The sequence below is a fragment of the Saccopteryx leptura genome, chromosome 8 (assembly GCF_036850995.1).
Source record: "Saccopteryx leptura isolate mSacLep1 chromosome 8, mSacLep1_pri_phased_curated, whole genome shotgun sequence".
NCBI lineage: Eukaryota > Metazoa > Chordata > Mammalia > Chiroptera > Emballonuridae > Saccopteryx > Saccopteryx leptura.
The window spans coordinates 3,379,631-3,523,809 of NC_089510.1; the positions used below are offsets into that span (position 1 = coordinate 3,379,631).

General features: G+C 43.7%; 1 pseudogene; it reads right to left on the reverse strand.

Moving 5' to 3' along the window:
* Positions 1–20,093: 20,093 nt before the first annotated feature.
* Positions 20,094–109,563, reverse strand: LOC136380067 (protein FAM114A2-like; annotated as a pseudogene).
* Between the last annotated feature and the right edge of the window lie 34,616 nt (positions 109,564–144,179).

Below are 144,179 nucleotides of genomic sequence, written 5' to 3' on the forward strand. Positions count from 1 at the left end.
AGGTGCTAAAAATAGCTGTAAATTAAAACATTGGCCCCAGATGGGGTTACTGGGTGGATTCTAGTTGGGGCATATGAGGGAGTCTGTCTATCTCCCCTCCTCTTACCTAAAGAAGTAAAACAAAGCAAAACCAAACAAATCAAAACAAAACAAAAACAAAGACTGAGTCAGACAGCCCTACTACTGGGCAATGTTGAGATGAGGAGCAATGCTTGAGCCCTTGAGAAAGGTGGGAGTGTGGGTGTCAGGGTGTGGAGACTGCAGATCCAAGGGACAGTGACTCAGGAAGTGAGAGCCAGGGACTGAATCACAGGCTCAGACAGGTATGCACGCAGGACCAGCCGCAGAGAAGAATACTTTTGCAATCCTACTCTCCAAAACAACAATACAAAAGTTAAAATGCCCACATCTTAAGTTTTCAGAATGCAAGGAAATAATTAAATCAAGTATTTTTTAAAATGTTTATTTCAAAGAGCAAACCAAGGAACTGTTACAATACCCAATGATACATTGTTTTGTTGAATAAATTATGGCACAGTCAAACATGGGAATAGCTTGTAACAATTAAAATAATGACCTAGACTCTATCTTCATCACCATAGAAATATGTTCATAACATTTATATGTGATAAAGGTGGACCACAAACAGCTTTGAACACACAATTACTCTATATTGCAAAATTGTATTGTGCGCATGCACACACACCTGGACACACACACACACACACACACACACACACACACAGGAGCCCAGAGGAATAATGGGTTTTGGGGATAGTAAAATTAAAGGTAATTACCGTCATTACCTTTTTTCTCTCTTATGCTTTTCCATTTGTGTTTTGTAAGCTATTACTTACAATGACAATATATTGATTTTATCATCAGAGAATAATTGAACTAAAAGATAAAAAAAAAAAAAACCAGGAAGGATGAGTCAGGGTAAAAGCCATTAGTTAAAATGGAAGCTGAGTATCTAAGCATATTATCAGAGCATTTGATGTTTTCAAAAGATACTGTATTCGGGGGAATTAACGACCTGTTCATTTGTTACTGTCTCCCCTCCCTTGGGGTCTCCATGGCCTGACTTATTCACTAAACAAGGGCACTTTGCGCCCTGGCCGGTTGGCTCAGTGGTAGAGCATTGGCCTGGCGTGCAGAAGTCCCGGGTTCGATTCCCGGCCAGGGCACACAGGAGAAGCGCCCATCTGCTTCTCCACCCCTCCCCCTCTCCTTCCTCTCTGCCTCTCTCTTCCCCTCCCGCAGCCAAGGCTCCATTGGAGCAAAGATGGCCCGGGCGCTGGGGGTGGCTCCTTGGCCTCTGCCCCAGGCGCTAGAGTGGCTCTGGTCGCGAAAGAGCGACCCCCCGGAGGGGCAGAGCATCGCCCCCTGGTGGGCAAAGCGCCGCCCCCTGGTGGGCGTGCCGGGTGGATCCCGGTCCGGCGCATGCGGGAGTCTGTCTGACTGCCTCTCCCGGTTTCCAGCTTCAGAAAAATACAAACAAAGGCACTTCGCAAACCGCCATCAAGTGGGCATAATTTACAAGATTCACGGAATTTGTGATGAAAAGGACCTTGGAGGGTGTGTCCAGCTCCGCATTTCTCACACGAGGAAGTCCGAAGCGTCTTGATCCACTACAACTAGTGCCAGCGACAGAAGCAGACACAAGACAGAGTTACTTTTTCTTTTTGTCATTTCGAATTTATCACGGAGTCACCATTATTCAAGGCGGCACGATGCCCAAATGAAAGAGAAGAACCAGACTCATTTCCGGTTTTCTCATTTCTGTTTCAAGATGGTGAGGGAGGTGGGGGGTGGGTGGTGACGTGACTTACCAAGAGATGGTGACATTATGTAAATTTTGTGATTTCAGAAGAATCTGGCCCATGATTCCAGCTAATCAAAGTGTAAGGGGAAAATCATGACTACATTCATGGTTCGTTTCGAAAGTAAGGACGTCAAGAGATGTGTGTAGATTTACGTTCTCTCTCTCTCTCTCTCTCTCTCTCTCTCTCACACACACATACACACACAAGATTAGGAGAGAATGGATCAACGGGATCTGCATGCCCACACGACCCACTGTCCCTGCTTCGTAGTATGGTTGTAAAGAAGAGGACCCAGGCCCTGTCTTCTGGGAAGGCGATGGCCTATCTATCCTGGGCTCTGAAGGACCTTGGTTCCTTTAAAGTCACCCCAGAACCGCAGACTTTGGAGCAGACATGGCTGAACCAATGCTCTTCCCTTCACCCTCCGCGGGTCTCCAATGACAGACCTCCCTACTTCACGCCCAGAGACCGTGTTACTGTTGAAAGCAGTGTAAGAACACGAGGCCAGTGTTCAATAACTCGTTCTTGGGAGACACAGCACAGCGTCTAGCTTAGTTCTCGCCTAGCAGGTGGAGTCTTGAGGTTCCCACAGCCCTCACCCCTCAATTTCCTCCCACCCGGGGCCCCACCCCCACCCCCGCACCCACGCACACGCGCCTTTCCGTGAGTAGTGTTTCACAGACCCGTTTCCTAAATCCCCCCCGAAAGGTCGTGGCATTTTACACGCAATTTTATTTTTTATCAGCTCTGAAAAGGACGTTTCCGGAATCATGGCCTGAGGGCAGCAGTCTCAGCTTCTGTAAAATAAGGTGGTTTCCCCCCATCGTCCTGAAGAAGTATCCAAAGAAGCAGTGACTCAGAATAAGAGGAGGGGGAAATACCGCCTGAGGTCTGTCTGCCCCGGCCTGTCTGGCTTTTCACTGCCTTCACGTCGGTCGAACAAAACATGCGTGGTTTTCTGAAATGACTCCCAGGAATTCCGGTGTGATTTCGCACGGATGAGAAGCCAGGTTGGACGAGGAGTCGTGCAGACAGCTGCTGTGTGACCTCTCCTCCCTCCCCCCCACACACAGTGCCTGTTACTGACATCCTGAGTCCTCAGCAGATGCTGCCGGGGAGAAGGACAGCTTTCTCTGGCCCAAGCGTCCACGCAGAATCCGGACATCCTCCTGGTCCCTGTGCCAACTGCTCCGGACCTTTCTGGGCTCACTTTCATCCAAGAAACCCCCGCATCTGCTGCCGAAACTATCCATGAACAACACGGAGAAGCTCTCCTGTCTAAGGTCCTGTGACGTTGATAGATGACGCAAGCTTTGTTTTTACCCCAAATAAATTTGGAGGGGACAGTTGAAGTAGATCTAATACAAATCTACCTTTTCTGCCAAGGATGAGTTTTGGGATCTCCGATGGTACCTGACCGTTAGATTTGTTTAACAAACCATCCATTCACCTTCTGTTTCTTTCTTCAGTTGATTTAGGATTTAAATTAGAATCCCACATGGGTTTTTATCGCGGATAGTATTCTTTTTAAGTGAAATACACGATAATGACGGGCTTTTATCTGTGAAGAAAGTCAAAATGCACTAAAAGCCCTTTGATTGTGATGTTCCTGTTGTCACTTTATTTCAGGTAATCTCTGAAAACGGGTTCAATCAGGACTTCGTTTTACAGGTTATTTTTAGGGTATAGTTAGATTATTTTTTTTAAGCCTGTGGTTTGAGATATGGTATGAGTTTATTAAAATGTATTTTTTCTTATATTGTTTTAAACATTTTATTTATTTATTTATTTTTATACGGACAGAGAGAGAGTCAGAGAGAGGGATAGATAGGAACAGACAGACAGGAACGGTGAGAGATGAGAAGCATCAATCATCAGTTTTTTGTTGCAACACCTTAGTTGTTTATTGATTGCTTTCTCATATGTGCCTTGACCGTGGGCCTTCAGTAGACTGAGTAACCCCCTGCTGGAACCAGCGACCTTGGGTCCAAGCTGGCAAGCTTTTTTGCTCAAGCCAGATGAGCCCGCGTTCAAGCTGGTGACATCTGGGTCTCGAACCTGGGTCCTCCGCATTCCAGTTCAATGCTCTATCCACTGCACCACTGCCTGGTCAGGCTATTTTCTCTTATATTAAAGTCTAAGTATGCAAATGTATGCCCACGTTCTCAACGGTTGTGTCATGCTGTATAAGACGCTTAAGTTGCATATAGTCTCAAACTCTTTCCTGTTAAAAAAAATGGGTGATATCTACCTTACCTCAAAGTGGTTGATCTAATTAAATGAGAATAGTGTCTGTACTGTAAGGACTCAACGTTAGTGACTATTACTGTGATATTTCTACATATAGGCAGCTTAGTTTTAATCTTTTGGGAAATTAATATTTTTTAAAAGCAAATATGTGTGTATTAAAACTGCAGTTAAAGAAAAACAGTGTGTCATTTTTAAGATCTGAAGAAAAAGTGTGCTTAGAAATTCATTGGTTTAGAAAGCCCTTTCAGTGGAAAAGTCAACACAGGGGGACCGTTATCACTGAATAATAAATTATATAACTGTGGGGGCAAAAATGCCCATCGATGCGATTGTAGTGCATTCTTAGAGTCTTGAGAGATCAGCAAGATCATGAACGTGACCAGGAAGATGAACTTCGTGTGAACTCTGTTCACTGGTCTTTCTCTTGGAGAAGATAACGACACCGGAGAGTCTCTCCTTCCACATCAATTATAATGAATTTACAGGAAAGGGAGACACTTTGGAACGAGTGTGCTTCTCCAATGAGTCTTAGACGATAAGAGAAAAGCATTTACCATCCGTAAAAGAGAGAAAAAAATGTTTCTCGATTAAGTGTTACTTGACCTATATAATGAAATCCATTTTGAAATCCCTTTCCTGAAATTCTAGCCTGAGCTTACGTGGCAAAAAATGTGTGTGTGTGTGTGTGTGTTTGTGTGTGTGTGTGTGTGCGCGTGTGTTTGTGTGCGTGTGTGTGTGCGTGTGTTTGTGTGTGTGTGCGTATGTGTGCGCGTGTGTGTTTGTGTGTGTGTGCGTGTGTGTTTGTGTGTGTGTGTGCGTGTGTGTGTGCGTGTGTGTGTGCGTGCGTGTGTGCGTGCGTGCGTGTGTGCGTGCGTGTGTGTGTGCGTGTGTGCGTGCGTGAGTTTGTGTGTTTGTGTGTGTTTGTGTGTCCGTGTGTGTTTGTGTGTGTGTGTGCGTGTGTGTGTGCGTGTGTGTTTGTGTGTGTGTGCGTGTGTTTGTGTGTGTGTGCGTGTGTTTGTGTGTGTGTGTGTTTGTGTGTGTGTGTAAAAGAAGAAAAGGATAGTTTTATAGTAAACTTCACTTTGCAATGTTGTCTACAGATACTTCTGAAAATTGGGCTGAGGAAGACTTGACTTAAGGACTCTGGTTTTATGGATTGGAGCTAGAGAAAGTTTTTTTTCGTCTCTCATAGGTGTCAGCCTTTCTTCACAGAGAAGAGAAACACACAGGTAAAAGTGAAGTATCAACACATGTTACTGCTGCCTCCTGTCTTCCACAGACCACATGGGTTTGGAAGACATGGATGTGTTCTGAGCCAGGGCAGGGAGTAATTGGTTCCCCGCCGGTTAGAGCAGGATCCCACCCACCGCCATGGCAGATAGGGCGGTGGGGAGGTTGACCCCGGCGTGAACTGTGTTCCTCCTTGGGCGGGCCAAGGGAGAAACTTGGAGGGAAGATTCTCAAACCGAGAGGGTTACATCCGGAGCCACCAGACTGGACCCAAGAGTTGAACACAAGGCCTTTGTGTTTGGGATGTCAGTTGGATTTAGTCCTCACTTCCATGGAGGCTAGCCAGGAGTCACGAGGCTAGACTTTACAAACAAAACAACTAATCGTATCTCCTAAGATATAGTGCTAGAAGCCAAGCACACCCTTGCATTTCAGCCAGAACATTGGCTCCTAACTGAATCCATTTCGCTGTGATCAAGTCACCACCATTGCTTTTGTATTTTTTGTTGTTGTTGGATTTTTTGTTTTTTTGATGTGAACAAGCTTCGATTAATTTCAAGAACAGCTGGAAACCCAAGAGAAAAATTTTTATTAGAACATGGCTTTTGCTTTAGCAATCAGAGGTGACTCTGTCCAAGCCTTTGTGCAAATTGAATTAGATAAATAAATAAATAAATAAGAATTTGCTAAATCACACAACGATATGAAGTATAGAGTTAATCTTGTTACTTACAAAGCTAAGACCATTTTCTTGCCTGTTGAGGGTTTTAGGTGTTCGTGCATTCTTGTTTGTGCTGTCACGGGCGTTTCTCAAGGTCCAGCTGTTGAGCAACATTTTCTGTAGTTCAGATTTTATGTGACTGTATAAGCTGTGGACGTCTAGCCAATTAAAGCCATTTCTACGCTGCTGCCTTATTGAAGTGGTTTTTCTTTTTTTAAAAAAAGAAAAATGTGCCTTACTGTGTGGACCTCGTTAAATCCTCAGTATGCTTCTCTTTCTTGGTGGGTGCTCTGGTTGTATAAATGAGGATGATCGGATCCCACCCTTACAGAAAAGGAAGGGAAAACTTTCATTTCCTATTCAACGCACATCATCCTAAGTACCACCAACGTATGACGTCACAGAAGCTGGTGGGGGTAACGGTGGTAAAGGACCCATGGTTCTTCTCTCCAGGAAGAGAATGTGTGTGATCACGTGACCATGCTGGTGGAAGGAGAGACTAATTCTCACAGAAGAAAGCCCGAGAGCTTCCATCAAAGTGGGAGATGAAGAACACGGTAGAGTCAAAATTGAGTCCTGGCTGGACAGCTCAGCTGGTTGGAGCATTGCCCTGAGGCACAGAGGTTGCCGGTTTGAGTCGCAGTCAGGTCACACACAGGAGCAGCCCAATGTTCCTGTCTCTGTGAGTGTCTCTCTCTGCTCTCTCTCAAAGAAAATAAAAGAAGTCAAAATCAGAACTGGGATTTTGAAGCATGACAATACCTCTTTTAAAGAGGAATGTGGTAACATAATGAAACCGGAAAAATGACCCACAAGTCCAGCTGGCTGTCGCCATGAAAACCAGTTACATAACACAGGTGCCAATGAGAAAGGAAAAGGTTTGTTCAATTATCGGCCACCTGAAAAGGTGGGGGGAACTCTTGTCCTCAATAGCCCATCCCCATAGCTCGGACACCTTGGTCAGAGTCTGTAGAGGGTTGGGGGAATTCAGGAAGGGGAGAGATCTTAGAGCGAAGATGGACGTGCAGTTTCTCTTGAGGAAGGGGAGCTCTTATCATCACGGCTGGCTGGACTTTCTCAGTCCTCTTGGTCTTATCAGCGGCATGGCGGGAGAAGGAGCGGAGGGGGCCTGAGGATCCACCCTTCTCATTCTGGTGTTAACTCTTGATAGGTGCATCCGCCAGGGGTCTGTGACCCAACACCAGTGTTTTCATTCCTTACTCTGGGAGGGGAACGGGCTGTCCTCTCGGCCTTGGGCGAGAATCAGAAATGCAAGCCTCAGAGCGATGGGAGTTGTAGAAGGAAGGGAGACTGAGAGGCATGTATTTCCCACCTATGCTCATTCTTCTTGCTTGGGTGTTATCTCTTGATGCCCATTAGCAGGAGGGGAACAGGGACTTGAACTGTAACAAGAACTTGGCCGGAGGTGAAAACAGAGTATTACTTACATACTTTTGCTTTGCTACAGAATACCTAACTGTGATTACCAAACTAGCAATAGTGTATCATGGTGATAATAGTAACAAAGTAGATTTGATATTTTACAGAAATTCCCTTATAAGCTTACTTTGTTAGCACATTCTTATTTAGCTCTATTTTATGGCCAGCCAGACTAATATGAATAAATCAATAATGTAACATATTTATTTCTGGTTATCACAAGTCTAGAGATGTAGGTAAGACTCCAACTGTAGAAACATTATAAGTAGGAATTATAATCTTTACTTTTGGTTTTTAACTAGGAAAGGGGAATGTAGAGTGGGAATTAACAATTTTAAAATAGTGATATAGCACATTTCTAATTTTAGAAGAGATATTGTTTGGAGGACAGATTGAAGGGTGATACACAGTCTAGAATATGAGAAATAAGCCACACGGTATAACCAGGAAAAAAGCTAAGTGCTTCACTGGGAAAACATGACAAGGAAAATTTTCAGGAAAGATTTATACGGATTGAAGTCATAGTGGAAGTCTCCATGCAGGAGGCAGGCTGTACAATAATTATAGAAGCACTCATTTACTCATTCAAGATACATTTATTGAGCAGAAAATGCAATAGTGACACCTTAGAACCCCTCAAGGACATTACATTCTGGTAGCTGGAGACAGACAACTAAACAAAAATTAAAATTGAGTGTGATAAGGACTAAACTACAGTGTATTGGTGGAAAGGGGCCATTTATGTGGTGCACATAATCTATTTTTACAAGGAAAGAGCATCTTCTCGGAAGAAAAATTAATCTGAATGGTGGATATGAGTTATCCACAGTGAAAGATGGCAGAAAGAACACTTGCAAGGAGAAAAGTTTAACAAAGAATCCTGAAATGAAGATGCTCACGCCTCCTACAAATGGAATTCAGAGCCAGCCTAGGACGGGGAGTACCGCGGTTAGGAGATCAGGATGGTTTAATAATTAGGTTCTCTTTAAAAATCTCTTTTAATGAGACGTAAGGGAATTGCATTGAAGAGTTGTAAGCAGGACCATAGGTGCGTTTTTTGAAAGTTTACTTGGGCAGCGCTGTGAAAATCGGTGAGAATAAAGCTAGAATCACGAAAACCTAGTCGCAAAGCGGTTTGGTTATCTCAGAAGAGAGACTACCGTCCATTCCAAAGGATGTCTGTACACAGCACGAAGGAAAGGGAATGTCCACTCTTGAGGATGTAGCCTCAGGAATAGTCAGCCCTTGACTGGCTAGAGGGACTGTAGCAGAGGAGGATCGAGGACTCAAGGATGACCACCGGGTTTCCCGCTGAGCAAATAAATGGGTGAAAAGACTGCGTAGTGACATACAATAACTGTAGGGAACACATCCAGTGCAGAGATGTCTTGCAGACTCGGGCACCTGAAACCATAATTCGTGTCACCCCAATAAGACTCGATTTAAAAAATAACCGTAGTCAAGGAAACATGGTTGAAGGAATAACCCAAGGTTAATTCGGGGCATGTCGAATGAATGTAACGTGTGTGAGAGCCGTCTAAACGGACCGTGAGCTGTGGAAAAAAGAAATGAAACACACAAGTGTAAAATTCTGAAAAGAAGCCGGGGTTGGAGCGACAAGTCTGTGGCTCATCAGTGAACCCGTGGAGATAAGTTTAACCGGCGAGCGTTCAAAACCCTCTGACATGGTAAGCAAAGTGGACGCCCCTGGCCTCGTGCATTGATGCCTAAGGGAGAAAAGACACAGCTTCCTCCGCTGTGAGTAAGAAAGAGTTGAAAGAAGAGAAAACCAAGAAAGAGAGACAAATACTGTTTAAAAAGAAAAGAAAGAGGAAGGGACTGAGTTTAATTATAGTCCTGGCACAAGGATACTAAGAGGCTACAGAGTCCTGTGTAAGGATGCAGACTGAAGACTCTTTGATGGAGCCGTGCAAATGAAAACGACCCGAAGACCTTGGCTGTTGAACAGCACGCACGCACGCAGACCCCCAAGATGGATCCTGAACGTTGCTGCGGACATGGGTCTTCTCACGCACCGGGCGGGACTCATCCTTTAGGAGAATGGTTGGCAGGACACATCAGAATGAGACTGGCGTGAAGTGTGTCAGCACTTCTGTTAATGAGTCTTCGCTACAAGCAGGCAGACACATGGATATAAGATTTATCTGCAGGAATATTGGTTGCATGGAATTTTATTACCGTAGTCGTAAGTATGAAATTATAAGTCAAAAAGACATAGGGAAACTCGTAATATATATATATATATATATATGTACTCTGCAATTTATTCATCCATTATAATAAAGGAAGAAATGTAAACAAGCATAGAGAGTCACAGATAAACACACAAGGTCTGATGTTATTTATGTAAACAAACGTGTGTACACACACACACACACACACACACACACACACACACTCGCGCTCGCGGAAGAGACAGCAGGACAAGCACGGAACTATTTAGCGGCATCTTCCTTACAGAGGGTGTTGGAAGGTTTGAAACATAAACAGATTTTCATATTTTGCTCTGTAGGTAGCTAGATTGTTTTCATTCAGGTGAGAATATAGTTACATTCTTTACATTTTTGTATTGTTTAAAAGAGAAGAAAAAACAGATCGAGCTGTGGGTGGGTGCCAAGGGAGTAGCTGACCTCTCAGGACCTCTCCGTGGAATGTCACTTTGAAACTATGAGATGAGTGCACCCATCTCTGTGTCTCATGAATATAATACTAGGGAGTCCGCTCGCATTCTGTGAAATCTGAAAGGAAAAAAAAAAGACAGGTTAGCACAGGGGTTGAGAACCTATGGCTCGCGAGGCCAATGTGGCTCTTTTGATGACTGCATCTGGCTCGCAGACAAATCTTTAATAAAAAAAATAATAGTGTTAAAAATATAAAACATTCTCATGTATTACAATCCATTCATTTCCTACCGCTCACATTCATGGTTGCGGGTGGCTGGAGCCAATCACAGCTGTCCTCCGGGACAACACCAAATTTTTATTGGATAATGCGTGAGGTACCTGGGTCGTGGTACGGCTCTCACGGAATTACATTTTAAAATTTGTGGTGTTCATGGCTCTCTCAGCCAAAAAGGTTCCCGACCCCTGGGTTAGTAGTTAAAAAAACAAACACAGCATCTCGAGCAGAAGAAAGTTGTTTGGTTTTTTTTTTTAAATATGTTGACGTCATCTCCAAATGCGTCCAGCTTTCAGGGCAACAGGGTTCCCAGCTGTGGCAGGAAGGTCTCCACGGGCTCAGAAGAGCTGAGCAAACGGAGGAGGGGATGCGTGGGAGCTGCTCTCTATTTCCCGTGAAGTCTTGGCATTTGGGTAGGAGTGTGTTAGGCTACATTTCCAGAACTCTTTCCTGGACGACGCACTGCCCAAACGACTCTCCAGAACCAGGTATTTAAAAGAGATTAGCCTTCCTCAGCATGCTATGACCAACAGAAGAACCACACATTCAGACTGAGACACAAGAGGTGCTAAATGGTAGACATTTTCAAAGGGAGAGGGCGTGTTTCTATTTTGTTTGGGAGAAATGATAAATAATGCATTGTCATGACACAGCATCTCTATCTAAACCCTCATTTTCGGATATGTGTTCTCATTAACCTAAGTGTGAATAATTCATTTTGTTTCTAAAATTAACCATCAAGTCCATAATAAATTAAATTCATTAAAGTCTAAAATAAGAAGGGATGAGAGGGTGAAGTACCTCTTAGACTCTATGTATGTTTTAGCAAAATAAAAGGAGACTTAGCTCAAGCAAAAACCCCGCAAGTCATTAAAGGGAAACAATAAAGAACTCAATGGGGACTTATCAGAACTCAACAAATCATTCTGAATGCCGGTTCTGGGGCAGCCTCGTAGGACCAGGGGCAGGCTGGGAACAGGACGCATGCTAGTGACCACAAGACACTGATACCAACATAAAAGAAGAAGAGGAATACGTTGTGTCCTGATCATCGCTACACACAAGAACACCGAGGCTCAGAGTGTGGAGGGCCGGGGAGGGTGGGCGTGTCTTCCTTGCACGGAGAGGAGGGAGCGAGGGAAACATGGGAGCCTCAGGCAGAACACTTCAGGCAGCAGGAAACATCAGGTGGGGAGAGAAGGCCTGAGTTGAAATGTACCTGTCGTATTAAAAAAAAATCAAAGAGTTCCGTGTGTTCTGAGCTCAGTCAAGTAGTCAGATGTCAAAGCAAATAGGACATTTGGACATCGGGAAAGAGGATTTTGTCTAGTGTGACGGGAACACGTCGGAGGTTTTCAGAGCAGGGCAGTAGAAGACTCAGTTTGCATTTTTTTTGAAGTATCACTCCGGCTTTCTGTGGAGAACAGATGTAGGTCAAGACGGAAGCGAGGGCTTCTTGTGGTTTTGCAAAGGGAAGAGATGGAGAATGGGACTAGGAGTAGAAAAAGCACCCCCCCCCCCAGTCTTCTGAGGAGAACCCCGGCAGTGCCTGTCGTCCCGACATTAGTAGCAGTCCCTTCTCACTCTCAGAGGCGGTCCATGATGTGGTCACCCGACCACGAAGGTACCAGGGAAGAAAGGTCCTGTGAAGTGGCCGGCGTTTGGGTCTATATATTTTTTTAGGTCAAACCAGCACGACTTTCTGCTGAGCCATCTGTCAGGTGGAGAGAAAAAGGAATCAAGTGAGCTAAGACGGTTTGGAGGCGGGCACACAGGATTTCCAGGGGTAGGGGGCACGGTGGGGGGAGATGTGCGAGCCCTGGGGTGGGGGGAGGGAGAAGACATTCTGGTGGGGGGAGGGCGTCCTAGTTTAGCAATAGCTGCTGAGACTAAAGTTGGTGCGAAGGTCATGGACTAAGGAAACACTTCCAAGGGAGACGGTAAAGGCAGGGAGGGAACCGGGAAGGGGGAGGGGAGAGAGCCCAGCCAGGGTGTCACCGTCACGGGGACGGGAGAGAGCCCAGCCAGGGTGTCATCGTCACGCTGTGTGGAGTCCCAGGTGCGCCCAATGCAGAGGAAGGACTAGAGGGTGAATGACATCGCAGACACATCCGCCTCAAAGCCCTCTGGGTGCGGGCTGCGGGCGGGGTCCAGGAGGAGGAACGGGACTCAGGCCCTCCGGGCTCCCCGTGGCTTCTGACCAAGGGCCCCCTTGTAAGCAGGTGCTGTGGATTGCAGTGTTCCTCCCGAAGCCACGTGTGGAAGCTCTACTCCCTAAAGTAGGGTGGTGTGTGGAGAGGGGGCTTGTGGAAGAGGACGCACGGGAAATGGGGGCCTCAGAGTAGGGCTTCCGTGGTGAGATTAGTGGTTCTATAAGGGAAAGAAGAGGGGAAGGAGGTGATCTCTCTCTCTTCTATGTAAGGACACAGCAAAAAAATAAATAAATAAAAAGGTGTCCCCTGCGAGCCAGGAAGAGGGCATTCCGCGGGGGTCAGGGCCGCTGCCACCTTGCTCTGGGACTTACCAGCCTCCAGGAGGGTGGGGAAAAGCCACTGAAGTGTTTTACGATGCTTCCCAGTGTACGGCCCTGATAGACTAAGACAGAGGCTGCTGGTATATATTGTACATTCAGAGTCAACGCACGCTGGAGCTGGGGGCGGGCACAACGCACGCTGGAGCTGGGGGGCGGGCACACGCACGCTGGAGCTGGGGGGCGGACACAACGCACGCTGGAGCTGGGGGGCGGACACAACGCACGCTGGAGCTGGGGGCGGGCACACGCACGCTGGAGCTGGGGGGCGGGCACAACGCGCGCCGGAGCTGGGGGGCGGGCACAACGCGTGCTGGAGCTGGGGGCGGGCACAACGCACGCTGGAGCTGGGGGCGGGCACACGCACGCTGGAGCTGGGGGGCGGGCACAACGCGCGCCGGAGCTGGGGGGCGGGCACAACGCACGCCGGAGCTGGGGGCGGACACAACGCACGCTGGAGCTGGGGGCGGGCACACGCACGCTGGAGCTGGGGGGCGGACACAACGCGCGCCGGAGCTGGGGGCGGGCACAACGCACGCCGGAGCTGGGGGGCGGGCACAACACGCGCCGGAGCTGGGGGGCGGACACAACGCACGCTGGAGCTGGGGGGCGGGCACAACGCACGCTGGAGCTGGGGGGCGGACACAACGCACGCTGGAGCTGGGGGCGGGCACACGCACGCTGGAGCTGGGGGGCGGACACAACGCGCGCCGGAGCTGGGGGCGGGCACACGCACGCTGGAGCTGGGGGGCGGGCACAACGCGCGCCGGAGGGGGGGCACAACGCACGCTGGAGCTGGGGGTGGGCACACACACACACACACACACACACACAAAAGGAATCTCAGGGGTGTTGGGTGGGGCACCAACCGTGGGAGACTGTAGCATCCCCGCAGGGCTGAATGTCACGTGCGCGCGCGCGGTCACCTGAGCAGGCACTGAGGCAGATTTGATCATCAGGTCACAGGAGTAGGCGGCTGGGAAAATGGCTCCAGTTAGCCCTGGCTTGTTGACTCAATGGACAGAATGCAGGAGCCCCTTCCCCCATGTGGACATCCTGGGTTTGATTCCCAGTCAGGGCACACAGGAGAAGTGACCATCTGCATCTCCTCCCCTCCCCCTCCCCCTTCTCTCCCTCTTCCCCTCCCACAGCCAGTGGTTTGATTGGTTTGAGTGTTGCCCCCCCCCCCCCCCCCCCCCCCCCCCCCCCGCACCCACCCCCCCTGCAGGGAGGATAGTTCAGTTGGTCTGAGCATCAACCTCAGCTTGGTTAATTGTAGCACTTTTGTATCTCTGTTAGTAGTAAAATCTTCTAACCGCCCACGGGTTTCACAGTAATGGTAATTTATAAAGTAGGGAAGTCACTTTACTTTATAAAATTTATAAAGCAGAGTTACAGCAAGTTAAAGCATATAATAATAATTATTCACCAAGTACTTTATGTCGGATTTTCGCTAAGTTTGGCAGAATAAATCTTTATAAAACAACTTACTATACTTACATCTATCTTTTTATTTATACTTTGGTTGCTCTGCTACTGCCCACCATGGGAACTGGAGCGCCCCCTAGTGGGCGGTAGGGACCAGGTTGACCACCACTAGGGGGCGGGAGGGACCACGTTGACCACCACTAGGGGGCGGCAGGGACCAGGTTGACCACCACTAGGGGGCGGCAGGGACCAGGTTGACCACCACTAGGGGGCGGCAGGGACCAGGTTGACCACCACTGGATTGGAGCATCAGCCCCAGATGGGACTGCCAGCTGGATCCCGGTCCCCGGGCATGTGGGAGTCTTTCTCACTATCTCTCCTCCTCCCACCTAAATAGAAAAAAAAGAAAAAAGACTCCAGTTAGCAGAGAGGTTAGGAATGAAGATAGAAGTGTTTGAGCCAAAGGGATGGAATCCTAAAGACTGGGCTGTCTGTGGCCGCGTCGGAAGTGGACGCAGCAGAGGAGGCGGCGCTGTGTCAGGCAGCTCCATGAGGCGGGAAGGCTGAGTAACACGCAAGCCACACCCTCGACAAATCCGTCTTGAAAAATAAGAGTAGGCCCAGACCGAGTGGCTCCCCAAGGCCGACATCTGCAGTAGCTTTTCATAGGGCTATTAATTGGTTGTTGGCTACCTCATCTTGATCTTCGTGCATTTCTATATCTCTGCCCCCGGCTTCTTCATGCTGGAAGTCACCTATCTTCAAAGCAGAAACATCATAAAAACCACCGCAGTTCTGACTGCAGATAGTTTTAGACCAAAGCTATGTAAACACATTATGCCACGATAGTTTCCTCCAGTGGCCTCCCAGCTAGTTATACAATTCTCCCAGAAAGGGAATTTGAACCATTCTAAATAAAACAAAACCCAACAAGCAGACCCCCCCCCCCTTCCCGGATGCAATAACCAAGGTGGGGAGAAGCCCCGAAGACGTGGGAATTTCTGTTTGGAGGGATGAACTCTTACAGGGTACGTGTTCCCTCTTTTTTTTTTGTACATTAGTCTATTTTATTAGAACTCTGGGCATGGAAGGAAAAGAAATAGGTTCATTAGGTCGGCCTCTAATAATGCTCATTCTGTCCAGAGGAAGAGTCAACTACCCTGGTCCAAGGCCGTTGAGTTCATAGGTGGTGGAGCCGGACATCAAAGCCCAGTGACCCGGCCGGCCCTGGTGTCCAAGTCTCTGACCAGCATGACCTGCTGTCCCCCCCCCAACCCGGGCCAGCAGGCGAGCCAGGGAGGGTGGGTATCCGTGCTCTGTTCCCCTCGCTTGCTCCGCCGAAGCCCAGGGAAGAACTCCACCCTCCGGGGGAAGGCCGCTCGCGATGCTCATTTTGTGCACTTAGCTTCAAGAACGCCCCTGCCCTCCCTACTCGGGGCACAGGGAATTGACCGGGCCCTTGCCGTCCCCACGCTGGGAGCTGATGAAATTCTATTCGTCCCCCTCCTCTAATTTGATTTGGTGTGTCCTGTTCACGGAGACACCGGCTCGGCATAAATCCTGGCGGGCCCCGTGCTCACACGGCCTGGCTTTTTATTAGTATTGGGTGACAGGATTTCGGTAACTTAGATTTAGGATTACAGACATCACCGCCAGAAAAGAATATATATATATATATATATATTGATAGTGGGCTGCCGTCCCCCACATCGTTATGCTTGGCTGGTGGCACTGCCTCTATGAAAACTCATAACACTCATCCCTGACTTCAGTTCAGAAGTACAGTGTGTTCTCTGCCTCTCTGTAAGAACGGCCTGTGTGCGGAGATAAAACTCAGGAAGCTTTTTGGTTGTGTGTTATTTATTTTTTTTGTCTTGCAGCGAGGAATTTGGAGAGACTCTTTATAGGGACACGTCCCTAGGTCAGTCAGCAGCCGTCAAGCGTTCCTCTTGATTTGCTGGCATTTCAATATTGCGTCTTTAAAAATGCGCTTGGAGGTCATGCAGGGTCGCCTCAAATACAACTCCAGTGTCATCTGAATCCTTGTAACGTAACTCTTAATTAGCTCTGAGAAAGGGCAAAGCTTAGTCATTATTATGCTGAAGAGGACATCTAATTTTTTATAAGGACAAGGATAATTATTAATTGTATGCTCAGAATTTTTGTTTTTAGGCAAAAAGTACACGTATGGTACTCATCCGAATTACTTCATTTCCAAGTTCTGAATGAGGGCAACAACTTGGTTCTGTTTATGTGCCACTCAGGATAATAAGTAGTGTATTTGTATTTTCTCATTAAGACGTGTCAGCAATCTTATGAGATGGTTAATGACATGTTTTAAAGTTGGACAAAGTACCTCGTGTGGTCTTCGGTTCCCCAGAACGCAGACAGTGGGCACACGGACAGGGTTTGCTTTGAGTCTGTTTTGTTCCTGGATCCATCTCTTCCGATCTAACGGTCTTGTGCCGTGGACCTTCAGACAGACTGGTGGGGGTCGGAAGAGAGCTTCTCTGTGCCTGTTCGCGGGACAATCCTTTTCTTATATCCGTGACTATCTGGCCACGTCCTCTGCGTGCACCTTAGACATTCTTGCACAGATGGGCACGGCTGTGCCTGCAGGTCTCTTTCTGCATCCTGTGAACTACATCATCCACGCAGGGTCATTTGTTCGAGTTTTGATGAGGAACTAGAATAGGAGTGTAGAAAGAAGAGGGGGGAATGTTTTTCCTTTGTTTGTGTCATAACATTCACTTCTTCATGCTAACTAGTGTTCGAGCCCTCTGCGGACAGGCCTCTTTGTGCCCCCATGGATGGTGGAAGGTGATGGAAGAAGACCTCAAGTCACCGCTCGGACCTCTGCTCGGACAGATGCCAGGACCACCCTGGCCGGAACCTATAAAAGAAAATTAAATAAACCCAATAACTATGTCACCTCGGGATTTATGGGGTGTTTCGTTGCATTGATTTGCTCATTACAATTTGTTGAGTTGATCAAATCAACATCACTGCTTTCAAATGTGCTGAATACCAGCATAGTTATAGAAACAATAGTTTTAAGATTTAAATATAGAAAGCAGTTTTACGAGGTAATTTAGCAAAGGAAACACACAGCAGCAGGAGCCCACAGCACATGGTAACCATGGAAAGTCAGCCCTTGGGTGCTGGGACTTGGGAGTTGAATTGAAAGCTGGCTCTCGGAAGTCTCCAGAACTTGAAAGAAGGAATGGTGAACTACTGGGCATTTCTGTGTACAGCCAATCATCAGCGATGATGTTTGCAAGTCATGTTAAAAATAATACCATACACAGACTCTCCGGACAGTAGGGAGAGTTCACAGGACAAGAAACTTGTGAGTTTTGTTTATGTTGCCTTAATGATGTAGCTTTTATTTTATTTTATTTCTTTTCTTGCATCTGAATTTGCACATATACAAATGGCATGGCTCAACAAGTGCAGAAGATGGACATCTGAGAATAGCATGAATGTAGATAACAGAATTGGGTCCCAAAAGGAGACTGTAGAGTCTCTACCTTCCTGTTATGAGTTCCAGGAAGGAGCTGCCATTGATGTAGAATAGGACTTCTCTGATCTTGTTTGCTCCGGGCTGAATGGACTCTATTCACTCCAGCACGGGTGTTTCCGGAAGGGCACAGGACTTCACTCTTTCTGGTGGAGAAAAGATAGCAACATGGGCTTCAACGACACCGATTCTGGTATAGAACCATATGTTTGATAGAATCATTGTATTTCCAAAAACCTCTTTTCTATCTTTTAATTTTCTTTTTATTGAAATAAATCTATTTGCCAGTCGTCTTAATACACCTTTATTTTTTCCTAATTGCACGGCACCAGTGTTTACATGAGTCTATTGCTCACTCTCCGTAGCGAGTAACTGTCTTCATTATTTGTTACATAACAAGAACAAGAATGACGAAGTGAGAATGACACGCAGGAGTCTAGGCTCAGATAAAGGGAAACAGGTTTTGTGAAGTCATTCTATGTTTCAGTTCACACCACCAAATATGTAGATATAGTTTGTTTTTAAGGAAGAAATGAATATTTATTGCTACTTTATCAAAACTGCTTTCACATTCCCGCGGTCCCTTCTAATACGTTCTGCTTGAATGTGTCTAGTGGCCCGGATTGCTATTTTAATATCAGCCTATCCCACGCCATTAGGGAAACAGGATTCTCAGAATTACTCAGCTGTTGTCTGCCCATGGGTCCTCGTTCTGACCTCTGGACAAACAGACCAAATTTAATCTTTAACTACAACATGGACAAGCTCTCGAATACAGTGGGTGAATTCCCGCCTCCTTTGAATATCAATCATCATTACAATCTCCTTCAGACGGTGTGGTTTCTACACACCTGACGGTCATAGCCCTTATCCCGTGGTTATACTTGTGTCTGATGAGTCCCTCTTGTTTGTTAGATCACCATCCATTCATCCACTAGCTACTGTGTGTCAGATATTGAGTTAGATGATGCAAAAAAAACCTCTTCTTTTTATTTAGCAAGCATTTGCATGTTCTTTTCTGTGTTCTCAGGTGTGTTCTATGTGCCTGGCACATGTTGACATGGTTAGCCCTCTTACCCAACCTGTTGACGTGCATCATCCCCGTTCATGCATCAGAACATCAAGGCACAAGGAGGCGAAGCCACTAGCCTGTGGTCACCCGGGTAAGAAGTGGTCGAGCCAGGTTCTGAATGCAGGAGCTCTATCTCGAGAATCCACTGGGGTGTGCTTTCTCTCCTACGCTGTGCTTCATCTCACACAAAGTTCGTTTGTTTTGTTCTTGTTGTGGTTTTGAACATGGAAGTATAGAAACCTGGGAGCCTGGGACCCCCTGTGGGGAACTCGCCCAGAGGAAGATAGAATGGGAGAAGGGGGGGAGGGGCTTGGGAGTCTTGAACGTTCTCCTAAATTAAGCTTCCTCTTAGGCAACTGCTCTAAACAAGCCGTTTTTTCTGTTATTGGCCACCCTAGATATATTATTCTATTTAAGGAAGGAATGTATTTTTACTGTTACTTTTTTCACAACTGTTTTCCCATTCCAGTGATCGGTTCTTGCCGCCGTAATAAAACTTCAGGAGTGAAGAAGATTGTCCGCACGGCTCCGTCTAGAAACGGCGTTAAGAGAACTGTGGTCACTTCCTTGGATGAGACCCCAGGCTGCACCTGCTGCTTGGTCATAGGCAATCATGTTCATTTCAGGAGTGATTAAAGCACTCAGTCTATTTTTTCCTGCTTGTTGCCAAATAAGATAGCTCTAATTCTGTTCCCACGCAATCGGTCTTTTAAATTGTAGGTGTAAGAGTATCCCTGTTAAATTGCGTATTGGTCTGGGCAGTCTGGGGTCAGGAGTTTATGATATGAGCTGTATTGTGGAACTGTAGAGCATAAGGTTTTCTCTAGCAAAGGTTACGCTGACGAAATGCCATTAACGTCAATGGAGTGCATCATGAATATGGATAGAATTTCCTTCTACATAAACACATATACATCGTTTTAAAAAAAATCAAGGGAAAACAATCTTGGAGAAGTACATGCTGGTTTATTTGATCCACTTGATGAAAGTACCCTGAATGGGGAGTCATTGCCAGCAGGGACCGTTGCCGTGCCCAGGTAGAGGTATAGCTTTCTCAGGTTTGAGGAAGTCAGCGTAGTTCCTGGAGATGGATGTAAAGTTTTTCCTGTAATGATGTACGGATCAATTTAATATGTACAATACAGATACCACTAGCTCTACAGAACTGGCGTATAAGGGAAATCGCAGAACGGGGAAGTGTTACGGGATTGTACTTTACAACTATAAAGTACTCAAGAGGGAGAGACAGCCTTCTCAAGTTAGAAGTTTCTGATTTCAAAACGAAGGGCAGTGTATAGAAAGTGGATTAGGGTGAAAGGTATACCACCAATAAACGCTCAACCTATACAATTTGATTGCTCTCAGATACATCTGTGTGTGTTTGGAGCACGATGATAAAATATTTAGCTAGTTATCATATGTTTACCTAAACTTGACATGTTAATAACGGGGACGTTTGTCAGATGTTTTGCACGTGGCAGACTCTTTCTGGGATGACCTGATTGATGACTCCTCCGGTGAACTCCGAAGGTGAATGTTCTCATCATCTCTATGTGACAGGTGAGGAAACCAGAGCCTCGGGGAAATCGGTCACTCTCCCAGTTTCAGTTCGTTGACACACTGAAATGGAACTCAGCCATCTGACCTCAAAGCTCAAGTCCCCAACCACTTTTTACCTCCTTCCTAGCAAATGTCATTCGCTGCTGTTCCTGCTCAGACATTGCTGTTAGTTCACTGTAGGGAGGGTCCGGTGTACAATCTATAGATTGAGGTTGGTCTTTTTAAAAATGCAACCTGTATAACTGACTGTCCCGGGCTAGATTTCCCTGAAGCACATCCAGAGAGCAGGGCGCTGTTAAGGATGCCTCGCTGGGAAGGGTGTTAGGAAGTGGGAACAGAGTAGAGGGCGGACATACTGGCTCCTCAGCATGGGGGCGAATTCAGTCCCAGCCGCCGCTTAATCTTGCAGGTTAGCCCTCAACTATGAAACCCACATTCAAGAGGATCCTGTTGTGAGGCAGAGAAGCAGGATTGTGGTACTTCTTCACGAGCCATTTACAAGCAAAGGGCTGCCAGAGTCACAGACAGGTGCCAAACCCAGAGACCAGGGACACAGGATGGGAGGGCATGAGCTGAAAGGAACACTGAAAAGAATTCAAGGAGCGGCTCCTAGTTCATTGGTTCAGGATTCAGCTCTGAAAATAATTTTTTCTGTTAAAAAAAAAAAAGAGAAAACCTTTAATATTTAAAATAGTGGAAACAAATCATCATCAGTGATGACCTGAAATAAAATATCTGTTTAGATGCAGATATCAAAATAATGTCAAATTTTACCTGATGATTTTTTTTTTTTTTGTTAATGCGCCCACCTGTTGGTGCATTATAACATGTCACATTGAAAGCTCCACACCAGACTCTTTCTTAGATATTGAGATGGTGGCTGGGCATTCCATTTCACAGATATTCCCCAACATCACCAGCGGTGTTCACATAAAGCCATCTGATCTCAACGGAATCCCAACCAAGGGCTGGTTTGAGGTAAGGTTCTTGGCTTGTCAACAGTGTCAAGGAAGTGCAAGGTGGTTGTTCCACATCATTAAAGCGCTGATTTCTGTTTTTATCTTCGCTGTTGGTTTTTACCGGCCACAGCCCATTATCTACTCACGGCCATTGACGACTAAAACTGCTCACCGACTCTGTGCTGCCAATAATAAATGATCCCCAGTTCTACAAATGGGCTTATTAGGATGGAATTCTTGTGAGATATTTTCCCCAGGTCTGTTCTTTGTTCATAATTTTCTCCTATTTTTTTTAGGAGACGCATGTTCTGATAGGGTGGACAGTGTGATGGATTCGTTCCCCTCAGAACTCCTCAGGGGATGCATATCATAGCGTATCCCTGGTCACTATTTCTTTGCCTTTGAACTTTGAATGGTAGTTAAAAAGAGCTCTTATTGTATCATAAGTTTACAAATTCTGAGCATCTATATATTACTTACAATCACATATTTGGCAACTTTTTAGATTATTATTAATAATAAACGTGTAGACAAAGTATACACGGAGCACGCATTGAGTATTGTTAATAATGTCAGTGTTCCAATACAAGAAGGTAGGTTTTCTTACCTTGACTCTGTAGACCCGGGAATGTTGTAACAAATAAAATCAGTAACTTTCCAGGGGACTAGTTCCCTAAAGTTGTTACAACAAAGGACCTCAAACGAGGTAGCTGAAAGAGCAGAACTATATTTTCTCATCGTCTGGAAGCTAGAAATACAAAACCAAGGTGTTGATACAGTTGGCGTCTTCTGAGGGTTCTGAGGGAGATTCTATTCCAGACTCTCTCTCTCTCTCTAAGCTTCTGGGGATGCTTAGTGACCCTGGATCCTTGTTGGGTCACTTGGTGCATCATGTCATTGTCTGTCTCCATCTTCATATGGTCATCCTCGCCGCGTCCCTGAGTCTCCAATATGACCATCTGCTTCTGAGGACATCAGTCATACCGGATTAAGAGACCACCTTACTTAACTCACACCCCATGTTAACTAATGATTCCTACAACCGCTCTGCTTCCAAACGGGATCCCACTCTGAGGCACCGGGGGATGAGATTTCCAATGCAATCTTGTAGGGAACACCATTTAACACCTGCGTGTATTGACTGGGAGAGAAGAGATTCCAAGTCAGTGCAGGGAACCCCCCCCCCCCCCCGCCCGAGTCCATGCTTTTTCTACTCTTGAGAGCATAAGAATGAGAACCCGGACAGATCAGTGAAAACCACAACGCGCGAAGGAGACAGTAGCATCTCCATGAACCTTTTGTTCCAGAAGAAAGGAACCAAGAACGCTGTCAGATGTTGGTCACTCTCAGAGCCACAGAGCGCTTTGTTGAGCGAAATTAGGGGATGCATGACCAGGTTTCCGATGAATGGCATGAAGTGTATTTGTGAATTTGAGGACAAAGCGGATGAGACTGGTAGAAACGGGCGGCGTATAATTTGAGCAGACAGCCGATTAACAGGCAGCAGCACCCCATGAAGGCTCGCTTCGCCGCCTGGGTTCGCCCGAGGCCTGGGTGCTAACGAAGGGGAGAGTAAATCGAAGGGAAATCGCTGGAAGGGAAGAAGTGTGGGAGTAGATATATAATTTGAAAATAACAACAAGGTAGCAACTGGGGAAAAAAAGAATGATTGTTTCTTAAAAGAAAGATAACCCTCATAATCCCAGACTCATTTGTTTCTCAAAAAGAAAAGGGGGAAAAGAACAGAAGGAAAAGATTCGTGCGTGTGTGAAGAAACATGCAGTATTGAAAGTGAAACAATATAACTTAGGGGTGGAGTCCCTACCGTGGGAGGCACTGGATTGACCATTAAGCTGCCAGACAGAGTGTTAGAATAATGGTCTCAGTAAAGGTGTGTCCACCACTGAGGAGGACGCTGTTGGATAAATCAGCGAAGGCATCCCTCTATGAGGACGCATTTTCCTTTCATGTTTCCAGACCCACATAATGTTTTTACTGGTAAGGACTAAATGAAAGTAACACTGATTTTCTCGGCAAATCCTTCGCATATCTTTAAGAGAATTATCCATCCAAATGCTTCTGTGAAACCTTGGGGCAGAAGCAGGCTGGTAATGTAATGAGACTGATTTCCAAACCTAAAGTGTTTATAATCACAGGCGCTAAGTGCTCATTTTAGTTATTATGAACAGATCATTTAAGATATCTTTATAATTTAAGATACGTATCCTTATAATTTAAGATATATATTTGGCTTTAAAATTTAAGATAGATATCTTTATAATTTTAAGACATCTATATATATATACCTACATATCTATCTATCTATCTATCTATCTATCTATTTTTTTGAGAGAGAGAGAGAGCAGGGAGAGAGACAGACAGGAACATCGAGTTGCTTTTGTATGTGCTTGATTGGGTACATTTATTTTAACACGTAGTGATGAAAATGGAACAACATGTCAAGAATGTGTCAGTCTGCAAGATTTCATTTTTGTTTCCTTACTTGAGATATTTTTTTGAAAGCAATAGAACACATATTGAGGAATGTGGAGTCTGATGCTAACCAGGTGTTAATGCTAACTGTGGGATGTTCAAACTGGACAGATTTTTTAAAGCAATTTTGTTTCAATTTCCTTATTTGCAGAATGGAATAGTGATGCCTCTTCCTCTAGCCTTTGCATACTGAATGAGACCATTTAGAGCACAAAGCACACACTAACTGGCTTCAATGAGTATATTATTTTTTATTTAAAAAAAATTTGAAACCCCTTATATTTTATTTAGAGGTTTTACAAGATGAGTGACAAAACTCACAAAAGTTATCTGAATCATTAAAAAACACAAAGTCACAAGGTTGCTTGGTAAGTGGTGGCAGTGGCTACAGCACCGACCTGGAACGCTGACGTCACCGGTTCCAAGCCCTGGGCTTCCCGGGTCGAGGCACATACAACAAGCAGCCAATGAGGAGCTAGACTGAAGTAACTACTTCTCATCCCCCCCCTCTTCTCCCCCCCCCAGCCTCGGGTGCCTCTGAAAAATCAATAAAAAAAAGAAAGAGAGAAGGAAAGAAGGAAAGAAAGAAGAAAGACAGAAAGAAAAGAAAGAGAGAGAGAAAGAGAAAAAGAAAGAAAGAAGAAAGAAAGAAAAAAAGAAAGAGAGAGAGAGAGAAAGAGAAGGAAAGAAGGATAGAAAAAGAAAGAAAGAGAGGGAGGGAGGGGGAAGAAGGGGGGGAGGGAGGAAGGGAGGGAGGGGAAGGAAGGAAGGAAGGAAGGAAGGAAGGAAGGAAGGAAGGAAGGAAGGAAGGAAGGAAGGAAGGAAGGAAGGAAGGAAGGAAGGAAGGAAGGAAGGAAGGAAGGAAGGAAGGAAGGAAGGAAGGAAGGAAGGAAGGAAGGAAGGAAGGAAGGACCTGCTTCTTTCCACGCTGTGGCTTCCTGCCCCAGCCACGCGGACCCAGAGCTGCGTGTGCGTGGGACAGTTCACCCGGGCAGGCCCGCCCCTCTCCTCCGCTCAGGAGTGCAAGCGCATGGACATCTTCTATTGCGTTTGCTTTGATTTGCTCAGTTTTGTTGTTTTTCTCCTTCTTCCTTCTCTTCTGACGGCTTCTCCAGAGGCTCTGGATCCGCTCACAGGCTCTACTGCTCTCCCTGCGAGCGTCCTGCGTGGAGGAGACACGCAGCTGGGAAGGTGGCTCTGCTCTCTCTTTGGTGAAGTCTTCGTCCCTTTTCCTCTTTTCTTCCTCAGAGAACTCCACTGGGGAACGCGTGTCTTTCAACTGCCCCGAGTCCGGGGCTAGAGTCTCTTAACTCTTCAGCGCGTCCAGAATTAAAGGTGGGTTTCGCCGTGACGTCACCTTCCGGCGAAAGCATCTGCAGAGCGTCCGGATGCGCAAGGCCTTGACAGTCCTCAAAGGGCAGGCCCCTAATGTGTTCCCTTCTTCGTCTCCATGGTGACCTCCTTGCCTTTCTTCCTCCTGGGCCTCTCGTAAAACCTGAGCACGTGTAGAATTCCGGTTCATCAGACCCTCGGTTCTTTTAAACCCAGGCTCCTGTTCTGATGTTGTTCTCCACTGATGAATTCTAAGACATCCGGACTCCCACTAATAACGGTGTTTCCTGGGCTCTGAACGGCATGCAGACGGTGGAGAACACACACCACACGGTTCAGTCAATGGGGAGAAGTGTTCATGCCTTTTGGCTTTTGTCTCTCCTGCTGTGTGCTGGACCTCAGCTGAAAAACCTCTGGGGGCCCTGGCTGGTTGGCTCAGCGGTAGAGCGTTGGTCCTGGCATGTGAATGTCCCCGGTTCGATTCCCGGCCAGGGCACACAGGAGAAGAGCCCATCTACTTCTCCACCCTTCCCCCTCTCCTTTCTCTCTGTCTCTCTCTCTTCCTCTCCCTCAGCCAAGGCTCCATTGGAGCAACGCTGGTCCCAGACACTGAGATGGATCCATGGCCTCCACCTCAGGCACTAGGAAGAGCTCTGTTGCTGAGCAATGGAAAAACATTCCAGATGGGCAAAGCATGCCCCCTAGGGGGCTTGCTGGGTAGATCCCCATAGAGCGCAGGTGGGAGTCTGTTTCTCTGTCTCACCTCCTCACACTGAATTAAAAAAAAAATCCTCTGGGATTAGAGATTCCAAGGGAGGTCTCTGCTTTCACGATGACGGTTAAAACACTTGGCCCCACTGTGGCTGCTGTAGGTAAGAATGAGGGGAGTAAGGACTCACTCAACTCAGCCACCCCAGAATCCCCATCCGGTCTGGGGAACATCCATGGGACAGCCTCTGCTTGCAGCCTGTGGTGTCTGGACAGGGAGAACTTCGGAGGGTGCCCTGTCACTGGGAGGTCTGGACGGGGGTCTCTTCCGAGTCCAGCCTGCAGGCTCCGGTCTGCACTCTGGCTCTGGTGAACAGACGCAGCATCTTGGCTGGCTCAGAGTCCCCTCCTCCGAGGACGGGGGTTGCTTCAGCGAATGCCGGAGTTTCAGTATCATCTTCATCCGATGATTCGCTCGTCGCTGCCCGGGAGCAGCACGGAGAGTCCCTGGTAATTTTCTGCAGAACAGCACCCCTGTTCTCCACAGGGTGCAGAAGCAGTCAGAGTAATGCGTATAACTTGCGATGAGGATGCCACAGACGGCTGTGGGGAGTGTGGGCCATGTGGGGGGAGCTGCACGCAGGTGGCAGGCGGCGGTGCCCTGTGGACGGCAAGCAGGCTCCCCTGGGTATGTGGGGGCCACGTGGTGGGTCAGGAGGTGGGCTGAGGGTGGCACGTCTCTAGGCTTTGTGAGGGGGTGTCTGCAGCCCCAATGTCATGCCACTGACTCGAATACTATAGACAGCCAGAGAGCAGGGCGGGGGCATCTTCTCCAGTGACCAAGATGGCCCAGGGGAAGGTTCTTACACTGAGAGAGAGGAAAAGACAGGGTCTGCACAGGCCAACAGCTGGCAAGGTAATTGGATAAGAAAAGAGAGCCCTCCCCTCCCCTCCCCTCCCCATCCCTGTAAGAATCTCCGCTCCGAGCAGGAGGAGGAGAGGGTTTGGGAGGTGGGAGCCCACCGTTCTCCCAGGTCGGGCACCGGAATACGGAATACGGAATCAACCTCTTTCCTTCTGCACCTGCGGGCGCTGGGCTCTCCAGTTTGGCTTTGTTGTGTCAGGCAGCTGGACCCGCTTGTCTGGTTACAGTGATTCATCGACCCTGTTCAACCTCGAGAACAATCCAGGACCATTTCTAATTACCTCATTGACAGGAGTTTCACAGAAATAACCACAAAGATACAAGTTTTCATATAGGAGTGTAAGCATAAAAGCAGAGAAGAAAATCCCTTTTAATGCTAACTTTTAGGAAAAGTTATGCCAACATTGCCTCCAGGAGAATAAAAAAAAGTTGCCTCTTTGATAAGTTGAAGGAAAATAAACATTGTGCCATTAGTCTTTGGACCTGAGTTAACATCCTGGGCTTAATATCTATACTTTCTATTAATATTCATGTTTGGCCATGGCTGGTGCTTCAGTGGATAAAGCATCGCCCTGCGCATGGATGTCCTGGGTTCGAGCCACAGTCAGGGCACATAGGAGAAGTGACTATCTGGTTCTAGCCCTCCCCTCTTTTTCTTCTCTCCCTCTTCCCCTCCCAGAGTCAGTGGCTAAATTGGTTCCAGTAAGGCCCAGGGTACTGAGGATGGCTTTGTTGGAGCACATCCACCTCAGGCACTAAAAATAGCTCTATATTTGAGCATGGGCCCCAAACAGGGTTGCCAGGTGGATCCCAATCAGGGTGCATCTGGAAGTCTGTCTCTGTATCTCCCCTCTCCACACACACACACACACACACACACACACACACACACACAAATCACGTTCATAAAAATAAGAATAATACTGTTTTTCACTGCTCCATTATTAACTCGCTTAAATGTTTCCCTTATTTCTTGTATAGAATTTATTTCTTCTGATTTCTTCGGGCCTGACTGATAATCAGTAACATAAAATGGATTCACAAGAGAGAATGACCAAATTTATTATGTTAGGGGCCAATGGGGCTTCCGTAAGATTCTGAGACCCCAGGATACGTCAGACAGTTGAGGCTTATGAATGCCGGTGCGGACAGAGCGGGAGGCACGGGTCTGGGGTGGCCGAGGGGGAGTGGGCAGCTCACAGGTGAAGGAGAAAGAGCAAAGGTGGCCAACAAACTCCTGCTGGCCCCCCAGGAACAGCAGGACCCAGAGGGGAGTCGCCCAAGCCCCCCGGCTTGGGTCTTTCCTGCGGCACTTAGCTCATCCATGCTGATGTGCACACGGTTTCCTCCGGGCCAGGGCTTCTACCCGAATGCCTTTCAGCAGGGAAAGGGCAAGATAAAACGTTTTGGGGTTTTTTTCTGAATTTTTTGTTTCATAACATTAACCAGCTTAATATAATCAATATTCCAAAAGTATATTTTGGGCTGGCAAACTCTGGTCTTCCTCTCTCCTTCCCTCCCTTCCTCCCTCCCTCTCTCTCTCTCTCTCTCTCTCCTCTGTGCCCCTCCCTTTCCTACCTGTCTTCTCTCTCTTTTTTCTTTTTTTTTATTTTTCTAAACACCCCCACTAATTTCCAGGAACTCTTAATAGTCCTTGAAGTAAGCACAACAAAATGCAGATACGCTCTCTTCAGTCTTGGAGCTAACAGTCCAGTGTGTGTGTGTGTGTGTGTGTGTGTGTGTGTGTGTGTGTGTGTGTGTGTGTGTGTTCGGTGGGCAGAAGAAATCTAAACAAAAATTCTCAGTAAAGCAAGATAGGTTATACCTATTATACCTACCAGGGAGAGTTCAGGTGCTAAGAGAAATTTAAACACGGAGCAACTCCTAAAGCTTTGGAAAAAACATACACGACTCGGAAATCAGTACCGTGTGCATCCTGAAAATAGCCCCTCTTAGCTGGCTGTAATTTCACCAGGGCACCGGGCAGGCTGGATAGAAACGATGCCTCTGATGGACGAGAAGTGCCTTTGTCTGCGGTGGCTGGCCCCGCGCCAGCTGTCTCATCCCATTAGACATCTAATCACGGTACGCTATGGTTTCCACGGTGTCCAAGCGACTGAGCTTCCAGACACTGCTGGGCAAGTGCTTTTTCCTGGTGAGACTTTAAAAATAACAAAATAGCATATGGAGAAAGATAGAACAGAATTCACAGAGCCGTGGTCCAGTCTTCCCAAATCTTATGTCTGGCATATTCTTTTCAGATTTTTAAAATAAATTCTACACTACAGATACGGAATTGAAGCTTCTTTTGCACTGCATTTCAATGCTGTTTTCCATTGTCCTTTCTTGGTGAAACCTATTAAGTGAGTGGTTTTTAAATTAAATATTGCAATAAATATGACCACTATGTCTGTAAACAATAAGTGACCTTGTTTTACATATTTTAAACTGCATTAGTAATGTGGTATTGTATGCATTTTGCTATTTTCTTATTTTGCAAATTCATATGTGACCTATACAGTACTACATAAGTGTGCATGTATATATATGCACATATATGGGTGTATGTGTGTGTGTGTGTGTACATGCATACTTCACTTAGATGGCTGTACTGCATTCCATTGTTTTATATCAGAAATTGTTTATTGCCTCTGGTGGGTGGCTCAGTTGATTAGAGCATCATTCCCATATGCCAAGGTCATAGGTTCAATCCCTGGTCAGGGCACCTACAAAAATCTACCACTGAATGCATAAATAAGTGAAAAAACAAATTTACATTTCTCTTTCTCTCTTCCTGACTCTCTCTCTCTCTCTCTCTCTCTCTCTCTCAAAAATCAATCAATCAGTGATAGCCATTCAAACTGCTGTGAGGTGATATCTCATTGTAGTTTTAATTCTTATTTCTCTGATGATTAGTGACATTGAGCATCTTACCATATGTCTATTGGACATCTGTATGTCCTCACTGGAAAAGCGTCTAGGTCATCTGCCCATTTTTTAATTGTATTATTTTTTGTGTGTTTGTGTGTGTTGAGTTTTATAAGTTCTTTATAAATTTTAGATGGTTATCTCTTATCAACCCTGGCGGGATGGCTGAGTTGGTTAGAGTACCATCACAAAGTACAGAGACTGCTGGTTCAATCCCTGGTCAGGGCAGATACAGGAACAGGTGTATCTCTCTTTCTATTCCTTCCTCTCTCATTAAATCAGTCAATGAAAAATATTTTAAGTCCCTTATCAGATGTATCAGCGAAGATGTTCTCCCGTTCAGTGAGTGGTCACTTCATTTTGTTGATGGTTTCCTTTGCTGTATAAAAACTTTTCAGCTTGATGTCGTCCCCTTTGTTTATCTTTTCTCTCATCATCAATGGATCTGTTGTAGATCAGCAGTAAGAGTTGGCAAGGGCGTCGGGAAAAGGGAACCTCGTGCATTGTTGGTGGAATGGAGGTCGGTCTAGCCACTGAAGAAAGAAAGTGTACAGAATTATTTCCCAAAATTAAAGAATGGAACTGCCTTTTGACCCAGGGATCTTACTTCTGGGAATATATGCTAGGAAGCCTAAAACACTGTTTTAAAAGAATCTATGCACCCCTATGTTTATTGCAGTGTTATTTACAAAGACCAGGATTTGGAAGCAGCCCAAGTGCCTATCAGCGATGACTGGATAAAAATGCTGTGGCCAATTTACATGATGGAATATTACTCAGCCATGAAAAAGAAAGAAATCTTACCCTTTGCAACAGCATGGGTGGACCTGGAGAGCCTTATGCTAAGTGAAGTCAGTCAGTCAGAGAAAGACAAGGACCCTATGATTTCACTCATTTGTGGAATCTAATTAAAAAAAAAGAGAAAACTAACAAGCAAAATTGAAACAGACTCATACAAAGAGAATTGACTGACAGCTTTCAAGGGGAGCATTGGATGGGGGGTATGGAGAGATAAAGCAAAACATGGCACAAAAGAAAAAAGACTCATGGACATGGACAGCAGTGTGCTGATTGCCGGGGTGGGGTGGGGGGTGGGGAAGGGTAAAGGTGAATAAATGGTGAGGGACAAAATAAACTTTATTTAAAAAAAATAAAGTCATCCAATAAAATTATTGTTTTAAATAAATTATTTTTATTGAAAAATTTTTGTTTTTGTTTTCACTATTGCAAATCATATTCATGATTACTATTGCAAGAGCTTTTAACAGTAAATGGAGAGAAGTGTTGAGATTGCTGGATCAGAAAGAATTCAGATCATTAACTTGACCTGATACTTCAGATTGTTCCCCAAAAGGCTATACGGACTGATGACTTTCACTGTCCATGCTTGTGATTTCCCATTTCTTCTCTTCCTAAAATACTTGAGACTGCTGAACTTTTAATTATTTTCAAAGTGATGAACATAAAAATGTATCCCATTGATAACTGTATTTACCTTGTACTGATTGTATGGTTTATCTATTCATGTGTCTTGTTCACGTGGATTTCAATTCTGTATTAGTTGCCAATTTATAAACATTTCTCATTTTCTAAAGAGTTAGTTTGTATTTTTCTGTTTAATATGTGGAAGATCTCAAAAATTATGCATACTAATCCTTTATCAGTTATACGATTAAAAAAATTTTTTTCTTGCCCTGGCCAGGTAGCTCAGTTGGTTGCAGTGTCTCTAAAATGAACAGATTTTAAAAAGTCATTATGTATGTATCTATTTACCAAACACCTTTCCATTGCTAAACAAGTTTACCTGTCAATGATGTTTATTTATTTTTATTTATTCACTTAACCATCTACTTAACAAATGTCTCTTTTTCTCCCTCTCGAAAGACTCTTTCTCTTTTTAAATTTGTTCTCATGTGAATTCAAACGTGGGCAACACGACAGCCCCAACTCCCCAGAGTACTTCTCACACTTTAATGGGGGCTCATCAATGTTTCAACTCTTTTATAATTACCTCTTTATTTTTCTTATTTCTTTTGATTCTATTGCTAAGTGTCTGTCTGTTGAAATCAAGGCTCTCGATCTATTTCCTCATAGTTTGTTAACCTCACATACAAGGCACAATCTACTTTCTGAGACACACTGTCCACCAAGGTCCATTACAGTTTCACTGTATCTCAAAAAGGCATGGAAAGTGTATGACAATATCCGCTGAGTGCTGCCGCCTCCTCAGAGGCTGTTGAGTCACAGTATATTTCTGCGCAACGCAAACAGATGATCAAATGGACTCTGTGTTCCGCTCTCATCTCTCCAGGTCCTTGTAGGTACAACCCCCCTTTATTTGCAATTCCAAAATGCAAAAACTCTGGAAAAAAATTTTGTTTGTGTTAGGTATGCCGGAAACTTCCTTACCAGCAAAACCAGCTTTGATGTGAAGCTATTTATCTCACCAATATGAACATTTTTTTTTTTTTTTTTGCGACAGGGATTATTTTATTTCATGATAAGGTTCAATGCCGGGCACTTCTGTGAGTGATGCATAATATACAGTTTACACAAAAGTGATCGTTAAAATACAAAATCGTTTGAATTCTCAAATCCAGGAGCTTACATAAGGAACCCTAGACCCTGTAGAAAATCTTTAAGGAGTCTAGGAACATCCTGCTATGTAAAAGCGTGTTTTGTTAAGAGTGATGAACATTCAAAATCTCTACCCACCTTGACTTCTTAAGAGTTTAAGTAACCTCTTTAATATCAATTCAGCAAACAACACACAACCCCAAATATTATGATATTGACTGAAGATACTATAATCTTCATTTCCACTTGATTCTTGCCCTCAGTTAAACTCATGCTTATATTTGTAGGCAGCTTGATCTTTTGAGAGTACAATATCCATAAATTAGGAGATTCTATTTCAACGCTTCATTTATTAAAAAAAATAAAAGTACTTTTTTTTTTTTTTGTACATGCTTGGGAAACCAAGTCAATTACCAAAGAAAAGTATCGTGGTATAATTTCCTACATATCTAAAATGTTTTTGTTAGTGTAGTAAAAAGTGTCAACTGATGGTTGTTGGCAACAATTAAGCTCTAACAAGAACCCTCCATCTGTCTTGGCCAGATAGCTCGACTGGTTAGAGCATTGTCTCAAAACACAGAGGTTACTGGTTCAATTCCCAATTGGGGCACCTACAGGAACAGATCTGTCTGTCTCTCTTGTTCTCTTTCTTTCTCTAAAATCAATAAAATAAACATTAAAAAAAAAAAAGAGTTCTCAATCTGGGGTGTGGTGGAGTAGGAAACGTTATTCCATCCGAACAGCTCGATGGTCAGTAGCGTCACAGCTTGATTACCAGACAGGACGACCTGGGGACCAGCCCCATGGCTGGGAGGCAGCCCCTGTCCAGCTAGACAGCTCTGCCCTGCCCGCTCTTCTCGCCTCCAGTCTGATGCGCCAGCTTCAACGATCCAGCTCAGTGTTTCCTCTGCAAAGTTTCAGCTCTTCCAACAGAGGCAGGAAAAAAAAAGTGCAATCGACACCTCAGAGAGGTTCTGGGAAGCTGACTTATATAACAAGCAGTCCCCGCCCCCTAGTCCCTGATGGGTGTGTTCTCATGCAAATGAGGGCTCCAAATATTTGCAGTTTAATTGACCCAAAAGACATCATCTCGATTGGTCCGAGTGGAGCCTCTCTGACTGGCCAGTGAAGATGCTGATAGGGAGATAGATGGCTGTGCAGATCCAATCAGACCAGGAAAGCTTTCATCCCATTGGTGGAAATACAAGTCCAGGGATTCCTTTATAAGGGCTGGCTCAGCGGCAGGAACAGAACGCGGGAAGGCGTCCAGTACGGAGGCAGGGAGTTTAGGGCAAGCTTCTCCTTATGGGAGAGCTCCGTGTAGAAACAGTTGGTAAGCTCTGGTTTTCCATGAGCCCGGTTAGTTACTGGGAACCCTTCTCGGTAGGCATCTTTGACCTCAGGAGTCCACATAAGAAAAGTAGATTCTTACAACGGATTCCCTTTACCTTTGCAGCAAGCGAGTATATAATTTGCCCACTTCTCTCCGTGCGCTGAGTGGAAGACTCCATACAATATGCTGTATGTCACTGTGCTGATTTGAAGTCTAGGCATTCTTTATGTTCAAGGCCAACACAGACACTAAGCAGTAGATTAAAGTAATTTTCAAACTTGAAAATTGAAAACATAATCTTGTACTTTTGCAATTGCCCAGATGAAATATTCTTCCCCACCCCCAGCCAACAAGAAAAGAAAAATAATCGAACTCTTCAGAAATTGCACTACGGTGTGACTACAGCTATGTTCATTTTTTTTTAAGGGTTTGTATTTCTACCTGTGCATGATTTCCAGTTATTTTTCTGTGCAAATCCAAATCCCTCATTTGGAATCTATTTCCTTTATCGTTCCAGCCTCTATAAAATTTTCTTCTATTCTGATTAAAGTGACTTGCATACTTTGTACATCATGTCAGAAGCATACCAGCAATTTAAATATTGGTATCACGTATTAGAGCTGAGAAAAAAAATCTTAGAAATTCAGCATTCCAACGTCTTAGTTTTACAAATGAGGAAATAAAAGAAGAGAGAAGGTTCTGATCCTTGTAGCCTCTTTTACCTTGTTTTATAAAACAAACAGACTAGATTCCTCTCTCCTAAGCCGGAGCCGAGTGTCCTCCTCAGTTTCTACAACGTCACCCCATTACTCGGTCCCCTGTGTAAAATACTCACATTTTTTTAATATAATATTCACCTGTAGTATATATGTATATATATATATTGATATATATATATGTATATACTGTGTGTAAATATATATATATATATATATATATTGTGTGTGTGTGTGTGTGTGACAGAGACAGAGAGAATCAGAAAGAAGGACAGACAGACAGGAAAGGAGAGAGATGAGAAGAATGAATTCTTCCTTGCGGCATCTTAGTTGTTCATTGATTGTTTTCTTATATGTGCCTTGACCAGCAGACTGAGTGATCCCTTGCTTGAGCCAGCAACCTTGGGTTCAAGCTGGTGAGCCTTGCTCAAGTGGTACCCTAAATCATATTTCAAGTCAAATGTCTTCACTTTATTCTCTCCATAAAGAATTTGATCAATGATAATTCCATACCTGCTGGAAACTAATTTTCTATATTGGAAATCTAACTTATTGACCATGATAACAGCTGAGGCTTTCCCAAAGTGAGGCTAAATATTGTAACAATGAGCACATGGACAAGAATCCATCACATCAGGAACAAAGAGACAGGGAAGGTCCTATGGTGACATCAAAGTCCATCTGAAGAGTCACAAAGACGTCCACTTAAAGCGCAAAGTAGGCTGTGCTTTGATTCACCACCTGGGCCGCAAATACACACTGAAAGATAAGACTGAAAAATAGAAATCCCAACTCACTGACCATGCATAAGAATAAAACAAACCTCTCCAATAAGTCAGAAATGGGAGATGAATCCTGAGCAGCGGTCAAGGTTGTGACTTTGGAGAAAACAGAACCAGAGGTCATGATAAAATGTGATGTTGGACAAAGGCTCTGAGTGAGGAAACATGGAGGCGGCTCATAGGGATGGTAAGTGAAGCCGTGAGTCAGAGGAAACAAGTGATTGAATAGACAAACTAATCGCGATGACTTAGCCAACACAAAGTATAAATCATATGAAGCAAAGTAGGCTAAGAAAGATATCCAATCTACACGTAATATGTTTATTTCATATGCAATTCATTTATGGAGGAAGTAGCAAAGCATTTTATATAAATACTTGTAAAATGAATGAAAAGTAGTGAAAAACTAAAACATACATTTTAGTAGCAAAGTTAGAAGAAATAGAAGAACAGTTCATATAGGAAAAAAACTAAAAATCTTGAAAATAAAAAATGTTCTTATTTAGTGAAATGTCACCAGTGTAGTCCCAGCCTTTTGGAAAATTGCTCAAGTGGAAGACCATGGTGACTGAAGAGTCATCCTAGAGTAATGGTTTAGTGTCCCTATCACGTATCTTCAAATAGCTGTTACAGAAAAGGTCAATTAAGCAAATGGTTGAGGTTTTAATTTGAGATTTCTAACACAGCACAGGACAAAGGTAAATTTACATCCAGACACTGCACAGTAAATTGAAATCATACAGAATAAAAAAATTATTTTTTAAATCAACAAAACTAAAAACACTCTACCATAAAAATAATGATGAGGCATGCAATTAGTTTTTCAGCAGAAGTGCTAAATTATTCTAAAAGATAACAAAGTCATATTATCCCAATGCCTGGGAAAAGTAACTGTCAACCGAAAATGTTATAACCTGCCAAACTATCGTTCAAGTATGAGACAAAGTAGAGGTACTTTTTAATATCTCAAAAGCCAGTGTTCTTGTCACATAAGTATTCACATTTAAAAACTTCTTAGTGGGCATATTGCATCCCAGGGAAATAAGAAACCAGAAAGAATGTGTAGGATAAAGATGATATAAAATAATAAATGGGTCTGATAAAAAACATTGACTGCAGGACAACTCTTTGTTAGGTTTGAAAACACTTTAAATTTCAGAACCTGCCTGACCTGTGGTGGCGCAGTGGATAAAGCGTCGACCTGGAACACTGATGTCGCCGGTTTGAAACCATGGGCTTGCCTGGTCAAGGCACATATGGGAGTTGATGCTTCCTACTCCTCCCCCTTCTCTCTCTCGCTCTCTATTCCTCTTTCCATCTCTCTCTCTCTCCTCTCTGAAAAATTAATAAAGTCCTTAAAAAAATTGAGTTTCTTATGTTTAAAAAAAAAAAAAAAGTAAATTTCAGAACCATGTGCCATGATGTGAAGATGTACTATAGGGTACGCAGCAACGGGTACAGTGCAGTGAGAGAGCTGTTGAGCTCAGGTTAGGATAGCTGCACCACAGCAATTCAGATTCATTCGAAAAGCACCATTACTTACATGGGGTAAGGTTAAAGAATTATGAAACCATATACACATAATCTGTAGCCTCTAAATCAATGGAACAAAACAGATAGAAGGCAAGGGAGAAGAAAAGAAGAAGGAAAAAGAGAAAAGATGAAAGAAGCAACAGAAAACTTGATAACTCTCTCATCAAGGTTGGAAAACAAGGTTAAGGGAGAAAAGAAAAATAAGGATATTCATTCAACAATGGAAACATGATTTAAAAGATAAATCTACGTAGTTCAGCCATCTAGACGAGCATCCCTAAAAAGAACACAGGAACTGAGGTTGATAGTATTTCTTTTTAAATCAAGCTATATGCTGTTTTATAACAAGACACATCTAAAATACTATATTTTAAGATTCACAATAATAAAGGTACAAGCAGGTATGGCACAAACACGTGACAATATAATGGACAGTGTATAATTGAAGGAAAGAGGAATAAAATAAAGGTGACATGTTCTTATGCAATCAAATAATACACACCACGCAGAACTGAAGGACTTCTTTTCATGAAAGGTCCTGTTCCTTCTTTTACCTCTCTCTTACTGACTGTATTGGACTGTCTCTTCTTGTAGAGACTGATTTTGGCCAACACGTGGCAGTTAATATGTATTCTACACACACACACACACACACACACACACACACACACACGAAAGACTATATTAGTTGCTCTTAAAGCATTGCACGCCCACGTCTTGTGACTTGTTACTGGACTTATAATTGTATGCTACACTCCAATCAGGTTTCTGTAAAATTAAATAAAACCCATCCAAAAATAAATGAGCCATGGTAGGTATCTTCTCTTCGCCAACAGGGAAACAAGGCACGTGCTATTCTGACGGACACCTGTGGCCGGCGTAGACTAGGCTTGCTACAACCTGACCTTGAATCAGGACAGTGGGAGGTGGTAGAAGGCACCATCCACGTAGTGAGACCAGGTTAGGCTCAGCGCCTTGGGAGCAGATCCCAAGAGAGCCATTCGGAGGAGAAGGAGGCTATGGACAGAGAGGATCACCACATCGGAAGTCACTTTGAGTATTTTTTTCTTATCTACTGTTCCTTTGAATGAGTTTTCATATACTCCATCTCTTCCCGTTTCAGCTAGCTGTGTTGTGTGTTGGTCCCTCATTCCTTATGTGACTGTAGATGGCTGTGCTGCAATCTTCTGCATAGATGATCAGCGCTTGGTCAAAAGAGAAAATTCTCTTTTTATATCTAATATCATTTAGTGACTTAAGACTGATCTTTAGTTCTTTTTTGTTTGTGTGTGACAGAGACAGAGAGAAGGACAGATAGGGACAGACAGACAAGAAGGGAGAGAGATGAGAAGCATCAATTCTTCGTGGCGACACCTTAGTTGCTCATCGATTGTTTTCTCATATGTGCCTTGACTGGAGGGCTACAGCAGACCGAGTGACCCCTTGCTCAAGCCAGCAACCTAGGACTCAAACTGATGAGGCTTGCTCAAACCAGATGAGCCCGCACTCAAGCCGGCGACCTTGGGGTTTCGAACCTGGGTCCTCTGCATCCCAGTCTGACGCTCTATCCACTGTGCCACTGCCTGGTCAAGCTGATCTTTAGTTCTTAAACACTGCAAGACTGAGCCAGTCAGGGCAGTAATATCATATTTTAAAACAAATTTTGAATCAGATTTTCAAGATTTATAAAAAGGTGGTTAAAAAATCAGCATGTACACACCATCATTTTTGCAATGGGAGTCAAGGATGTGGAGTCGTTCGGCTAGATTCAGGACATATTTTTATGCTTCTCAGAACTTTTTTTGTATATGATTGGAAGCGTCCTTAACACTCCTCTCATTCGCTGACAGCAGATGCTCCAATAGGTATTTCTGATTTTACCACTTTGCTTGTTAAAGGGGAGGTTTCCAAAGCTGTAACTCTCTTTTTCTTTCTTATAAGATAGTATATTATATCGCAGGAGTGTTTCACTATCCTAATTGTCTTCCAATTGTATTTCTAGTCTGGTTACTTATTACATCGTTCCCTACATTATCAGTTCTTATCTATTTCTTGCCTTTTCCATACATGGACACGTCGCACAGTGTTAACGTGGAGTAGGTGATAAAGGGCCTCACATATGTTAGAGACAGCCTCTCACAAATAATGTGTTATGGAGAGTCACAATGTTGGTTAGCCTATATTTCAGAACATCCATCCAAGCCATAAGGTAGAAGAGTTTTAAACAAAAAGAGGAGGAGAGCTGATATAATCTAGACTAGTAATAGATAATCTGCCCATCCAGTCAGGCTTAATATTCTTGAAAAACAACAACAACAACAAAAAAACAACACCTTATATTTCATGCAAAAAAAAATCAAACTGTAGTTGAAATTATCAGCCTCTTTTCCCATGTGAAGACAAAGGCAAATTGTGACCTCGTTTTCACAGTTGAACTGGGTCATTAATTATGCCAAGTGCGGTCAATTTCTCTTATTATAAAACAAGTTGTTCTTTTTATTCATATATCCAGCACTGGGGCCATATTGTGTAGAGGAGTATTTCACCTTCAAAGTTCTTACTAACAGAGTTCTCTACCATGCTTAAGGCTATTAAATCATCACAGATAAGTAGAAACCAGAGTTTCATAGAAAGTATTATGTTCAGCAATAATCTAACATTATGTTCAGCAGTAACTTAACATGATGTTCAGAAATAATCTCATTTTTTATAAATACAAATCCTAAAGATGTGTAAATGGAGAATTTATAAAACGTGTGGGTTGGGTAAGTTTCACTGCATTATTACTTTAATTTCTTATTTCCTTTTAGAAAAACAAATCTATGGTGCGGCTATGCATTTTGGGACACATTTCACTCCCGTGTGATCAGATTGGGTATGCACAGCCCTTCACCCGGGGAAACAGCATCAGAGTGGTGAAGGTGTTACAGAATGACCAGGTGGCTGTTCAGTGGCTAGCTGCCCTTCTGGAGAAAGAAGTGACCATCTTCTTCAAGTTTTGAGACGATCAAGGGAGCTCTGCTAACCACAGGGCTGAGCACAGCTGAGCGAGGCCAACCACACCATAGAGGAATCGGCTGGTTTTGAGAATCCCGACCTGCTGACGGCGTGCCGACGCTCGATTTGCTTCTCCTGGAAGGAAATACCTAAAAGAATTATTCCAAAAGTGGGTAATAAGGAAATCACAAGACAGACTCCTTGGTCTGAATAAATAAATGAAAGTGACAGTTTTGGGAAGTGTCAGAGGTTTGATCAGTCTATTTGATGTCTCAGAGTTATGGGTTCCTCTAAGGAAGGGTCGTCAATAGAGAAACATTTGAAATAAAACTAGGAGAGAGATCAAGGTCAGCTTAACGTATAAATCCATGATTAATGGAATGATTGAAGGACTGACCACTATTAAAAGTTAGTGACAAATAGCGTGCGGAGGACCCGGGTTCGATTCCCGGCCAGGGCACATAGGAGAAGCGCCCATTTGCTTCTCCACCCCTCCGCCGCGCTTTCCTCTCTGTCTCTCTCTTCCCCTCCCGCAGCCAAGGCTCCATTGGAGCAAAGATGGCCCGGGCGCTGGGCATGGCTCTGTGGCCTCTGCCTCAGGCGCTAGAGTGGCTCTGGTTGCAATATGGCGACGCCCAGGATGGGCAGAGCATCGACCCCTGGTGGGCAGAGCACCGCCCCTGGTGGGCGTGCCGGGTGGATCCCGGTCGGGCGCATGCGGGAGTCTGTCTGACTGTCTCTCCCTGTTTCCAGCTTCAGAAAAATGGAAAAAAAAAAAAAAAAAAAAAAAAAAAAAAAAAAAAAAAAAAAAAAGTTAGTGACAAAAAGTACTTAATTTCACACTATGGTAAAACAAAAAAAACAACAAAAAACAACACCTCTTATTTCATGCAAAAAAAAAAAAAGCAAACTGTAGTTGAAATTATCAGCCTCTTTTCCCATGTGAAGACAAAGGCAAATTGTGACCTCATTTTCACAGTTGAACTGGATTTTAATTATGCCAAGTGCAGTCAATTTCTCTTATTATAAAACAAGTTGTTCTTTTTATTCGTATTTCCAGTACTGGGGCCATATTGTGTAGAGGAGTATTTCACCTTCAAAGTTCTTACTAACAGATTAAGGCTATTAAATCATCATAAATATCTAGAAACCAGTGTTTCATAAAAAGTATTATGTACAGAAATAATACATTTACTCACTGATTTTTTTGTCATTTGTTTTTGTTTGTTTGTTTTGTCATTTTTTTGTGACACAGACAAAGAGAGACAGAGAGAGGGACAGATAGGGACAGACCGATAGGAAGGGAGAGAGATATGAAGTATCAGTTCTTCGTTATGGTTCCTTAGTTGCTCATTGATTGCTTTCTCATATGTGCCTCGATGGGGTGGGGTGGGGGCTACAGCAGAACAAGTGACCCCTTGCTCAAGCCAGAGACCTTGGGCTCAAGCTGGTGAGCTTTGCTCAAACCAGATGAGCCTGCGCTCAAGCCAGCAATCTTGGGGTCTCAAACCCGGATCCTCCGCGTCCCAGTCCAATGCTCTATGCACTGCGCCACCGCCTGGTCAGGCTTGTCATTTGTTTTCATAGCCATATTCTGCTTGTGCCAATAATTTTGTATGAATATAGAAGAACCACGGTCCAACCATAATACAACCATGTATAATGGAGAAAATCAGGAATCGTCTACTGCATAGTAGCTTTCAATACTTTCCGTGGGTGATAACCTTGTAAATTTAATCTATACATCTAAACTTGGGAGACCACAGGAAGCACCACCTCATGATTACTGTAATCATTCGTGTTTGTTCCTGTCTGTTTCACAAGAAATTTTGAAATCTGGCACACAACAGGAGGGAAAAGTTGCCGTCCTCTGTGTTTGCCCGATGGTCCCTCCAGTTTGGGGAGCAGCCGCTGTCTAGTGACCTCACGTCTCTTGCAGAGCTAAGAAGAGTTCTTGATATTTTCCCATTGTTGTTGTTGTTTCCAGTTTTTTTTTTTTACTTGTTATTAGGATAAAGTGATGACTTCCAAACTTCTTCTATTCCAGACCGGAAGGTGGAAGTCCTCTAAGGACATCTTATTCCTCAGAGTTATTTTAAGCTTTTAAGCCAGCCTCTGGTTTGCCCCAAATGATATTTTTATCTTAAGCCTGTGTGATGGCACACAATTGCTACTGCTGTTTTGGGCACATGTGGGAGGTAGGGATGGTATTATATTTTCATTGAATGTGTTTCAAATCAAAACAAGTAAAGACCTGTTTTGTGAATGAGCAGCCAGACAGGTAGAAGGTCAGTTCTTTCCGTGTTAGGTTTGTGGGAAGCTCCAAACCCGATTTCTCCCCTCGGGTCTTGGTGAAGCTGCTTTTCTCTCAGCCTCCACGGCTGTAAAGCTGCGAACGGACCGGGGATGGAAACGGGGCAGGTAAACGTGCCGTGGGGCTCACAGCTTCTTAACCAGACTTAACCTGTCTCCTTGAATAAACACGTTGTGAATTGTTGTAAACCTTTCTGGTGAACTTGCAGAAATTTGAAAATATGGATTTTGAAAAAATAAAACAACAACAAAACTTCAGTGGCTTCTCCTCGTTTTTACGAAGGAGTCGATGTTCAAGGGTTCTTTGTTTTCTTATTTGTGCAATTACCAGGTGCTTCTTTGCAGCCACATGCGTTTAAGTGACCAAACTTAAGTTCTACAGGACAACAGAGAGCATGTTGCCCCCTTTTTTTTCTAGAATCAGAAACAACTAATATTACAAAAAAAAAAAAAAGAAGAAGAAGAAGAAAAAGAAGACCTAAAACAATAAAAGTGGGACTTGGGATAAGGATTACCTTGGGCAGGGAATGTTGGAAGATGGGATGGTGGTCAAGCCTGAATAAGAGTGTATCATGAAAAAAGAATATACTCAGTTTCCCGAGTTCAAAGGGAAGAATAAAGGAAGAAATAAATGCCTTATGGGTTTATGGTAATTTTGAAATGATCAAATAAAACAGAAAAACAATGGATAACCTTAGTTCTCAGACTTACAACTCATATATATATATGTATATATATATATTCCATAAAATCACATATTATCCATGCACTTACAACGTTTTCATACACTTAGACGTTATGCATGCCCTCACATGCAGGGCGCTGTGTGCACACTCCTCATAAATAGCATTGAGCGTCCCTCATAATAAATTGTCAGCTTTTCTTTGGCATGTGTAGGATCTGAGGTCCTAAATTACATTTAACATAGGTGTTTCCCATGTTCTGATTTAGCTCTGCGATGGAAATTAAACTATCTGGTAAGATTTTAAAGAATATATATTTAATAAAACTTCATCCTTTGAATATTGCTACTCTATTTGACCTAGATTTTTATAATTGCCTCTTTTAGGTAACATGAACCACTTAGGCTTATGCGATGTTGGAAAGGTGGCCAACTAAGCAATAAAAATGTAGCCGTTGCTTTAATAAATCTAAAATCTGATTCTCCGTGGCGCTGATCTGCATGCATCAGCACCCTCTGTTCCAAACGCCCTGGCCACAGTGGAGCTTTGCACCAGACATTTCTGTTTAGCTTTGTTAAATCTAATGGCTTCTGGTACTTCACTTATGAGCTTGTTCTGCTAACTTACTGCAACAGACTAATCTGAGAGAGACTAAATTCAGTAGAAAACACCTAAGTCCCTCAACTCCATTTACCAAAATTGGCTCTCCGCTTGGCATCGTTTCTGACCCCATTTTCCTATGTCTAGTGGACATTGCAGTAAAAGCTTAGAAAGCACTCACTAGAGGCAAACAAACGAGCGTATTAATTAATTAACTTAAAAACTTAATAAGGTCGTTAGAGAATTTTCAAGTAAGATTTGAAGACTTCAGTGAAAGACATTTAGGAAAGAAAATAATAATAATTAGCAGTCTGCAAATACCTTCCCCAGTTGGTGTCAGTTGACCCCGTGGAATCAGTGGGAATTGATACTTTTCCACGTGCAGATGATAAATGTTCGCAGTAGCCGTGGAACAGACACTGTTCGACCGGAGCACAGGGTGAGAATGTACTCAGGGGCTAAAGGGGTGGAAACAGCGCAGGACCCGCCTGCCGGTATTGCTTTTAGTTTTCTGCCTCGTTAAGATCGCACATGACGATATGCTGAGCGTGTGGAAGTTGTACTTGATTATTAAATGCTTCGCGGCAAACTAGCGCTTAGTCATGCCGTGTGTATGTGTGTGTGTGTGAGTGTGTGTGTGTGTATCTGTAGCGTTATATACGCGTAGAGAGAGAGATAAATATTTGAATATTTTGTTTGCAGTGTGTTTTATTTGGTATATGAAGAGCAGTATCTCGAGACACTCCACACCTGAGAAATCCCTGCGCTTCCACTTCTGCGCCGTATTGCAAAGTGCTGTTAAAGAACCCAGCGTATGCGAGGGAAGAATGTATCCCAGCGTATTGGAGGGAAGAATGTATCCCAGCACGAGCTCTAGCGCTCCGTATCTGGCGGGACAGAGATGCTGTGTAGATAGTCTCAGCCTTAGGCTCACTGGAAAGTAAGTATTAGAAAAAATCGTTTCTGAGTTCATAATTATTCCTTCTTTGCTTTCTTATCAACGCCTCATTTTGTCGCAAGTTTTCTGTTGTATTGTAATGATCCGCCTCACTGACCAGAATGTGAATTCCTGGAGAGCACACTCTTTAACATCTTCATCTGACTGTCAAACGTATCAGTGAATTCTAGGTCTTTTGAAGCTTTAAAATGACATGAAAATGTATTTATGTATTTTGACATTTTTACATGATTAAATACTTAATTTACACTTCATAAGTATTTAGGAAATTTGTATCTATCTGTCTGCCATCTATCTTTCTATCTATCTATCTATCTATCTATCTATCTATCTATCTATCTATCTATCTATCTATCTATCATCTCTCTCAGGGGTCCCCAAACTACGGCCCGCGGGCCGCATGCGGCCCCCTGAGGCCATTTATCCGCCCCCGCAGCACTTCTGGAAGGGGCACCTCTTTCATTGGTGGTCAGTGAGAGGAGCATAGTTCCCATTGAAATACTGGTCAGTTTGTTGATTTAAATTTACTTGTTCTTTATTTTAAATGTTGTATTTATTTCAGTTTTGTCTTTTTACTTTAAAATAAGATATGTGCAGTGTGCATAGGGATTTGTTCATAGTTTTTTTTTATAGTCCGGCCCTCCAACGGTCTGAGGGACAGTGAACTGGCCCCCTGTGAAAAAAGTTTGGGGACCCCTGATCTATCTATATTAACATTACAGAGTAAGACCACCTACCCTATGAAATTATAATATACGATCTATAAAGCCTTTGTTCATATTTGTAGACTTAAGCAAAAGATACATATTTTTGCATAAAATCATTGTTGTGCACATGTCTTTTTTGGTTGGCTTTTCTCTTTAGAATGTCAGTCAACTTTACATACTAAAACCTCAGTCAGCAAAGAATAAATCACTTATGATGTTAAGAGAACTGAGTGTATATATCTACATATATAACTATAATTACATATAGAATAATGATGGCAACTGAAAATTTAAAATATGCTGCATTACATATCAGTACTTTGTTAAAGCGAGCTACATGAACTTACATTTGGATGGTGTGGCTGTTCTTGCCTCCTATAAACGGTGATGGACTCCATCAGCACATGAAGAAAATCAGTGTATTTTTTTTCATCTCTCTGACTCAGTCTCTCTGTGTCTTGACTTCCTTGACTATATTTTTTTCTAGAATGATGGAGCTCGCATAATGCAGTTGGCAGAGTGGGCTGTATCGGTTTGAGACTCTGTGCAACTCAGCCTGGGGTGTCAGAGTCTGAGTGCACCGCTGGAGGCAGCAGACCCGGGGCAGGAGAGCCCGCGCCGAGTAAGGAGGACGTCCCCTCGGAAGTACAGCCCCACTCGGATGTCAGCTCAGCCTGGGGTGTCGGAGCCTGAGTGCGCCGCTGGAGGCAGCAGACCCGGGGCAGGAGAGCCCGCGCTGAGCAAGGAGGACGTCCCCTCGTCCCCTCGGAAGTACAGCCCTACGCGGGATGTCAGGGCTCAAGCAGGTTGGTGAGAAACATCCCGCATGTGGCGTCGAAGTCTGAGAGGATGCACATGTCTGCAGCAGAGCACAGCCGTGTGTACTGTAAACACACACACACACACACACACACACACACACCGGGGAGAGGAAGGTGTCTGCATGGCAGGGCTGCCTCTCTCGGGGCATTGAATGCCAAGCAAGATTGTTCTCTTCTAGGCAAATTGAACAAACAATCAATGCATGAAAAAGAATCGGTGCCAATTTTCTTATTGTCGGAGGAAGGAGTTGTAAATGTGGGACACAAAAACTGGCATGAACTCTGTGGCGCTGGACTGAACTGGAAACGTGAGTGAGCCAACTCATGGCTTTCAGGAGGGATAGAATAAAATATAGGGGTACACATAATTGTTTATATTTGTCAGTATTTATATTCATACAGTGCCTAAATAATATGTGTGTGTATTTACCTGGCAATAGGGACACCCCATAACAATAACCACATCTAGTGGAGTCGTAGCTGATTCCAAGGGCTGGGGCCGGATAATACAAGAGAGCCTAGAATCTCATGCTGAGACAGAAAATAAGGAAGATCTTTAAAGATTGAAGGGGACATGTCAATATCACAGTAAATATTGATGGCCTAATCTCTAAACACTTGAGCATCAAAGTAAACATTGATAGGGTTAGATTATAATGGAATAAATTGGGAATAAATAATATCTATGAGCCTATACTGCAATTAATCAATTACTTAATTAATAGGAAGTATTGCATAGTCCATGCTAGTAATAAATTACCACAGATGTAGTGGCATTTAGATATCATGAGTTTCTTATCTCACCGTGTCAGGAGTTGGGCTCTGGGGCTGGGTTCTTTGTGATTCAAGACTTCATGCAGGATTCTCCATGAGTCTGTGGTCGAAGACTTGTCCAGGGCTGGGTTTTCCTCTGAGTCTTGACTGGGAAGATCCTGCTTCCAGATTCACTCAGATCGTTGGAAGAATTCATGTGCTTGCCGATGGCTGTAGAACTTGTATTGGCTTAGTGTTCCTTCACACCGGCCATGCAGACCATGAGTCTAGAATGAGTCAGCTAGCAGGATGAAGTCTTCCATCTAACAAGACGTGCTCATGGGAATAACACCCCATCACCTCTCCCGTATTCTACCGGTCAGAAGCAGTCACCATTCCAGCCAACAGAGGAGTTTGTGCAGGGGCAAGACCACCAGAAGTGGTGATCATTAGAGACCACCATAGCGAGGAACAGAATAGACACAGAGGTCAAAGTGGCCTCCACCAACTGAATTCTTCATGAGAAAGGGAAAAGAGAGTAAGGTTGCCGTGGGAGACGCCGGTCACCTGCTCCTTTGCTCAAGCGATCAAAGGGAACCTAACCTGGGATGCAGCCAACTGAAATGTGTCACATCCTATAACATACTGTAAACACATACACACACACACACAAACAAACACACACAGCATCATATTTATGATATTTTCTGCCAAATATGTATACTCTGAATTTAATCAAGAAGAAACAGCAGACAAGCCCAAACTGAATGGTATTCTACAAAATAGCTAGCCTGCAATCCTCAAAAGAGTTAAGGACAGAAGTTAAGGTCATTTTTTTAGACTGAAGGGGACGAAAGACAACTGAATAGGACACCTAATTCTGAGCTGAAAGTCACAGCTGCAGAGGATGTGTCTGGGCTCACTGGCAAAACGTGAAACGGGTCTTAAAACGGCGTTGAAGTGTTGTATTCACATTCACTTTCTGCTTTTGATGGTGCACCACGGTTAGTTAGAGAATCTCCCTAGCACAGTAATGTTTTCAGGAGTTACCGGGAATCATGGGGCAGGAAGTCGGTGACGTAACTCTTAAATTGTTCAAAAAATAACTATTTTTGTTTGTTTTTTCTTTGCCTCTTTCCTTCTGGAACTTTAACTTGGGGGTATTTCTAAGTAATAAAGAAATAAATAGATGAATAAAGCACAGCTTGCTCTGAGGGCGTAGAGCAGCGTTTTCTAAACTATGTCCCTCAGGATGTTCTTTCCTAGAGGACTGAAAATGCTTGAAACCAAGTGCATGTAGGAATGTGGGTGAAAGGAAGCCAATCAAGTTACACAGAACTCCTTAGACCAGGGGTCCCCAAACTATGGCCCACGGGCCGCATGCGGCCCCCAGAGGCCATTTATCCGGCCCCCGTCACACTTCCGGAAGGGGCACCTCTTTCATTGGTGGTCAGTGAGAGGAGCACATTGACCATCTCATTAGCCAAAAGCAGGCCCATAGTTCCCATTGAAATACTGGTCAGTTTGTTGATTTAAATTTACTTGTTCTTTATTTTAAATATTGTATTTGTTCCCGTTTGTTTTTTTACTTTAAAATAAGATACGTGTAGTGTGCACAGGGATTTGTTCATAGTTTTTTTTATAGTCCGGCCCTCCAACGATCTGAGGAACAGTGAACTGGCCCCCTGTGTAAAAAGTTTGGGGATCCCTGCCTTAGACCCTTCCATTTCACCTTCTTTGAGACGAACCACGTTATTTTGTAATGTTCTTTTTTTTTTTTTTTTTGTATTTTTCTGAAGCTGGAAACGGGGAGGCAGTCAGACAGACTCCCGCATGCGCCCACCAGGGGGCAATGCTCTGCCCATCTGGGACATTGCTCTGCTGCAACCAGAGCCATTCTAGCGCCTGAGAAAGAGGCCACAGAGCCATCCCCAGCGCCCGGGCCATCTTTTGCTCTAATGGAGCCTCGGCTGCAGGACGGGAAGAGAGAGACAGAGAAGAAGGAGAGGCCGAGGGGTGGAGAAGCAGATGGGCACTTCTTCTGTGTGCCCTAGCCAGGAATCGAACCCGGGACTTCCGCACGCCAGGCCGACGCTCTACCACTGAGCCAACCGGCCAGGGCCATTTTGTAATGTTCTTACTGTCAAAGGATTTTGTAAGCATGTTGTGAGTCTCACAGAAGGTAAAATATTATCTGAAGACACCTAACATCAGAATTGAAATCCATTAAGTATAATGTGTACATGACACGTATCCATCATAATACGACCAAACCGAAGTTCCACTGCCCTGAAAATCTTTCTTTGCTGTTTCAACTGTTTCTCTCTCCCTCTCCCGAAGCCTCTCTCAACCACTGATGTTTTTTTTCCCTGCCTCTATAAATCTGACTTTTCCTGAAAAGTCATAGAGCTGAAAGAACATTTTTAAGTGCATCTGAACCTTACAAGCAACTGTGTACCCCTGCATATTTGCCAATTCTATATTAGTGTTAAAATATGGCCCAATTTTGTCAGCATTTGATTTTATTTTCTTGTTCAATTCCAGCCTCACTCTCTATCTTTGGCTAGTCTGCCAGACACTGGTTTTCCATTCATCTACTCGTGAATTTGCAATAAAGTTCTATTTTTAAAAAATATCATGATCTCTATAGCTTCCCAAGACTATACTTCACCTTATTTTTCATTCCATATCCCTCTCTTCTATTCCCCTAAGAGCCAGCAGATTTCCCTCCTCTCTCAGCATTTACCTAACCACAAATATTCACTGAACACCTACTATGTGTCAGGCATTTTCATTGACAGGGAGGATAACGCAGTCAATGGATCACCAGCATCCTGGTCTCTATCCTAGTTCTTCAGCTAGCTGAGAGCGTCGCGACCCCAGAGTACTGATCGTTGTTACATCCGTTTACTTGTATATCCCCAGAAAGATCAGAGAATTAAAATTCACTCTCGGCTGTCGAAGTCCTCGGTTCTGTCTCTAATATCAAAACGACTCTCTTGTTCCCTTTAATTTTTATCTCCAGGGCTTAGCACTGTGACCGGCACATGATAAAGGGGTGATGAACCCATCCGGGGCAGTGAGTGAGCGCCCAACGATCTGATTGATCGGAGGAATGACTGAATGAGTCCATTATCGAGGGAACGACGATATCCAGAGAGAATGAATCACAACGAATCATGTTTCACCCTCAGTTGGAGGGACCAGGGATAGAAGAAGCGTCACAGCATTGCTTGGCGTTAGACTGGATCTTGGTAGAGCTTGCGTCCGTCCAGAGCCTTGTAGTCAGAGACAGAGGGTGCACAGAGGTGGAGAGGGAGGGGAGGGCATGGTGGGAAGGGGTCGGGCCGAGAGGGGACAGGGAAGGGACTACGCTCTAGGAAAGCAGGTGGCCGCAGAGGAACGCAGCTGCTCAGAGCAGCCCCATTGGTGTCGTACTCCCCCAGCCTGCGGTTCAGCCATCACAACTTCGTCATCACAACTTCGTCATCACAACCACCACGCTCTGTCTCTCCACACGTTGTCACTGTGGAAAACCCCAATTCACGCTCAAGACAAAGTTGGTTTTTTTTTGTTTTTTTTTGTTTTTTTTTGTTTTTTTTATCACCACCTTACATGTGAAATTTTTTTGACTCCATCAGATGACACTGATCCCAACCCCCTCTGAGCCACTGGATTCGGGCACTTCCCTGACCAGCAGGACGGAAGTTCTCCCTGACCATCCAGGGGAACCGAGCAGCTGAAGTAGTGTCCTCCGTATCGGTGCTTCTCTGGCACTTGCTGCGGGTCTGAGGAAATGTTAAGGGGCAGTCCCCCCCAGCGTCCCCAATGCCGCTTTCCAACTTTGCAACAGCTCGCCCAGGGCTGCCTAATCAATAAGTGGTCCATCAAAAGCAACCTTAGGTCCTGTCAACGGACGGTGGGAGGGTGAGCTGCCGTCAACGTGCGTGCCGAAGGAGGGAGCAATAGCGGGCATATCGAAGAAGAAGGATGACTCCCAATAATCGCTGCTAAGTCATCATTTTTTACAAGTTATTGGCGGAGCACAGAGAAAGGAGGGAGAAGTGGCGATCAATAGAATGGAAAGGTTCCTTTATTTTGCTGTTGAGTTTTATAGCAATGCTTTAATTCTTGCTTATTTCCTCCTTATATGGGAACCTCACACAATGAACGTGCTCTGCCTGAGGGAGAGATTTTCACAAACCAGAGGATCATGCTAAGTGGTTACACATGGTTGCATGTTTGTGGCTGTTTAATATGACATCTTTTATTTCAATTTTTTTTTTTGTATTTTTCTGCAGTGAGAAGCAGGGAGGCAGAGACACTCCAGAAAGCACTTCATCTCAGAGAGACTCCTGTATGCACCTGACTGGGATCCACCTGGCATGCCCACCAGGGGGCAATGCTCTGCCCCTCTGGGACGTTGCTCCATTGCAACTGGAGCCATTCTAGCACCTGAGACGGAGACCATGGAGCCGTCCTCAGCGCCTGGGCCAACTTTGCTCCAATGGAGCCTTGGCTGCAAGAGGAGAAGAGAGAGACAGAGAGGAAGGAGAGGGGGAGGGGTGGAGAAGCAGATGGGCATTTCTCCTGTGTGCCCTGGATGGGAATTGAACCCGGGACTTCCACATGCCGGGCCAACACTCTACCACTGAGCCAACCGTCCAGGGCTATAATATGACATCTTTCAACATGGGTTGAAGCTTTAGATGATATTCAGTACTTTTTTTTATTTGCTTCTAAGAATGCAGATTAATCCAGTACCATCCAAACTGATTAGAAGTATTAAACAACTTACCCATAGCAGATTTTGTGAAATAAATCTAGCAAGCCAGATTTGTTAATTATTTGTTAATTATCAAGACATTTCTGCGTGATATTAAATTATCCCATATGTCTTCAGATGATTAGTCTGGTGTCATGTGAAATGAGAAGATGTGGGGACAATGTCCTGTGAAGTACTAAATCTGCAACATGAATGATGATGATAACCACAAATTCGAGTGTTTGCTGCCCCATTTTAAGAAGTTCATCCTTGACGTTCTTTTTTTTTTGTTCCTTTTAATCTTTACTTCATGGACAACGGTCTCATTTGATATGAAAGTGGGACATTTTTTGAGTCACCGGATATGTTACCATTTGGTTCACCCGACGGAGGCGCCGTTTGTGAAGCCGCACCTGCAGGTGGGACAGCGGTTTGCTCTGCACTCAGGGGCCGAGATGGGTGGCTCCGCCCACTGCGTCGGCCGCTCCAGCTGTGCCCGCCTTCCCAAAGCTCAGGGACCGCTAGCTCATCGAGAACCAGGGCCTGGTGACTTGAATCCACATCACCTATCCACTCTGGGCTGCGGCCTTGTCATCTGTCACGGAGGCCCCGTATCTCTCTCAGGAATTTCCCCCAGATACAGCCGCCTCCTTGACATTTAATTATCCCATGTTTAACACAGATGAGCTGAGTATTCCAAGGTTTCTTACACGTGAGCGCCCGGTAGGCTCTGTCAGATGTGTCGAAGATAGCGTGACGTTGGAATCGAGTCAAGACAAAACGCTGCTATTGGATTTCCCCTGATGAAAGCACTTCGTCTCAGGCTTGTTTTTTTTTACCCTTGGGATCACACCTTGAGGGAGCATGGCATCCTTGCAAAGCTTCTAGGCACCTTGTACATCGAGGAAGATGATAATTATTATCCCCGTGCCTGGTGCCCGGTGGGAAGTGAATCTTCTTGGTACCAACCATGGGAAAAGGTAGTGCCTCCAGGATTTGCTACTGTTTAAGTTACTCCATGAGGAATACATCCACCGAAAGGCATTTTCCTCTAGTGAGTCGTTAACAAGTTGCTTCTAGAGAGGGGCCTCTGCCCTCCGCACCCCTGCAGGCTGGTGACCTGATTTCCTCGCTCAGTCCACCAGCCACTCTTCGTGCCTCCACTTCTCTTTCCTCAGCTTGGACACTCTGTGCTCTCTCTCTCGGGCAGGTCATTCGAGAAAGATGACACATTACGAAAGGAGACATCAAGTAACAGTGGCATAATTATCTCTGCTGTCCAGGGAAGTCCAGTGCACAATTAAAGGACACGTTAAAATAGGTTTTTATCAGACATTATGGAATCCGTCTCTTTTCTTTCTACAGCAGTTTTTTTTTCACAGTTTATGGTTCCAATTTAGCAGATGGTAAAATGATCACTCAAATATCAATAGTTGTTTCAAGCAGGGTCAACATTTTTCTGAATAACAAACAAGAGACAAAATGACTTAGTAATAATGGTTTAATGCTTCTTGGATGAAGAGATTGTTTTGAACCTGGCCGGTTGGCTCAGCGGTAGAGCATTGGCCCGGCGTGTGGAAGTCCTGGGTTCGATTCCTGTCCGGGGCACACAGGAGAAGTGCCCATCTGCTTCTCCACACTTGCCCCTCTCTTTTCCTCTCTCTATCTGTCACTTCCCCTTCTGCAGCCATGGCTCAGTTGGAGCAAGTTGGCTCTGGGTACTGAGGACAGCTTCAAGACCTCTGCCTCAGGCACTAAAAGAGCTCAGTTGCTGAGCAATAGAGCAATGGACCCAGATGGGCAAAGCATCGCCCCCTAATGGGCATGCCGGCTGGATCCTGGTCGAGTGCATGCTGGAGTCTGTGTCTCTGCCTCCCCGCTTCTCACTTCAGAAAAATAAATAAAAAAAAAGAGGTGTTTTAATCGTTTTTAAAAAAGAACAGTCTAGAATGGTTTGAGAAGGTGTTTAATCTTTAGAACTAGAATATGTTAATGGACAAAGAGGAAAAACCTTTAAGAAATAAGCACATATTCAAGTTAGGAGTTTACAATAAAAGTCTTTTTTTAAAGGATTAACACATCTAAGCTATATTTTGTTCTCACTCTCACACAGGTATTTAAACGTTAATGGACTTTACATCAGTTTAGAGTCTGAGTTATGAGAAGAGAAAACTTCAAATGGAATTTAATCAGACGGCAGAGTCTAGAAAGCTTGTTTCAGCCAATCTCATCTGTTAGGAGAATGTAGTGTCTTTTCAAAACGAGAAGACCATGATGGTGAAATTGAATTAAAACCCCCGACTAACGGGATTTTGTGTCGGTACAATTCACTGACGGGAACAATTTGTCAGGACTTTAATCCAGTAAAGTAGTAATTATATATTATGAAAAAAACATTCTTTCATCCCAATCTTGGAACAGTGACTTGCCCATGATCATTTTATGGAAATTAGGGATGTGTAAGCCTAAATTATTTTTCAAGTAATAAATATTTCAACAAATAAAAAAAAAACCTGGAGGAAGTAATAAAAATGTAGCGTTGTAGAAAACCACAAATATTTTCTCCGTGGAAAGAATAGATTGTGCTTACGTGACAGTAAATGCAGGAATGCCTGGAGAGGTTGCTGTGTGCACTTAGCAAATTGTCAGTAAATTTTGCCCCTAATGTATTCTTTAAAAAATATATAGATACATAGCTGTAGATTAATCTATTTACCTGGATACAGAGATAGATAAATATAGATAGATATCTATATCTATATCTCCAAGGTTATGTCTTGAGTTAAAAATATCATTTGGGATTTATAATTAACACACAAAAAAAATGTGGAGCAAAAGATAACATGTATGACAATGTTACGCAAGTAGGTGGCTAAAGCTCTCGTGGTCACAGGCTTTGACTGAGAACCTTTTTAATAAATGAGGTCATTTTATTACAGGAAACAAAAAGTTCTGAAACTTTTTGTGACAGAGACAGAGAGAGAGATAGATAGGGACAGACAGACAAGAAGGGAGAGAGATGAGAAGCATCAATTCTTCGTTGTGACACCTTAGTTGTTCATTGAAACTTGAAGATAGTGTAAGAAACTCCTCAACACCTGGGAATTGACGATAATGGTGATGATTGTTTAGCTTTCTGCTGGCATTACGGAAGAATGCTGTATGAAAATTCTAAGTGAAATATATATATATTTATATCTTTATTATATGTGGCTTAAGTGTCTGTTTGTCGCTGATAGTTTATTGGTTGCTTGCGTAACTGTACTAGCCAATGGGGTGAAGTTGCCACGGCATTCAAATAGTCCCGCCTTCTGGCATGCCACCTCACAAATTGAGGTTAAAGATTGGAGCAATTATTATGCTGTTAAGAAATCTTAACACCAGAAGGGGTCTTTGCAATGGTACAAGACTAGAGGTTCTCCAACTGAAAAATAATGTCATAGTAGCTAAGTCTTTGACTGGCTCCTCTAAAGGTGAAATACATGTCATTCCAAGAATTGATTTGGCTCCATCTCAAACAGGGTTGCCATTTCAATTGAGATGTAGACAATTTCCTGTAAAACTTGCCTTTGCTATGACCATCAATAAGTCTCAGGGCCAAACGCTTAAGGGTGTTGGCATTTTTTTACCTGAGCCTGCATTTGCACACAGTCAACTTTATGTTGCCTGTTCAAGAATTCGTGAAAGAACAGACGTAAAATTAAAAATAATTGATGGTCCTCTGCAAGGCGAGCTTAAAAATGATGGAAAGATCTACACAAGAAATGTTGTGTACAAAGAGATCTTTGATATGTGAATTAACATTTTATTATTTAAATCACCTTTATTTATTGAGCTAGCGGTGGCTCTTAAGAAATGTACCGCCAGTGGTTTCCTTCATTGCACTCTACTTTAAGCAATTAAGCAAGTAGAAGGGGGAAACCCCATGGGGCAGTAAGCAAAGGGGCGTCCTCACCGCCTGCCCTGGGTAATTCAGTTTGAATTAGCAGACACCTTTGCACAAATCGTTTTAATTACAATTTATAATATCTAGAACAGCAGTCATTTCGTATGACCGCTGGGTTTTCTAGTATATATATATATCTACCTATAAGCTGTAGATAAAATAAAGAGATTATTTTGTGCTACAAGGAATTTGAATACAAGATTAAAATTGGCCTGTTTCCTTTACTGTGGTACCCAAGTACATCTCTCCATGTGCTGTTATCCTCGCATGAGAAAACTATTTGATATGATTACAGTCTGGAAGCATCCTTCCAGCATCTTCCCATCATATCCTTGCTCAACAGGCTCTTAATAAATATCTCTGGAAGCAAATTAAGTATAGGTCGGTTAACATGAACCACAGCAGAAAAACTTGGGGACATCTCATCCAATAAACAGTCATTATGCAGTTTGTGAGAAGGGAGCGTCAAGGTCAAATTCAAATGTAGCAGCATCTATCTATTGGTCATACAGATACGGTTTCCCCGGAAACGTTTAAACACACATTCTCACTCCTAATGGAAGAGGACTGAATTTTCAAGGCTAACGTGAGATTGCAAATATACATGGAAAGAAATGTCAACCGGGGGTTACAAACCTTACATGGTGACCCCGGGGAGTTTACACTGGTAAGCAGACTGGTCAGTGTGGGGACGGAGCTTGGACCACATTCTCCCAGCAATCCAGAGGTTAGCCATACTGGGGTCCACTCAGACCTTCCAGTTTTTCAGAGAAGTTGCAAGAATAGCGTGTTGGTAGGTAAGATACTCATTTTAAAGTCTTGCCAATTAATTAAAACATTCTGTGGACAGTGTAGGTTTTCTTTAAAAAAAAAAAAAAAGTCCATCAGTCAAATTGTACCTCTTACTTGATACACCATGGAGAATCAAGATCTACACCCCCTTCTGAGTCCATTAGTTAATATTTGAAATGCGCTGCTTTGTGGCCCTTCTCATTGGTGTGAATTTCCATGATTGTTTTATCCTGATTATGGAATAAGGAATTATAGTTTGCTTCTTTTAATATTAATTTCCCATCAACTTTTTTGGTAAAGCCTGACATGAAATACATATTCTATGAAACTGTCAATAATTAAATGCAATTCTTTCTTTCAAATGTGTCTTTGTATGTTTTGAGTCTAAATTCTGAATAGATTACTGTTAACTCACTAATTTATAGCTATGTCTTCCCAGCAATACCAAATTATCAGAAACATTTATTGAATTGAAAAGACCAATTGCTGGATTTGGACAAAAAAAAAAAAAAAAAAGAAAGAAAAAGAAAAAAGAGGCTGGGATAATAAAAACTATTTGTATTTAAACGAGACTTTGTACTTTGCAAAGCGTGTTGAAATATTATCTCATTTTGGTACCGAACACGGAACTATCTGACTTAGCAGACAAGTGCTGTGAGCTGCACCTCTCTGAATAACACAGGAATGCTCAGCACATGTGGACGGCTGCACACAGGTCACACCACCAGCTGCAGGGATGGCAGCTCTTCAGACAACCCTGACGTTCTTGCTAGCATAAAACATTGCCCGTAATGTGTTGAAAAATCTCCGATGTTTGTTCTATGGATGGACACATCAAAATATACAAAATAATTCCATCTTCAGATGTATAACCCAATGCATTTTAAATTTAAACTAAAGAAAAAAATAGCACTAAAACATGAACATATTAAAATAGCAAACTTTTACCCTTGTGGCTTATTTGTATAGATTTTTGTAGATGAAAACCATAATACTAAAAAGAAATATATCAAGTCACTTCTAAGAATATATTACTTCTTGAACATCAGAAACATCAAGTGATGCTCTGGGTTTAGATGAAGTTACAAAACTATTTTAAAGCTTTGTCCTTTCTATACTAGTATTTGTAACAATATTACATATTTACTTTTGTAACTTAATTTACATTTTAATGTTTTTCTCTAAGTTGAAGTGTTCATAACCATTTTAGCTAAAATGTTGCAATGTTGCAGGGAACCTTTCATATACTAAGACTTTGAAAAGCACTATACTTATTAGAAATACAATTATAAAAACCCATCACACTTTCAGGAAGAAAAAAATGGAGTTTAAAATTTTCAATTGTGATGACAGCAGGAGATAATAACAGCTCTTATGAATCCATTGCATTTTATAATTTCAAACATTTATTTATTTATAGTAGAATAACCTACTGACATCCTACATATAAAGATGAAAACTATATTAGAAAGTATCAAAAACAATTTTAGGAGAGTAAACTATACACACCATTCCAAGAGTAAAAAAAAACCCTCCTAATTCCCATATTCTTCTGTGTGGAATATTAAAATTTCATGTTAACACTTAATATGCTAACTATCCCACGTATTACATTATGCTTACAAGATAATAAAAGGAACTAATAAGCAATTATAGTTAACTGTCCATAATAGAAAATGATCATTGTTGAAATGAACTGAGTAAGAAACAGGCTATTAACACAGGCAGAGTGACATGATCTATTCCTGACTGAATTATAATAGAGTGAATTATTTCTTAATTACTATATTGAGCCAGTGCCATCGTCGAACATGATAACCACATTGATATAATTGGGGAAATTAAGTACATTTTTTTTTCTCTCTTGGCCGAAAACTGTTTCTCAAAATCAGGTACTATTGGGAAGAAATGGAAAATTATTCAAGATTTTCTTAGCTATATTTCTTACCAATCTATATATATATATATATATATATAGATATAGATATATATATAGTGTACTGGAAAGTTCTGTCCGTTTTCGGAATAAAACAAAATACAAATTTTTCTTACCGTCAATAAACTTTATTAAATAATATAATTGCCATTATTATTAATGATTTCTTGCCAGCATGAGGGCAATTTGTATATACCATTTTTGAAAAATGTTTTATCTTTTGATGCGAAAAATTGAACCAGTGCTTGTTTGATATCTTTTTCATTTTTGAATTTTTTGCCCTTCAAAAAATTTTGTAAGGACAAAAATAAATGATAGTTGGAGGGTGCTAAATCCGGGGAATATGGTGGATATGACAGATATGCTTCTGTAGCATTTGTTCTTTGTTGAAATTCGTAAAAATTACAGTGGCGTAAATGAACTTTATCAGTAGCCATGGGTACACTATGGCTTCACACATAAGACTAACGTGAATCAACTTTGCTTTAGTTAATTTGCTATGTCAGTATGTATACATTAAGTGATAAAAATAGAGAGGCACACATGCGCCAAATAAACATGTGCTTACGTGTCAAAACTTGTTGTAATAGAAATGGACAGAACTTTCCGGTGGACTATATATATATTATATATATATATATTAAATACCTCTTGCCTTGGACTGCTATTCTCTCCTCTCCTTTCTCTACCGGATACAATCCCCTTCCCGTAATATACACAGTGGCACAAAGGAAGAAGCCAAAGTCATCTTTCCTATAGAGAGATGCTGGTTACCTCCCCAAGGAATTCCCTGATTCTTTCCCAGGATTTCCCAAGGAATGTGATGACCGGTAATCATTTGATGAGTATTGTCTTAATCAACTTCTACTACGTATCCAACCAATGTTAAAGTCTTTTATATTAATCATTCTTCATTGGTATAGTGTTGCGATCTAACTTATATTTCTAAATCCTTCTGTTGCCTATAAAAGTTGTTTCTTTTTTATTCTCTTTGATAAGCAATGCCTATTATTTATCTTTCTACTTACATTCTATAAATAATATTTGTATCAATAGACACACAAAGTGACTAAATAACTGATTATTTAAACAAGCACACCTCACAGCTTAAATACTAAAATATATTTTTTTACGTCTACTCAACTTCTTTTTTCTTTCTTTTTTTTAATTTTTGTTTTCCACTCAATTTTTAAACTTCTTCAGCAAAGGGATTTTTGATCTTCTCTGCCTCTCCATTCAAAATTGGGGCAACTCCTTTGTATAGGTTCTTCAGTCAGTCAGGAAAAATTCCAGTCCCCAAAGCGGGAAGAATGCTTGGTTTAATACTGTCTAAATCCTCTCACAGCCTGACCAGGTGGTGGCGCAGTGGATAGAGCATTGGACTGGGATGCGGAGGACCCAGGTTCGAGACCCCGAGGTTGCCAGCTTGAGCGCGGGCTCATCTGGTTTGAGCAAAAGCTCACCAGCTTGGACCCAAGGTCGCTGGCTCGAGCAAGGGGTTACTCGGTCTGCTGAAGGCCCACAGTCAAGGCACATATGGGAGAGCAATCAATGAACAACTAAAGCGTCACAACGAAAAACTAATGATTGATGTTTCTCATCTCTCCGTTCCTGTCTGTCTGTCCCTACTATCCCTCTCTCTGACTCTCTCTCTGTCTCTGTAAAATAAATAAATAAATAAATAAATAAATAAATAAATAAATAAATAAATAAATAAATAAATCCTCTCACACACAGGGCTCTCCTTATCTAGAACATATTAACTTGTTTCTTTAAACTTAATCTGCAGCTATAATAGACTTCCTAACCTATTGTCTTGCAAGAACAGATTTTGTAACTGCTACGTATTTAAAAGGGGTTCTTCTGTCTTTGCCTTGACCCTGCCAGGATATGGTTTCTCCACAGTTAGACCAGCCCTTTTCTTCCTGGTAATTTTCAGTGTGATTGTTATTAAAATCTTTCTCACTTCGATTCGTTTATAAAGGTCTGCATTCCAGCTGTTTCATACATATCCTATTTCTTTAAATTAGTATACAGCAGAATTCTTTTTTTTTTTCCTGGCCTATTGCTCTATGGATTTTGACAGATGCGTATGGCCAAACGCACTCACTGCTACAGCTCCACGCAGAACAAACGCACCTTTACTCAGCAAATCCCGGCGTGCGTTACCCTTTGTATCCAGAGCTCATCCCACCCAGCCCCGGCAGACGGACATCTGTAGTTCTGTCTCATCCAGAATAACATATCAGTCAAATCATGTTCTATGTAGTCTTTTGAATTTGCTTTGTTTTTTGTTTTTTCTGCCTTAGCAAAATCCCTATGTGTCATGTGATGTTGTTGGGTAAATGACTCGAACGTTCTTGACTACGGACTAGAATCCATTTTACGGACGCCTCGCTCTTTGTTTATGCACTTAGCAAATACAAGTCTTCGGTTGTTGGCAATTATGAATAACGCTACAGTAACCATTGGCAGGCAGGTTTTTGTGTGGACCTACATTTTCGTTTCTTTTGAGTGAACACGCCGGATGGTGAGGCTGGGTCCTACCAGAAGCATATGTAAAGCTCTTTAAAAAACACTATCTTTTTTTGCATCTCCCGTCTCGGTTTTCTCCCAGCTGTTCTGCATCCTCAGCCACTCTGGTTTTTGGCAGCTCGAAAAGTATCCCAGTCCAATGTTCCAGTTTTTTTTTTTTGTTTGTTTGTTTTACAGATTATGCTTATAGCACTGAATTAAAAAACTCTTTACCTAAGACAGAGTCACGCCAGTTTTCTCTTATGCTTTCCTCTGTAACTTGTATAGTTTTATGTTTTACGTGTCGGTTGATGATCTATTTTGAAGGTTTATTTATTTATTTATATATTTTGTATGATGTGCAACGGGTCCGCCTTAATTTTTCTTGGCATACAGATGTCCAGTTATTCCAGCACCATTTGTTGGAAAAGCTATACTTTGTTTCCATTGTCTGTGCACGTGTGTTAAAAATCAATTGGCTCTGTGTACATGACTGCGTGTGCGTGTATCTGTGTGTAATCTGCGAGTATACAAACATATATATATATATATATATCATTAGTTTCCATGGTGCTTTGCCTATCAAATGATGTGGCCTATTGATTAGCTTTTCCCTTAGTGCCTTAAACTTAAGAATCATAGTAATTTGAAATTTCCTGTCAGAGTCTTTGACATTTCTGTCCCAGTTGAGTTTCATCCCATGGTCATTTTCTCTCTCCAGACTTGATATTTTTTTCTTGAGGTTTTTTGTGGGGGTTTTTTTTTGCCTCGTCATTTTTGGATGAAAGACATACATTTTATTGGGGCAGCTGGGATGAGGTAGTTTTCATGTCTGGACATGTGTACACTTTTCCTCCTGCTAGTTAAAGTGGAGTTGCATTGAATATATTTAGCATTTGGAGTAGGTCTGTAGCTCCTGTTGCCATGGCTACGCTCATGCCTGTAAGTCAGATTTCAGTTTTGTGGCGATAACTGTGCTGAGGGCAGAGGGCGATTCACCAGAGAAATGTGTTTGGTTCTGGGGTTGAGGGCTCCTCACCCACTGGCCCTCTCCTGCCCCTCTCAGAAGTATTATTCTGCTGTTCCTTTGCGTCTGTAGCTTTTGCTAGAACGAGGGGGGGAGAGAGGCGTTTGTGGCTTTTCTGATGAAGCCTCAGTCTTGGTCACGCACGGTGTCCCTGGGTCTCTCTGTGGGCTCCTCAGTCCCCTTCTCCCCCTGTCAACAGTACTTGTGGGCTCGGCCCAGAATACCACCTCTCAACCAGAAGTCGAAGTCGAGTGATTTTTCATTGTCCCCTTTCCCAGCTGTCACAGATGTCACCTGTGCCCTGAGGGAGACAATTCTTCTTGCCCTTTCATGACAGGAAAGGCTTAGAGAGACAGGCAGTGTGAGGAGTGGATACTTGTTCCTCCCCAAACATCTGTCGGACTCCTAACTCCTAGGGTCTCAGAATGTGACAGTGAAGGTGGAATCCTGACACGGGTCAACAAGTCAAAATGAGGCCATTAGAGGGACCCTTAAATAATATGACCCATATTCTTTTAATGGACCTTGATAACATTATACGGAGTGAAATAAGTAAATCAGAAAAAAACCTAAGAACTATATGAATCCATACGTAGAAGGGACATAAAAATGAGACTCAGAGACATGAACAAGAATGTGATGGCAACAGGAGTGGGAGGTGGGGGCAGGGGGGATGGGGTAAGAAGAAGAAGAAGAAAAAAAGAGATACTTAGACACCGATACAAAGAGGCACAAAGGTAGCATCCCTTGCAGCCTCGAAGGCAGAGATGGGAGTGATCTGTCTCCGGGCTAATGAACGCCAAGGTTGTCCCCAGCGGGTGAAGTGGAGAGAGCAGCTGAAAAGGTGTTCTCCCTCGTGGGCGACAGAAGGAACCAACTTGCTGATATTTCCATCTCATGCTTCCAGTTCCAGAACTCTGAGGAAAATAAAACCTTCTGTAAGCTTCCCCTTCCTTCCCCATTTGCAAGCGCGTTAGCAAGCGGACGCGGAGGAAGACTAGCTCTATGGACTTCTCGCCTCCTCACATCGCTGTTCTCTTCCCTTCAGCACCCTGACTCGTTGGGGTCTGTTTCCAGTCTTCTCTGTGAGCGCCTTGGGCCCTTGCATGGCGTAGGACGTTGTAAGAAGGTATGGACCCCCCCCCCACCCCAATTCCTTGTTCCACCCAGAGGTTTCACCCTGTTCCCCTCATCCGCCCTCAGTCTTCACGAATCTGTCCCCTGTTCCAGGGGACCTCTTCTCGCCCACGTCCAGTTCCGTCAGCCCCGGCGTGCTCCCTCTGTCCCTTGTGGGTCCCCCTTCCCTGCCCGCATTCGTTCCAGGTGGCTTGACCCCTGCAGTGGAGAGGCTTCCAAACAAGTCCCGAGTCTGAAACCGATTCAGCAGCTTTTCCTTGTACCGCGGGAGCAGGGCTGCTTCTGGCTGTCCTCCGTCTGGTAGGCGGGCGCGGAAGTCACCGTCACTTTGGTGGCGGTGGATAAATCCTGCGTGGCATGGACTGTGGAGGGCTGTGTTCTGGTTTCCTATTTTTAGTGGTTGGTTTCATTTTGTGTCAGCTTGCCTAAGGCTATGTTGTAACACCTATTGTACTTTACGCAAAGTCATTCGTCATTTTCAATTCGAAGTTTGCCAAATTCAAATCACCAGTTTTTTCATTTATATTTCTTTTATCTTACACCTTCTTTATCGGATTCAGTTGCTTTTTTTTTTGTTTTGTTTTGTTTCGCTTTGTTGTGCTAAAGTGTATACCCCCTAATACTTTTGTATTCCCTAATAGACTGCCTGGAAGTTGAATTTTTAGAAATCTTGAACTTTTTTTTTTTTTTGTATTTCTCTGAAGCTGGAAACGGGGAGAGACAGTCAGACAGACTCCCGCATGCGCCCGACCGGGATCCACCCGGCACGCCCACCAGGGGGCAATGCTCTGTCCCTCTGGGGCGTCGCTCTGCCGCGACCAGAGCCACTCTAGTGCCTGGGGCAGAGGCCAAGGAGCCATCCCCAGCGCCCGGGCCATCTTTGCTCCAATGGAGCCTTGGCTGCGGGAGGGGAAGAGAGAGACAGAGAGGAAGGAGGGGGGGGGGGTGGAGAAGCAAATGGGCGCTTCTCCTGTGTGCCCTGGCCGGGAATCGAACCTGGGACTTCTGCACGCCAGGCCCACGCTCTACCACTGAGCCAACCAGCCAGGGCTGAGATCTTGAACTTTTAATCCAGTATTTATTTTGCTGTTAAATTTACTTGATTCTCTGCCAGAGTAAATAATTTTATATGCAGGACAATCTCTCAGAGTGATATGTTTACTTGAAGGTAACATGTTTGATATTATTCTCACTCTCTTTTCTTTTTAAAAGCCTCAGGACTGCCCTTTTCAATCTACGGAGTTTTTAATTTGCATTTTTAAACTCTGAAAAAATTTGAACAAATCTTTACAGAATTATCTGTGAGTCTTCCTGTCAGACAGAAGAGTACATCTTTGTCCACCTGGGGTCTCCTTCGAAAGAGACCAAAAGTTAAAGAATACTTTCAACTTCTTTTATCTAATAGAGAATTTTTGTCAGCTTTTCCCAAACTTCTATAACATTTAGCATTTATCGAAGTGATGTTTATTAAAGCCATGTGACCTGTTGCCATGGGCCATGTTTTCTTTTCCATGTTAGTTTATAGCTATTTTCAAGGTAGACTTAAGTTTTATTTTTACTGTATAACAAATTTTATAAGAGTTTCATGCTATTTATACTTCACAATGTTACTGAAGTTTTATGTAAAGACCTATTTTAACCCACTTTTAAACAGAGTATTCCACTCTCTACCCATTCATGCGCGTGATGAGTAAGCTTCCAGTAAACAAACATGTTTGTCTGGTCATGTCTAACTTAATTTCTAAAGGTCCAACCACATCACGGGGCAAAAAAAAAAAAAAATCATCGTAGCTTCACCTCACTCAGATACATTTTAAATATCTTAAAATGGGTCTGTTTTTAGGCATTCATACAATATTAATGTCAGGAAACGTAATAATAGTCTGGGGTCTGGACTAGGATTCGGATTCTCAAGTAGCAATTGTCCGTAGTTTCTATCTGTGACTCGAGTTCATTGAAATGTCCCGGTAATAACATCAGATCTGCCAACACCACTGTGCCCCTGAGGATTGAACACATAATTATGACTCATATTCCCTGAGAACAAATCAAAGCTGTTAAGTAGCTGAAATACTTAATGGATTTCAATTTTGACATTAGGTTTCTTCAGCAAAATAAATGGCCTGACCTTCTTGTAATCAGCTCTTGTTTACTGGGATTGAGTTTTTAGCCATTTTCTTTATAATACACTGGTACGCCTCAGTGAATTTTCCTTATTTCCCTTGTTGGCTCTTTTAAAGCCATTATAGGAACAGAAACGGGCAAAGAGTTTATTTTAGATGAATACAGTAATTGAAAATCAGAATGAAGAAAGCTATTCATGCCAAAGTTTTTCCATAGCATTAATCTTGAAGATTTGCAGTGCTGACAGGTACTAAAATTGGCTATAGAAAAATGTAGGGAAAAAATAAACATTGGAAGGTTGGCAAGACATTCAGAGTGATTATCAATATGCTTCCATTGCCCTTTGATCTGACATAAACACGTGCAAACATTTGGTTTTTGAGGTCAGAATGCAAACCTCCACACTGAGTTTAAAATCAAATTATTTTGGTTGAGAGAATAGATTTATTCTAAGTGGGGTTTATTCTTGGCCTTATCCCTATATGTTCAAAGTTTTCATTTTTTGAGAATCAAAGAGGAAGGCACCACTTTTATTTTGTAGTGAGGAAATCGATGGTAAGAGACATTGAGGCTCTTTGTACATTTTCCTCATAGACTGGACATGTTGGAATCAGTTGTGCCAAAGCCTACTACTATGTATGTCCTTAGGTAAAGAAAAACATGAGCTCGTATTACTGCTTCATACTGTATTCCCACCATTCTGACCTTCGTCTGTTCTAAAATTTATAAGGCAACTCTTATTCTGAAATAAAAATGGATTATTTCTATACTCGTCCAAACAGTCGTGTCACACCTGAGGGATCTGACCCGACTTCCTCAGACTCAACGCTGTTGGCTTTCTGAGCTGGCTAATTCTTGGAGGGGAGAGAGCTCTCCTTTGTATTTTGTGCATCTTCAGATGCTTCATAGAATTGCTGTCCTCTGCTCACCATATGCTAATAGCATCTGCATAGTTATGATGACCCAAAATGCCTCCAATGCTTTCCAAATCCCTTCGGGGGTAAACCACCCTGGGTTGAAACCATTCATGGACATAGGTGGGAGGTCCACATGGTACACATCTGTTTGTGAAGGTAGGGTTTCTTTCCTCCTATCTAGAGTATTTTAGAACATTTTTAAATGTTTTACATCTAAAGTCAGAAGATGCTACTGTTTTCAAGACAATTTGAGGAGGTGATAAAAGTGGGAAAAGTAAGGGAGATGAGATTGATGGGCACTTACTTTATTGCAAGATATTGTGCGATTTTAGTCATATAAATTGTTTTTTTATAACCAAACAGCCTATGATATATGAGTTAAATTATTAACATTTTACCAAATAATATGTTAAATACACGACCCAACCAGATCATCAGTGCCGCAATGGGATAGATACTATGCAACCATTGAATGAAGAAAATCTAACCTTATGTAACAGCGTGGATGGACCCGGAGAGTATCCTAAAGTTGCTTGTTTGTTTTTTGCACTAATAGTGCCACATTCTTAGTACTTTTTAACCTCTTTTTAAACAAATACATTAAAATGTGTTTGAATGTACCCATAATACTGTGGAACTACATCCGTTCAAGAACTAATTCTATCCTACAGTTGTTATCTTCTGGCTTGGATATTTTTAACATTTATTTATGTTGATTTCATCACCATTTAAAATCTTCCTTCTCACTGGCTCACCGTGATTCCTTTTAGTTGACAATGCAATTCTTAAAATTGTAGTCTCTTAGCCAAAAACCATTGCTTTTAGCACACTTTTTACTCCTGTAATTTCTCTTAAGATGATATCCAAAATGTTGGAACATTATTTAGATGATATGTAACAATAATTTAGATGATACATAGCCCAGTGTTTTGAGAAATAGTTTTTTTTCCCCTCAAAACATCATGTATTCCTGTAAACAGCTATTAATAAAACCTACCTTATTAAAACCTAACCGAATGCTTATAAAAGTGGCATGTTTAATAGATGTCAAATACAAAGGACCAGCTATTAACTTTAGGTAGCTAAGATCCATTGGTCTTTTTGAATTGAGTATGACAGAAAACACTGGAAGAAATCATGCAACTTGGTTCCTCGAATAATCACATTTAAAATAGCTTCACTCTGATGTCACCGGAGAGGAAAATGCATGCTTGTTGGAGTGTCCTCACTGAGAGATAGAGAGGCTCTACTTCCTTACATTTAAAATAGTGGCAGGTTTTGGAAGGCAGCTATGCTCACCACTAAAGCACCAACGCTCTGCTGGTTGCAGGTTTTGATTGACTACGATTCACCATCTGCTCAGTGGAGGGCGATAGTGCCCCCTCCAGCCACGGATATAAGCTCTTTATGATACAGACAGATGAACAAAGGGGGGCCATGAACGGAGGGGGGCCATCATGTTCTGTCAGAAAGGAGGGTCAGGCAAACCCGTTTTTATACGTTGTGTTTCCTACTAGCGTTTTTTATGTTTCTAGCCACTAACTTAGACTGGAGCCTTGACATGGAACACATCGTTCCTGTTTCTCTCTCCCTCGCATTGAGAAGTCCAAAGCCCACAACTGTATTTCTACTTGTCGTTGCTGAACACTGACACATGATAGCCGTATCAGGTAATGACAAAGCACAGAAGAACATCAATTTGTTGAGGAAAAAAAACACAACTTTCGGCCCTGGCCGGTTGGCTCAGTGGTAGAGTGTCGGCCTGGCATGCAGAAGTCCCGGGTTCGATTCCCGGCCAGGGCACACAGGAGAGGCGCCTATCTGCTTCTCCACCCCTCCCCCTCTCCTTCCTCTCTGTCTCTCTCTTCCCTTCCCGAAGCGAGGCTCCATTGGAGCAAAGATGGCCCGGGCGCTGGGGATGGCTCCTTGGCCTTTGCCCCAGGCACTAGAGTGGCTCTGGTCACAGCAGAGCGACGCCCAGGAAGGGCAGAGCATCGCCCCCTGGTGGGTGTGCCGGGTGGATCCCGGTCGGGCACATGCGGGAGTCTGTCTGACTGTCTCTCCCTGTTTCCAGCTTCAGAAAAATACAAAAACAAACAAACAAACAAAACTTTCAATAGCCTGTCTCTTCTAAGAATTGAAGGAATTTACTGAACTATTCATTATTTTCAGATGAGTGACCTAAAATAATTGTATTTCTTACTGTTATTCTCATGCACAGGCCAATGTCTTACTTAGTTGACAACTCAAAATGACTCATACAGCGCTTGATGTCAATCTGGGGGATCATGAGCATAGACAATTTCAATGTAGGTATTTGTCTTTGTGGTTTTTTAAATCTGCTATAGTTCAGTGAAGGCAATGAGTCTAGTAACGTCACTGATAGATGATATTATTTTGACAATTGAAAAAGAAAACACACTTGGCTGGGCAGTGACACAGTGGATAGAGCATCGGACTGGGATGCGGAAGGACCCAGGTTCGAGACCCCGAGGTCGCCAGCTTGAGCACGGGCTCATCTGGTTTGAGCTAAGCTCAGCAGCTTGAACCCAAGGTTGCTGGCTTGAGCAAGGGGTCACTCGGTCTGCTGGAGGCCCACAGTCGGGGCACATAAGAGAAAACAGTCAATGAACAGCTGGGGTGTCGCAACGAAAGACTGATGATTGATGCTTCTTGTCTCTCTTCGTTCCTGTCTGTCTGTCCCTGTCTGTCCCTCTCTCTGGCTCTCTCTCTCTGTCTCTGTGGGAAAAAAAAGAAGAAGAAGAAGAAAAATGAAAACCCAATAAGTATCTATATTTCACCATGAGCTATGAAGTGTCAGGAAGAACGGTGGATGCTGGAAATAGCTTATTTTATTAACCGCTCACACCCGTTCTAACCTTTCTATACACACGAGGAAAGTGAGGTTGGAGAGATGGAGAAATTTATTCGAGGCTGCACAGTAATCGAGTGTCATAGTTGAGACTACAACACATCTGTTGTAGACATAAGCTTCTGCAACACGGCCATCTGTCATTTGTGTCATCTGATTAATTCTAGCACAGATGATCTGAGGAGCTCGAGCAATGTGGTGTTAGTTACGGGAGCGAAGATGGGTGTGTTCCTTCCTTACCTCTCCCTTTTGTTAGTTCCTTTTCGATTTTGCAATCTGAATTTATCACAATAACAATATGGAGAACTTCACAGTATGTCTCTAAGTCTTACAATAAACAGTCCGTCATCGCAACTCTCCCCATCAGATGCCTGCTTTGCTGAGATAAATCTGGTTTACATGGTTAGCTGGTTCTTCTGGGATTTAGGCTCATATGTTTAAGTAACAGGACTATTTTGACGCTTACTTTTTATTTTCAATTTTAAATATTGCTTATTGATTTTCTATGGAAAAAATACAAGGATTTGACTCTTCTCACGGCTCCCCTAAAACACACACACTTTTCCTCTCCTTTTTCTAATGTACATAAGCCAGAATTTCTGACTTTATAAATATTGTGTTCTTGTTATTATAACCGTGGGAGTATCGTTTACAATTCAGTCGCCTGTATACAATCATTGTTTGAATTTCTTGTAGCAACTTTTTGTCTTGGAGTCAATAGTTGATATTTTGTTTGAATAATTTTATGAGTTATTTATTATATATAGCCACTGCCCCCCCAACCCAAGTATTATTTCTTTAAAACATACATAACTTGCCAAATGGTTACATGGATTTTATATTCTTTGTTTGCAAGTGGTGCAATCCCTTCTCCCAGTCCTGGAGCCTGGGCGAGGCTTCTGACTGGTTTTGACTAATGGGACTTAGCAGAAGACCCATGGTGCCCGTTCCAAGCTCAGACCCAAGGAGATCTGGGTCGTAGCTTCCACTCTGGCTGGCCTCGGTGCTTCTGGGTTCCTACCATAGGGGCCAGTCTGGAGCAAAGCTGCGAGTCCCCTTAGAACTACTCTCATAAATCATCTGGTACCGCCCCTTGGTGGGCTGACGCGGAGGTGAACCCAGCTGAGCCGCCTCTGCCCCAGGCCAGAGCAATCGTCCAGTGCCTGGCAGGTGGCCATCTGTCCCTCCACAGCAGAGCCTCTTGGGTGACTGACAGCTGACTTCAAACCTGCGATTGACCCTAGCAGAAGAGCTGCCGGCCCCACTAAGTTCAGATCCAACTGCAAATCCACAAAACCGGGAGTCAGAGAAAGGGCGGTGGTCATGAGTCACCAGATTTCGGAGTGGACGGTGTTGCAGAAAAAGCTGAAACCGAAACTGGTCCGCGGAGGGGAGTGCGGTCGTAACCCAAGCTCTGAGCACCAAGCATTGCCTTCCGGAGGCCAGAGGAGCGGTGAGGAAATCCTAACAAAGGGGTCCCCAAACTACGGCCCGCGGGCCGCATGCGGCCCCTGAGGCCATTTATCCGGCCCCCCGCCACACTTCCGGAAGGGGCACCTCTTTCATTGGTGGTCAGTGAGAGGAGCACATTGACCATCTCATTAGACAAAAGCAGGCCCATAGTTCCCATTGAAATACTGGTCAGTTTGTTGATTTAAATTTACTTGTTCTTTATTTTAAATATTGTATTTGCTCCCATTTTGTTTTTTTACTTTAAAATAAGATATGTGCAGTGTGCATAGGGATTTGTTCATAGTTTTTTTTTTATAGTCCGGCCCTCCAGTGGTCTGAGGGACAGTGAACTGGCCCCCCTGTGTAAAAAGTTTGGGGACCCCTGTCCTAACACATTCTGAGAAAATAGCACCCGCACTATAAATAGCCTCCTTACACCTGTGAAAATGGCTGTGGTATTTTGGTTATAGTGTCTGATCTTTCACTTTTCATTCTATTTATTTGAATTTTTTCTATTTTTTAATTAGTCTAATGAAAGGTGTGTGTGTGTGTGTGTGTGTGTGTGTGTGTGTGTGTTTTATTTTCTCAAAAACTAACTTGGCATTATTGACTTTTTTGGCTGTTTTTCTATTTTAAGTATTTCTACTCTAGTCTTAATTATTTCCTTCGTTCTTTTGAACTTGGGTTTAATTTGCTTTTCTTTTTCTAGTTCCTTAGGGTGTCAGGTTAGGTCTTTGTCCTCTGCTCTCCCCTCCTTCCTCCACCTAGGGAATTTTTTATGATATTTGAAACAGAATCAGCCATGAGGCCACTACTTGAAGGAGTCTAAGGAATCACACTGAACCAATAATCAGTATGAGCTAGTCACTACATGAAAGAGATAAAACTTTATTAAGCTAACAGTACTAATATAAATTTTTTTTTGTTATAACACAGTCTTTACTATTAGGGAGGATAATATATTATAATATAGATTTAGTTCTTAAAATAGGCAGAAATCAATTACTTTCTTCTAGAGACTGATTAACATAACTGTTTTTCTCTGAGTATTAATGTTAATATAATAAAAAACAAGTAAAAATGCAATATTTTTGTGACTTCAAGATATTTTGAGTTTTAGTATGTAAGACTCTCAGAAAATCTGAAATTCATTACTAAAGTTTGTTCCACTTTTCTAAATACTTAAATATATCATTGTGACATTGGAATAAAGTGACTCTTAGTGAACAATTTAAATTATACCTTCTGCTGACACAGAGAGAAGGGAATAGATAGCTTGCTTCATTTAAAGTTTTGTAACTGATCTCTGTAAAACTAGACAGTTAATATTGTTTCTAGATGCCCCTCCGAGAGCTGATTATGTTAAACATTAGTCTGACTTTTGAAAAATGTATGTATACAAATAGCATAAGATAAATATAAAAACTGGCATTATCTTTCCAAAAAGTCTGTGTGTGTGTAATAGATAGATATATTATCTAACTATCTCTATACTTATTCATATATTATCTATCAGTTTGCTTGTTTATTTTAAATGGAAAACACTTGTGACTTTTTGTGACTTTACCACAAATGCACAGTGCAAGATAACAATGGAAAAATACAATAAATAGAACGCAATTGAATTAGTAAATGAAATGAGAAGACACGCAGCAGAATCCCTTAGTTTTTTAAAGTATTGTAATTTATGCAACACCATAATAAAAATATTGAATTTGGAGTTATTAAAGAGGCAAGAGAAAGAAGTTGTAAAAGTTGCAACTGAGAATGTAAATGTATAATTAATCAAAACATTCAAAAGAAACACATTAGTACAATTAAAACCACAAGTCTTTTTGTTGCTGTTGTTGTAAAATTTTTGTTTTTAATTTTTTTTCTGTTTTCTGAAAGCAAACCAAGAATAGTCATAACTTTTAGGTCTCAAATTTTCTTGTCAATTGATGATATGATCTGTGTTAGTGAGCTCAGGCTGTCCTATCAAAACAGTGTACCATAGATGGGGTGGTTTAAGCAACAGAAAATTCTTTCTCATTGTGCTTGAGGCTGGGATGTCCCGAATCACAGAGCCTGTAAGGTGGGTTCATCAGAGAACGCTCCCCTGGGCTTGTAGGTGGTTCCCAGCCCCTTGTGTGCACCTGCCTTCTTCATTAAATTGGGCACAGAGACAATGGGGGCTTTCCGGTGTCTCTTCTCATAGGGTCCCGCCTTTCTCCTTCTGATAGATCCACCCTTATGACCGTCTCTAACCCTAATTACCTCTTGATAATCTCTTCTCCAAATACCATCACACTGGGGTGTAGGGCTTCAACATAGGCATGCTGGTAGGATAAAAACATGAAGTTTATAATATGCTAAAAGCTTTTTATTGCAATCACCACATTCATTACAGTAGAAAACTCACAGCTTTACCGATTCAACAGGATAGAAGCAGACGAATGAACATTCCTGTCAGTCTGAATGCGATTACATTTTAATCCGTTTAAACAGGACTGAGTTATAGTCTTTCATCCTAGAGCAGGGGTCCCCAAACTTTTTACACAGGGGGCCAGTTCACTGTCCCTCAGACCATTGGAGGGCTGGACTATAAAAAAAACTATGAACAAATCCCTATGCACACTGCACATATCTTAAAGTAAAAAAAAAAGGGGGGGGGGAACAAATATAACATTTAAAATAAAGAACAAGGCCTGACCAGGCGGTGGCGCAGTGGATAGAGCATTGGACTGGGATGCAGAGGACCCAGGTTCGAGACCCCGAGGTCGCCAGCTTGAGCGCGGGCTCATCTGGTTTGAACAAAAAGCCCACCAGCTTGAACCCAAGGTCACTGGCTCCAGCAAGAGGTTACTCGGTCTGCTGAAGGCCCGCGGTCAAGGCACATATGAGAAAGCAATCAATGAACAACTAAGATGTTACAACACCCAACAAAAAAAAACAAAACGAATGATTGATGCTTCTCATCTCTCTCCGTTCCTGTCTGTTTGTCCCTGTCTATCCCTCTCTCTGACTCACCGTCTCTGTAAAATATAAATAAATAAATAAATAAATAAATAAATAAAGTTTAAAATAAAGAACAAGTAAATTTAAATCAACAAACTGACCAGTATTTCAATGGGAACTATGCTCCTCTCACTGACCACCAATGAAAGAGGTGTCCTTTCCGGAAGTGCAGTGGGGGCAGGATAAATGGCCTCAGGGGGCCGCATGTGGCCCGCGGTCCGTAGTTTGGCGACCCCTGTCCTAGAGCCTTTAAAACTTATTGGAGGCTGCAGGTGTGGCAATGCTTGTTTTCCGAGCAGCCAGAGGCGTTGCCTTCTTCTGACCTCGTCCCTGGCTGACTGTGAGCCCCCGGGGAGGGCAGGAAGTTGGTGCTTCCACACATGTGATCTTTTTACACGGTGACAAAAGTTCACCAACAGCCTAATCTTTTGGCATCACTGACTTTGTTTTTAACCATCACCCAGCCAAGTCTCTCTTTTCTACACCATAAAACTGAAATAAAATACGTTCCAGTGTTTTTGGTGGGAGGCAAGGGGAATTCCAAAATGGTGTCAAGAAGAGTAGGTGAGCTTGCCAAGAAGTCATTCAATTCTCTGTGGAAGGGTTTTATATACTGACAAAGGGTTTAACAATACACACGTACACACGTACACGCATACATACATACCGTGGGCCCCCGTCGTGCAGATGGGAAAAGGTTCTACAAATACACGGTTCCACTGATTTCTGTTTTATACAATCACACGGCGTAAAAGTTCTGAGTTTGAAATCACACCTAGACCCGGAGTGCTTTCTGCCCCAAGGAGTTGTGAAAACTTCTAGTCAGCTTGAACTGTGGATGGCCCCACAGGCAAATGCAGGAGTGAGGATTGAAGGTGTCTAATGTTTCTTCCAGCAATGAACGGCCCATGGCTTTCCAACCCACGTACCAGAGCGTTAAACCTTAGCACTGTTCTGCTCAGGAATGGACATCAAACAAGAAATCCATCTTAATTTTTAAAACTGATTTCTTTACTTAAAAAAGTTTGAAGACTGTTTTTAATGTGTTTAATTACCAACGACACTACTCTGCACTAGATTCAGATGTACAGCCCAGCGGTTAGACAGTCGTATACTTTCCAGAGTATCCCTCCCTGATATTTCCAGTGTCCACCTGGCACCGTGCACAGTTAGGAAAATACCGTTAACTCTATTCCCTATGCCGTATCATCCACTTCATTTTTTTTTAAAGGAAGAAAAGATAATAGGACTAGAACTTTGTCATCAAAAAGTTCTACACCAAGTTGAAATGAAAGCAATTCCAGGAGGAGGCCTTTGTTGTACGGATGAGTAAAGAAAACACGGTCTATTTTTGTCTTTTTTTGTTGTTGTTCTTTGCCTACAATGACAGTCAACACGAGGACAAGAACGACAAAGGCTGGAAGAGCTTCAGGCATGGGAAGTGCTGGGCCGTGTGCAGTGACCTTGTCTTGGAGTCATAGGTTCTTGTGCCAAAATAGCGCACTGCTGCGCCAGAGGGAGAGTGACGGTTTCTCGCTGTGTGCTCTTGTGACAGGGAGACACACCTGGTGTTGTCATCATCTGTACGGACCTTCCCTCAGTTTTGAGAGAAGTTATTACAAGCGGACGTGTTAAAAAGGAAACATTTAATCAGCTCCAGGTATGATCAATATACCCACTCATGTTCATGTCAGAACATGTTGCTAAACAATTAAGGAATAGGGAAGTGGGAGACATGATCCCATTGGAGACGTATGAGAAAGACATTTCACTGATGGTAAATGACTGTTAAAAAAGAATAAATTATACAGGGTGTGGCAGAAGTAAGTTTGCCAGTGTTCATATGGAAAATAATACAGTGGTTAATGAATGATAATACAAGAATAAACTATATTTTGAGTACTCACAATGTAAACTTACTTTTTCTCTACCCTGTACGTCATAAATAAAGATTGTTTATTTGCTATAAGAACATTCTTATTCTTCCCCCATAATTCATATAAATTGCTTATATATTTTAAAAAATCATATCTTAAACACCAATTAACTGAAGGATTCTATTTATACCAAAAAAAATCCTCATTAACAAAAGAAATAAGTAAAGTTGGCATGTTTATCTAACTTACTTTCTTACTGCACATTTTTTATTTTTTAGGTAAAACATTAATCGTAGCTTATAAATTCGTGTAAGGCTATCAATTATAAAGTTTGTCTGTTTTTCTCAAAAGTGTATGTGAAGGTCGTCTCCAAATTCTTACCTCTATCCCTGGCTGGAGAGCTTGGTGGGTTAGAGCATCATCTCGAAGCACAGGGGTTGCTGGTTCAATCCCTGGTCAGGGCACATACGGGAGCTGATTGATGTTCCTCTCTTTCCCTCTCGCCCTTCCCCTCTCTTTCTCTCTAACAATACAATAAACATTTTTTAAAAAAAAGCATTGATGAAGCGAACATCACCAAAAATAAAAATTCTTTCTTCTAGGATAACGTGCAGTGAACTCTGAGTTCTTTGCAATGGTCGAAGAAATGATTCATGTGTTTTAATGCTAATAATGTTTGCTGTATTCAGAGTCAAGGCTGGCTCTTACTAACGTTTGTCATCGCAGAACAACGAGTCTTCACAGCTTCGTGAATAAGATAGTTTCCTGCTAAAGCGCACTGGCCCCAGGTCAGGTTCCCTGAGTCCCTCGTACACAGCTGCTTGATAATTTTAGGGTCCCGTACATTTAGCTCAGAGTCTTATATGCTTTATATCTATAATAAAACCATTATTCACTTTAACATCATTCTCAACTGGCATCTATTTTCATTTGGCTTTTACATTAATGCTTCCTTCTAGCCATAGAGTAGTTTTCGAAGCCTAATGAATAGTTGCTGCACTAAAACTGTATTTCTGTCTTATTGATCTTTTTTTTTATTGATCTTTTTAATGAAGGGCTTTAGTGCTGTTTATGAGGAAAGATCTTATGAAAACGCACAAATAATTTACTTCAAACTTTCCTTTTCTGTGACTGTTCATTTTAATAAAACCTTCATTGGATTTTCTGATTAGAAACTCAGAAGGAGACATTTCCTTCATTAGGAAATTTAAAGAGCCGAGAAGGGATTTCGATATATTAGATTCTTGTTTTCATAGTTATTATAGTTTGTGTTTTAATATTTGGTACTGAGACATCAGGCAGGTGAAAAATCATCTTGAATTTTCTTATTCTTGATAATCCATATTTTCGGGGTTTTATTTTATTTTTAATGTTTTATTAAATTTATTGGGGGTGACATTGGCTAATAAAATTATACAGGTTTCAGGTGCGTAATCCTACGATACATCATCTGTATGTTGCTTTGTGTGTTCCCCACCCCAAGTCAAGTCTCCTTCCATCACCATCCATCCCTCCCCCTCAGAGAATGGATAAGAAAGCAAGACACATTTATATGCTGTCTATGAGACACTCACTGCAGAAAAAAAGATACACACACTGAAAGTAAAGGGATGGGAAACATTAGTTCATACAAATGGAAATGAAAACAAAAAGCTGGGGTAGCAACACTTATACCTGACAAAACAGACTTTACAATAAAGGCTATAGAGCGAGAGACCAAGAAGGACACTACTTAATGCTAAAAGGAGCAATCCAACAAAAAGATATAAGCCTTCTAAACACTTATGCACCCAGCACAGGAGCCCTTGAATATGTAAAGAAAATTAGAGTGGCTATAAAAGGAAAGATGGACAGCAACACAGTCATAGTAGGGGACTTGAACACCCCGATTGACACTAGTGGACAGATCTCCCAGACAGAACATCAACACGGAAACAGTGGCCTTACATGACACTCAATCAGTTGGATTTAATTGATATCTTCAGAGGATTTCACCCCCAGAGCATAATCCATACTTTTATACAATGATCTTGGAACAGTTTAATCTTTGATGTTTTACACAATGCATAATGATTTTGGAATACATGTAAAATATTAAATTCTTATCCTCAAGGAGAAATGATAAAGTACGCCTAAGACATTTTATCTGAATTGCATTATACACGATGACATTCTCCTATTTCTGCAGCAGCTGAAACACACATGGATTTACTGCAGCTTATCAGATTTATAATCTGATTCTGACTTTTGGGAATTTTAATTTTATTATTATTCTCCTTCCCCTAAAGTTTTTACATGAGTCTACTTTAATCTGCATACAAATATTCCCACTGTCTGGAGCTAAGAAAAGAATCTTTTATGTAAATGAATTATTTCACATTCTGCATAGCGGGATCTTAATCATAGCCGACAAACTGAGGAAAATGACAAGGGTTTAAAAACATTTGTAATACCGTAATAGGATTGGAATCGTTTACTTTTCCGAACAACATCAAAGACCCGCTCTCAAACCTGTGACCAGATTAAGTGCAAGTTACATTTGAATACATTTAAACAGTAACATTTTTCGAACGATTTTAAAATATAATTCTTACATTCATTACACTGCCTTCCTAAACCCTGGTCTTCACCATGTCGGTTTTGTGAATGGGGGGTGGTAATAAAATATTGATCAACCCCAACCAGACAGGACGGACAGTGGACACACACCATTGGTCCAGACCCCACCCTGTGCACTGGAGGAAACCCCGATCCTGGCTCTCACTGAGGACCGCCGTAAGGAACCTGTGGCTTCCGGGACTCCTTTTGCGATGTAGGAATTTAGATTTTGTTCTAAGGACCACCTGGATCCTGGCACTCTTGTCAGAACTTTTTTCCCCATATCTTTGAATTTCCCTAAATGATAAAGTAGGTATCATTTTTAAAAACTAACGCTATAATACAGTTGACAACACACTTCAAACTTGGTTTTTCAAAAAGATCCTAAAGGTTATTAAAGTAGATAACATCCTTGTAATTATGGACCAAAAAAAAAAAAAAAGTAAGGAAGCTTAAATAAGTTGTACACAAACTAAGAGTTTAGTTTTGTTAAAGATAAAGATGAAATTAAAACTTAAAGAGACACATTTAAAACAATACCTTTGAGAAACAGATAAAATGAACCGATTTATAGAAAAATATGACTCAAAACCACATCTCAGGAACTAGAAAATCTGTAGTCACCAATAATCATACATCTTTAAGTCGGTATTTAATTTCACAATTAGACACCAACCTCATATAATTTTGCTGACTTTCAAGGCAGAGATATTTCTCATATTAAAAAGTTATAACAGCCCAACCAGGCAGTGACACAGTGGATAGAGCATCAGTGTGGGATGCAGAGGACCCGGGTTCGAAACCCTGGGGTTGCTGGCTTGAGCACGGGATTATCCACTTGAGCGCTGGCTCACCAGTGTGAATGTGGGGTTGCAGCTTGAGTGTGGAATTATAAACATGACCCCAAAGTCATTGGCTTGAGCCCCAGGTCACTGCTTGAGCAAGGGGTCACTGGTTCGGCTGGAGCTCCCCCCCACCCCCAAAGTCAAGGCAGCTATGAGAATGCAATCAATGAATAACTAAAGTGCCAAAATGAAAAATTGATGCTTCTTATCTCTCTCTCTTCCTTTCTCTCATTCTCTCTCACTAAACAAATATATAAATAAATAATAAATAAAGTTATTACAGATTATAGAGAAGCTGGAAAATAAATGAATTCATTTTAACAAACTAATGATACTCTAATAGTAAGACAAAACAAGGGAGACATTTTGTGGTTGTGGAAACAAAACTGTTTTGTATAAATATTATTAAGTTTATCCAGCGTTGGATAAAAAAAAAAAATCAGGACTAACTAGGAGTTGAAAGATGTGTAACATTTGAAAAATATCTACTAACATCCTTTACACTAACAGATCAAAATGATAAAAACACCCTAACAATCGCAGAAAATAACAACATTTGATAGAACTCGGCACACATTTTGGTAAATTATCTTAATGAATGTGAATAAATGGGAGCTTTCTTTATATGATAAAAACTTTCAGTTATAAAATTATAGCAATTATCATATTAAAGTTAAAACACAATAAACAATCCTATGAAAATCAAGACATAAAAAATGTCATCATTGCTGTCGAGTTTCTTGTCGATCCAACTATATTTTATGAAAAGAAAAAGAATGAGAAAATTGTCATCATTTATTGGCCGTAAAAATGTGTCTCTAGAGAATTAAAAATAAATTAATTCAGAAAGTATTATAACTCAAGAAGAGCTTTTAACAACATGGCTGGACATGCATCTATATACATAAGTAATAAACCTTTGATAACTAATGAAGAAATAATAAAATTATATTGCATTTATAATGGCAACAAAATTTTAAAAAGCAAAAATGGGGCCACAATATTAAATCTGATAAGCTCAGGAGGAGTCCCGCATGGCGAGCCTTATAGACTCAGAGACCGAAAGTAACCATATAGAATGGTCTAAAACAACATGTTTAAAAGTGTATTCCTGTCCTACCATCCAACTCCCCAGAGAATGTACATATGTACAGTTGTTTTTCCTCCACAGTGTTGGTTTCATACGTCAAACTCACTAGCTCCACTTTGAACCTCCTACTACTTAAAACTGCAGAATGGATGACTGGATCAGATCATTTGCAGTCTCCTCCGGCTCTAATGTCTGTGGTTTGGGAGTTCCTGAGAAATAGGAACAAGGGCGCACAGGCAAAGCTGCCTCACCCTCCAACTACACTAGAACAACAACAACAACAACCAAGGAAGTCTAAGGAATCAACCCTCTCTTTTTTTCCAGCCTTATTGTTTGAATTGGGGCGTCTCATTTCATCTCTTGCCCTAGTGCTCCCTGAGGTCTTAAGACTTTTCAGCCTTGTGGACTCAATGACATCATTGGCTCTCCTAGGCTTCCAATTTGCAGGTGGGAGATTATGGGACTCTTGAGCCTCCATAATCATGTAAGCCAATTCTTCATAATAAAAATTTTTTTATAGATTAAAAAAAAATTTTTAAAAGTAGCAAATAATAAATCTAAAAAGATGAAAAATAAACTTTGATAAAGTAAGTTGTAAATACTAAAGCAAATCTGATAAAATAAAAAGATATATCATATATCATATATATAGTTCATATATCAAATACAGAACTTTAGTTTTTCCAAAAGCCATTGATAAATTAAATAGAATAAAAATCCTCATTCCTACAGATTGTTCTGAGCACAGATGTTTCTATGTACAGGAAAGTATAACCCTAAACCAGCCATATTAAAAATGACAGCCCATAATGAAGAGGATATCTTATCAATACCTCAAAATATAATTTTAGTATACATTGTACAACCTGTAAGTTGATACAAACCTGTAAGTTGTAGACCATATTCATATATATATATATATATATATATATATATATATATATATACATTATACACTAAAGCCATGTATTATAAAGGCAGCAACAGAAAAAAATACATAAATTCCATTGAAAAAGAAGTCCATGAACAGATGAGTATTTGGCACATAAAAATGTGAGCATTAGCAATACAACAGATGAAAGTTAGGTTTCACTGGGCCATCTATCTTTTTGGGGAGTTGAGATAAAGAATGCTACTTCCCATATTTCTCTAACTTCAAATGGATTAAAAGTCTAAGAGTTAAAAAAGAAAACCTAAAAATATTTGTTACCTCAGCAAGTTTTTGCTGGAATGTTATCTTTCCAGTGAGACTGAACAATGGCCACCCTACTTTAAATGACAAACATCTTTTCCTTCAGTTCCACTGTGACTCCAACACTTACATTAAAACGTACACTTGTCCACATCTCTGATTACTTCAGTAACTTACACTTACAAAATAAAGTACATTTTTTCTGTCATTATATTTATCTTTTGATACATAATATGTTAACATACCTTGCTTTTTCTTCACTATCTTCATAGAGACATAAAATGCTATCTTTTTTTTTTTTTTCCTGAAGTTGGAAACGGGGAGGCAGTCAGATAGACTTCCGCATACGCCTGACCGGGATCCACCCGGCATGCCCACCAGGGGGCGATGCTCTGCCCATTTGTGGCTTCGCTCTGCCGCAATCAGAGCCATTATAGCGCCTGAGGCAGAGGCCACGGAGCCATCCTCAGTGCCCGGGCCAACTTTGCTCCAATGGAGCCTTGGCTGCGGGAGGGGAAGAAAGAGAAAGAAAGGAAGGAGAGGGGGAGGGGTGGAGAAGCAGATGGTGCTTCTCCTGTGTGCCCTGGCCGGGAATCGATCTTGGGACTCCTGCATGCCAGGTCGACGCTCTACCACTAAGCCACCCAGCCAGCTCATAAAATTCTATCTTATTACATCCTTATTGAATCAAGTGTTCTGTCTGTTGTATCAAAATTCTTCATTGTGATGGGTTTCAGGGAAGTATTCCATCTACTTGCTGTAAACATCATGGTGAAAACATTGCCTAACAATTTAACTTCAAAACAGATCATTATCTTTGAATAGGTCAAAGGAAATTCCAATACAATTCCTTTACCACATCTTGAATATTATGTGAACTTGGCTTCGTGAACGCAGACAGCACAGGATTGAACAAACATGTTTAGCCTGTAAGAAAATTGTTCATTATGAAACAAAAATATTATGTGTTTCTCCAGCCTCCACTGATTATCCCATTGATACTCGAACTTTTGCATTCTAAAGTATGTTATTTAGCCGAGAGTAGTCAGAGTATTTATTTTGATATAAAGTCAACGATCAAGGTAATATTTACATAAATCATCAAGTCTTGTTATCATAAACTTACATGAAAATCAAAGAATGAATAGAAGTTCTTAAAATTGGGCACAACATGGGAAGTGATTTTCAGAGAAAATATATGTCTCCCTCGATAGAACCAGCTAATTCACAGTCCTATTTCAGATACACAGTAATTTTTCCCGTGCCTTATTAAACTAGCTTCCTTTTCTTTCTTTTTTCATTAACACCTCTTTGGAGCCAAATCCTCTGTTGGGAAACACTTGTCTACAGTTAACAAGGTGCTAATTGTAAAAACAATAAAAAGTGGAGTTGGGCAATTAGTTCACAGATTCCTAAAACAAATTATTAAAAAATCAAGATATTAGACAATAAGAATTATAAAAGTATGTTCTTTTTAAACAGGCATATAGATCAATGGAACAGAACAGAGAACCCAGAAATAAACCCACAGTTCTATGGACAACTGATATTTGACAAAGGAGGCAAGGAAATACAATGGAGTAAAGACAGCCTCTTTAACAAATGGTGTTGGGAAAATTGGACAGCTACCTGCAAAAAAATGAAACTAGATCACCAGCTTACACCACTCACAAAAATAAACTCAAAATGGATAAAAGACTTAAATGTAGGCCGTGAAACCATAAGCATCTTAGAAGAAAACATAGGCAGTAAGCTCTCCGACATCTCTCAGAGCAATATATTTGATGATTTATCTCCATGGGGAAGTGAAATAAAAGACAGGATAAACAAATGGGACTATATCAAACTAAAAAGCTTTTGTACAGCTAAAGACAATAAGAACAGAATAAAAAGACAAACTATACAATGTGAGAACATATTTGACAATATGTCTGATAAGGTGTTAATAACCAATATTTATAAAGAACTTGTAAAACTTAACATCAGGAAGACAAACAATCCAATCCAAAAATGGGCAAAAGAGATGAATAGACACTTCTCCAAAGAGGACATACAGATGGCCAACAGGCACATGAAAAAATGTTCAACATCACTACATCACTAATCATTAGAGAAATGCAAATTAAAACCACAATGAGATATCACCTCACACCAGTCAGAATGGCGCTCATCAACAAAACAACACAGAATAAGTGCTGGCGAGGATGTGGAGAAAAGGGAACCCTCCTGCACTGCTGGTGGGAATGCAGACTGGTGCAGCCACTGTGGAAAACAGTATGGAAATTCCTCAAGAAATTAAAAATCAAACTGCCTTTTGACCCAGCTATACCACTGTTAGGAATATACCCCAAGGACACCATAGAACTGCTCGAAAAGGAGAAATGCACCCCCATGTTTGTGGCAGCATTTTTCACAATAGTGAAGATCTGGAAACAACCCAAGTGTCCGTCAGAGGACGAGTGGATTAAAAAGCTTTGGTACATATGTACTATGGAATACTACTCAGCCATAAGAAATGATGACATCGGATCATTTACAATAACATGGATGGACCTTGATAACATTATACGGAGTGAAATAAGTAAATCAGAAAAAAAACTAAGAACTATATGAATCCATACATAGAAGGGGCATAAAAATGAGACTCAGAGACATGAACAAGAATGTGATGGCAACAGGGATGGGGGGTGGGGGGAGGGGGGATGGGGTGAAGAAGGAGAGAGGGGTTGGGGGAGGGGAGGGGCACAAAGAAAACCAGATAGAAGGTGACAGAAGACAATTTAACTTTGGGGGAGGGGTGTACAGCACAATCAAATGTCAAAATAATCTAGAGATGTTTTCTCTCAACATATGTACCCTGATCTATCAATGTCACTGCATTAAATTTAATAAATAATAAAAAAAAGTATGTTCTTTTTATAAAAAAAATTAACACTTCCTGGTGATTCTACATTGGTAACTTTGGGCAAGTTGTTACACCTCTCAGTGCCCGAGTATTTATTCTTCTTGTGAATGGGGATCATGGTCATATTTATTTCATAGAATTGTTGTAAAGGTCAGTGGAGTCAATACAGGTAAATGTCTGCCACGCGGTAAACACTGGAAAAGCATCTGTCATCATCAGTAATATCGTCATGATTGTAATTATTTTCAATATTTTGGTTGGATTTTTCACAGGTGTACTGTTTTAGACGCCTGTGCGTAAAGCACGTGCTACGTGCTAGCGTGGTTTGCCGGCATTGCGACTTGAACTTGTTCTACAATTTGCATCTTTTGCTTCATGTACCTTAATTGTCTACCATTTATGTTGAATTCTGGCGAATGACCTGACCTTATGGTCTTTTAAAGGAAGATTTGACAAGCATTGAAAAAAAAAAAAAAAACAGTGAAAGAGAATCATGCCAAATCTTTTTTTTTTTTTAAGTGAGAGAAGGAGAGAGATAGTGAGACAGACTCTTGCATGGGCCCCAACTGGGATCCACCCGGCAAAGCCCATCTGAGGCCCATGTTCGAATCAACTGAGCTGTCCTCAGCCTCCGGGGCCAAGGCTCAAAAACAGTCAAGCCACTGACTCCAGGAGGAGAAGAGAGAGAGAAGGGGGAGAGAGAGGGGAAGATGGGTTCTTCTCCTGTGTGCCCTGACCCAGATCGAACTTAGGATGTCCACACCCGGGTCGATGCTCTATCCACTGAGCCAACTGGCCAGGGCTGCTAAATCTAGATAGAGACATTTTGATTTCTCTGGTACTGTATATGCTGACCTGCTGAAAACCACTTTCAGACTGATTAAAATAGCTGAGAGAAGTCTTTTTAGCCATTGGAAAACAGGGAGCACAGCCCAGTGGCCCCCGAGAGAAGAGACTGCAATGGGGGAATGGTGTCTCAGCTCTTTCCATGGTGGTGTGTACGGCTGTGGCTCAGACAGGTGGAGGCGACAGAAATTTTGGTAATCCTGTTGATCTGAGGGAAAGGGATTCGGTCATCAACAAATCAGGCAGCTGAGCTTTGTAAAGCTTAATCCTAAAGAAAAGGGAGCCCCTCAGAAGGGGTCTCCAAAATTCTCTGAGTACTCACCATAAGTTTTGGGGTGAAGGCTAGGCCGTACAGGTTCCGGAAAGGACTAAGATGCCCAGCAAAGATCACCTGTCACGGAGTTAAGAGAGAAAACGTGATACCGGAGTCACGCAATGGCAGAGTGAAGAGACAGACATTGATTAACATGTCAGCATTGAGTCAAGTTCCCAATAGGTTACCTTTAAAGATAACGACCGTGCTTAAAAATAAATGCCACTTTCTAGGACTCACTTCCCTACGAGGCTGAACTTGTTCTAAACAAGAAAAGAAAAATACTAAGACCAACATTTTCAGTCAGTAATTTAACCTGAAGGGGAAAAAAGTTATTCGTCTTTACCAGAAAATATCATAATCTAACTGTGGCATGTAATTAGAATTTCTAGAACACACAATACAGGGCACGAAGATGTGTGGCAGAATTGGGCATCTGAAGCCTACGCAGTTATGTTAACCAGTGTCACCCTGATTAACATCTAGTTTAAGAAAGAAATTTCTAGACATGCCAAGAAAATAGCGAAATATCTATACCTAGAAAACAGGCACTCAACTCATTGAGACAATAAAGGTGTTAGAGTCTCAGACGAGGGCTCTGAAACACTTTTAAAAACACCTGTTCAAATTCTTGAGGAGAACATAATTTTGAAAAGTGGCTAGATGGGAAATCTTAGCGGAGAGATTGAGACTATTGAAAAAGTAAATATTGATACATAAAAAAGGGATAGAATTGTTTGACCCAAGTGAAAAAATTCACAAACTAGACATATCAGCACTGATAGGACTAACCAGTATTGAAGGTGAAACAACAGCATTTCCTTAACCTGAAGAACAGTGAGAAAAATGGTGGAAAAGAACAGAAGTCAGTGACATGTTAGACAATGTCAAGCAGGTTAATATAATGCAATTAGAGTCCTAGAGGGAGAGGTTAGAGAGAAGGAAGGAAAAAAAAGAGTCGAAAAGACAATGTGTGAATGTTTCAAAATATTGGTGGAAAATAGAAGAATTTCAGCAAATTCTTCAACAGGGTATATGCCAAGATAGACCGAGCCATGCTACTCTCAAATGGCAAGCTATAAACATTAAGAGAAACATTGAAAACAGGCTGACAAACTAGACACTGTAAGTGCTTGGGGCCGAGTGTACACATGATAACTGATTTTCCACCAATGCCCATGAAAAGGGGAGACACAGCGGAACATCATGAAAGTGCAAAAAGGCAAAATTATCCTTAGAAAATGAAGGTGCAGCTGAGATATTTCCTGATTAATAAAAAATGGAGAGAAATTACTGCTAGCATATCTGCTGCATAAGAAATTTAATCGAAGTTCTCCAGGGAACAATGACACCAGATGGAAGCTTCTATTTTCAAGAAGAAATGCAGAGCCAGAGAGAGGCTAACTGTGTGGGTAAATAGAAAAGATCACCTTTCATACATATTAATTCGTTCAAGAGAAGTGAATATGGAACGTATAAATAGTTCCATTTCTCTGTGAGACTTAACACTTGAATGTATACATGTTATGAAGTAAATGCAACGGTCGTACCAAATGCAGAGGATGTAAAACAATGTTACAGCTGTAAGGTTCTTACATGGAACAGTCTAATGTTACCTTTAAGTTGATCATGGTGACCTTGTGATTGTGTCTTGAAACACTGAAGCCTTAACTGTAAGTTATGGTTTTCTTCCCCTCAGAAAACACTTAGTATACCTGGGAATACTATTGACTTTCTGAAAGAGCAGAGCTCCTAACACCTAGGGCGTAGAGGATAAGATGATGCTAACTACAATACAATACTCAGGATAGGCCCCTCACAACAAAGAATTACCCAGTCTTACATGTTCATAGCGGTGACATTGAGAAAGTCTACTCCGTAGCAATTATTTAAACAGGTCTGGTCATGTCAACAGAGGAATTAAATTTGCACATAAAAATATTAACTATCCCATGAGAAGGCATACAATGGAATTTCGAGGGGAAAAATATGTGGTGACTAAAAGAATTATATTAAATGTAAATAAATAAAAAACTCCAGTTAACGGGAAGAGATTGTCAGTTGGGATTTAAACAAACAAACAAAAACTTTATGCTGTTTATAAGAAACATAGTTTAAATACAAAGACACAGAACAATTAAATAATAAATGAATGTAAAATGATGAAGAAATGCAAATATTAAACACAAGACAGAGCATCTCCCCAGATATTAGACAAATAGGCTTTCAACAGAGTATTAACAGAGCTAAATGGATTTATATTGTTAGCATGAAGGGTCACTTTAACAGGAAGATATAAATTATGTGTTTAACTAATAGAGCTTCAGAATTTAGGAAGCAAACACTGGGATTACAGGGAGATATCAGTAGATAATCATGTAGGGAGTTTTAAAAAATACTTCTTTAAATAGTAATTAAATGAGATATAAATATCACAAAATCCATGAAATATCTGAACACTATCAAACTTCTTGACTTAACTGACACTATAAAAATACTGCGTTCTACATAAGTGCCCAATTTTGAAGGCTACTGCTGTATAAAGTAATGGTTCAAAAATGTCTTAGTGCCATGTTTCTTACGTGCTTCTACTTATACGGTCTTCTGTGTTGTCCTGAAGAAATGTATATAAAAGAATGAGTTAAAATAAGAACAACAAGGTTAAAATTGTGGGTTTCCTCTTTTCTATCATGTCAGTCCGTCCTTCTGTCTGTCTTATGTTTGAGCTTAGGCACATACATGCACACAACACACACCACACACAAGCACGCAAGAATGCCCAATTCTGCCTGCAACAGAAATCCTTATTCGTGTTTTTCTTTTTAATTTTTATTTATTCATTTTAGAGAGGTTGTGGGAGAGAGAGAGAGAGAGAGAGAGAGAGAGAGAGAGAGAGAGAGAGAGAGATATGGGGGGGGGGAGGAGCAGGAAGCATCAACTCCCATATGTGCCTTGAACAGGCAAACCCAGGGTTTGAACCGGCAACCTCAGCGTTCCAGATCGATGCTTTATCCATCCACTGCGCCACCATGGATCAGACCTTATTCGTGTTTTATTTTATACTCAGTTATTCAATAGATCAATCATGGTCTTTATCTACTAGACACGTTGCTAAGCCCTGTGGATTTAAATATGTAGTTAAGTATAATTTTTAAATAATATGCCATCCCTAATCCAGATAGCATACATCCCAGAGAGAAACAAGCACTGAGGGTCATTACCTTGCCAATCCTTCAGCGTCCCATCACATGACAGGGATTGGTACAAGTGCCCCCACGGATCACCAACACAGATGGGAGCTGCCCGTCCGCAGAATGCCCGCCCACCCCCTGGTTAACATTTCAAACGGTGCACTGGTTGATGCCTACCGGTGCTGGGTGTTCGCAGGTGCCTCTGGGAGACCCCAGGGATGCCTTCTGGTCCTATCGCAGTGTGGATGAGCTCTGCTGTGCTTGGAAAATGTAGTTACAATGTCTTTACGTTGTTAACAGTAGCCCCTAATTAAAAGAAAGTGTCAACACCTCCCCTTAGCCGAACGCCATATGAGAAGCTGTTCTGCAGGTCTGCTGTGTAGGGACTCCCCTCAAACGAGTTATTCCTGAGGGCTGCCTTCCATGGTAAAAAAAAAAAAAAAAATTAAGCTAAATTGTTTTAATTATGGAAAATTGTTTTAACGATGGAACTTTTTGAATGCATAGAGGACTATAATTCTAGTTCTGTCCAAGAGAAAAGAAAAGAACAAAGGAAACTTCTGTAGCTTCTTTCAACTTTGGCCATTTTTAAAAATAATAGATTTTTTAAAAGCGTATTTGGCATAAAAAGCTAGGCCTGTTCAGTTTCTTAAAATAAGTTCCTATCGGCAGAATTTATTGTCTTTAACTTTATTTTGAATATGCTCCATGGCCATTAAGCAGAGCTATATTGAGCAGAAAAAAACATATATCCAACTAGAACATAAAACTGCCACTTAGGAATAAAAAAGAGCCCAAGTAGAGTTTGTGTTTTATAGATTTTTTCCGATGCTTTTGTACAAATTAAAGATGCCTTCCTGCCACTCACTGAAAGTACGGCCACGCGGTTCATTTTGTGGCCGCCCAATGATTTTTATTTACCAAAAGTAGGTCTCGGAGAGCTGCATTGATTCCTCCACACCTGAGGGCGTTTAATTAGAAAGAAACGTATCGCACAAAAGACATTTTAAGAAACAACATCAGCAGAGGGCTCCTGCTCGAGCTTTAGTGAGCGTTTCTGTTCAGATAAAGTTTAGCATTCCTGCAGAACGGAGATCGATACTGGCTTAGGCCACTCCCACTCCGATATTCTGGGAGAGTTCATAATGGAGATGTTTCTCTGATCATGGAGTCTTCTGAGGGACTCTCGCACAGCTGGGTCAAGGATCCGTATAGGTTGCTCAGTCTACGCTGAAGTGGATCACATTCTGAATACTGGTCTATTTGCTCCTTAAACTTTACCTAGAAATGTAAGAATTGTCTAGGTCGACCAGTTGGAATACTGGACATGGTGAGAACCAAAAAGAAAGCTACAAAAGACACCAACAAGAAGTACAACTGGCCCTGGCCGGTTGGCTCAGCGGTAGAGTGTCGGCCTAGCGTGCGGAGGACCCGGGTTCGATTCCCGGCCAGGGCACACAGGAGAAGTGCCCATTTGCTTCTCCACCCCTCCGCCGTGCTTTCCTCTCTGTCTCTCTCTTCCCCTCCCGCAGCCAAGGCTCCATTGGAGCAAAGATGGCCCAGGCGCTGGGGATGGCTCCTTGGCCTCTGCCTCAGGCGCTAGAGTGGCTCTGGTCGCAACATTGCGACGCCCAGGATGGGCAGAGCATCGCCCCCTGGTGGGCAGAGCGTCGCCCCTGATGGGCGTGCCGGGTGGATCCCGGTCGGGCGCATGCGGGAGTCTGTCTGACTGTCTCTCCCTGTTTCCAGCTTCAGAAAAATGAAAGAAAAAAAAAAAAAAAAAAAAAAAAAAGAAGTACAACTGGTTAACGTTTCAAATGATGCACGGGTTGATGCAGATTTTACAAAGCAATACCTCTTTCTTTCTTTCTTTCTTTCTTCTTTTTGTTTATCTTGCTTTTTCTTTTTTTCTTTTAAGTGCGAGGAGGAGAAATAATGTGACAGACTCCCACAAGAGTCCGGACTGAGATCCATCCAGCAAACTCCACCTGCGGCTAATGTTTGAATCAACTGAGCTATTTTTAGTGCCTGAGGTTGGCGCGTTCGGGCCAACTGAGCTATCCTCAGCACCTGGGGCCATGCTTAAACCAATGGAGCCACTGGCTGCAGGAGGGGAAGAGGGAGAGAAGGGGAAGAGTGAAAAGAATAGAAGCAGATGGCCGCTTCTTATGTGCCCAGCCGACATTCTATCCACTGAGCCAATCCACCAGTGACCAAATTGTTAAAATGAGTAACTGCCCACGCCAGCTAAAATGTTCTCTTCCTATCAGACCAATCCGTGACGTGACTAGAATGGGCTGAAACTGTCAAGTAGGGGGCTGTTGACTTCTGAATTCTATCTATCATTATATTTATACTTATTTTAAAACTTATTAATGTGCTTTGAAACTACTGTGTTTCAAATCTCTTCCATGCGTATCCACATTGCCTCTAACACAGGTATCTAAAACATACCTGGGGAAGGTATTTCTACCTTCATGATTTTATAGACAGGGTCCCCTGAGGTTCAGAAGAAGAGCTTGTCCAATGTTGAGCGATGAACATCTGTCTCATCCAGGGTCTCATTCTGGTACCAAGTCCTATGTTCTTACTGGTGATCAGAGTCTACAGAATCGAGGCAAGGTGTGCTAGGATTGGAACGGCTGTTAGGAACTCATTCCAACGGAAAGTCTCAAAGCAATGTTTTGACTCGTCATTTCAGAAATGGTTAGCCGACTTGCAGGCGTCACAAAATAGAATTGTCAGAATCCTTTCATAAATTTGAAAAATGATTGTGAGAGATCTCAGGGAACTAAGGGATGATATTTCATTGGTTCGCTCCCAACTGTGTGTTTAGTAGGAATTACCTGGTTTAATATTCAAAGCCCATAAACTCCGCTATTTGGAAGGGAAAAGTTTGGGAGCCTCTCTCAGAAGATGAGATGGACCACCCATTGAGTTTGAACCATGATGTTTAGTTTGTTTTATTACGAAGCCTACATCCTTGTTCATCAGTAAGTCCCTGGGGTTTGAGCCTATATTAGGTCATTTTCTTACACAGTTGGAGGCTTCAAGTGATACAGCAAAAGCTACTAAGAGAGCATGTTCCCGGCATGTCTCCTGAAATTCAGCTGCTTCGGTGCACAATATTCAGATTAATAAAACTGTACAGTAAAATATTGCATTGGTAGATACTCTCGGAAGCACATCGTAGATTTCTCTTTTTTTTCTTTTCATTTTTAACTAAAAAATATCTAACGGGGGGAAAAATAACGTTGCTAGTGGAATCTGTCACACACAGAGCGAGCGGTTGATGAGATTCGTTTAAAGCATCAGAGGGGGTCAAAACCTGACATCCGGCCTCGGGACGTATTTGCTTCGAGGACAGGTGGCTCGGTGTCCTCACATGACACCGTCGGTCTGATCCTGGGGAGATGGGCGGTAGGTGCCGGAAGATGTCCCCCGTCACATCATGGATAGAACACGGCGTTAGGTAACTAACTGCACCGCTCACCGGGAAGAGTCCAATACTGCATGTCCAGTCCATGAAGGCACTGCGAGCGCTGCCACCTACTGTGAGCTTTCCTCAGAAACCCTGCTAACCGCAACTAACACGGTTCGTCCCGTGCCAAACGGACAGAGCAAAACCGATTTCTAAAAAGTTTGTATTCTAGCCCTGGCCGGTTGGCTCAGCGGTAGAGCGTCGGCCTGGCGTGCAGAAGTCCCGGGTTCGATTCCCGGCCAGGGCACACAGGAGAAGCGCCCATTTGCTTCTCCACCCCCCCCTCCTTCCTCTCTGTCTCTCTCTTCCCCTCCCGCAGCCAAGGCTCCATTGGAGCAAAGATGGCCCGGGCGCTGGGGATGGCTCCTTGGCCTCTGCCCCAGGCGCTAGAGTGGCTCTGGTCGCAACAGAGCGACGCCCCAGAGGGGCAGAGCATCGCCCCCTGGTGGGCGTGCCGGGTGGATCCCGGTCCGGCGCATGCGGGAGTTTGTCTGACTGTCTCTCTCCATTTCCAGCTTCAGAAAAATCCAAAAAAAAAAAAAAAAAAGTCTGTATTCTTCCTTGTAAACCATACTGGTCGTAATGGAAGGTTGTCAGTGTTTAACGCAAACAGTCGCTTTGGTAGACCGAAGACACATTCAAAGGTATATGTGAGAAATCGACCTGGTGCTCCTGCCGCTGGTGGACACCGTGGTCCCCAGGACGCCCCGTCCATCAGAATCCCATGTGAGCGCCTGGGTCTCACCACAGAAACTCGAAGTTTCCTTTCATTGTCCTCAGACTTTTCCCACTTTCCACGGCGGATCGCGGAGAGCACGAGCTTTGGATCGTCAGGTTTCCGGAACTTAGACAGTGTCAATCAACATTTGTTGCATGATCGAAGGGAATGAACTTTCAACTCTGTAACACAAGTCCTCTCTTCAGGACCCCTCAGAAGAAGAATGTACCGACTTGTTACATAAAGTCCTAGGTGTGAGCCAGGTAACTACTGAAAGACATTTGCTTCAAGTACAAGTACCTGGAGTTTAGACTAGTTGATGTGTGGACTTTCTTCTGTGTAGTATTTAAGGGACTGCTTCTATTTTGCATAAAGGCCACCTAGCTCTATTTTTTTTTTTTTTTTTTGTATTTTCCTGAAGTGAGAAGCAGGGCAGCAGAGAGACAAGACTCTCACATGCACCGAACTGGGTGGGATCCACCCAGCATGCCCACCGGGGGCGATGATCTTCCCATCTGGGCCAATGCTCCGTTGTAACAGGAGCCGTTCTAGTGCCTGAGGGGAGGCCATGGGGATGTCCTCAGGGCCTGGGCCAACTTTGCTCCAATGGAGCCTTGGCTGCGGGAAGGGAAGAGAGAAACAGAGAGAAAGGAGAGGGGGAGGGGTGGAGAAGCAGATGGACACTTCTCCTGTGTGTCCTGAATGGGAATCAAACCCGGGACTTACACATGCTAGGACAATGCTCTACCACTGAGCCAACCGGCTAGGGCCTAGCCCTAAATTTTTAATAATAAAAACTTAACCATCTCTAAAGGGAGAGCCATTGATTAGCTCCATCGTTCCTGCTGAGGGACAAGGGAGAGTCAAGAACACCGAGTATTCACTGTTTCCTATCAGACACCAGTTACACAGGATGGGTTTCGTGAAACACAGCTGGGGGTAGCGTCCACTGCCTGGAACAACAGTGAGTTTATTCAACGTGGCACAGGGGGAATTCTTGGCCATAGCCGTCCGATCTGAGGAAAAGCTGAGCCAAGCCTCGAGTCTTCCCCGCACTTTCAGAATGATCGAACCCTTAGATTCTAAGGGTTGCTGATGAGCAGAAGCATCTCAGGGATGGAACGCCATGTCTACGGCCACCTGCTTCTCCTGCAGAAGAGCGGCCTGACAAGCCCGGAACTAACATGCTTCCGGTGGACAACCTGCTTAGTGAGCTAGCTGGTTATAATGAGGAAGCAAAGTTTTTTGTTGGTGGTGTGGTTTTTGCTTGTTTGTTTTTCATTATGACGGACAACTGTTTTGGATGAAATAGATACATATGAAACTGATTTTTTTTTTTAAATGATAAAGAGAAACCACTACTTAATGCTGTCCATGAATACTTCTAGAGGCAAGAAATATTTCTTAAGCGGTATATTTAGTGGGAAATTTTAGAATACATTATACACGATGATAGGGGAAAACAGCTTTTATGTACACATATTTTAAACTGTGTAATTATATGGTACATAAACTTAGTGGAAAGGACAGTGCATAATAAAATACTGATGTAGGTTTCCCAGGTAAGGAATATTTATCCAGAAGTTGGAAATAAAGTCAAAAGGTATGCCATATGTTCTTTCTTTCTTTTTTTTTTTTTTTTTGTATTTTTCTGAAGCTGGAAATGGGGAGAGATAGTCAGACAGACTCCCGCATGCGCCCGACCGGAATCCACCCGGCACGCCCACCAGGGGGTGATGCTCTGCCCCTCTGGGGCATCGCTCTGTTGAGACCAGAGCCACTCTAGCGCCTGGGGCAGAGGCCAAGGAGCCATCCCCAGCGCCCGGGCCATCTTTGCTCCAATGGAGCCTTGGCTGTGGGAGGGGAAGAGAGAGACAGAGAGGAAGGAGAGGGGAGGGGTGGAGAAGCAGGTGGGCGCTTCTCCTGTGTGCCCTGGCCGGGAATCGAACCCAGGACTTCTACACACCAGGCCAATGCTCTACCACTGAGCCAACAGGCCAGGGCCTCTTTCTTTTCTTTCTTTCTTTCTTTCTTTCTTTCTTTCTTTCTTTCTTTCTTTCTTTCTTTCTTTCCTTCTTTCTTTCTTTCTTTCTTTCTTTCTTGACAGAGACAGAGAGAGTCAGAGAGAGAGGCAGATAAGGACAGACAGACAGGAAGGGAGAGAGATGAGAAGCATCAATTCTTCTTGTGGCACATTAGTTGTTCAGTGATTACTTTCTCATATGTGCCCTGACCGGGGGCTCCAGCAGAGCGAGTGACCCCTTGCTCAAGCCAGTGACCTTGGGCTTCAAGCCAGAAACCTTTCCGCTCAAATCAGTGACCATGAGGTCATCTATGAGCTCACACTTAAGCTGGTGAGCCTGCGATCAAGCCGGCGACCTTAGGGTTCTGAACCTGGGTCCTCAGTGTTCCAGTCCGACACTCTATCCAATGCACTACCATCTGGTCAGACAGAATATGTATTTTCATTTTCTACAGGAACATGGAGCCACACAGTTTTGAAAGTACACTTCTCAATTCCCTGCATGCTGTTGATCGAAGGTCTCAGATTAAGGAAAGGTAAATGTTAGCGCATTGATTTTTGTCCAGGAGAAACCCACATTATTTCCATAGGATGGAAAAAAATGACTCAAAGGTTATAGTTTTTTGCCCTTTTGGACATTAAGCAAATATAAGATTAAGCCAAGAATCTCAACCTAATATTCATTTCTACCTTGCCTATGGCCTGTAAATAACTAGTTTCTCATGTGTTCATGTTTTCCTCATTAATTAGTTGAACAATTAGTTACAGTATTCTTTTCTTTTCTTTTTTTTATTTTTCTGGCCTAAATTTCATCCTTTTGCCTTTGGAAAATTAGACTTTGACAGCCCTAAATTCATTCGTCCTAGCCGTGTGGCTCCTGAAAGTTCTATCTCCTTCCAGAGCTTTCTCTCAGCCACCTCCGGGACTTTATCCACGTTGCCTGCACCTCGAGACCTCTCTGTGTACAGGACAGAACCCACACAGTTCATGAAAACTCCAGCCCCCAAGCTTGAGGGCTGCCGACCTGGGAGGCCCAGGGCCCTGCTGCCCCCACCCTCCCGTCCTGTCCCCCACCCTCCCGTCCTGTCCCCGACCCTCCCGTCCTGTCCCCGACCCTCCCGTCCTGTCCCCCACCCTCCCGTCCTGTCCCCGACCCTCCCGTCCTGTCCCCCACCCTCCCGTCCTGTCCCCGACCCTCCCGTCCTGTCCACCACCCTCCCGTCCTGTCCCCCACCCTCCCGTCCTGTCCCCCACCCTCCCGTCCTGTCCCCGACCCTCCCGTCCTGTCCCCGACCCTCCCGTCCTGTCCCCCACCCTCCCGTCCTGTCCCCGACCCTCCCGTCCTGTCCACCACCCTCCCGTCCTGTCCCCCACCCTCCCGTCCTGTCCCCCACCCTCCCGTCCTGTCCCCCACCCTCCCGTCCTGTCCCCGACCCTCCCGTCCTGTCCCCGACCCTCCCGTCCTGTCCCCCACCCTCCCGTCCTGTCCCCACCCTCCCGTCCTGTCCCCGACCCTCCCGTCCTGTCCCCGACCCTCCCGTCCTGTCCCCCACCCTCCCGTCCTGTCCCCCACCCTCCCGTTCTGTCCCCGACCCTCCCGTTCTGTCCCCGACCCTCTTCAGCAGTGCTCGCTGTGAACACGCCCACTGTGTCACGGACACTTCCTTCTGCTCTTGGCTATTTATTAGTTTTTGTCCGCCCGTGCCTTTTTTTTGCAAACTCTTAACCCACCCTTCGCCATCTTTCAAGAAATGTCAAGTATCGTTTTTGTTGTTTGTTTGTTTATTTTTATATTTTTTATTTATTTTTATTTTTTTTGTATTTTTCTGAAGTTGGAAACGGGGAGGCAAACAGACTCCCGCATGCGCCCGACCGGGATCCACCTGGCACGCCCACCAGGGGGCGATGCTCTGCCCATCTGGGGCATCGCTCTGTTGCGACCAGAGCCACTCTAGCACCTGAGGCAGAGGCCATGGAGCCATCCCCAGCGCCCGGGCCATCTTTGCTCCAATGGAGTCTCGGCTGAGGAGGGGAAGAGAGAGACAGAGAGGAAGGAGAGGGGGAGGGGTGGAGAAGCAGATGGGCGCTTCTTCTGTGTTCCCCAGCCGGGAATCGAACCCGGGACTTCCGCACTCCAGGCCGATGCTCTACCACTGAGCCAACCGGCCAGGGCCTGTTTGTTTATTTTTAATGAGAGAGAGAGACAGACAGAAAGGGAGAGAGATGAGAAGCATCAATTCTTCCTTGTGGCTCCTTAGTTGTTCATTGATTGCTTCCTCATATGTGCCTTGACCGGGCGGGGGGCTAAAGCAGAGCAAGAACGAGTAACCCCTCGCTCAAGCCAGTGACCTTGGGGTGATGTCTATGATCCCATGCTCAAGCCGGTGATCCTGTGCTTTTTCCTTGAATTCCAAATAAGTGTCTGTATTATTAGTATCCAGGACAGAAAGTATTTTCCAAAGGTCCTTTTTCCTTCTGACGCTGCCTCAGCCCTCCTTCCCTGTAGAGAACTGCATCACACCCACCCTGAGCCTGAGTAGACATGACCCCTTGTACCACGTGGGGGCTTCTCCGCTGTCCCCAAGGTCGTTATGATCTTTCAGTTCCAGTCTAACTCCCCGGGGTGACCATCTTCCCCTCAGAGTATCAGCAGGAGGCTTCTTCGTGTTCTTCCGAGACAAAGTCACTAAGACGTTGACCTTCCAATTCAGGGATGCTTATACAGATATCATATGAGATTTCTTTAAGAAAGAAAAAAAAAAGGGAAAAAATATCAAAGGGTTTTACTATGTTGTTTTTGTTCCTTAGTAATTGTGGCCAATTTTTCCTCCCATGGTTTACAGTCCAAAAGACCAATAAAGTCCATATTCTTTTTTGGGGGGTGTGTGTACACAATTACAAGGTACTTTATTTATTATAAAGAGAAATAATGATCAAACTAGAAAAAAAAACTTTAAAAAACACTTGCTAGAAGTGAACAGACATTTCAAATAATGTTATGAAGGAGAAATGGTTGAAATAGTAATAGAAGAAGATGCATTGTGCAGAGTATACACAAATGTAATTCTGACGTTTATGGGTTTATATATAAAGCACATTGTGATGAAATCCCTTTCAGATGATGACATATTCCTTGAGGATGACATAGCATCCTAACACGTATATCATGTGTCTAGGCTAGGAGAGAGAGTTCCTTCGGAATACAACATTGGTTGACGACATATGGTTCTGTTTTCTTTGGAGACACAGAAGGGAAGGTATTCTTTCAAACAAATTGAGACTTCACGTTTGCTAACGTTTTGCCTTCCTTCAATCAGAGCCCAGAGTTTTTGTGTCTCACATTTTTTCCTTCCTTTCCTCCTCCCTTTTAACTCAATTTTTTTGCTACTACACTCCTTCTTTATTTACCCAGTGATGGTGTTTCTTGCTGCTGATGCATTTCCAGAATAAATAAAAGGAGAAATGGTTCAAAAACAGTCATTATCATAGCAAAAAAAAAAAAAAAATCATGGAATATTTTCTGGTTGCAAATGTATTCATCTGTAAACTACTTGTTATTCTGTTGGTAACATAATAACTAAAATCAAGTTACATACCACTGAGACTATAGAATTCAAATACTGTGATGTAAGTAGATTTTCGAACACGGTTACTTTTAAAGTTGCATCGACTTCATTGATTTTCATAAGGGTATATGTATTCTATTCTACATAATGGAGTTTTTATTGCAGTTTACAGGTAAACATTGAAATACCGAAGGGCAGTGTTTTTCTTCCCGTAGTGACAGGAATTAAAGGTGGAATGTGTCACTGTTAACCTTGAAACTATTGTGTTTTATTGGTTTGTGTCTCAACCATCTATTATTTAAATATGTCAGCAAAGTTATCATTTTGACTAACACATAGAGGATGATCTCTATATTTTGAGGTTAATTGTGACAATCCTATCCTTCAAGATTTATTTAAAGAGACTTTCCCCTCATGATATAGAAGAAAATCCTTCTTATGTGGTTTTAATAATAAATATATGACTTCCCCCCCCCATGAAATACGGCCAATTTATAATTCTCTATTGGATTAACACACACAGGCACACACACCACAAATGCCCATGCGTGCACTCTGAATGCAAAGTCCCAGCCAAGGTTGAGCTGTCCCACGTTCTTGCCCTCTGTGTTCACAGCTCCTGGTAAAGGAATCACCCCCCCAGGATGCTTCTACAGCTCCCAGAGACACCTGGTTGTTAACCTTATATCTGTGTCTCCCTACTCGCCCAGCCTCCCACGTGGTTAAAATTCTCAGTGTGGAAAGAGCTTCAAAAGAGACAGCACCAAAGGTTTTAGGACATAATAGAGATGGTAAATGCTTCTGAAAACCTGATGTGGAAAAAAAAAAAAAAAAAACACCACCTCCCATCTTTTGTATTTTTAGTGGAGACAGAATATATTTACAAATTCTGAGCTGGTAAGTCCCCCAGTGATTTTAGGCAAGATCCTAAGATGAATTATTATAGGACCTACTTTAAATGTTAATTGTTCCTGTTCAAAGCTAGGACTTGGCTCTGTCAGAGGCAGGGCAGGACCAAACAGACTGGCCTGACCATCCCTGTGGACTCGGACAGACCTTCAGGGGCCCCGCACTATGGCCATACAACTGTGTGTGTGGGGGAGTTATTCACCTTTCTGGCGGCTTGACTCTTGGCCAGTTTTATCACCTCTCCGCCTCGTTCTCCTCATTCGTACAATGGAAAGAAGGCTATGTTTCTCATAGTTTCATCAGGTGTAAATCAGTTCATGTAGGTAAAATGCTTCAAAAAGTGTATAGCTGTAGTGTTTACCATTACTGTCACTGTCTCTGTGGTAAGCAGAACAACGGTCCCTCAGGGACATTCATATTCTAATCCCTGGCACCTGGGATGATGTTACCAAGTAGGACTTGGCAGGTGTGATTAAGGTTGCAAACCTTGAAATGGGGTGACTCTCCTGGAATCCTCCGGTGTGCTCAATCAAATTCCGGGAGCTCTAAAAAGCAACAGAGAGATGAAACAGGAGAGATCTGAAGCACAAGAGCTTGCCGCACGGTTGCTGGCTTAGAGGATGAGAGAAAGGAGACCCAGGCTCTGGAATGCAGGTGACCGCTCCAGATCTGGGATTGGACCTGAGCGGACCGCTGGCTAGGGAACAGGGATCTTTCTGGACGATACAACCATAAGGAACTGAACTGGCCAACCATCGGCATGAATAAGGCCCCAGCCCCTCCCTTAAAGCCTCCGGGAAGGAACACAGCCCCGACACACCTTCTGTTGAGCCTGGTGAGACCTGTCAGATGGACACACCTTCTGTTGAGCCTGGTGAGACCTGTCAGATGTCTCCATATTGCGTGGTCACTGAGATGTGCCTGATCTCAGGAGGGGATGAACTACAATGCTAGGTATCTATTCATCGTAGATATCCATTCCCAGGTTGAGAAAACTCCCTCCCGTTCCTCATTGGCTGAGAATTTTTGTCAGTAAGAAGGAGATGTTGAGTTGTGCCAATGGCTTGTCTGTGTCTTCTGACCTCAGTGGTGGGAAACTCAGGCTTCAGCTCTTCATGCCCAGAGGGTTCGGGGATGGTCTTTCTTCTCGGGGGCTTTGAGGACAGAGTCTTTGACTCTTGAAAGAGCAATATCAGGAGGAGTGACACCAGTGGCTGCTGGTGGACAGAGGCTCTTTATAAATCTTCCGCTTGGAGACTGTCTGCCCACCGTATCGTCAGTCTCTCCACTCTGACTTGATGAGTTGATCACATCTTTCTCGCCCCTTGTTTCGGATACACCAGAGAAAGCCCTGTCTCCCTGGTGCTAACTTAGAATCCTCCTGTTTGGTAAAGATAGCTGCTCTTCTTTCCGTCTGAAAACATTAGGAAGGAGATAGCCAATTTCCCTACTCACAACATCTGAGCAAGCAATTTAGTTCCCGTATGCAGACTGAGTCAGCATATTGGACTATTTTTCTGTAAAATTATTAAATAACTGAAAACTCAAAACTCTGAATTTAAAGTGAGGAGACTAGCTGTCTTCATTATCACTAATTTTCTCTGTAATCTTAGAAAATTCATGTAAGCTCTTTGGAACTCTCAATATTTGCATTTGTAAGATGGGTTTACAGTGAGTGGTTTTTGAAGTCATTTCCAGTTCTTAAACAGTGGACTCTCTCCTTTTCATCCATTCGGAGGGTATCTCTGTGCACTACCCTTTGTCGTAGAAAGTCAGCAAAGCCTTAAAACCGTTCCTTAAATAAAGATAATGAAGCAATTTCTTTGCCTGAGGGATTTTAAAGCTTGGAGTCTGAGGCCAGCCCTAAGAATCTGGTCTGATTTTTGTTATCTGTTAGCATCAACAGATCATTGTATCAGAGGGGTTCTGGATGGTCTGTAATTGCATCTTTGACCATGTGACACCTTGTCCAGTGCAATTTTGTTTTGCATGTGAATGTTTTATATGATGCTTTGCATTCTTGCAATGGATTAAGAGTGGAGTGAAAAAAACTTTGTTTGAAAAAGAGAAGCTGCATGCTAATTACAGATATCAAGAATTTTGGTGGTAGCATCGGCCCGGCGTGTGGAAGTCCCAGGTTTGATTCCAGGCCAGGGCACACAGGAGAAGCACCCATCTGCTTTTCCGCTCTTCCCCCTCTCCTTTCTTTTTGTCTCTCTCTTCCCCTCCTGCAGCCAAGTTTGGCTCCATTGGAGCAAAGTTGGTCCGGGTGCTGAGGATGGCTCCATGGCCTCTGCCTCAGGTGCTAGAATGTCTCTGGTTGCAACAGAGCGACGCCCCAAGATGGGCAGAGCATCGCCCCCTGGTGGGCATGATGGATGGGTCCCGGTCGGGTGCATGCGGGAGTCTGTCCCTCTGCCTCCCTGCTTCTCACTTCGGAAAAATACAAAAAAAAAAAAAAAAAGAAAAGAATTTTGGTGGTCACTTTAACATACCACAGACAAGGGTAGACCAGGACTGAATTTTGGAACTTGAGAAAAGTAGTGATCTAAGGGAACGAACAAGGGAAAATGACACTGTTACGGGAAAGAGTTCGGTATTATTCTGCAAGTCATGGAGTTTAGTGAACGGTTTCAAAAAGGAAAGTCCTTTGTGATTGGACTTTGTAAGTATCTCTTCTATCCCTGGCTGGAGAGCTCAATTGGAGGGAATGTGGTCCTTGCACAGAGGTTCCTAGTTTGATCCCCAGGTCTGGACACACACATGGGAAACAACCAGTGAACGCATGATTGACTGAAACAACACATGAATTCTTCCCTTTCCCTACCCCTCTCTCTCCCTTCTTCTCACTGTTCTATTTATTTACTTTTTAAATTAAGACCTGGCTCGATTGGCTGAATAGTCGTCCTGAGCCGAGGTAGCCAGTCAGGGCTCAAACAGGAGCAGCTTGATGTTCCTGTCTCTCTCTCTCTCTCTCTCTCTCTCTGACTCTCTCAAAAAAAATTTTTTTAATTAAAAATTAAATAAAAAATTAAAAAGAGCTTTTCACATCCTGGAGAAGAATCAGTCAGTCAGAAAGGACTATGGATGAAATGAGGGAAAGAAGTCAGGAGGCTGTGACGGAAATGTAGAGAGAAGCGGCGAGGAAAGGAGTCTGGGGGTTGTCTGAGCACCGAAGAGGAGGGGGCGTTAGAGAGGAGGGGGCGTTAGAGAGGCAGGCGGCGGGGGGGGGGGGGGGGGGGGGGGGGCGGGCGGGGCAATGAACCGATCTCTCTGAGTGCTGGAGCACGCCCCTGGAGGGAGCGAATGACAAAGAGTCCTTCTGGCATTCCTGACCTAACAGATCGAGGAACTGACGTTGACACCCCCCGTGCTGTGGATGATGTAAACAGGAGTCGAGTCATTGTGGAGAGAGGCGAAATGAAAACTAACCTGAGCTCTGGAGAGGCTGAATGTGAAGTGTCTGGGCAACCTGGGAGGGCGGAGGTCAATTATTCTACAGTGATCCATGAACTCCCCGACCAGAAAATGGGAATTTATCCCTCGGAAGCCTCTATCCCTCTCATTGAATCTCATCATAAACGTACTCTTCCTCACGTCCTTTATTATGAAGAATTCCACAGTAAACAGCTCTGGCTTCCTCTGTTTCAATGGCTGACTGTATCGACAGATACGTGCAAGAAGAGAAAAATATACTTTATCCTGAGCTTAGACTCACTCATTGAAGAAGTTGTGTGTTGCATAATTTCCAAAAATTAAAAGAAGAAATCAAGTTAATTTCTGATTATTTTTTTGAATGGCGTGGAAATCTGGGAGAGAGGATTTGTTTTCATACACAATTTCTCTTCCTGGTTATCTGGTTTGGATGAATTTTAAAGCGAACTGAAACAATTCACTTTCCCTCCATTTCTCTGTTGGGCTAAGACAAACCTAGTCAACTCAAGGTAACATTTTAAGTGTTGAAAAGTGTGTCTCTTTTCCTAACGATGCAGTTTTCCCCACGTGGAACACGGTGACTGATAGAAATACCTTACGCTCGAGGCGAATGAAATCTTCAAAGGATTTCGATGGCGGGCATCTTCTTTTGGGCTGCAACTCCACAAGCAATAGAATTAGCTACAGAACGTGTTCGTTCACACACTTGTCTCTGTCGCATAAGGCTTGAAAAGACAAGGGGGCACCTTTAGAAAATATAGCGTAGCGCTCCTTTAAACCTTACTGAAGTTTTTCATAAGCAGGAGAGAAACGCACTGAGTTTCAATTAACCATCTCTTTCTGTCTCTCTTCTCTCACGCATGAAAGCAGCAGAATTCTGCAGAAAGTGGATGTGAACTGAGTGGTCCACTCTGTGCTCACCCGTACATAGGAGGGAAGCTGTCAGCAACGTGGAATATGCCCTTTGTTTGAAAATGTATGTTTAGCCTCTACGGTGCCTTAACCACACTCTCCAACGTTTACAACAGTGGAGAAAGAACACAGGTTCTTCTCTTCTAGCAGCTGAGAGCTATAGCGGAAACACGAGCATTAATTAAATCAGAAGATATCCTGGCCAGGTAGCTCAGTAGGTTAGAGCATTGTCCTGATCGGCCACGGTTGTAGGTTCGATCCCCAGTCAGGACACGTATAAGAATCGACCAATGAGTGCATAAATACGTGGAACAACAAACTGATGTTTCTCTCTCTCTCTCTCTCTCTCTCTCTAGTCTACCTCTCAAATCAATAAAAAATTAGAACAGCTGGTCATCAATACCTAAACGATCGAATCTTAAGTTTCCCTGGGTTGCTGCCTACCTGAGACTCGTCAGAGCTAACGTCTGATGCCCAGCAAGCGGCCTTTTGTTTTAGGAGAGTGCTGGGCGCGCGGGGACAACCGCCGTCCCACGGACCTCTTGTTGCTGTAGCTGACTTGATAATGCATCGTTCCTTTTAAAACAGTTTGTTTGAATCATCGTGGTTCAAAGAGAATATTAACCAAGAGAATCCATGTATGGGAAGATAACATTTGCAATTACTTCGTGCCATGAGTGTTTAATTTTCACTACCTGAGGGGATTGTGTCAACGTTGTGCACAGAGATGACACCTGTTTTCTGTGCTTTCACAGCCTCGCCCTCTCCGTGGCTGCTGGTGACCGGGGAAGGGTGACCGGGGTGGGGGTAAGGGTCACGCCTCTGCCCACCGTCCTCCCCTGCCCTGACGACGTGTGTTGGCATCAGCACCAGAGAGAACCGCAGCAAACTGAAGGGCCAGCACAGTCCGAAGGCAAATCAGTGAGAGGTCCGTCAGGCTAACGATGCCTTAAGTATCATCTCCTAGAGGAAGACTTCCCGAAAATTTGTAGCTGGGTATGTATCTTTTATCTGTGTGTGTGTGTGTGTGTGTGTGTGTTACATTTACTACGTTGCATTACTATTGTCTATCCTTAAACCATGAATACTCTAGAGACAGGGGCTACTTATCAGTAATATTAAAATCCTCAAGGACAGATTTAATCCCTGGACATAAAATGATTTCAATTGATATGCATTGAATTAAGTAAAGTGGATTTTATACCTATGAGTACAGACGCCTTACTAGGGTGAAGTATGATCACATATTCCTAAAGCATCTTGAACGGTTTCCTGGTTTCATCACCATCCGTGTGCTTCTGCCTAATTGTTTAACGTGAACGCAGGCAGCGAGAGGACACGTTTAACGTGAGGGGTAACACGTGTTTGCCTCTTGACCCGTGTTGTTCGGAATTAAATGTTAACAAGGAGCATCAGCATGTGACTATTTAGCATTACTCTTCAGTTTTGCCATGGCCTGATTGTGTGTGTCTACCATTGTCTACATATCATGACTTTCTATTTAAGACATTTCTCTAATCATCAGAATTGAATGATAGCAACCCTCATTAGGTCCTTTCCAGAATCATCTCCGACTTCAAAGACAGATGGATTTAAATATTCCTTTTAAAACGCCCCATTCGGATGATGAATGGATACTAATGGCTCTATAAAATTAATTACATAGTCACGTTCCCCAAAGCGTGAAGCCATCCTAAAATAATAATGACACGGAACAGAGCTGGCTGACTGGCCTCTTTCACATATTACTGAGTGAGAAGGTCAGGGAACGTTTTGGATTGCTTTGTTAGCTAACCGTTCATCTTTAATTTAATCTGACATCAACAACCATTATAAAATTGGATTTCTTTGTTTTCTAATATCCCAAAAGCTACCTTCAAATATCCATTACTCTGGCCATAAAACAAACAAACAAACAAACAAACAAAAAACCAGCGTCTATCGGAGCTTGCATAGAGGCAGCCTCTGTCCATCAGCTACGTTGTCCTAAAGATTAAAGCAGAAGGTGGAGCTAAGTTGGGTGGAATGGGAATCAGGTACACTGTACAACTGTAATAATGAAGACCTGTTCCATCATTCAGGCCTGTCTTCCTGCTTTGTGCTGTGAGTTTCGGGGCTTAGAACACGCAGAGCTTTGGTGGCGAAGAAATAACTGAATTCTGGTTAATACACTTACACACCCTCCCGCTATGTTTTCTGCTACTTATGAGGACATAGTTACACTAGCGCCCTCAAATACTTCCTGACTAATGACCCTCTAGAAGGCCCTCCGGTAGTGAGTAGGACTTAGCATCTGTAGGGAAAAAAAAGAGAGTACACGGAAAATATAAACAGCAATAACTTCTCGGGACTAGTAGAAATCACGGCTCCATGAGATGACTAATAAGGTTAGAGAACGTTATTGAGGCCATAACGATCTCTTCTCACACTTTGGATAAGATTTGGCTAGAATGGAAATAGTAAAGAATACATGACATTATTGCTAGCATGATACTTCATAGTATTAGGTGAAGAAAAAAAAAAAAGAGCGACCCAACGAGGTGGCCCTTATTGTTCCATTTGACCCCTAAGAAAACCAAGGAACTCGAGAGCTGAAAAGCATTAAGAGTTGGGATCTGAACTCGGGACTCCTGGAGTCTCAATCCCAAGCCTTTCCCGTTACACCATACTGATGGCTCAGAGCACTTCAAACTCCGTTTCCCTGCGCAGAGCAGTCTACTTTCACTCGAGAAATAATGACACGGCCCTCAGGCAACAAGGGATTGTGACAGGAGACAGAAGACGAAAGCAAAGTTCAAGGACAAGGAAGGCAATTTTCCAGATGTGATTACGGCTGGTGCTCGATGACCTTCCTTTCCTGTGGACACCAGCTGGCCTTGCACAGAAGGGACAATACATCAGCTTAGCACCGCGTTTGACCTCCAGGAAGAGAGATTGGAATGAATACTGGCTTGAGCATGATAGAAGTTTATTTCTCTCTCCCTCCCTCTCTCTCTCTCTCTCTCTCCCTCTCCCATTCTCTCTCTCTCTCTCCCTCTCTCTCTCTCCCTCTCTCTCCCCCCCCCCCCAAAGGAAGACCAGATACAAGTCCTGGGTTGATTTGACTGCTATGTGGTGACTCAGACAAGAACTGACTTTTTTTCTCTTTTTCCATTTTACTGTTTGTTTTTGTTTTTTTTTTGGCACGGGTCCCCCATCTTAGTCCCTGCTCCATATCATCCACATATCTACCTTTCAGAGAGACAGCTGGAATGAAGGAGAGGGTGTATGCGGCTCTGTCTGTTTCTACAGGTGCTTCTCCAAATCCTACCTGCCCACTTCCACTTCCTTCTCCCGAGTCACCCCCACCTGCCTGGGAGACCAGGGAATGTCATTCTGTCACTAGGGAAACTGTCGCCTGGTCCAGGAGGCTGCCTGGGCTTTGCTCCTGAGGCAGAGGGGACAACAGAGATCCAGGAGCAGTTCGGGCCGGAAGCACAAAAGAAAGAAACCAGTGAACCTGCCGCAGACACGCGCTCCGCCGGCCCTTGGAGCAGCGCGGCTCACGTGGTAGCGTTAACGGGGTTAGCGGCCTCCCCGTCGGGAGGGTTTCCAAAGGGAAACGGAGTGACCCCGTCATGCACGCCGCTCCGAGCAGGTGCAGAATCCCGGTGAACTCTCCTGACCTGCCCGGGTCACGTGTGCTTCCGTTCTGTCCCCGCCCTTCGGGAGGAAGTCACTCCATCCGCAGCGCAAGATCAAACCGAGTCACGGGTGCAACTGTATCTTCTAAGCATCCAGGTGTTCACCTAACAGCCATTTGTGTCATAAATCAGCGAAATCATGCCTACGCTTCACGGTCAACGTTTCTGTGTTTATCAGTTATAGGCGTCAATATATAGTATCTGTCAGTCACGCGCCCTGATGATATTTGGATATTTTGTGTCTCGGCAAACATTCCAAAAGAGGCAATTCAATGCAGCGTGGACAGAAATTCCTTCCGACAAGTCAAATTTAAGATTACACCTATATTTTTCTTCAATCTAAAGTAAATTAACTACATAGTAGGAAAAAAAATTTCTGTTATGAGGAAGCTGCGTAACCCTGTAGGAAAAAGCATAGACATGAATTTGAATAAATGCATCTCAGTTTCAGTCCCACTCAATTAAAAAACAAAACAAAACAATAAAACATTATGGCTGTGTGTATGTGTGTGTGTGTGTGTGTGTGTGTGTTTCTTAAGTGAGAAGCAGGGAGGTAGAGAGAAAGACTTCTGCATTCACCCTGACTGGGATCCACTGGCAAGCTCACAAAGGGGCTGAGGATGCTCTGCCCATTTGAGGCTGTTGCTGGGCAACTGAACTATTTTTAGCACCTGGGGTAGAGCATCCTTAGCCCTGGGATCAACTCCCTAGAACCACGGCTGTGGGAAGGGAGGAGAGAGAGAGAGAGAGAGAAAGAGAGATGGGGGAGAGGGAGGAGGTGAAAAGCAGATGGTCACTTCTTCTGCATGCCCTGACCAGGCCTCCAACCCAGGACATGCACACTCTGGCTGACCCTCTACCACTGAGTGAACCTGCCAGGGCCCTGAATTAAAATTCAGGGGGCAAAAGAAATCTGATCTAAATGTGTAGCCTTTCTGGACTTAGTATATATTTTTGACATCGTGCCTTGGCTCAACACCAGTGAAAAAGCAAAAAAAAAATCTCAGTTTTCTTAAGTGATAGATTTAGCCTCTAGCTACTTATAAAATGAGATCCTCACTATGAATAGCTTTTATTTATATAAAAAAAGCCCGCCTCTGCCGTATGAATATTTAAAAATGTTTTAGAAGTTGTATTGCTTTTCTCACATCTCCGCCCGTGAAATAGTTTAGACGTTGGGATAACGGTTCGGGCAGTGGTTCTTGGGGGGCAAAGGAATAAGAAGGGGTTCCGGATAAAGTGGCGGGCTTCATGAGCAGGGCTCCGAGCCCTTAGGAAGTGTGTCAGCCGACAGGTAAGAGGCAGCCAGACCTTCAAAGCGGCTCTTACCGCGCAGACCAAGGAGAAGGCGGTGCGTGTGGAACCTGGAGCTCATTACAGCTCGCGTTCGCCCGGCAGCTATTCGTGTTCCCGCATGTTTGTGTCAGTAGAGGAACAAGAGCATTTTTAGAGCAGGGCCCTTAACTTGTCCTTGTCAACTGCAAGACTGCAGGGAGAAGAGGGGAGGCCCAGGGCTGGGAATTCTCTGTGGTCCCCGACTCCTGCGTGCTGGGCAGTGGAAACCCCACAGACATCAGGACGAGCGCCTCTGTTAGACACAAGAGACGGCGGCGAGCTCCACGCGGCCGGCTGTGACATCTCCCACCCCCACGGGGAAACATCTCCACGAGATGGAAAAAAAAATACCAAAATAATTGGGCTAATTATAGTTTGGGAACAATGGCATCATACTACGAGTAAGCTGTGGGCTGAGTAAATGTGGGCTGGTTCAAAAATAAAGAAATAAAGAAAAGAATCAAATCCGGCTTCTAAAAAAAACATTAAGAAATGACAGAGAGCTTAGAAACCAGACCCTCCCAAGAGCCGTGATCTATATAGCATGTCTGACACAGGAGTGTCAGCCTCGGGCTTTCTGTTCAGGAACCTCATTTAACTTTCAATCAGGTTGAAATAATAATAATAATAATAATAATAATAAACATCTGGAAGATCATGAGGCCACACGGGCCATTCTCTAGTCTCCACTCCTTAGTCCACATACGTGATTGGTAAGGATGTCACATACGTTATTGGTAAGGATGTCACATACGTTATTGGTAAGGATGTCACATACGTATTGGTAAGGATGTCACATACGTTATTGGTAAGGATGTCACATACGTTATTGGTAAGGATGTCACATACGTATTGGTAAGGATGTCACATACGTTATTGGTAAGGATGTCACATACGTTATTGGTAAGGATGTGTGTGGGAAGGAGGAAGGGACTGAGCTCGGCTCTGATGAACTGCTCCCCCCTCCCCAGCCTCCTGAGCGGCCCCCCCTGTGTACCGCCCTGCTGTTGCCCCGACCCCCCGTGCTGCCCCCCGCAGCTCACAGAGATCAGGACCCCGTGGGGAAGGTGTGGGAGGAGAATGGCGTTCTGCATCCCCAAAACAAGACAGGTCCACTTCCTAGCAGGTGGGCAGAGCCACGTGGGTGCACTGAGGGACGGGGGCAGTTCTGTCTGGAGCACAGGTTCCAGGAAGAAGGGGGACAGGGCAGGATGAGGGGATGCTGTTGAGTTTGGGGGCGTGCAGCGAGTTCAGCAGAAGTCACGTGGGGTCCTGGGAAGTGTTTGTCCCTGGGTCTCTCAGGCGGTCGGGGGGGACAGAGATGGCCGTGTATGCAACACTTACCCTGAAGCTGTGTAGGTGGTGGCCGGCCTACGGGAAGGGGTGAGGACAGAGAGGGGACAGTGGCCGGGAAAGGGAGCAGAGGTCATTCTGTGTGAGAAGCCTCCTCAGATACAACGTCTCGGTGCCGTTCTGTCTCAGAATCCAGAGGGAGCCGCCTTGGAGAGGCCTGGCTGCTGTCCCAGGCTCACCGACGGTGACGTCACCCATGGTCCCCGTTGGAGTGTGGCCTATACTGTCAGCCAAAGATGTCTCTCTTTCTGTATTTAGGCAACGCTGGAAACTCACTTAAAACCTGCCTCCAATGTGCATCTTGGGTAGATTCTGTTTTCATATATAAATATTTTTATCTCTCTCTCTCCCTGCCTCTGTATTCTAAAAGGAAGAAAAACTTTGTCTTGAACAAATGACAGTGCAGGACATAGTGTCTACACTTAGAAAATAAAACTAAAGGTCATATATGGACAGGAATGCCTCGGTTTTCACTGACGCCTTTGATCCTCGGTTTCAGTTTTCCTCGATTTTTTTTCCCACAAAAAATTTGTCTCAGATTTCGTCGGCATGCCCACGTGACCTCGCTGCTAATTTTGCGAAAACAAAGGGTGACCCACGCGTTCTCCTGCTCAGGGTGACGTTGTTTCTTGTGTAAGTGTCACCCTGCGCGTCCAGCCGAACAAAGCCATTGCTTTCCAGGGATTTTGTGTGCTTTTTTTTTATTGATTGTGAGTGCTAATATAACAATTACATGTAAGTGATTACTGCATACAGTAATTGGATTTACATTATTTCACATGGAAATAATTGCCTCGGTTTTGATCGGTTTTGGATTTCGCCAATTGTTTTTGGACAGATTATCGATGAAAACCGACGTATAACTGTGTGTGTGTGTGTGTGTGTGTGTGTGTGTGTGTGTGTGTGTATAAAATGCAGAAAGAATGCAAGCGTTTAATTTTAAATGTTCAGAGGATCTCCCTGCTGTTTCAGAAGCTTGTTCTAGAGTAATAAAGATTCACACGGCCAGATAAAAATGCTAATTAGGTTGGCTTTCAGCTCTCGCTGGGGCAGATTGAGATCATTATCAGCCATTCTCTGTCACATCCAATGAATGAGGTTGAGCCCTCTGACTATCTGAGGGGAATCCACATTCTCAGGAATCTGCCTCAGCTCCTGGGCTATCCTTTGTTCCGATTAGACATTCTCAAAGGACTTCTGTGTCACCTTCTGCGGGATACTCAAGTTTTGTTCCATAAAACGACCTCTGTCCTTGGTTGTGTTTTTTTTTTTCTTTCTGTTAAGTGATTCCTTTGGGTCTGGGAGGTGAGGAAGGACAAAGACTTGTCAGTTCCTTGTGACACCATCTTTGGCGGACATTGGAGGGGCGGTATTTATGACTTTCTTGGGAAGAACAGGAGTGGATGGTTTCACAACTGGTCAGTCAGACTTAGTGAAGAGTTCAAAAATTTTCCAAAAAAAAAAAATGATTGCTTTACTAAATTGGTAAAAATCAAGCAGTCATTTTAGGATATTGGAAAAACAGGTAAAGTAGGACTCAAAGCTCAAACTATTGGTTTGTTCCAAGAGGAACTTACTTGTCTTCACTCTATGAAAATGGATCGTACTATAATTTCATATTTATAAAGAGAGTCTTCATCCAAACCAGTGGTGGTCAACCTGGTCCCTATCGCCCACTAGGGGGCGTTCCAGCTTTCATGGTGGGCAGTAGCGGAGCAACCAAAGTATAAATAAAAAGATAGATTTAACTATAGTAAGTTGTCTTATAAAGATTTATTCTGCCAAACTTAGCGAAAATCCGACATAAAGTACTTGGTAAGTAATGATTATTATATGCTTTAGCTTGCTGTCACTCTGCTTTATAAATTTTATAAAGTAAAGTTACTTCCCTACTTTATAAATCACCATGACTGTGGAACTGGTGGGCGGTTAGAAAATTTTACTACTAACAGAGATACAAAAGTGGGCGGTAGGTATAAAAAGGTTGATTACCCCTGGGAAACCATGGCTAAGTCGTGTTTAATGCTTTCTGTTTGTATATGCATGCAACGTTAAATTGACTTTGTTATTAGATAGCTTCCAGAGAAATTCTGCATTTGAATTCCTTTCTGGAAAAGATCATTTGGGAACCAGACTTGAGTACCACTGAGAACAACCATCATGTTTCACACATATCCACCCAGCCTCTCACTTTATGTGGATTTTCACGACACCCCAACCTTTGTCTCAGAAACCAGTGTTCTCGGGCTGAGCTTCTCAGGTGGCCCAATGACCTCCTGAGAAAACTTACAATAAGTCTATACAGCCTCTCTGACCCACCGCTGCCTCCCGTCCCAGCCCCCAATGTGTGTACAAACAGAAATGATCATCCACCTGAACCTGAGGTTCTAAACCACAGACCACTGTTCTTACTTCAGCGTAAGACCCTGAACATCAGTCACAATCCTGCAGGGAGGCTGAACCGTGCTTCTGACTCCTGCAAACAAGCCAGATGTGAATCCAAAGGTATCAATACCACACCCAACGAACCTGCGTCCCAGTGAGGCCCCGGACTGGCAGTCCTGTAAAGTCGCTTAGTGGTCGGATACCTCTAGGCTAACAGTCTCGGCACACCGCGGTGAGCACACGTCTACACAGTCAGCTTCCTGCTGGTTTTCTCTCCCCTCCCCCTTACACACATGCGCGTGCACGCACACAGACACACACACACAGGAGCATTCACACGTGTGGGGCGCTCTATGCTGTTTCTAGAGGCTTCCCTCCCTCTTCCATCTGAGGAAGCTCGTCAGCAGGAATGTGAGTAGGATGAGGGCGTCAGTAGAAACCCCTGGGTTGCTGTCTCTTCTGGAAAGAATATTCTTTGAAAATGGTCACTCGGATCTGTTGTCACATGTCTCCTGAACCCTGTAAACTCCTTTGCGACTAGATGACAACTAGACGTCACACACATTCCCTCCATCGCTCGTCAGAGTGACGGCTGCTGGAAAAGTGATCACACGTTAATCGGCCCCTCTATGCACTTACCAGTAATTATATTGAAATATTGGACACTGAGTGTTTTATGTTCAGTGATGAAACTTTTTTTCCAAGGGTAACAAGCTATAATGGCCCACTTGATAAATACTTAAGGAACTGATGTTTATTAGAAACATAATTTGATTATTTTTCAACTAGCTCTTTTATAAAGTCTGGGTAATCTTTCTTACAGGTCTATACCATCCCGTGATTATTAATTCCATCTAGTTGAGAAGTTGCCTGCTGACACGTTTATGTTGTCATGCGTTTTGTAGCAATGGAAATATCATACCTATTACTCCCAGAATGAATGCCTAGTGGTAGAATTGCTGCATATAAAAAGATTTACATTTTAAGACTATTGCGAACTAAAAATGTCATAGAACACAATAGAATAATTCTCTGAGATCAATACACACTTACAATAGACTATTCAATAATTTGAATTTGTTTGTTCTCTTGGAAAAGCATTCATATCTAATTGTATTTTTATCAGCTAGTTTTCCTATTTTCCCCCCCAATTTGTTGTTGATGTCTTATTTTGTTCAAATGTACATAGATTATCCAAAGTTTATGAGTTCAAAGTAGGAAGGATGCTGAGGAAATAGAGTGGTTATTAATGGTGATGTATTTAAAACAAGACAGATGAGGGCCATGCTTATATTTTAAAAGTATAATCAACGTTTTTCATGCCGAGTTATTTGAAGCCCATTTATAATGTTGAGTGGTTTGGTATTGATTTTCTTTGGCGTCAGGGTAAGTGTTTTTGCATATCTGACAACCTAAAAGCAGAAGTGAAGTATAGATGTGAATTATTGTAACACATTTATCATCAATTAAAATGGGATTACTGCTTCTCTTGCCTCATCATGATCCCGTGCTCGGGTGGTACACCTACAAATACCGTTCAGGGACACGTTTACCTCTGCAACCTACTTTTATATATAACTTGTCCTTCAACGTTTAACATCTTTAGAAATTTAATCATGTAGCAGGTGCTGCTAATTGACTTCCGGAATGCCAACCTCTTTTTCTCTTTGGTAATAAAACTGTAGCATCATTGGGGCTGACAATGATCCCCGTTAAAGGACTAGATTCCTTTATCTTCTTCATGTAAAATGGAGCTAGAAATTAGCCCTGAACGGTCTCTATCTAGATTTATTTTTACAAGAAATGATAACCCTTGTGTTGGAGCCAAATTATTTGGAATGCTTTTATATTTACACACACACACACACACACACACACACCCAAGGCTATATGACAATATATTGATATTTATCCCAAATATCCAGACTGGACTCGGAAACAGGGTCGCCAGTGGTGGTCCACCATTGCCTGGGGGTGTCCATGAGCTCCTCACCTGTCAATCCTGAGGTCGAGGAGACGAGACCACGCCGCTGCCTAGGATGGCAGGTCTGATAGGCGATCCTGAGAAAGTCCATGTTTTCATTGCCTGTTCTTATGTATCAAGTTACTACCCTCTCGTGGGTCACACCAGGAAGTGTTCGTTCTCTCCCCGTTTGGGTAGATCAGGAGTCTGGACACGGCTTTGGGGGGTTCTCTGCTTCAGGGTCTCACCTGAGAGCTGGCCCAGGCTGCAGCCCAACCTCAAGGTTGACCTGGGGAAGGACAGCGTCCAGGCTCATCGTGGGCGTGAGAGAATCGATCCGTTACGCGGTGAGAGGCCCCCGCTCTTTGCTGGCTATCGTCCGGAGGCAGTTCTTATTGTCTGGCTGGGTCTTGGCCGGCGGAGGCCACCCTCTTACCTTGCCGCATGGACCTGCCTCCTCAGCACGGCCACTTTCTCGTCATGGCCAGGAACAGAGAGACTCTCTAGCAAGACATACACAGCGTAATCACTGAAGTGCCAGCCTACCATTTTTGCTGCATTCCACAGGTTCCGTGTGAGTCACAGGCCCTCCCCACACAATACAGAGGGGACTGCATGCACGCTGCTGTGACTGCACGGGAATACAGGGGTCAACGGGGCCCTCTCCGGGTCTACCCGCCATGATGCTCGCGGTGCTCTAAGACAGTTACACGGATCCCCCTGACCCCTGGCAAGTCTCTTCTTTCCCCAAATACTTCTTTTTCATGCCTACACTATTTTTTTGTCGAATGTTATTTATTTTGCAACAATGCCTTTGAACTGTACTATCTCCCCAGGAGTTACAGAACCTCACTTGGTGCTGACGCCATCCGTGAGTATGAAATATGCTCTTTTCAATGACTTGCACCAAACCAGCACAGACATCACCCAGTTCTGATCTGGGTACTGATCTCTGTTGTTTATGAGTCAGCTTGGGTAAAAGAGGAAATCCCCCTTAAAGTTGATTGCACCCTTTTAAAAGTCAGTAGCACACGTGTAGTGTGCCCATGAAAAAATATTCATATACGGTACACATTTTTCTGCTTGACTGTTCCATCACGGTATCGGATACAAAGAAGACATACTTTGTAAGCAAGGTAACTGTGACGCAGCCAAGTTAATCATGAAAGTCAAGTAACATTTACTTTTGTTCCTAAAGAGTAAAAGTCAAGATCTGGAATATTACAAGCATGCAGAGATAGATGTACACATTGTCTAGCGCGGTTTCCAGATTTTGAATCCTTGCAGCTGAATATTTTTTGACCTGTTTTTTTTTTTTTTTTTTTTTTAAAGAGACAGAGAGAGAGTCAGAGGGATAGACAGGGACAGACAGACAGGAATGGAGACAGATGAGAAGCATCAATCATTAGTTTTTCATTGTGTGTTGCGACTTCTTAGTTGTTCATTGATTGCTTTCTTATATGTGCCTTGACCGTGGGCCTTCAGCAGACTGAGTAACCCCTTGCTGGAGCCAGCGACCCTGGGTCCAAGCTGGTGAGCTCTTTTTGCTCAAGCCAGATGAGCCCGCGCTCAAGCTGGCGACCTAGGGGTCTCAAACCTGGGTCCTTCCACATCCCAGTCCAACGCTCTATCCACTGCGCCACCGCCTGGTCAGGCTTGACCTGTTTTTAATAGAAGAGACTTTGTGACCTTATCTGGAAAATTAGTGGGAATTAGAAACAAAGAATGAGGGACGTAGAAAAAACCTGGAGGCAGAGAAGTAGAGGGTTGTGCAGTGCGGCTTGGAGAGGGATCAGGAAGGCTGAGCTGAATTCTCCGGGGGCCTCAGGACGCCCCCTCACTCTCAGGGAAGGGAGCTGCTCCGCGTGGGATGGACGGAGGCGCTCCCCGTGGGAGGGAGGGAGCCGCTCCACATAGAAGGGAGGGAGCTGTTCCACATGGGAGGGAGAGAGCCACTCCCCGTGGGAGGGAGGGAGCTCACCTTTCCCCCAGTCTCCTGCTGGGTCCGCTAAGACCTGGCCCGAGACCATATCTGTCCTGTCCGTGTCTACTAGGGTAAGTTGTTTGCCGTCCGAAGCTCAAGCTTTCACTCTGAATTAACTTGCTTGGATGGCCACGCAGGGTCATTGATTATATCTGAGCCTCGATTCCTTCATCTGTAAAATTGAGATGAAGATTCATCTGTTTCAGGGCTGGTGTGGAGCCTTCAACGAGATCATGTGCACGGAGTGCAAACCAGTTCCACGGATGATGTGTGATAAAGCAACAAAGGAAGCCCCAGGCACATGGGTGTGTATGCAGGTGTGCTTACTGTTGACGGGCAGGGGCGGTAGGTAGAAAATCCCCCCTGAGTGTTACTTCTGTAGCGACCCTAGCAACATACCTCGCTAGTTTATTTTTCTAGCTGATCCAGTTCCTTAGCATGTATCTCTAAAGCTGATAATAGAGTTTACCTCTTAGATACTATGTATGAAGTACTCAAAACATTTACTGTCATTAAATACTAATTCCCTTCTTATCTGTTTCCAGTCCATTACTAAAATTCAATAAATACCTCTGGACATGAATAGTTTTAATTTTAAGTAAAACTTCTTTTTTTTTTTTGTCCAAAAAATGCACTTAAGATTTGCTAGGGTGGCTCACAGTCTAATCTACCCTTACTATAGTAATGCTTGCTTTCGAGTAAAAATATGAGATGACATTTTTTTTGGACAGAAAGTCCCATAAGATGACAAATGAAGAAGCTTGTAACAGGGATATTAGGTAATAGTCTACTTTCAAAATTATTCTAAGAACATATTCAGCACTTTTAGGAGAAGCATTTGATTCATTATTTTAAAAGACCCATTGCATAGCCTTATCCCGATTGCTAAAAATGAAAGGCAGAAATTTTATAAGAACCAGAACTTGATTAAATCTGCTCTTCAAAGCTGTTTCTCTATATTATGAAATCTCATTAACATTTTAGACTTTGAAGCTTCTTCATTGGTGTAGACGTATTTTTATCTTCTTCATCTTTGCATGTTAATCAAGTATATAATTTTAAAATCGCTGCATACTGAAATTAAATTATTCCTAACTAAATTCATTTAGAAAAAAAGATGGCACAACATTTTTTATTAGAGACGTTTTCTAGTATGTTTTTGTTTTTATCAATCTGTGCACAGAATATACCTGAGAGAAAATTTTCATCCTAATTGTTGAGGTTATGGAAGAAACGGGCTCAATACATTGTCCTTATAAAATTAGCAATGTCTTGAATAAAATGACTGTGGTCAACTATGAGAATAAATATGTAAATGTGTGCATGGCTTTTTAGTACTTGGAGTGCCAAAAGGAATCATGAGAAATCTTCTTTTTTCTTCAAATCTTGGAAAATGTTAGAAAAAATAAAGCCACCCCTGAAGAAATAATTAAGCCAAGCAGGAGTTCTCAGAAGCACCTGTTGCAGGCAGAAATTGCACTACATTCGTCCTCAGGAGTCATGAGTTCCATGACTACGAACAGCGGGAAGTAATCAGTTAACCCAGGTCCTCTAAATGGGGGGTTGAGGTTCTTTTTATTTGTTTCTTTATTTTCAGGTGATTATTTTCCGAAAGGAGTGTTAGCTTGCTTCCATCTCGTTGTTGTTCCTACTACTTACTACCTTGGATGCCAGTGTTGACTTAGACACTAGCCGTGAAACCCCGAGGAAGAGCTCCCAACGTTGCATCTTTGTTCTGCAATAAATCAGAGACTGTACAGTTTGAGTATTTCCTGAGTCCTTATTTAGGCAACATTTTATAAACAGTCTCCAACCATTCTACCAGAACACCTCATCCATCTTACTTCTCTGTGTATAAAGCATGCTTTTTAGTCATCTGCTAAAATTTGATCACCCATCAAGCATTTGATAAATTGATCACTCCTTGATTCACAAAACAGTCTCCTCCACCAGCAGGCACCATACTTTTCCTATTTTCCTCTGTTTCCTAACGCACACCATCTTATTCTCCAGAGTCATCAGAATGGACCCAGAGAATAAACAGAACTTCCCGGGGGCTCTCTTTTCTCTCCCTTTGCTGCCTCTGGTAGGGCCAGCTCATCTCTCCCCTTGTTATGATTGATCCCATGTAATAATGACCCATCAATGTATGTCACCAGGACAGACCCATCCTCTGAGCACCAGACCTATATATCCAACGACCGACTTGAAATTCCCACCCCTCTGAGATGTGTACTTTCACCTAAAATTCAATACGTCCCAGGATTAAACTCCCGATCTCATAAATACTCTCTGCCCAAATAAAGTGGATAAGAAGGCGGCTAGTTAAGCATTATTTATATATCATTTCTAATCTAACATTTCCTATCTTAGTGAGTTTGACCATCTTCCATCTCGGCATGTGAGTCCAAAGCCTGGGAATTATTACCGTCAACACTATCTTCTCTCCCCTCACGTAGTTATTTCATTAGCAAGCTCTCACAAGTATACGTCGATACTTTTCCTGCTTCTCTACCAGTATCCGCCTAAGGCAAGTGGCTGATTCTGCCCACTCAGTACCCCCTGGTCAAGACGCTTAGAGTCTGCTCTGGTCTCCCTCTCAGCTGTCACACTAGAACAGGTGACCCCGTCTCAGGACACTAATCCGGTACTGTCATCCTCACCAGATTAATGACAGCCATTCACTGCTTCCCCATTGTTCTTAGGAAGGTGCCGGAAGTTCTTAGTGTGGCAGACCTCTTGCCGGGCGGTGGTCCCCTTGTGTCACTTCTCTCCTGCTGCCTCCCTGCTCTCCAGTCTCTGCTTACATTTCCTCCTGCCACAGGGCCTTGACACGTACTGTCTTTAACCCTGAGCATTCTTACCAGCCTCCCTCTCTTATGCTTATCTCTGACTCATGCCCCCAGAACTAGTTCAACTGCCTTTTCTGCAGGGAAACATGCTCGGATATCTCTCTCTGTCCCCGTGCGTTCGTGAAAAGCTGTCATATCTCCCCCTCCCTTCCTTCTTAACCCTCTCTCATCAGCCCCATTCTGTAACTGTGCCTTTTTATTTGTTTATTTATTTTTGGTGATTATTTGAATGAATAATGCAGACTCTGAGCTCCACGAGGAGAGGGGCCGTTTCTGTCGTCACTCTCTCTGCTGTACCCAGAGAGCAGGGTCGCCGACATAAATATTCTAGAAACACTGTTGTCAACACGTAAGGATCCCACGGTGTCTAGGCTAACTATAATATTGTTATTTCATGCCTGGACGTTGATTTATCTTTGTCCACCTCCACTTCCTTAATTTACATCACAATGGCACAAGCAGTCACTTTGTGAAGGCGTTTTTGATCATGGTGACCATCCACTTCTAGGGCACTTCTCTGAAGAGGCACTCATGCAGCTCCCATGGAGATGATTTAGACGCAATTCTTTCCGACAGCTCCCATTCACCTTCTTTTACGGAAGGCGTTTCAAAGAAAAGGTGCTTTGACTTGCACGACACCCATCGTGTTCAATAGAGATGTAGGACCATTAGCCTGCCTTGTCCTTTCTGGTCCATCAGAGCATGAAATCAGCGGCAACATTAGCTCAAGTGCCATCGCACATTCTTTCCCGCTTCTGTCACTTGCCGTCACCTGCCCTTGCCGTTCCATGATGCTATTCTTTCACGCACTTTCTTTCTGCACGTTTATGCGAAGTGCACACAGCCATCGAGAATCATTAAAGGGTCAGTGCCGAGCTGAATAGGGTTACAGTGGGAAGAAAAGACATGACAATGTCATGGGGAACAGGATTATCTCCCTGTCCTTTGTCGCTCTGCCTATATACATTCTATTCTCACTGAAACGTAAGGTGACGGACATCCAATAAAAAAGCTTCCAGCGGGCAGCAGGATTCAGTGTTGTGAGGGACAACCCAGTGACTGACCGTGGCGTCGCATGCCCGAGGGGACTGGTCCCTGAATGATACCACCCTGCTGGGCAGGGACAGACATGGAGAACGATGAGACATTGAGCAGATTGTAAAGAACAAACGGAGGCTAAGAGAAAGAGCTTCGGAGCAAATGAGTAACCTGAAATCCTTCAGATGAGAAACGAAAAGAAATGTAAGGGACTGAATCACTGAGACCAAGTGATAATTATCAAAGAGAAGGTTAAATAATCAAAAGAATCAAAGAAAGTAGACATTAAAAATAATAAATAAGACTCTCACAGTCTGAGATAAAAACCAACATCCTTAGATTGAAAGGCTCTGCCCAGGACTGAATAGAAGAAATATGTTTATTCATTCATGTATTGAGAAAGGCAGAGAGAGAGAGAGAGAGAGAGAGAGAGAGAGAGAGAAACATTGAGCTGTTCCTCTATGTACCCTGCCTAGGGAGTTGAACCGGCAACCTCCATGCTCTGAGATGATAATCCAACTATCTGAGCTATCTGGCCAAGGCTTAATTTTTATTGATTTTTAGAGAGACAAAGAAGGGGAGGGGGAATGATGCATTCATTTTTTGTTTCACTCAGTTGTGCATTCATTGGTTGCTTCTCGTGTGTGCCCTGACTGGGGATCGAACCAGCAACCTTGTCATTTTGGGATGGTGCTCTTAACCAATTGAGGTAGCCAGCCTGAGCCTGAATAGAATAAAATTAAATGTATCACATTACTAGACAAATGTTGGAACAAATATTAGAGTATTGGACATTGAAGATGAACCCCTAACAATTTTCCAGTGGGCATTAACCAAATTTATTTAAAAAAAAAAAGCAAAGTGTATTATCCTCAGAGTTCTTCTTGCTAATGTCATATGGAAAAGGATAGTAATAAAACACAGTAAAATTCTTATAAAAAAAGAATTATTGCCAAATTTCTAGGGAACAATGGGGTAAAGATAGTCTATTGAATAAATAGTGCTCTATACCTTATAGGCATATAAACTGAAAATGAATTAAAGACTTAAATGTAAAACTCAAAACCATAAAAAGTCTAGAAGAAAATGTAGCCAAAAAATATTTGACATTTCTTATAGCAATATATTTTTTCTGATGTACAGCCATAGACAAGGAAAACAAAAGAAAAAATAAACAAATGTAATTACATTAAACTAAAAAGTTCTTGCATAGCAAAGTAAATCATCAAAAAATGAGAAAATCTACTAAATGGGAGAATATGTTTGCCAAAGATTGATCTAATAAATCCAAAATTCATGAATAACTCATATTGCTCAACACCAAAAACACAAATAATACAATTAATAAATGGGCAGAGGATCATGAATAGACATTTCTCCAAAGAGAACACACTCATGGCAATGGACATGAAAAAGACGTTCAATGTCACTAATAGAGAAATGCAAATTAAAGCCTTTCAAAATGGCTATCATCAATAAATCTAGAAATGACAATGTTGGTGAGGATGCAGAAAAAAATTGAACCTTATGAACTGTTGGTAGAAATGCATATTGGTGCAACCACTATGGAAAACAGTGTGGAGTTTCCTCAAAAGATTAAAAATATACCTGCCTTGGCCCTGGCCGGTTGGCTCAGCGGTAGAGCGTCGGCCTAGCGTGCGGAGGACCCGGGTTCGATTCCCGGCGAGGGCACATAGGAGAAGCGCCCATTTGCTTCTCCACCCCTCCGCCGCGCTTTCCTCTCTGTCTCTCTCTTCCCCTCCTGCAGCCAAGGCTCCATTGGAGCAAAGATGGCCCGGGCGCTGGGCATGGCTCTGTGGCCTCTGCCTCAGGCGCTAGAGTGGCTCTGGTCGCAATATGGCGACGCCCAGGATGGGCAGAGCATCGCCCCCTGGTGGGCAGAGCACCACCCCTGGTGGGCGTGCCGGGTGGATCCCGGTCGGGCGCATGCGGGAGTCTGTCTGACTGTCTCTCCCTGTTTCCAGCTTCAGAAAAATGAAAAAAAAATATATATATATACCTGCCTTATGACATAGTGATTTTACTTGCAGAGAGTTATCTGATGCAATCTAAAACACTAATTCAAAAGAATATATGCACTCTAATGTTTATTGTAGTACAAAATAAAATAACCACGCTAGCCTGACTGGGCAGTAGCACAGTAGATAGCGCATCGGACTGGGACATGGAGGACCCAGGTTTGAAACCCCAAGGTCACCAGCTTAAGCACGGGCTCATCTGGTTTGAACAAGGCTCACCAGCTTGAGACCAAGGTCGCTGGCTTGAGCAAGGGGTCACTCAGTCTGCTGTAGCCCCCTGGTCAAGGCGCATATGAGAATACAATCAATGAACAACTAAAAAGCTGCAATGAAGAATTGATGCTTCTCATCTCTCTCCCTTCCTGTCTGTCTGTCTCTATCTGTCCTCTCTCTGTCTCTATCACACATACACCCAAAATAACCATACTATGGAAGCCACGAAAGTGCCCATCAATAGACAAGTGGATTAAAAAAAAAAGGTGATACATTTATACAATGGAGTATCACCTGACCATGAAAAAGAAGGAAATCTTACCATTTGTGACAGCGTGGCTGGACCTGGAAGGTGTTATGCTCAGTGAAATAAGTCATTCAGAGAAAGACAAATACCATATATTGATAATTTCACTTATCTGTGGAATCTAAACAAAACAAAATAAATGAACAAAAAACATTGAAACAAACTCATAGATATAGAGACAGAACCGGTGATTTCCAGAGGTGAGGGGTTAGGGTACTGAGTGCTGGAGGGGAAGAGGCTAAGGAGCACAGATGGCTAGTTACAGAAGAGTTGTGGGGAAGCAGGCAGAGCATAGGGAATATGGCCAATCATGTTGCAATAACTGTGCACAGTGCCCATGAGGGGACCTGGAAATTTCCCAGGAAACACCATGTTACAGGACACGATTGCCCAACCCCTAAACTGTGCACCTGAAAACAACACATCATAAATAAACAAACAGACTAATTAATAAATAAAAATTAAATAAGATGATGGGTTTGTATGTGTATCTTCAGATAAAGTATTTTAACATTCAATCCCTCATTAGTTCAATGTATCTGCAAAGTATCGAGCATGGTGATTTCAAGAAAGATAATTAAGTCTCAGATCTGGGTTTTTTTTTTAGGATTTGTAATTTAATGACCCATTTGGTGACATACTCAGATTATGATATAACACAGTGCATGTCTGAAATAGCATAGAAATAGGCAGTTGGCCTGGGGGGTGTCTGTTTTCTCCGAGACTTCTTCGAGGTGGTGACTTCTGAGCAGCTGGGTCCTACAGCAGAAGTGGGGTGAGGAGAAAGATGATGTCCTCCCCTGAGATCAGCAAGTACAGAGGCCTCCTCGCTCTATTCTATGTCGGGTCAGCGCTCACGGTTCTTTTTCTACTTTCGCGCCTTGGATCAAACAGGTTTCTGTGTTTGCAAATGCCACCCCTTCCGCCCTACCTGGACCCCTGCGTGCTAGTCCCGTAGGGTCACTGATAGACCCTTCCCCGGGGGGGGGGGGGCTCTTCCTGGTGACGTCCCACATTGAGGAGTTTCTCCTGCCTCCTCTCATTGTCCCTATGAGTGGCTTGTCCTGTTCAAACTGTGCACCTGTCCCGTGACCCGCAGGTGACCGTCTCTTTAAAAAGAAAGATCATGACCAATTCTCCTCGTATCGCCCACTAACGTTTGCCCTGTTCTTTACGGGGTTAAATGTAGTACTTCGTTTAGGGACATGGGCCTGGAACGCGATCAGGTCCAGCCTGAGAGAGCCCTGCGTGAGTCCAGGGCAGGACGGCAGGGCGGAGAGAGTCGCTGTGGACGCACACGGACGTTGGTTTGAGCAATCATGCGCAAAAGCAGCGTCACCTCTACGGAAAACCGAACGTGAGATGCAAGCGTTTCCCTTCCCGGGCGTAGCGGTGTTTTCCATTTCGTCAGGGACAAAACACAGAAGAGTTCAAATTCTTTCCGATGGGAAGTTGCTTCTCCACGCGGTAGTATCAGGGGGGCCATGCCGTGTCTCACCCGGGACCCCCAACCGTCTCTGCAGGTGGCATTAAATGGCCATTCCCATTTAATCACTTTAGGATCCAAGCTGAGTAGCTTTCACTAACATGATTGTTTTAAAATCTATAAATGGTGTCATGTGTTTGGTTAAATCACCCCTGAGTACTTATCTGTCTTATTATTGGATAAGATGCATTAAACACAAACACACACACACACACACACACACACACACACGACACTGGGCTTCTTCAGAGTGAAGTGATCTCTCAAATATGTAGTTCGTGTTCATACATTTTATTTCTAATTTTGGAAAGGTGTCTGCATACCTCTTAAGAATAAGATTGCAATTGCTGGGGTGACATTTTTAGGCTGACCGAGCAACGCAATCTAATAATTCTCTGAATTAGCTAGCTGAGCAGAGCACTATGCGTTTTTACTAAAATACGGGTAGTATATTCAAGAGACATCACATCATTCCTTAATTCAAGGACTACAGTTTACCAGAATAAAAGCGAATGCCCAAGCAAACAGTCCGAAGATTTTGCAAAAAAAAAAAAAAAAAAAAAAAAAAAAAAAAGGAACACCGAGTGCCTGTAATAAATAAATAAAGGCTCTACAAGATACAGAATCCTTGACATTCATCTAACTTATTAAAGAAAAAAAGATTCGGGAATTCATTCTTCATAAACCTTTTAAACAACAACAACAAAAAAAGAAGAAAAAACACTTAGGGCAATTTTGTCTTCAAAGAAAAAAGAAATTAGGCCGGTAGGCGTTGACCCCATTATTCTGGAAAGTGGAGCTGAAGGGATTCTATTCTCAGCCTGGCTGCGAGCAGGGAGGAGGCAAAGCTGCTCTCAGGAACGAGGTCAAGTGCGTCGCTGGCCGGAAGGCATCTGTCCTCCAGTAGCTGAGAGTGTCACCCGGCACCTGCGATCGGAGGGGGGGCCAGTCTGGCTGGCCTGTCCCTCAGACGCCTGGACGCGCTCCTCACCGCCCCACGTTGGAGAAGAGGCCCAAGACGCTGAAGGGCACGCACTGCCCGTGTGATCTGGTCCCCACCGCTGTTGCCCCGCCGCAGGGGCAGGGTATTATTCTATTTAGCGCCCATGGCAGGTAAGAAGGGTAGTTCTGGGCCCTGGCGGGTTGGCTCAGCGGTAGAGCGTCGGCCTGGCGTGCGGGGGACCCGGGTTCGATTCCCGGCCAGGGCACATAGGAGAAGCGCCCATTTGCTTCTCCACCCCCCCCCCCTTCCTCTCTGTCTCTCTCTTCCCCTCTCGCAGCTGAGGCTCCATTGGAGCAAGGATGGCCCGGGTGCTGGGGATGGCTCCTTGGCCTCTGCCCCAGGCGCTAGAGTGGCTCTGGTCGCGGCAGAGCGATGCCCCAGAGCGGCAGAGCATTGCCCCCTGGTGGGCAGAGCATCACCCCTGGTGGGCAGAGCATTGTCCCCTGGTGGGCAGAGCATCACCCCTGGTGGGCGTGCCGGGTGGATCCCGGTCGGGCGCATGCGGGAGTCTGTCTGACTGTCTCTCCCCGTTTCCAGCTTCAGGAAAAAAAAAAAAAAAAAAAGAAGGGTAGTTCTGGAGCATATCACGCAACACAGTCCATGATCACACGCCTTTGTCATGCTGCCACATCTCAGCGGCACGCGGGAGTTCTGCAGAAGGGCCTTTGTGACGTTGATATGGGTTCTCAGAGAGGAATTCAGGAGAGGCGACGCGAGAGCAAAAGGCGCCGTTCCTCAGATGACTACTAACCGACGACAGAAGCCTCCGTCCTAGCGCCATCTCACCGTGTTTGTTTGCACTGTGAATAGCTCCGGGTTCCGCCGCTCAGGGATGAATGACCAGTAGTGACCCCTGCCGTCCTAATGTGTACACTGTCCTCTGACTGGGCCCTCTCTTAGTGTCAGGGGCATGGCATTCTGGTGTATTGTGTATTTATTTGTTTCTTTTATTTGTTAAGGACTTTCTACTTTTCCATTGTAATTGGCATCCGATATTGTATTACTTTCAGGTGTACAACCCGATGATTAGACATTATGTAACTTACTAAGTGATCGCCCTGATGAGTCTCTACCCATCGGACACTGACTCTGGACAGAGCTGTTAGCATGTTACTGACTCTGCGCCCTGTGCTGTGCTTGGCGTCCCCGTGACGCTTCGGCAACTACCCATTTGCATGGAACCCTTTTACTTTTCTCGCCCAGCCCCTAATCCCACTCCCATCTGGCAAACATCGAAATGTTCTGTGTCTATGAGTCTGTTTCCGTTCTGCTAGTTTATTTTGTTGTTTTTCTCAGATTCAATTGTTGATATGTGTTTATTGCTACTTTGTTTATATTTTAAATTCTTTCTTTCTTCCTTTCTTTCTTTTCCTCCCTCCCTCCCTCCCTCCCTCCCTTCTTTTCTTTTCTTTTCTTTTTTCTTTTCTTTTCTTTTCTTTTCTTTTCTTTTTTCTTTTCTTTTCTTTTCTTCCTTCGTTGCTTCCTTCCTTCCTTCCTTCCTTCCTTCCGTCCTTCCTTCCTTCCGTCCCTCCCTCCCTCCCTCCCTCCCTCCCTCCCTCCCTCCTTTCTTTCTTTCTTTCTTTCTTTCTTTCTTTCTTTCTTTCTTTCTTTCTTTCTTCTCTTTTTTTATTTTCCAGGTGAGAGAACAGGTGATAGAGAGACAGACTCCCGCATGTAACTTGACTGGGATCCACCCTGCAACCCCTGTCTGGGGCTGAGGCTTAAATCAGCTGAGCTATGTTTAGTACCTGAGGTGGAGGCTCAGCACCTGGGACCGATGCACTCAAACCAATCGAGCCATGGCTGTGGGAGGAGAAGGAAGAGGGAGAGAAAGAAGCGAGAGGGGGAGGGGTGGAGAAGCAGATGGGCGCTTCTCCTGTGTCCCCTGACCGGGAATTGAAGCCGGGACGACACACTGGGCCAATGCTTTACTCCTGAGCCAACTGGCCAGGGCCTTCCTTCTTCTTCTTCTTCTTTTTTTAAAGAAGACTAACATTTCTTACAGATTATCTTCAATAACTGTTCTCCTTTTTTTTTTTTTTTTTTTCAAGAAATGGGTCCAGGTTCATTCAGCTTTTTCTGCTTCCATTAGGATTTCTTTACTGATAATATTGATTAATAAAATGGTTGGAAAGGGCCCCAACTCTTCCATCCCCTGTGTCTCTTTGTGTCTAGTAGCCATTTGCTCGTATTGGTTTCTGCAGAAATGGCAGAAAATGTTTATTTAATGGAATTCCTCGGACATCTGAACTTGGTTGAGGGGAGAGTCTTCACCGTTTTTGTTGTCTCTGGCTTTCCTCATCCTGCATGAGTCCGGTCCGTGAGACTCCTGGGAGGGCTTCCCTTTCCTGGGGTACGTGTTCCGAAGCACGTGCTTCCCCTGGGGACGTCTTCTCTCCGTGTTTGTTCTGCGTTCGGTGGTGGCAGTTCTCACTGGCTCCGACTATGGCCTGCCTGTCCACACCGCCCTGGCCATCTTCCCTCAGGGGGGGTGATGGCAGAGACATGTCAGGGAGGAGAGAGACAGGGCTGAACGGGAAGCAAGTGGCAGCAAGTGACGTGGCACTGACCTGTAGTTCGTGATGGAGAGGAACTGTTTCCAGTTCCTACGCTGAATAAAAACGCTCTCCACTCTCTGTCATCCTAGCTTTCCGAGAGAGAGTCTTGCCACTTTGAATGCTCCTTGGGAAATATTTTTTTTCCCTGTACATAAATTTCTGATACACCAACATATTCTATGCAGCATTTTAAAGCATAACCTGACCCTTGCTGGTTGCTTCAGTGGATAGAGCTTCAGCCTGGTGTATGGACTTCCAGGTTCAATCCCCAGTCAAGACACACCTGAAAAGTGACTATCTGCTTCTCTCTCCCTTCTTCCTCCCCCTTCTCTCCCTCTTCCCCTCTTGTAAACAGTGGCTCAATTGGTTCCAGCACTGGCCTCAGGCACTGAGGATAGCATGGTTGGTCCAAGCATTGGCCAACCAGGTAGGGAATTATGGGTGGATCTCGGTTGGGGCACAGGAGGAAATCTATCTCCCTTCCTCTCACTTAAAAAATAATAAAGAAAATAAAAATAAAAAATAAAGCATAATGTCTTGGTCCCCACCTATCAACCAAGGACCTGTCATAAGTCATATTATTACCTTCTCACCTAGGGCACACTGACACCAGTCGTGTTACAATAATACTATATAGAATGATAATAACAAAAAGTCATTTCCATCCTTGGTTAATACCTACGAAGCCCCACACTTGACTGTGCTCGCTGATTCAGAGACCTGCCGTTGGCCTGTGCACACTCGTGGGAAATGAGCCCCCGTGGAAAGAGGTGCTGTGGTCTGTCCTCCCGTCTGGGAGAATCAGAGACACGGTGCTAGTGGGGCTTGTTAGGTAGAAAATGCTGGAGCACCCACCAGCTAACACCTTGCTTTGCCTCTCTGGAGGGGCAGGTGACTGTCATATTTCATTCCTCACTTACTGAAAAAATAAATGGCATGTAGATTATTCAAATTTGTATACTGGGTGAGTATTTAGTAGGTCCATGTGAAATGAAAGATTCCCAGAATAATCTTTCACCACTTCCCAAGATATTTGCCCAAAATGAATGTGCAAAGTGCTTCTTTTTTTAATTTAATTTAATTTTTTTATTTTTTAATTTTTCTGAAGCTGGAAACGGGGAGAGACAGTCAGACAGACTCCCGCATGCACCTGACCGGGATCCACCCGGCACGCCCACCAGGGGCGATGCTCTGCCCCTCCGGGTCGTTGCTCTGCCGCAACCAGAGCCACTCTAGCGCCTGGGGCAGAGGCCAAGGAGCCATCCCCAGCGCCCAGGCCATCTTTGCTCCAATGGAACCTTGGCTGCAGGAGGGGAAGAGAGAGACAGAGAGGAAGGGGGGGGGGTGGAGAAGCAAATGGGCACTTCTCCTATGTGCCCTGGCCGGGAATTGAACCCGGGTCCCCCGCACGCCAGGCTGACACTCTACCACTGAGCCAACCGGCCAGGGCCGCAAAGTGCTTCTTTATAAAGCACAGATTTGAAATCTTTCTCTTCAATTTCAAAGTGCTTGATCAATCTTACTCTTTTTCTCCTAAGAAGAGCAGGTGATATATTCCTTAAGGAGGGGATACATGGTCAATAAATAGGCTTTGCGGACTCCTTTTCTGTGTCTGAGATACTGTAAGGCTATTCCATAGCAAACGTAGGAAGTTAGATTTCTCCCTCCCCATTCATTCACTACCTTTAAAAAAAAACTTTATTTTCTTTATATTTTAGATGATTAAACACAATTGCCAATACACCCTAAATTATGTATCGGCTATTATAGTTAGGCTTTTAATCTTTCAGCAGAGCTTTGATTTACACTGGCCCTTAGTGTTGGTTTAATTTTCTTAAATTATTTCATTTATTGATTTTAGAGAAAGAGAGACAGATAAAGGTGAGGGAGAGGAGCAGGGTGCATCAACTCACAGCTGCTTCCTGAATGTGCCTTGACCGGGCGAGCCCAGGGTTTTGAATCGGTGACCTCAGCATTCCAGGTCCACGCTTTATCCGCTGCGCCACCACAGGTCAGGTGGTGTTGGTTTAATTAACACTCACAAACCTTGAAAACTAGAGAAACATCGTAGCCCCTTAGGCAGCTCGACACTGAAAACACAAGTTGTTACTTGAGCAGGAAACATATTGGAACAGCATTCTCTGTACCTATGAGGATCCCTGTGGTCCCTGTGGGGCTGGTCTATCACTCACGGCATGTTTCTCTGAGTCAGAACCCATTTTTTTCTTACGAACCATTTATATATTATGTGGGATTGATCTGGGAAGCTTTTATCATTCCTAGAAGGTAAATAAACAGAACCAGCACACCTTTAAAAAATGACAATAGTTGACCACATGTATGCCACGGTGTCCAAACCCCCATCGACTGAGGTCATTATCTGATGTTGCAGGCCCATGGGGTGTACTGCTCCTGATTTGAGTGTGCAAACGTGTTGTGTTAGAGTCCGTAATGGTAGCTTGAAAACCAGCATTTGAGACACCATGCTCTGTCAAAAATATTAAGGTGGGTGTAAAGAGAAATCTTGAGGTCAAGTGCTTCCTTGCTGAGACAGCAGACTTCTTCAAGTGAGCACACGGCTTCTTCCGGGTCCTACATTTCTGTCCCCGTTGCCAAGGTAAGTCACTGAGTCTTGGCTTATTCACTGTTCAAATATAGTCATATATTGGAAAGATACTATGTTTATTTTTTTCAGGCATTCTAAGTGGATGTTAATGGTGTCAGCAATTTGTAATGAAAGATTTCAAGCACCATGACAGAGATCTGTTTTCTGTGCATGTTAACATGAAGAAAGGAAAACTCTGCACCCTCTTATGTTGTAACTGGTAGTTAGTTTCCTGTTTCCCCAATGAAATATTATTTTCACTGTCTATTACATCTACTAATTAGAAAGCTCTTTGCTAAAGGAATTCAAATACATGAAAGAACAAAATCTCAATGTATAATAAACAACTGGAATAGAGAATTTTAAATGGAGAATTTTATATTCAACAAAAGGGATTGAGAAAGAAAAAAATGTAGAGGCACAGAGAAGAGCATGGTGGTGACCAGAGGGAAAGAGGGTGGGGAGGAAGAAGAGGGTGAGAGGGACAGGTGGCGATGGAGCAGACGGGACTTGGGGTGGTGAACACACAAGACAATTGACATACGATACATGGTAGAATGGTGAACCTAAACCTATATAATTTTATTAAACCATGCCACCCCAATACTCTAATCATATTTTTGAATAATTGAAGTATGTTCCTGAGAAATGACTTTTGTATCCATATCACATACAGAAAAGTTTTATAGGATTTGAGGGGGAAAGTTAAAATTATCTACTGATGTCATTGTTGTCCTGGTTAAACTTTCACCAGCAGACTGAGATGGTTAGTGAAAAATTAAATGACAGTCTTAGCACATACACCCACACAACACACACACACATAACACACACACACACACACACATTTAAGGTTGGTGATTTTCTCCCCAGAATCCTCCATTTCACACTTAACCCTTGTAGCACAGCCACCTATTTTGGTTATACTGACCTAACTCCAGCTGCCCGATCTGCAGGGGCTCAACTCAACGAGTCGTCTATCCGCTGAGAAGTCCTCACTGGACTAATTGATTGGTTCAGGGGAGGGGTCATCACCTCTGTGTGTTGGTCCAATCAGAGCAAAGCCCAGACACATCACGCAGTGATGGCATTGGTGGTGAGTGGCACTTCTTCTTTTACTTTTTTTTTTTTTTTTTGGTGACAGAGACAGGGAGAGAGTCAGAGAGAGGGACAGACAGACAGGAAAGGAGAGAGATGAGAAGCATCGTTCTTCCTTGCCGCACCTTAGTTGTTCATTGATTGCTTTCTCATATGTGCCTTGACCACGGGCCTTCAGCAGACCGAGTGACCCCTTGCTCAAGCCAGTGACCTTGGGTCCAAGCTGGTGAGCTTTGCTCAAACCAGATGAGCCTGCGCTCAAGCTGGCGACCTCGGGGTCTCGAACCTGTGTCCTCCGCGTCCCAGTCCGACGCTCTATCCGCCGCACCACTGCCTGGTCAGGTGGTACTTCTTTTAAAATGCATGTGATGCAGAGACATATTTGAAGCTGCATCAAGCTCTAAGTGTCCCAGAGTAAAGATGGCCGGAGGAGGATGTGGACACGCAGAGACCAGAACCAGGGAAAGTAGATCTGGCCTCTGATCAAAAATCATGCTTGAAACTTCCGCAGCCACTGCCCGACGTCCCTGGATTTCTCCATACAGGGTGAGTCAGACTTTCTGTTACCTGTGATTGAAAGTCTCTCAGACTGTGAAATCTTATAAACCGTTTCCTGGCTTGCCCTGTTATCCGCAGCTACCCAGTGGCTGGGTGGGGAGAGGGTTCCACTTCACCGCTGGCTCTCGGTCACATTTCTCCGTTCCATCTGGCGATGGGAGACGGTCGCCATCTGCACCCCACGCCACGCTGCCCTCCCACAGCGCCTCCTCTGCAGAGTTAGTCTGGATGCAGCAGGCGCTTCATTCCTGTCAGATGAGTGAGAGCTCAGTGTGAGCCATACGGTTGAGAGCAATTTTAAAGAGACCGAACAGGAATTCCAAACAAAAAGCCACTTTACATGGGCAAAGATTAATAATAGTAACAAAAGGCACTATCTGCTAGACACATACAACACGTCATGGACTTGATATGTGTTACCTTATGTCTAATTCTTTTTGGGTTTTGTTTAGTGAGAAGAGGGGAAACAGTGAGGCAGACTCCCTCACGCACTCCAACCACCAGGATTTACCCAGCAGCCCCTGTGGATGAGGTCGGAGCTATTTTTACTGCCTGAAGTGGATGCTTGGATCATCAGAGCTATCCTCAATGCCAGGGGCCATGTTTGAACCAATTGAGCCACTGGCTGCAGGAGGGAAAGAGGGAGAGAAGGGGGAGAGGGAAGGGTGGAGAAGCAGATGGTCGCTTCTCATGTGTGCCCTGACCGGAGATCAATCCCAGGACATCCACACCCTGGGCCAGTGCTCTATCCACTGAGCCACCAGCCAGGGCGTGACTAATTCTTATGACAACTCTGTGAGGTCTACTTTATTATCGTCAGCTCAGAGTGAACCAAATTGAGACAGGGAATTTGATCACGGGTTGGATTTATGTAGCTAAGGAAGCAGAGTGTTATAAATAAAAGACACATCCTTTTAGGTCCGAAAGCCGCCGTGCATTTCATCCACCGAAATGCTCTCTCTGTCCGCAAATTTATTGCCACCAAAATTCACGGAGACCTTGTAAATCCTAGACACCGTATCAGAGCGTGAGAGCTGCACACATCATCCAATTCCGTCTCCTGAGAGCCGGGGCATCCCGTCGACAGAGGGAAGAGGCGCCGTGTGAGTACCCGTGAAAAATGACAGTTCGCTGTAAGGCCAGATGTAGAGAGGGGGAAAAATAGAAGAGTTTCTGATCAGGCACATAAATTTCAATTCTGAAATCACGGAGTGTTGCAGTGACAGGTTCCTGCGAGCCCGTATCGGGAAGGGAAGAGATATTGCTCTAGCCATGGGAGAGGCGGGAGGCTGGTGTGGGCTCCGTCCGGCGTGTTTGTGAGTTCACGCCTGGAGGCAGCTCCTGAATGCGGGGCCTGTAGAGAAGCAGACCCGAGACTGGGGGGGGGGGGCTGGTGGAAGGTACGTAGTGAGAACACAGACGAGGATGAAAAGATAGAACCAGGTTGACTCGGTCCGGAGACGGCACATGGAGGTCCGTGGACTGGCATCGGTCTGGATGCGTGTGTAATGTGACTTAGAGATGTTGCTGCCAACATTTAAATGGTTACAGTCTTGGTCTGTGAGCTGCAGCTCCTCAAGTCTCCACCACTCCCTCCTTCGTGAGGGCAGAGAGCCCCCCTCAGCCGTCGGGTACCCCGACCCGTGCCTGACGGGGACCCTGAAGAAACTGAACATTTTTCTGTGAAATGGTTCTGGGGGACACAGAAGGAACCAGATCTCAACTGCTACGGCATAGGTGGTTCCCGGGGTAGACTAGGTACAAACATCGATCAACTTACGACCTATGTAATAACTTACGACCATTCGACTTTACGACCACAATGGGTCTGGCAGCGCAAGCGTTGCCCAGCTGGGCGTAGGACAGTGCGGACCAGCTTCCGGCAGCACTATCATCTCCGCGTGCACCACTTCAACTGTTATCCCAGACTCGGTACAGCAATCAGCAATTTGTGTTTTGTGTCTTGGATATTTTTCATCAAACCCCTCCCAAGGTGTCTACCAAGAGGAAATTGTCTTTGCAAATATTAAACCAGTTGTACTGGTGATGCAGTGTTTTACTTGAACCTGACGAATGTAAAAATAAGAAACAAAATGAGGTAGAGATGATACAAATGGCATAAAATGAACAAAGAAAATTATGATATATTACAACAATGAAAGAAAATTATGATAAAATATGACTTAGATTTTTTATAACATCATTTCACAGTACTGTACATATAGCCTACTCAACTTACGTTCAAATCATGTTACCACCGGTCTGTCGGAACCAATCGTGGTCGTAAGTCGAGCACTAGCTGTAACAGTGTTGTCAAAGAATGTAGGGTTGCTAACCGCCTTCACACAAAGGAGGCAGGTTGAGAGGGTAGAACCATCATACAGGTTCCGTTTTAACAAATGAAAACGCCGTGATCTAGACAGGTGACATCAGAGGGGGAAATAGAAGACTAATTCCAGAACTCAGCAGAGTAGCTCGAACTAGACTTTCTGTGGGTGTAGTAAGAGAGTTCATCAAATAACTGGAAATCACCGAGAGGACCCCTCCACAGGCAGATGGGTGCATCCACAGAACACCACAAATTACTTTTGATGTACTAATAAAGATATCTCTGACGGGTGACACGGATTCCATCAATGGCTCTTAATTTCTGGAATCAAAGCGAATGTGTTCTTTCACATAATGGAGTGTGGGGGTAGCTTAGGACTTAAAACAGCCCCGGGAGAGGAGCAGTCTCTGCCCCCTGGGAGTCAGGCTGGGAATGTTGATATTTAGAGTAAACTGCTCTTGGAGGTAGATAAGTTCTTTGATGTCTCTGTTATTTTTCCACAGAGAAGGCAAACATGGGGGAAGTTTTCACTCAGGTCCTGACTCAGACAGGAAACGAATTCAGTCACCTCAGACTGAGATGTGGTTTGGGGCAGGAATCCGAGTGTAATGTGTTCTCCATGCACTAAACCTCTCACGCGGAAGCAGTGGAAGCAAGCATCGTCCCCTGCACCGGGGACAGTCAGCACCCTGTGTGCCCGCACCATGACAGTCAGCACCCTGTGTGCCTGCACCAGGTCAGTCAGCACCCTGTGTCCCCTGCACCATGACAGTCAGCACCCTGTGTGCCCACGTCGGGGACAGTCAGTACCCTGTGTGCCCGCACCATGACAGTTAGCACCCTGTGTGCCCGCATGGGGGACAGTCAGCACCCTGTGTCCCCTGCACCATGACAGTCAGCACCCTGTGTCCCCTGCACCATGACAGTCAGCACCCTCTGTGCCTGCACCGGGGACAGTCAGCACCCTGTGTCCCCTGCACCATGACAGTCAGCACCCTGTGTGCCTGCACCATGACAGTCAGCACCCTGTGTCCCCTGCACCATGACAGTCAGCACCCTGTGTGCCCATGCCATGACAGTCAGCACCCTGTGTCCCCTGCACCATGACAGTCAGCACCCAGTGTGCCCATGCCATGACAGTCAGCACCCTGTGTGCCTGCACCATGACAGTCAGCACCCTGTGTGCCTGCACCGGGGACAGTCAGCACCCTGTGTCCCCTGCACCATGACAGTCAGCACCCTGTGTGCCTGCACCAGGGACAGTCAGCACCCTGTGTGCCTGCACCAGGGACAGTCAGCACCCTGTGTCCCCTGCACCATGACAGTCAGCACCCTATGTGCCTGCACCAGGGACAGTCAGCACCCTGTGTCCCCTGCACCATGACAGTCAGCACCCTATGTGCCTGCACCAGGGACAGTCAGCACCCTGTGTCCCCTGCACCATGACAGTCAGCACCCAGTGTGCCTGCACCAGGGACAGTCAGCACCCTGTGTCCCCTGCACCATGACAGTCAGCACCCTGTGTCCCCTGCACCATGACAGTCAGCACCCTGTGTCCCCTGCACCATGACAGTCAGCACCCTATGTGCCTGCACCAGGGACAGTCAGCACCCTGTGTCCCCTGCACCATGACAGTCAGCACCCTGTGTGCCCATGCCATGACAGTCAGCACCCTGTGTGCCTGCACCAGGGACAGTCAGTACCCAGTGTGCCCGCACCGGGTCAGTCAGCACCCTGTGTCCCCTGCACCATGACAGTCAGTACCCTGTGTGCCCGCACCGGGTCAGTCAGCACCCTGTGTCCCCTGCACCATGACAGTCAGCACCCAGTGTGCCCACGCCAGGGACAGTCAGCACCCTGTGTGCCTGCACCATGACAGTCAGCACCCTGTGTCCCCTGCACCATGACAGTCAGCACCCAGTGTGCCCACGCCAGGGACAGTCAGCACCCTGTGTGCCTGCACCATGACAGTCAGCACCCTGTGTCCCCTGCACCATGACAGTCAGCACCCTGTGTGCCCACGCCATGACAGTCAGCACCCTGTGTGCCCATGCCATGACAGTCAGCACCCAGTGTGCCCGCACCATGACAGTCAGCACCCAGTGTGCCCGCACCAGGGACAGTCAGCACCCTGTGTGTCTGCACCAGGGACAGTCAGCACCCTGTGTGTCTGCACCGGGGACAGTCAGCACCCTGTGTCCCCTGCACCATGACAGTCAGCACCCTGTGTGCCCACGCCGGGGACAGTCAGTACCCTGTGGGCCCGCACCATGGCAGTCAGCACCCTGTGTGCCCACGCCGGGGACAGTCAGTACCCTGTGTCCCCTGCACCATGACAGTCAGCACCCTGTGTGCCCACGCCGGGGACAGTCAGTACCCTGTGGGCCCGCACCATGACAGTCAGCACCCTGTGTGTCTGCACCGGGGACAGTCAGCACCCTGTGTCCCCTGCACCATGACAGTCAGCACCCTGTGTGCCCGCACCATGACAGTCAGCACCCTGTGTGCCCGCACCATGGCAGTCAGCACCCAGTGTGCCCGCACCGGGTCAGTCAGCACCCAGTGTGCCCGCACGGGGGACAGTCAGCACCCTGTGTGCCCGCACCATGGCAGTCAGCACCCAGTGTGCCCGCACGGGGGACAGTCAGCACCCTGTGTGCCCGCACGGGGGACAGTCAGCACCCTGTGTGCCTGCACCATGACAGTCAGCACCCTGTGTGCCCGCACCATGACAGTCAGCACCCTGTGTGCCTGCACCATGACAGTCAGCACCCTGTGTGCCCGCACCATGACCCCGTGTGCCTGCACCGAGGACAGTCAGCACCCTGTGTGACCGCAGTGGGGACACTCAGCACCCTGTGTGTCCGCTCTGGGCCATTCAGGCACCCTCTGTACCTGACATCGGGTCTGTGTGCCCTGACCGCATCATCCGGCTGCTACATCTGTCCCCAAGATGAGGTCAACCCAGCCGCCGGTGCAGGAACCCGCGGATGCCGAGCTGAGGAGGACGTGGGTATTCTTGGGCCAGGACACACACCCTCCACAGTGTCACAGGTATCAAAGCGGGCAGCTCAGCAGGTGAGGACACCCTGCACAGACACGAGGAAGCCTCGGACCAGGCCACAGACCTCAGCGGATCTGCAGAGCTGTCAGCGAGCCCTATGATTTCCTTTCAGCTTCAGCTCTAGCCACATGAGCGTCTAGACAAGTGGGGGTCAAGGTTAAGAGCACGCACAGAACACAGGCAGGTGGCCCATTGGCACCACTGGAGGCCAGAGTCCCGGCAAAGTAGCGCCGAAACTGGGTTCTCCGGTCCACGCCACCCAGGAAGACCCATCTGAATGTATGTTTGAAGGCACCACTGAGAGCCTGGATGGAGCGGTATCTGGTGACACTGTTCAGTTACCACGCCACCAGGACAGGACTCCCTGGGGCTCGTTATGCAAAGTGAGATAACCCGGGAACCCCGGTGGACACAATAAACTGAGGCACGAAATAGAAACAGAGGCAGGGCCGCCGGGAACAGCTGGGCAGAAGAAGGCGTGTGATGTCTGAGTGTAAATCTCCCTTTGAGGAGGTCGTCTGCTGAGGTTGGACCCCCCTGGGCGATCTCTCTCGCTTACCTCAGCCATTAGGGGCTTTCATCCCATCTGCAAAAATTCTTTTTTTCCCAGAGAAGGTAAACACAATGACGGAAATGATGTGCTTTTATAGCCACAGCTCCTGCCACACTCCAGAGAGGCCAGGTTCACAAAGTGTGTGTTAACAGATCAGGGTGTGGGACCCGGGGCCGCCGAGCACCCTGCCTCCCCCGCCACCCCACCCCCGCCAAACCCAGCCGGACTCACGTTAGGGACGCACTCACGGACTCACGTTAGGGACGCACTCACGGACTCACGTTAGGGACGCACTCACGGACTCACACGGTTTCTCAGCGCTTTGATTCGCATGCTTCCTTCTCTCGAGACGGATTCCTTTTTCTCAAAGGTGGCTGTGTAAATATACAGTTTTCAAAATTCAATATTTAGCACAAATAGCATCTTAGAGAAGAAGCTGCTTCTCCGGATAGCTCAGCCTTTCCGAGCGGTGTGTCGACTCTGCTTGTGCTGTGCGCCGCTGAAGGAGCCCACACGCAGCGTGGAACAAAAAGACCACGTGCCGGAGGGCGTGGCATAAAATAAAGCTGAACTACTGTCTGGACACGTTGGTTTCGGGTTTAGATGCACACACGGTGTGAACTGAATTTATTACTGTGGGTCGTAGTGAAACAGAGTGGGACCAAGATCACTTCAGCAAATCTCTGATGCCCGTGGTCATTTCTACCGCGAGTTACAGCCACGTGTCTCACACCTGCTCTGTGTGAGTCAGCCCGTCGCAGAGGGACTGTGTCTGTTTTGTCTGTGTATCCACCCCCGGAGCTCGTGCAATGACTCCAGTGACTCACACATACTAGGAATGTGTTAGGAATTTGTAGAACAAATGGACGTTGAAAAATTTCAATTTTATTTCTGAACAAATAATTAAATTAAATGTAAATATTATCTCTCCAAGGTTTTATCATTTTATATAAAAATTCTTTATTACTTAGACACCAGGAAAACTTTTATTAATAAAATTATTGAAAATCTTCAGGTGTTGGCCATGTATAGACATCCAAGTGATTCATTAAAAATTTTCCCCAGGTAAATAATGGATTTCTGAAAAAACAAAACACAATTTCATCTTAATTCAACAGATATTTATTAAGGATTACTCAGTTCTGGGGGCCCACAGTGTGGTAAGCCCCCTGACCTTGGGGAGACTGCGGTCTACTGGGAGAGGCGGTCCACCCATCAACGGAAGGGCTGCTCTATGACTCCCCTACCGAAGGCAGACTTCTCCAATAGAGCGTTACTGAGAGGACCTCCGGGCAGAGGCAGCCAGCAAAGATTACTCTGAGCAGGAGGTCAAGAACTTAAGAACTTGGGCATTGGAAGATATTTTAATCTAGGACCAGTATATACAACATGCACAGGTAATTTACTGTGCAATCATGTGATTAGGTCTTGGTAGGAAATATTAATTATTCACTAGTATTTCTCATATTATTCAAGAGCATATAGAGATATTCAATGAATATTACCTCATGATATATGAATATGTACACTTATGTAATTATTGAGGACCAAAAATTTATAAAAATATATACTTTGTATATATATATATAAAGTTTGACTACATATGTTTATTTTTCGATCTTCTACTCACATTTGAAAATACTAATAGATGTTAAGTTTATTTTTTTCCTGTGTATTCAACAATATAAATATAATTCTTTTTTATTTATTAACTGACATCAACTGTTCAATTTAAAGAATTTTAATTTGGAAGACACCAACGCAATGTCAGTCTTCTGCCTGAAACCTTCCTCAGTTCTTTGTGTTCTAACTGAAAGTGTGCCCTTGTCAAAAGCCAGGAAGAGTAAAAATAAAACTAACAAACCCACAAACAGTGTTTAGTAAGAATTTATTGTACATACAAGAACAGCTCCAGAACTGAGAACCCTTATTTTCAAAAATTGACTTGATGTCTAGAGGCATGAAGTTACTGGAAGGATCGTAACATGGAAATGAGGAAGTGAATTTTACAATGAGTGGTTATTAAAGAGGGCTTCCAGACAGCACGAGATTGGTTAAAAGTGATTATTTTATACTGTTTTTAAGAAGACGACAAGTTCCTATCAAAATTGTCAGAGGTATTTCCAAGAAATAGCCTAAGTTAAGTTTGGTTATGTTGATGGAACAAGCTAGATTAGTTTTGCTTAAGTTTCTTAAATTGTTTTTTCTGCTCAGGGAATTCTCAAATCTGGGCTCCATTTTGGATTTAATTTTAACGCTATGGCTGAATAGACAGAGTTAATAAAATTTTTTAAAACCTGCACTGGGAAAAGAAGAGACTTTGATCTAAGTGGATATATGCTCTGTCGGTCATATTTTCCTGTCATAATATATTCAATAATTTAAAGATTACATTTCCAATTATTTTACTGCTATTTTTTTCCCCAAAGTAAAAGCTGTTCTCCCTGAAGAAATAACTCAAACTCAGAAATTGCAAATATTCAGAAACCTCAACAAATAATGTCGTGCACTTTAAAAACAAACCCTTTCTTCCTCAGGTTAGAATGCTATGTAAATATCTTAAAAGGAGGTTTCTAAGTGAAATAATTATGAACAGTAGGTATGTGGTACAGCATTAACATGCTATTTACTTGTATACTTCTCTGATTATATTCTTGTTTTCGGTTTAATACTGGAAGGAACATCAGTGCATCAAGATAAGAAATTGTTGGTTTCCACTGTCTTTTAGAAGGTGGAGCATCCTGCTTCCCTATTTAGAGACTTTTAATGCCTGTTGAATGCACACAACTCAGCCTGGGCCCTGAGCATCTTCAGAACGACTCCAGTATCCCGTGTCAGCTTCCCTGCCCACGGTCCCCTGCAGAGAGCCTGCTGCTTATCACACAGAAAGTCCCGCCTTTCTCTGAGTGTGATTCCTCCACTCCAGGGCTCTTACTTCCGGTTCCTGTGCTCCTGAAATTTCTTACCTTTCCAGCTGGTTTAATTGAACCCATTCTTCAAAGTCCAGGAAAATACAGTCATTTCTGGGAGGACTCTGGATTCCTTTGAAAGAGTATAATCTTTTCCTCTTTCATGTTCCGTAGAAATCTATTCTGCCCTCTGCTAGAGCAACTGTCATTCTCTGACGTGTTATTATTTTTCTGTATTTATCACCCCTCCACTCCCAGACTGTTATTCACGGTTTCTTCATCTTTACAGACCAAGTGTGCTTGGCGGATCTTCTCTGACAACTGTTCTTTAATCGTGGCTCTGGGAAAACATCATCTATGTTTTGATTTTCAAGTTTAAAAATATATTTGAGACACTTTCTTCTCGTGCATTAAACTTACACTTGTGCTTAAAGAAGTGGCTCCGATTTTAGCCAATTATGTTGAAATATTGCCAATCTCCACCCCAAGGTCACTGGCAGATAATCTTCCTTTCTCTGGCGCTCCTGTTAGTGCTTTGCCTCAGGCAATTACAGAGTTTACGTGTGACATAAAGAGAAAGCACCTTCTACGTTATTTGAACCATTTTATTTTCCCATGACACAGGTCGTTTTTTTTCTACCTTTATTTAGAAAATCTATGGTGTGAATAATATTTATTTAACAAGTCAGTAAGCTGTGGTAGTTCTAAGTAGATGTGAATTTGCATGATGCCACATCTTTGCATTTTTATAATTTTTTTTTTTTGTATTTTTCCAAAGTGGGAAATGGAGAGAGGGGTGGCAGACAGACTCCCGCATGCGCCTGACCGACCGGGATCCACCTGGCATGTCCACCAGGGGGTGATGCTCTGCCCATCTGGGGCGTTGCTCTGTGCAGTTGGAGCCATACTAGCGTCTGAGGTGGAGGCCATGGAATAGTCTTCAGTGCCTTGGCCAACTGTGCTCCAATGGAGCCTTGGCTGCGGGAAGGGAAGAGAGAGAGAGAGAGAGAGAGAGAGAAAGGAGAGGAAGAGGGTGCAGAAGCAGATGGGCACTTCTCCTGTGTGCCCTGTCCGGGAATCGAACCTGGGACTTCCATATGCCGGGCCGACACTGTACTGCTGAGCCAACCCATCAAGGCTATAATTTTGTATTTTTTTTTAATATAAAGAATAACTGAATCTGAAGTCAAGTAGTGTTTACTGGCTTTTATATTAATTGCCACAAGGAAGTTATGTTATATCTTTATATATCAAGCAAATAAATGTTTGTCAGTGTTATACTTTAATAACTTAGGGGCATATTAGAAGATATGCACAGAATATTCTTCTCTGTGTGTGTATGTGCACGACAATAAGAACCTCTTCTTCTCCCAAAATTGGAGTAGGTTGAAGTATGTAACCCAAGACAGAAATTATAGAATTCATTTTTATTAATTGAACACATCAGGGTTTGGGTCTTTTCTTGGGTCCATGTCCTCTGCTTCCATCATATATTTTTACCAATTTTCTTAAGGATAACTTTTTAGATTCTATATTCAGTTACAAAGTGAATGACCACAGCTTAAAGAAAATGAGGTAGAACTGCAAATATTTTACTAAAATGTCACCTCAAGCAAATTAAATTAAAGAACCATATGCCTAGACATGAAGAGAGCCTGGCATTTTTTTTTTTTTTTTGGAAGAAACATAAAATCCTCTTGCCAGAAAGTTCTAGCTGTTCACATGAAGGATATAATATTTTATATTATATCTAAGCTTTAGCTTCCACAATGTTTCAATTTCTCAGTGAGGTAGGTTTGCTTATTCAGATAATAATAAGTACTTACTGATACACTTAATAGCAGCCCCAGAACTCAGATGACTTTTCTATAGAACCAGCTGGTGTTCAAATGTTTGAGTTTGAATAAAAAAGCTCTTCAATAAATTACTAGACTTGTTTGTAATTTGTAATTCTAATGGCATGGAAAATACATTTCAATGAAAGCCTCAGCAGGAAATTTGCATTTAATATTGATTATCATAATTCATAATAATTTGCATAACATTCGATGGGAAACATTGTCTTGGAAATTCTAAAGAGTCTAGTCTACAGAGAGCTATCTAACAATCACTTTAGTTTATGGGTCCTGTAAACATTCATCAACCTTCACCAAATATGAGACAGACAGAATTGTTTTTTTCTTTGCAAAAAGTGTGGAACATACAGAGACATTGTTTCTGTCACTCTGTGACTCCCTGATTCGCAAGGATGGCTCTTGAGTTAGATGTGGCATCTATCATTACAGGAAATTTATCACAGGAAATATGACATTCTTTTATTAAAAAGATTATTTTTTTTTTGAAATTGGCATGAAGCTATTTATTCTGAATAGGACCAATGTACCTGGTTGACACTTAGAAAATGATGGCTTAGGTAAAAATTCTATTAAAAAACAAACAAAAAAACCCTGTTTTCTCTTTTCCAGCTTCTTTTTCTCACCACTCCTCTAACAACTCACAGTTCTCCTCCACCCTGTGACTCCCACATGGATACAGTATCTTCCCTTGGCCGAGGAGGGAAGACTTCGTGATGGAGATTACGCCTGAACAGAACCTTTTTTTTTTTTTACAGAGACAGAGCGAGAGTCAGAGAGAGGGATAGATAGGGACAGACAGACAGGAACAGAGAGAGATGAGAAGCATCAATCATCAGTTTTTTGTTGCCACACCTTAGTACAGGGGTGGGGAACCTGTGGCTCGCGGGCCAGATGTGGCTCTTTTGATGGCTGCATCTGGCTCACAGACAAATCTTTAATAAAAAAAAAATAATAATAACGTTAAAAATATAAAACATTCTCATGTATTACAATCCATTTATTTCCTACTGCTCATGTTTATGGTTGCGGGTGGCTGGAGCCAATCACAGCTGTCCTCCGGGACAACTCGAAATTTTTACTGGATAATGCGTAACGTACACGGAACGTTGTATGGCTCTCGTGGAATTATATTTTAAAATATGTGGCATTCATGGCTCTCTCAGCCAAAACGGTTCCCTACCCCTGCCATAGTTGTTCATTGATGGCTCTCTCATATGTGCCTTGACCATGGGCCTTCAGCAGACCAAGTAACCCCTTGCTTGAGCCAGCGACCTTGGGTCCAAGCTGGTGAGCTTTGCTCAAACCAGATGAACCCATGTTCAAGCTGGTGACCTCGGGGTCTTGAACCTGGATCCTCCGCATCCCAGTCTGATGCTCTATCCACTGAGCCACCACCTGGTCAGGCTGAACAGAACCTTGACAATAAAAGGGATTGTAACTTGTCAAATAAACATCTTTTTTCTTTTTTTGTATTTTTCTAAAGTGAGAAGTGGTGGGGCCAGGGGGGGGGAGGGGGGGGAAGGCAGACAAACTTCCGCATAAGCCCGACTGGGATCCACCTGGCATGCCCACCAGGGGGCGATGCTCTGCCCTTCTGGGGCGTTGCTCTGCTGCAACCAGAGCCACTCTAGCGTCTGAGGCAGAAACCATGGAGCCATCCTCAGTGCCTGGGCCAACTTTGCTCTAATGGAGCCTTGGCTGTGGGAGGGGAGGAGAGAGACAGAGAGGAAGGAGAGGGGGAAGGGCGGAGAAGCAGATGGACGCTTCTTCTGTGTGCCCTGGCGGGGATTGAATCCAGGAATTCCACACTCCAGGCCGATGTTCTACCACTGAGCCAACTGGCCAGGGCCTGACACAAACATCTTATATAATTACGTTCACCTACAGCTCTTCCCAGTTCACCCGTATAAATTACTAGTGAGATCGTAGTAACCTGCCAACGTGGCTTCTTAACTAAATAACTCCATCCGTACAACTTCATGGATCGGTTCATTTATTCACTTTAGATGAACTA